The sequence below is a fragment of the Macrosteles quadrilineatus genome, unplaced genomic scaffold (assembly GCF_028750875.1).
Source record: "Macrosteles quadrilineatus isolate MER2022 unplaced genomic scaffold, UCM_ALF_1.0 Scaffold_1__1_contigs__length_201487025, whole genome shotgun sequence".
Classification (NCBI taxonomy): Eukaryota; Metazoa; Arthropoda; class Insecta; order Hemiptera; family Cicadellidae; genus Macrosteles; species Macrosteles quadrilineatus.
This window is the reverse complement of record NW_026542594.1, coordinates 135768484-135887710: the sequence shown is the minus strand read 5'-3', so window position 1 is coordinate 135887710 and position 119227 is coordinate 135768484. Positions and strand designations below refer to the sequence as shown.

At 35.7% G+C, this 119227-nt stretch overlaps 2 protein-coding genes across 2 annotated transcripts; one reads left to right on the top strand and one right to left on the bottom strand.

Annotated features, from left to right (window-relative positions):
- Nucleotides 1–4371: 4371 nt before the first annotated feature.
- On the bottom strand, nucleotides 4372–62557 carry LOC128985429 (nucleolar complex protein 3 homolog). The gene is made up of 15 exons (XM_054404911.1): nucleotides 62389–62557; nucleotides 51947–52206; nucleotides 50761–50936; nucleotides 45663–45895; nucleotides 42808–42964; nucleotides 42403–42536; nucleotides 35755–35955; nucleotides 34891–35079; nucleotides 27749–27930; nucleotides 26465–26673; nucleotides 16346–16527; nucleotides 14660–14791; nucleotides 8748–8839; nucleotides 8386–8572; nucleotides 4372–4461 (listed from the first exon to the last, which is right to left on the bottom strand). The coding sequence occupies exons 1-15, from the start codon at nucleotides 62395–62397 to the stop codon at nucleotides 4414–4416; spliced, it is 2391 nt and encodes a 796-aa protein (XP_054260886.1). The 5' UTR covers nucleotides 62398–62557; the 3' UTR covers nucleotides 4372–4413.
- Nucleotides 62558–64294: 1737 nt separating this feature from the next.
- LOC128982878 (triokinase/FMN cyclase-like) lies at nucleotides 64295–71117 on the top strand. The gene is made up of 5 exons (XM_054401929.1): nucleotides 64295–64384; nucleotides 66075–67548; nucleotides 69908–69969; nucleotides 70116–70230; nucleotides 70586–71117. The coding sequence occupies exons 1-5, from the start codon at nucleotides 64371–64373 to the stop codon at nucleotides 71021–71023; spliced, it is 2103 nt and encodes a 700-aa protein (XP_054257904.1). The 5' UTR covers nucleotides 64295–64370; the 3' UTR covers nucleotides 71024–71117.
- Nucleotides 71118–119227: the final 48110 nt, after the last annotated feature.

Below are 119227 nucleotides of genomic sequence, written 5' to 3'. Positions count from 1 at the left end.
ATAATCTAGTGACCGAACTTCCGTTTGATATACTGTAGATTGTTTCGAATTAAATATAATTGATTACTTCTTCAGTGTACTCTTTAGGTATTCTTTAAGTACAAGATAAATTAGTAGTTCCAACGTCAAGTTTTCTAATTTTTTAAACAAAATTGTACAAACTTCCAAAATTACTACAATATAAAATATTTAATAAGAAAAACTAGTTAAAGTTGTTGAAGAAACACAATCAAAAGTACAGTTTACATAAACTGCAAATAAATTAATAAAATAAATTGGTGCTCTAAATTAATCGTATATAAAGTTTTATTTTTTCTATTCATAAAATGTGTTCTAGAGATTAAGCATTGTCTGACCATTTCCTGCCAAATACAGTAAGGGATTGCATGGCTGATAGATATGAGAAGGACAACTAATATTATGTTCCTGTTTGTGACTTTAATTAAGTATTATTTGTTTGTGTGTTTGTTTTTTCTTAAATGTTTATGTTGTTATAGGGTAAGATAAGATAACCCATCCCCAATAACCAGATTTCACTTTTGTACTGATCCTAGTTCCTATATAAAAAGTGTTAAGTCAACATGTTGTAATTTTTATTTTTACCACCCACGCCATACCACTTTACACTTAATTACTGCTGCTTCTAGCATAGAAGGGATCATGGAAATCATAGATTTGGATTTTGTTTAGGGAACTTAGGAGCCTACACCCAGAGTAACTACCTGTTAACATAAATATCTATAATATATAAAGATTAATACATTGGTTTTACTTCTTAAACTCGATTCCCCTAACATTATTAGGAAATAGAAATATACAAATCACTATTCCTTTTTTAGTTTTTTGCGTGTTTGCAGTTTTGCGGTGCACGTCTGATTAAATTAAAAATAATTTATTCATAACGGTATTACAGTTTTATTTCCATCCCTAATAAAGTTGAGTTAGAAAAGATTATTAAATATAAAGTAGCTACTGTACATATAGATGCCTGTAGATTCCACAAACGTAATAAGAACATGGTCAAGTTTGATATCATTTTACTTATTTGTTAGGTTAGGGACTTTTTGCTAGTAAATATAAAAAATTGAAATTTTGTCCAGCACTAAAAAGTTAATAAGTGCAGTGGGGTTGCATGACTAATTATCGAAACAGCTGCTTGAGGAAGTGGCCGAGCAAGGGACGGTCCCGGCCCGGTCGCAGGTAGTCTAGGTCAGGTACTTTAATACTTTCTTATGAAATGGCGACTATACAATGTAGGTATTTTAAGCCTAAGTATGAATGGAGATGAGTGTAGGATGAGTGGCGCGATCTTGTAGTCTTGTTAGTGACTAAGGCCGACATTCCTTAGACACAGCTGTTAATTAATAGCCCAAACAGCTAATGGCAACTAAGGGACCTACAAATTATAGTGGAATCCGAACCACATTTTTTCCTTGATATATACGAATTGGTCTAATTATCAGGATAGTACTGCGGATAGTCGTAATACTCACTAGTGCGGACGTTAATCCACACCAGGGAGTATCCCATCCACAGTGCATACCTATAAATATCCACAATCCGTGACCTCCTAGTAGCTGGATTACAGGACGACGCCACGGGTAGTCTTAGGGTTCAGACGCTAAGTTAGTGTATAAAAACTAAATCTGTATACAGATAATAGGAAACTACAGCTGTTTCGTGCCATTTATTGGCACATCCTCAGGTTTGGTGAACGCCAGCTTTTCTATAAAATATCCCTCGGTGTTGAGTTTGTCATGGTTTTACAAAAAACATCTACACCTTTACACACACGAAACATTTAAACATTAATTAAGGAACACCTTCGAAACGTGATGCGGCGCCGGTGATAGGTAAGTCGCGACTGTCACATGTCGGCAGCGCTGACCCCTACCCCTGTTCCATCCTTATCTTTTCTTTCTTTGGTTTGGTAATCAGATATCAGGATGGCTGTGTTGTAAATTATATTAGACTCAAAGGACTGTTTTAGTTCAAAATATTATGTGGTTCTTTTGATGGCCTTATATATTTTGTATTCTTCTATTGTGTACATATGGCGTCCTTTATTGCAAGAGTGTAAAATATCTAGATTATTGTGAATGTCTGTATAGTTATGGTTTGTGGATGTTAGGTGGTTGGAAAAAGCTGATTTAGAGTTCTTTTTTGGTAGGTGCTCTTTAAATCGGGTTGTGAAAGATCTGGCAGTTTGTCCTATGTAAAAGCTGGGACAGTTGTCATATTTTAATCTATAGATTCCTGTTTTGTTCTTGTTATCTGTGTGAGATTTGTTCTTGACTCTGACTAATGACGACAGCTTTGTTTGTAGTCTTAAACGATACTGTTATATCATTTTGTGCCAGTTCTTTTTGCAGAGTATTATTTATAACGACACTGAATTCAGCGCTAACGTATTTTTTATTAATTTCTTTGGAGGTTACTTCGGTTCGGCTACGAAGTTTTGTAATCAATATGTCTATGAGGTTGCTACTGATGTATCCATTTGACACTGCAATATGCTTTAGTATCTTAACTTTGTTATTGTAGTTGGTTGGGTGGAGTGGTATAGTGAGTAAGTTAGAAGATGGATTGTAAGCGGGTAATTTGTGGCTATAGGGGTGGTGTGATGATGAATGGATAGTTCGGTCAGTTGTAGTCAGCTTCCTGTAGATGTTGAATTCTAAGTTACTGTCTTTTCTTGTTATAGTGAGATCCAGGAAATAATATATTTATATTCTTCCGTTTCAAGAGTGAATTTCTTATTTTTATGTACATTGTTGAGGTATGTTTAAAGTAGGCCTATGTTGATTTATAAACAGTTACATAGGGAAAACTGAACCCATAAGCCAGAACAGCAGTTGTTGCCATCGAGTATGGTCATATATTGAATAACACAGTACAGCGTGAGCTCTCAAAGAATATGTCACTGTTTCCTTCAAAACATCAGACAAACTTGCTAACATATTAAAGGACAGGAAGAAACCCTCCAATAACACAAATATCATGCTAAAAACAGGAGTTTATAAATTAAATTGAAGAAGCTGCCCCAGCTTTTATATTGGTCAAACTGCCAGATCTTGTAACACCAGATTTAAAGAACATTTACCAGGCAAACATAATACTAAATCAACGTCTTCCTACGCCAACCATTTAATTGATAATAACCACAGTTACTCCGCCATTCACGACAATCTCGAAATCTATATATATAAAGCTCAAATACCACTGACTCACTCACTCATCACGAAATCTCAGAAACCATAAGACCTAGGAACCTGAAACTTGGCAGGCATCTTCCTTTTGGGTAGTAGACGCTCACTAAGAAAGGATCTTACCCTCCGACCTCTGGGCTCCGCCCCAGTGGCTCTGGAGTTTCCCATGTTAACCTTATGAGTACTCATATTTAAATGGAATTAATGAATCTTAACAGCTGTTTCAGTTAAACAAGTTGGTTCTGTTCTATGATGTTCACTAGCATTAAAGTTACAAGGATTACCAACAGGTTGCAGCACTATTATTTCTTTTACATTTATGACAACAGCTAATTTGCAACCAAAAGGTGAGTGAGCGTAGCAAACGAACTTCAACCTGGAGGCGAGTTAGCGTGGCGAACGAGCTAACCTGAAGGCAAGTGAGCGCAGCGAACGAGCTCTAACCTAAAAGTGAGTGAGCGTAGCGGACGTGATTGAGCCATGCGAACGAGCTCACTTATGAAGTTAAACGGGGCAAAGCCCGCGGGTTCAACCAGGACGTGATTGAGCCATGTGAACGAGCTCACTTATGAAGTTAAACGGAGCAAAGCCCGCGGGTACAGCTAGTTCTCCATAAGTGCAATAAAGGCTGATTCATGGACACTATGGATGAATTTGAAATGTATAAAGCCGTCAAAAAAGAACCCCAGAACGTACTAAATGAACAAAGAGGGTTCAAATCGAACATTATGAATCAGTAATAAAATTGGCAGAATGGTCGGCTCCACTATCATCAACAAAAGATAAGGGAGGGGGTGGACAAAGGACTGCAACCTTGATTACGCTAGTCTAGACTTGCTCCTCGCACGTGCCGCGCATAAATCAACCCATGAAAAATGTTAATGACTCTTACGTGTATATTCGTTTTTTTATTTTCGTGTTCGTCTCCGTATTTGAGTTCTTGTAGTTTAATGTGACAATTTTGTATGAATGACAACTCTTGACTTCCTTTGACACTTGAAGAAAGCCCCCTGAGGGTGCAGTAGTGTAATACTACTCCAAATATCACCTGACAGTTAAGGTATTTAAACCATTTTTTATTTAACTAAAGTGATTCGGAGTCTAATATCATGAAAATATAGAAAAATCCTGGAGATGTATAATAACATTAATAAAACATTTGTATTGAAAATAAAAACATTTATTTCAATCACAAAGATATTTTTTATTTTCGTTTCACAGCAGCTTTTTCTTTTTTGAAATGATTGGAAACCTGAAACAAAATATTTGATGTTAATAGTATGATACCAACATGAGATAAAATAATGTTGCACGGTTATGTAACTGCAAATACAAATGTAAAATTTCAAATACAAAAATCACAACGAAATGGACAAAAATAATATATTCCAAGATTTAATTGAAAAGTGATTTGAATATGGTAACAATTTTTACAACAAGCTGCAGAAAAAGCAAAGAAATTAAATTTGCAACGCAAATTGATACTTCAATTGCTTGCTAGACTAAGTTAACTATAAATTAAACTTTAACTGAGGGAATTTTAAAAATCAAATTGACTTGGATTCAGAAAGAAATAAAAGAAAGAAGATAGCCTTGTTCTTATCCTAAACTGAAGTTTTTTTTCTATTCAGTTTACTTAATTTTGTTCTTTATTTAGAAGTTTGTGGATAAATCTGACACAAAAATATTTTCTTTCATTAGATTGTCAACCACCAGAATCATGGGTAAGTACAACAATGGGGTGTTGCACTATTTTGTCCAGAGTTATTATAAGGACCATAACATACTGATTTTAATTAAAACCGTTTTTTGTCAGATTTTTGTATTTGATGTGGTAATAACATATTTTATAATAACTTATGAACTGTAATTTGTACAGTAATGGGAGTTGCACCATTTTGTTTAGAATTTAAAGGACTATGACATACTAAATTATTATCAACAAGGCCATTTTTGAGAAAATTAGAGTTTTCGGTTTTCATAAAAAAATCACTATTAAAAATTTAAAAAATAAACAAAAAACGCCTGGAGATACCATGTATTAGTGCCTACATACCAAATGGCAACAAAATTGGACAACAGGCGTGGTCCAGCCATGTACACATCCAAACATACAGACATAACTTCAAAAATATTTTGACTAAAACAATACTCCATAACTATGGTATAGGCTACCAGGAGAAAGTAGAAATGTTTAAATCTTAGCTGAGCCCTTTTATAGCTATAACAATGTTAGGTAAGCTTTAATAAGTAATTTAAAATTAGACAATGCTATGAAGTCCTAATATACATTTACCACGAATAATTGATTTTTTTAAACTATTATATTAGAACTTCAATAATTCAGCCCAAAAAATCCAAACACTTCAGTAATCTGGCTCAATGCCATAAAATAATTAATAGCCTAAAATAAATGGTAGATCTATGTATTTTATTTTATACATTACATTAATTCCTGTATCTAATATCCGATTAATATGGTATACAATAACAATTCAAGTGTGTCCAAAAAACGTAATACAATGAGAAAGACAGGTCACTATGCATTCACAGACAAGCTGTCTCCGTCAAACACTAGACTCACACTGGCTGTTTATGTGTAACATAGCGAGAAAGGCTTGGAGCCGGGACATCCACATGCGTGAGAGAATACACTTGTATAAGGCGCAACAGAAGTGTCAGGTTCAGGTAGGCTGGATGTAAGACAAGGTCAGATTATTTAAATTAGCAAATTGAGGTTGAATTAAACTCTTCAGGTTGGCGGACAATTAAAAAAATGTTTCAACAGCGAACATATTAAGCTTTACAATTAAGAATCTACTGTATTAGTAATCAGACTTTTTTTATTAAAGAAAATTGGCACACTGAGGGCAGATGATGGGTTTCATTACCTACTAAATTAGTATACTTTCACATGGCTAGTCCTCAGCAGTAACAGTTGGGGATAGTGATGTGACAAACGACTGATTTCAAGCATCCGATAGTCTTCAGATCGATGATTAATCCGATAGTATTCTAGTGTAGTGGGGTGAAATGAAATGAAAAATGTTTTTATTTAAGAGGAGAAGTTAGGACTAGCAAGTCCTCTCTACCACTTAACCTCTCAAACATAAATAAAACTATTCACTTTATAAATAAAATAAAATAATCTAAAGTAGGCCTACCACATTTTAAACATGATGAAATTAAATTTACTAATCCTAAAAAAAGTCCATTCACAGAAGCTACCAAACAACCCGCCACACCAGCGCCAGAGACTCACTCATGCCTGTTGCTCAAAGTAATAGATGGGGTGAGGAGCGACCGTGCTGCTGCCGGACATACAGGGTGATTGAAAAGTCTGTGTACGGCTTAATATTTTGAAATATAATGCAGATTGAGCTACAATACTTGGTACAAAGTTACAGGGCATAAACCTCTATTTTAACACATATTCAGTGATCCAATAACTCTTCAGGGGGACGGCCCACAAGGAGACGGAAGAAAATCTTAAATGGAAGCATAGGTCAATATACACATCAAATTAAAGGTCTTTTTTAGTAGAATACAATGCCGCAAACCGTACTTCAAAAGGTTGATTCTGCGCAAAATGGCAGATGTTCAAAGATTTCTTGAATCCGCCATTTTGAATCTTTGAACGACTGTAATTTTTTACTCAGGCATTCTTTTGAGCTTCAATTTACGGCATCGTAATCTACTAGTGAAGACCTTTAATTTGATGTGCATATCGACCTATGCTTACGTTAACAATTTTCTTCCGATTCCTAGGGCTGTGCCCCCTGAGGAGTAAGCGTATAATAGCAATGTAAATTAAATGAATCTTTGAACAACTGTCATTTTGCGCAGGATCAACCTTTTGAAGTACGGTTTGCGGCATTGTATTCTACTAAAAAAGACCTTTAATTTGATGTGCATATTGACCTATGCTTCCATTTAAGATTTTCTTCCGACTCATTGTGGGCCGTCCCCCTGAAGAGTTATTGGATCACTGAATATGTGTTAAAATAGAGTTTTATGTCCTGTAACTTTGTACCAAGTATTGTAGCTCAATCTGCATTATATTTTTAAATATTAAGCCGTACCCAGACTGTTCAATCACCCTGTATAAAACTATACGAATAGCGAATGAATAGATAGACCATCTGCCCTGATAAGATAGATAGTTTTGGTAGAGTTTGGTATTTGGCGTTCCTATTCAGTGCCATATTTAGGAGAATTTAACTATGCATGAATAAACAAATAAATCATCCGTTTGAGTGTTTTAGATGTTTTGCCTGATTAAAGAACTATCTTTTTAAAATTCTCTAATTTTATTCAATGTATTTTATGTAATGTATGAAAATTACTTCCCTCTTCTATGTTTAATTTTTTACAATAAATATTTACTTATTTTTAATTTGTTTGAAAAGTTATTTAAAAAATTATATGTTACCTTTTTACAAGGTTTGTTATTTGCTATTTAAGGAGACAATTCCCATATTCTAAGTTGCTTGATTATTTTAGCTATTTAATCTTTTGATGTCTCCAAATTTATGACCACTCGGTATATTTGATTTATTACTCACTTAAAAAGCTATCAAGACTGTTAATATACTAATTAAATAATAATATTATTAATAATTTAAACCAAAAGTAATTAATATCTGCATGAATGCCGAATGCATAAGTTACTGTTGAGCTGAACAAATAATTTAACTACGAATGGATAAATAATAACAATAACCTATTAAATACTCTAAACTTAAGTAGATAATTAAATAAGGTAAAATACTAACTCTTAATTTGTGCAAATACAAGGTGTTCAATAATAAACAGTCTCAGTTATCAAATAACTAATTCATAGTTCAAACAAATGAAAATGAGGGACAGATAGTTATACAATTTAATGAAAATGTGGAATGGGTGGTTTTACAGATAGATGAGATACCGGTAGTTCATTTGGCTGATTTACATGTGATAGAATGGAGGGTTCATCCGGATTAAAATTAAAGTAACCATCGTATTAATCGGTTGGGGCAACAACCAGATGGATTGTTTGTTTCTATCGGATAGTTCCCGTCACTAGTTGGGGAATAATTCTATCAATTCCACTCTGGCCAAATTAAAAGAAGATAATTTGAGTTTGGCTGTAAACGTCATCTGATAAAAATCTAAAACATTTACGAACAACAATTACCTGGGTGTGCAATGTCGAGAACCCATCTCTAGATTTACTAAGTGTGAGATGTTTTGACAGACTTTGAACAAACTGTGAACTTTCATTCACTTTCACCACTCCAGTCACATTCTTGGCTGGTGGAGGAATGGCAGGCTTAAACACTACTTGGCTCGGGTCAAAGTTGTCAAATATCTGGACACAATTTCTGGAAAAATTTGATTAAGCATTACAATTTATTTACATGAATGTATTATATGAATGTATTATTATATATGTATATGGACCAATTGAGCTGAGAATTGGAATATTTTAGATCAACACAATTTATATAAAAAAATAACTCTTTGAATAATAGATGTAATTGATTAATAGTAACTTACAAATTGCTGATTTCCATTGGCATCTGTGAGGTGCTGTTTTCACTGCTCACAATGTGCTGGGCAAGATTCCTTACAGTCGGATGGTAATGCCTCTGAAAACGTTATAAATAAAATGTACTAAATCTTGCATAATAACTGAGAATTTAAATTCAGACAAATTAAAATAATTTAACGGTAAAATTATATAAAATTGCCAGTTATTATAACATTATCGTCCCAAATATTTTTGACAGAGCTAATTTTTTAATAGATAGTATAAAAGATCCATAACTAAAGGATAAAGGATCCAACACTGCTTTATTTTTATTTACACTTATACTGTAATTATTTATAAGGAAATTTTTTTTTTTTTTTAATACACATAAGTTACTTGTAATATAATTTAGCCACATTGACCGTTGTCACTAATGTAGGCTAAAATTGGAGAGGTCATTTTGCCAAAATAATTGATATAACATCTCATAAAATACCAGTAAACTTTTTGTAAACAAATAGTTTATGAAGGCCTAATTTCACCTTTTGAGTGAAACTCAGTGAAACACTGTGAATTAATCGATTAATTATGACAGAAGTGGAAGAAGTTCCGGACCATTCCTCTTAAATTTAAATTGCCTATAGCTAACCAGATAGGAAAAATATTTGTTCATAAAACAAAACAAGTACGTACCCATAGACAAAAAGAATTAAATATAGACCGTCAGCTGTGCTGCGGTTACCAAAGGTTCTGACCCACACCGCTTGGAGCGCCATGTAGTTATGGCGTACACGCTTCGTAAACTACAGCGGTGTGCGCAACCATGGTAACCACAGCATGGCTGACAGTCTATCTTTAATTCTTTTTGTCTATGACGTGCCTACAGATGTGACATTATTTTTATTTTGTAAATTTAATGTTGGTAGCAATCTTAGAGATATTATACTTACTCAGCCTAATAGAGCAGTTTAAGCTCCTAACATAAGGGAGTGTTGCAACTAGTTTTCTAGTGCAGACGCTCACTATCAAGTTCAACAAACCATGGGTACCCAATAATGTATAGGATTTTTTGAAAAAACAGAGTAGCTGTTCCTGCAGACTAGGCAAATTTCTATCTGATTATATTTTGACTAAAATATTTCTTTAAATGTGTCAGATTGATTGCCAATTTAAATAAGAATGGATTTAACACATACTTAGCTTTGCTACAACAGGGAAAGGGAAAAAGTGTTTTCTGATAAAATTTTAATGGCATAGGATAAAAAAAAAACTTGCCAAATGTGATAAAAATATATCCATAGATAAGCAAGCTTTAAGAGTTTTATTTTTATCTATAAGAATAATATAGGAATTTAAAATGTACAGTTTTTTTGAAATTTTCTCTGTAACCCTTTAACAGTTTAAAATTGTTTTTTAAGCATTACACAATGGTAGTAACATAGACAAAAAAAAATAAATATAGACTGTCAGCCATGCTGCGGTTACCATGGTTACCATAGGTTCCGGCGCACACCGCTGTAGTTTACGTAGCGCGTACGCTGTAACTGCATGGCGCTCCAAGCGGTGTGCGCCAGAAGCTATGGTAACCGCAGCACAGCTGACGGTCAATATTTAATTCTTTTTGTCTATGGTAGTAATAAAAACCGGGCATTTTTATGTTTTCAGGATAATTTTTGTTTTTTATTTGAAAAACTTTAACCCTTTGCACTCCGACGTCCAAATTATCGGACGTTGTAATTTCGGCCAAAAACTCCGTGGTCCGAAATATCGCACGTCAGCAAAGTCTCCCGAAAAATCCGACGTCCGAAATATCAGTAGTAAAATCGATCGTACTGGCTATATAAATAGTCCAAACGCGCTAATATTATGACATATTTGTTAGAAAGAGTTGTGAAATATTACTCTATGCTTTTTTTCTCCTTTCGTAGCTGTAATTTTGTGCTTGTCATCTTTTGTTTTTGTGGTCTATGGCGCTGGCCGGCTGACGCAATCTAGCTGTCTGCAGTAACTGGGAGGTCGGTGTTTGTTTGCTGTTTGCATTGTTATTGTTTATGTTTACTGCTAATGTTTCTGTTTACAGTTTGTTTAGAGTAAAATTTTAACCTTTTATTTATTTAGTTTACAATGGAAGATTCAGACAGTCCTGATGAAGATATTTATAACAGTAACAGACGCAGACGACAATCACCAGTTAGCGAAAATACACTATTCAGAAACGTAGTGGAATCTGGTGTTGGTGTTTATGATGACTTGAGTGACAGTTTTGTGGAAAACATATCAGATTCTGAAACTTCTGATAGTGAAAACGAAAGTGATGTTTTGTCAGGTTTTGATGATGATACTGATGAAGACCCTGACTATGTTTTATCAGAGGAAGAAAGTTCAGATGAAGATGCTCAACCTACAAAATCTCGTGATAGAAATATGCCTCTTGGTAGGCCTAGTGACATAGCTGAAAGTAGGCCTGTTGAGTTTGTAATTTTGAATTCAGGTAGGCCTAGTCCTAACCTAGCTTCAAATGGTAGGCCTAATCCCTCAACTAATCAATTGCATGATACCCAATTGCATGATACCAATAATGTAGATTTAATCCAAATTGTCCTTGATGAAAATGTAGGCCTAAATGAGCCCCTTTTGAACAATGAAGTAAATGTAAATGCACCCCTTTTGAACAACGAAGTAAATGTAAATGCACCCCTTTTGAACTTGAATACAGTACATGCTACTATTGAAGATGTAATAAGAAATTCCGAACGTTGTGTAACCCCTAACCCTGACCCTGATATTCCACCAGATATGGACCCTAGTGAAGAAGAATGGAAACCTGTTCATGAAAGTGATGACCCTGGATTTGACCATGACATTTTATTTTTCGAACAACCTGGTCCAAAGCACTGTCTTCCTCGTGATTCTGAACCGATTGATTATTTTTATTTATTTTTCACGGTTACAATCCTAACAAAATTTGTAAGAGAAACTAACAGGTATGCTAATCAGTACATCGAATCACATCTACATAATTTGACCCCTAATTCTAGAGCCCGTAAATGGAGACCGGTAACACTAGCTGAAATGAAGGCATTTATTGCAGTAATTTTAAATATGGGCCTAAATAGGAAACCGACAATTCAGAGCTACTGGGCAACATCTGACTCCCAATATACTCCCTGGTACGGAAAGATGTTTAGTCGATCTCGTTTTGAAAGTATTATTCAATTTTTTCATATGGTAGACAATTCAAATTTGCCTAAAATTGGGGAGCCTGGATATGACCCTTGTGCAACATTTTTGCCTCTGCTAGAAGCCGTCAACAGACTGTTTAGGCTGTACTACACACCACACCGTGAGTTGTCGGTTGATGAAAGTTTGATCGGAACTAAATCAAGATCTCAGTTATTGCAATACCTCCCAAACAAACACCATCACAAATGGGGTGTAAAGTTATGGATGCTGTGCGATTCCATTTCGAGGTATTGCCTTGCGTTTTATTGTTACAAGGGAACAAAAAGTACTGGACAGAAAACCACAGGCCTAGCCTACAAAGTTGTCCACAAACTGCTTGAGATAGGCCAGTATCTGTACAAGGGTTACCATGTTTTCATGGATAACTTTTTTACTAGTATCCCTTTAGCTACAAGTTTGTATGAGAAACTTACATTCATCACCGGCACCGTACGAAGGAATAGAAAAGGCATTCCATCTAAACTAAAAGAAAAATTCGACATTGGCCAAAAGACCTACATGAGAAATGACCATCTTTTATTTTTAGGCTTCAGAGAGAAAAAAAGTCAGAAAAACCCAGTTATTTTATTATCATCTAAACATACTGCTAAGTCTATTGAAAAAATAAAAAAAAGAACAAATGAAAATTTAGTAAAAGAAATTCCTGAAATGATTGATGCATACAACCGTTTCATGGGTGGTGTTGACGGCAATGATCAAATGATGTATTGTTACTTGGATGAGAGACGCACCCTAAAATATTGGAAAAAAGTCACCTTTAACATATTTGCAAGAATCCTCCTAAATGCCTATATAATTTACTCAGAAAATACCAGCGGAAAAGTAATTTCAAGATACCACTTTACCATTTCTATTATTGAGGCGCTGTCTTCACAGTGGTACGAAGAAAAGAATCCTAGTAGAGCCCAAAAAGAAGATGGTCGTGGCAATGGACCAAATAACAAAACTCAATTTGGCATCACATCTTTACCTGGAAGACAGGAGAGGAACTGCTGTGTGTGCAGTCCTCTTAGCACAAGAATGGGAGGCAAGAGGAAAAAAAGCCGTACAATATGTGTTCGTTGTGGTAAAGGACTACATGGCGTTTGCTTCGGCGAACACAAATGCACCAAATAATAACAATTCCTGTTTGTAAATAGTTTTTTTGTCTTGTGTTTGCATAATTTGTAAATAGTTTTTTTGTCTTGTGTTTCAATGATTGACTGCATGGACTTTTTTATGACTTTTGCATGGCATGTTTTATTGAGTATTGTAAAAATTAATGTGGTTGAATAGATTTACTTTTTGAATATTCTCGACATTTTTATTTTGCGTTTTCAACAATCATTAGTGCTAAGCTAAAGGCCCTACACAAAAACTTATTTTGAGTTTTTTCTACAATATTACTTTTACAATACCATAATTTGATTTTTGGAAGAAATAGTTTGAAAAATGTAATGATTTGTGATACAGTCTTGGGGTAACCCTCATTTATCAAGATGCAAGTATTTTGGAGTTCGGACAAAAATTTTCAAATTTGCCTACAACTTCTTCATTTTTCAAGGTAGGTGCATGGAACTTGTGGTGTTTTGTTCAGAACTAAGTAGAGAATTTGAGAATACTAACATTATATATGGTCTCAATGGTTTTTTTTTTTTAGATATACACGTTCTAACATAATATTTTTCTAAAAATAAGAAATCAAACGTATTATAATAAAAAATAAAAAAAAAAAAATTATATTTGATATGGGTTATTTTCACTTATTTTTATGTAGAATTTCATAGGGAATAAAAGGAAACAAAAAGTATGTCTCTATCTGATCAGACAAGGAAGATACATAAATTTTACCAAACGCTTACAAAAATTAGTAAAAATGTCTGGAGTTTTTGGCTAGGCCTATCCGGCAAAGTACCGGCATTTTTGGCTAGGACCAAAAAATTTTTGCCGGAGTGCAAAGGGTTAAACCCCTTGAACATTTTGTTCCCATAACCCCATCTTACTTATTTGCGAACTCATTCAAGTTTATCCAGTGCTTCACATTCATTCCAAATTTAATCTAAATTGATCCAAAATGACTTGGCATATCTTTTTCACAAACACGCATATGTATATATATATACAAATTTTACGAATAGTGTTTTTAGGCGTCTGGGGACATCAAAATGTAATGTAAATCAGTCCCGGGTCTATGTCTTTTCTTACTATCTAATAGCTTCTTTCCTATAGAGAAATTCCCTAAAATAAAAATGAAAAATGATATTATTATCATTTAACAAGTTAGTTATGAAAAATATTGCATTTTAACACATTTTTTTGTTATTCCGGCCATTACAACAGTTAAGTAAATAATTCAACAAGATTCGGACCTATTTGGTTTGGATTACTATCTCTTTAGTGTAAAAAACATGAATGTTTTGCACCACTTGATAATGCTGAGAAAAACTTGAGGAATTCCAATAGCCTACGATGTTTTGTTAAACAAAATCAAAATTTGCAAGCACTACCAATACAGTTAGTCATAAATATCTGATACAACATCGATGTAAAAAAAAAACTTTTAATTGGTAATATTTACATATTTTTCATTTTCCTACATATTATGTAGGAAGTTTATTTGCAGCAGGAAACAGTAAAAATTATAACTACGTTAATATAATTAACAGTTTAAACAAGTATTAGTGATACTACAACAACAACCTGCAGCTAAAAATACCTGCAAGAGAGATAGTTCCCATAATGCAGTGCTGGCAGGATTACAATGTTCAGGTTCCTCTAGCTCTGGATTGTATACTCCCTGTCCTAGAGTGGGATCAACATCCAACAAAACATCCACACCCATGCCCAGCTGCAACATACATTACCAATATACAATATCAAATTCAATAGAGACAAATCAATCAACTTTATATTGACTTAAATAGAATACACATGATTACAATTCACCCTCAAGATAGAAAAAAATCTACATAATTAAAATTATAATAGTTCATTTTGTTTGTGATTAATCCAAAGACACAAAGTTTAAAGAATAGACAATCAATAATACCACCGCTATCAAAAGCTTGGAGGAGTCACAAATTGGAACCGACCCAACCATATTCATAATTTTCAGTAAGGTTTAACTGCAAAATTTACAGATCAATACAGGTTTTTTATGTTGACAAAATTCAAAATCTCATTCCCAGTTTTAAGGTTTTCATGTTTCAGGTGTATATACCTTGTATTATCATCCTAGATATTATTCGTTTTCGTTTTCCTTGTATTGGGTAGAGAGCATAGTCAGGCTTTGGTGCCGCTATTGGTTGAATAGAGGGGAGAGTGGGGCTTGCTTATGATAAACAAAGGGAGAGTCGACATCCACTGTTCGGTAGCCATAATGTAGTGAGCAAATTAGTAGCACTTATTTTGTGCTTATTTACACCTGTCCAACTCAATCAACAGTGAAGCATGCTATTAGTTTACAATTTGTAGTTACCCAGCCACGAGCAATAGCAATTAATTTTAAATTTAGGAAATGCTTTATAAGATCAACAGGGAATTAGTACATGGAGAACATGTTTAATAACTACAAAATATTGAGTTTCAGCATTACTGTTATCTCTAAAACATTCTACGAGGAAACAAGCTCATGGTCTTGACATTTATTTGACTTGACTTTAAACATCACCTCTCCACCTCAAATGGGTTAACCGAAACGGTTCCATAAAATAATACAGGCCTAAATTATAAGTAATATGTAATGTAAAATGCTTGAGTAACTTCTTCAGTTGTTTAGTTTAAAGTATTATCTAATCCAATTCAACATTTCTGTAGCTGAAATAAAACACTGTATTATGAAAAACAAGGGAAACAAAAGACTAATTGAATAGCAAAAGACTGATTGAATAAAAAAGCACTTTGAAAAATCAAAAATTTTAATAATTGCTGCAGACAAGCCATACATGGCTTTTGTAGCTAAATTGTATGAGTTTTGTAAATTTGAATTTTTTTGGAAATAAATGTAAAATTGGATTGAATAAAATATAGACATTAAGACATTGTTTTAAATTCATTTTTCCTACACAATGTGGTATAAATAGGCTATTTTTAGCATGACGGGTAAACCAAAAAATTGGTTATCTGAAATGGCTCTCGCCCCTTTTTTTCGGTAAACTGGGGTTCAACTGTATTCATAATAGACTGAATTTTTACCCGTACGCTTTTTCTGTGCAGGAAATGTCAGAGTGGTATTGACAGGCACATGTTACTGTAAATGTTTTGAGGCAAACATTCACTGATTAAGCATCATGTGGTGTACTGCAACTGTGCCACCATGCTTCACCCTGTATATAACTTTGCATGTATTGATTGAGAATATTGTCTATTATCTGTTGATGGCTACAACTAGGTATCCACACACCTGCATGACTCGTCTGACAATAGCCAAGGCTCCCAAGCAGCCGTTGTGTAGTAACTGGGTCCCAAGAATACTCAATCGTTTGGTGAAGGCTAAAAGTCGCTGGTGAGTGATCTTCTTGCGTCTCTGGATCAGAACTATTTCTAGTATCCGAAGAACAATCTTTACATCCTCATGTGTCTTGCCTTAAAAATAGAACACAAAAATTATTTTTCTTATTAATGAACAGCCGGAGAACTACTTTAGTTACTTCCTAATAAACATTTTTTAAATTATATTTAAAAAAGTAAAAACTTAAGAAAACAATGCACTCATGCAGTTTTTGGTTATTTTTATGTTTTATAGCCTAAAAAAGCCGAAACGAGTCTTATCTCAATTTCTGTCTGTATGTCTGTTTGTTTGTCTGTTTGTCCATTCTGTGGTTGCGTCTGTAACGCCAAAATGTCATTTTACGCGGCCTACTCCTAGAAAACTAGAGTACCGATTAAGGTTCTAATAGTTTTTCTGTATTTACTGGATTGGTTAGAGTGTCTTTGGCTATAAAAACATGGCCTCGCTTCTTTGAAAACAAAATAACGAACCACCAAAAACCCAATTTTGTTCGATTTTTGTCAAATTTTATCCCAATGTTTACTATTACATTTTATGAAATAACGATCAGCTGTTTGGATTAGTTCGGTTGTGTAAAGTGCAAAGTAAAAAAACACAACTGCAGTAGGTGATCGTGGATGTTGCTGCGATCTTGGAAGATCTGCCTGATTTTGCTGTGATCGTACCGTAACGGAGGGTTAACTTAACAGATGTAGCTAAACTCGCTTTTCCAATGTGTTGTTCACTTTTGGTTTCTACTTACTTACATTTCGACAACTATATCGGTACTTTTGCTAGGTACTTAGGAAATAAAACTACAAACGTACAAAACCCCAGATTTGTGCGTTTTTTGTCACATTTCCTCCGAATGTTTGCTAGATATATGTACCTACCGATTATAGTTAGAGATTACGCAATCTTTTAAACGAGAAAACTTTGTTTGGATAAAGGTGGTTTCTTCAAACTGCCATTAATATGTTAACATTAAAATCTGCTTAGAAATAATGCTATTAATGGGAAATAACTTTGATTTTCGAAAACTAAAAAAAATTTTGTAAACCAAAGGAGATTAATAACTTTGGTACTGCACCACATCAAGTGAAAGTTTTTTTAGCAAACCATAGTAAGTTTTTAAAGCTTTACGTTGTTAATGTTAAGTTACATGTTACATGTTTTGTGGCCTATGTATTTATTTATTTATATATTTGCCAACAGATTAATTAACACCTATAATACAGTTTGATTAGAAGGACAGTTTGAATTAGTCGTAAGTACTACAGTTCTTTTCTCAAATGTAAACGTTGGCTTTTGGTACTGCTACTTTTCCTTAGAACCGGTGGTAGCAGTAAGAATAATTTTTACATACAAACACATCACTATTTTCATTTTCACTATTTATTTATAAACACTGCACCTTATTGCTTATTAAATTTAATTGATGTCTTACTGTATAATTTTTAGCGTTTTCTGTCTGGACTCAAAAATGTTGTGTGGACTCAATTCTGTATTTGTGTGTGTATGTCTGTTGGTAACACATTAATGTCCTTATTTTTCGTGGAAAAGACAAGAGCACCATTGTTAATAACAATTTTGACCCGAACAAAGTGTGCAGTAGTGAGGTTGAGGTAGTGTTTTATAGTGATGGTCAAAAACAGAAATTTCGAATCTCAAAACCAAAACCGAAACTAGGGATGGTCAAGTCTCAAAATTTCGGGAAATTTTCGGGAAATTTTAAATCTTGTTACACGAGACGAGATTTCTTTTTGGCCAAGATTTTTATCGAGACGAGAATAAAAAAAAATTAAAAAAATTAAAAACGCCTGCAGAAAGTCAATGCAATACCCGCAATACAGGAAAATTCTCACATCAATTTCACTCTACATAAGAGAAGTCATTAACCTGAGGAGCGTGTTGTAGTTGCGTTTCCTTTGCGAAGGCGTTCTTATTTAACTAATTCTTTAAATGTAAATATTACTTTAATTATTGTAATAATATTACTTTAATAACATTTGAGAAGTTTTGTTAAGTGTAAGCAGTGTGAGGAATGTTTTATTACTATAAAAAGTCAAAACAAGTAATTATTTTATAAAAATTAATATTGCTTTTATTTTATGATTTATTTTATTTTAGGATAAGTTGAACTCTATCCTAACTGATATCACTATGTTTCCTAATCGTAGGCATTTTTAATAAGTTAGGCGTGATTAATAAAAAAATGTTATGCTGATGTTTTTTAATAAAAGATTGTAAATATTCTTGCCTATTATCATTATTTTTGTATTTAAACAGTCATCTAACAATGTTACAAAATCAGGTAAAAATTTTGAACGTGCATTTCCCGTTGTGTATGAGAAGGGAAATCCCGTCTCGATCTCGTCTCGAAATTTTATGAGAAATAAAAAATCTTGTCTCGTCTCGTCTCGAACTAAAAATCCAATCTCGTCCATCCCTATGTTTTAAAAATCGAATCCCGAATCTCGAATCTCAAAACCTAAACGCGAAACTTTTTTACTTAGCTGGTTACAAAGGTCATGGTTACAAAAAATACACATAATCATAAAATGTTAAGTATGCAATCAAAACTGAAAGAGATGGACTCAGGACTGTGACATAACATAAATATGTGAATGTGACTGATAATCTTAAAACCCAATAAAATATATAAATTTTCGTAAACAACTAACAAAAAAAATAAATTAACCTTTAACACCAACATAAACATGAATATTAGATTAATTAGAACATTTAGTGGTTAATATTTCTTTGTGTTTAGTAAATATTGATGTGAAACTGAATTGTACCAGTTATAGTATTTAAGATACCTTTTGAAGTTCAGGATAAAATTTACTTGTTTCGTTACGTTAATGGTGATGTTTGCTCTGTTGCTACCAGCTTGTTTGGAAACAGTGTTAGAAACAATAACAATGGCACAAAAAAATGTCAGCAGTTTCAAAAATAAAACTGCAAAAATCTTCAATTTCGAAACTTTTGAATCTTGAAACTTGGTGATCGAATCTCGAAACCGAAACTTTTCCTAAGTTTTGATGGTTTTGAGATTTGAGATTCGGTTTTGACACATCACTAGTGTTTTAACTACTTTTAACCAGTGTGAAAAGTAACTTTAAATTACAGGCCTACCTTAGGGCTATGCCTCATAGATCTATACTGTAAAGCAATTCCTTTCATCGTTTGATATAAAATATGGACTAACACGATCGGGTGACATTTAATTGCGAAACATTCGTTTTGGCTTTGAAACTGTCAGATATTGTATTTGAGAAGGTTTATATGTATTCATAAACAGTTAGAGTTTTGCCATCATATCTGGAAAAATGCACACTAAATATGCAAACCAACTCCTGTTCTGAATATAAGGTTTTAACTTACTACTAGATTCCCGTACGTAGAACGGGCAAACAGCTAGTGTTAAATAAATATTTCTGCTGTGATGTAAATTAAACATTACTAGTGTACCTGTTGCTCGGCGTTATTTTAAAACGAATAAGTCATTATTTCTGATGACTTGAAAAGATTTGACTCAAAGATTATGGAAATACTCAAGATGTACATAACAGATCGATATAATCTTCTATTCCTTCTCCTTGGTGGTGTTCTATGACTTTTCTATGTTTCCATTTTTGCAAATCGGCTCTTTCAATGATTTACTAAGAATTGCAGCACAGTGTTAATTCAGCTTTCTTTTTAGTATATCAAATTATCCAGGCTCTCTCGTTTTTTTTCTATTGTAATGTTTACGCCAACCCAAATTCAAATAGTAAATATTTCATTTCAACCAAGTCAGTAAATGTGTGTAGCAAACTGTTAACCCTTTGCGATCGGAATGAATATTTGCCGTCATTCCTCAGCGGTCGCGCGGCCAGCTCTACTAATTTGTGGTGGCGACAACAAAAATAAACACCTGTTGTTTTGGCACAAGTGCTGTCATAACAACCGTTGTTTTGGTTCAGTTTTACAATTGAGTTTTTGGTTATTTCCTTGACAGATTTATGTTTATTTGTAGTTTTAATCTAGTTTAAAGTTTTAATGTAAATATAAGTTGATTAAAAGAACATTAGTACATATACTACGTAAACGCGCTACACTTTTATAATAGTTAGGCCTACAATACAATTGTTTTATCTCTTATACGATAAACATTTAGAAGTGCGAATTGGGTTATGTTTGTTGCCTATATTTAAGTAAGTAACTATGGACGACCGTTTAAGATCAGACGAATTGAGAGATCTATTGTTTGCCGACGAAGAAGATGCTGACGATCCCGATATTTATTATGGATCAGACCACGAAAGTGACGTTAATTCAACTGATTTAGCTGCAGAGTATGAGGACTTGGTTTTTGAAGAAGTTGATGATGGATATGAAGCTCAAGAAAATTTTGAAGAGGACTATGGAAGTGATGGAGTTCAAGTAGCCTATGTGGAATTCAATGGACATTTAAGCACGGGAGCAGTACACGAAAGTGGAAATAATGATGGCATGGAAGTTGAAGAGAACAATGGTGAAGGTGCCCAAGGGACAGATAATGAAGAAGGTATGGGTGTGTCGGGACAGTGGAAGGTATGGTCTGAAGGGAATAATAATTTTAATAAGTTTTTGTGGAATGGAAACATGATAGTGGTTATAAACCACCAAATGACCAAACGCTAACAACACCTTTGGACTTTTTCCAGCTTTTTTTCACAAATGATTTAATGTTAGAGATAGTGAAAGAAACAAACCGGTATGCTGCAGAAAAGATACAGAAGAATACACCACTCCAGAAGAAATCTATCTGGCTTTCGTGGAAAGACCTTACACTGGAAGAGTTGAAAGCTTTTTTTGGACTCATAATTAACATGGGGATGAATGAGAAACCAGAGATAGGTGACTACTTTTCAAACAATTGGGTTGACTACCAACCATTCTTCAAAGATGTGTTCAGTAAGGAAAGATTTTTACAAATCTTCTGGAATCTTCATGTCTCCCCACCTCCATCTGGGGGCGTAGCTGGGACATTAACTCGATCAGGAAAGGTAAGAAATGTTGCTGCATACCTCGATAAGAAATTTAGAGAGTATTTTATCCCACAGCATGAAGTAAGTGTAGACGAAAGTATGATTGGGTTCAAAGGAAGGATCCTATTTAAATCCTACAATAAGGACAAACCCATTAAATGGGGAATCAAGGTTTTCGTCTTGTCAGATTCGACTACGGGCTATATTTGTGCCATTGAACCATATTTTGGTAAAACAACCACAGACCGCTTGATTAGGCCTGATTTAGGAGCTACAAGTCGTGTTGAAGGGCTTCACGTCTTCACTGACAGATTTTACTCCAATCTTGATTTGGCAGAGGCACTATTAGCATGGAAAGCCCATACAACCGGCACTATCATGCTACACAGAAAAGGATTGCCGGAAGAAGTGAGACCAGCTAGGCCTAAAAAGGACAAAGGGAAAAAACAAACAAACAAGAACCTGCCTAAACCTAAGTTGAAATAAAAAACTGGGGAAACAAAAATCTACAGAAAAAATGATGAAGTGTCTCTTCTGTTGTGGAAAGACAAAAACTTGGTGGCTATTTTAAGTACACTGTTCGGTGATAACTCTACCCAAACGGTTAGGCGCTACAAAAAAGGGGGAGTAGGGGAGTTAGTAAAAAAACCTACTGCAGTTTGTGAATATAATAAACATATGGGTGGTGTGGACATCGCAGACCAGTACATTTCCTCGTACTCATTTACAAGGAAATCCCTGAAATGGTGGAGGAAAATGTTCTTTTGGCTTTTGGAAACAGCAATTGTAAATTCCTTCATTCTATACAATACCAATCAAGAAAGGAAAAATGTAGTTCGCCAAAGACGTTACAGAAAAATGTTGGTTAAAGAACTGGTCGGAGAAGTAAGAAATGTCTGAAAACGAGGAAGACCATCATCTTTAGTCGAGGACGAGCGACTTAATGGAAAACTTCATCTGCCCTATCCGCTTGAGGGAGGTAAAACAAAGAACTGTGCGGTGTGTAGCGATAGAAGACCAGGAAAAGAAAGAAAAAGGTCAAAGTTTTATTGTAAAACTTGTTCTAACAATCCCGGACTTCACATGGGTGAATGTTTCGAAAAATATCATTCAGTGAAAAAAATCCGAGACGATTAAAGAGAACTTTCAACTCATTGATTGTATGAGTAGCCTATATACGTTCATTTTACACTTTTAGTAAATACGTAATATCAAAGAATTTTCATTTTCAAACAAATGTATGTATATATTCAATATCTCTTCTGTTTTTTTTACTTAATAAATCAGTTGTCACTTGTCAGTATAACATTACGATCGTTCTATTACAATTTATATCCCCTATGCTAACATTGCAGGTTTTCAGTAAAAACAATTCCGAGCTGCTGGGAGCGAGCCGCCATGATGAATGCCGAGGGGGCGTGTACTAGGACTTGGCCAGTACAGCTGGCCGCCCGACCGTTGGAACCAAGTCAGTACGGATTGAATTCCGACTGGCTGCAGACTGCGTTGTGGCCACTCCTGCTGGCCTTCCGATCGCAAAGGGTTAAATTAGCAAACTTATTGACTGTTTACAATTAACATATTTTCTTCTTACTTTTAATTTCTGACAACAGCTGGAGATTCATAACAATTTATGTTTCCCATGTTAATCTTGTGGAGAAATATGAAACTTTAAAGGGCCCCAGGGCCTCACTCTCTAATTATTTCCTTAAAAAGATAGTTTCCTGCACAACTGCACGTTACACTCTTTCAAATGACACCAAAAACATGTCAATCGGTTCAGTAGTTTCGGAGGAGTAATTGTCACAAAAAACCTGCTTGCGTATTAAATAAGTTCTAGTTGCTCTGCCCGTGCTTCGCTACGGGGTGAGAATGCAGAAAAGAAAAATTCTGTTTTACTTTAAGATACTATAATATACTTTGGGAAACGGAAACAGATACAACACACTTACCACAGGACACACAAACTTATCAGGAAACATATAGGCAAAAGCTCAATCCTGCTTATTGATTATTTAAATTAAGATCTCTTAATGTATTACAGTACTATCATTTTATAGAGTATATAACATTTAACATTTAATGGTCAAAACATACCTCGTCAGACAATCCTTAACATGTAGTGTCGATGTTGCTACATATGTTTCGGTGGTTATTTACTGATCTCCGCCATTGTCAGGCAAACAAAAGGATCCACTTGATGTGTCGTCAGAATAAATAAATAATACACACATTCTACAAAACACAAAACGAAAATGATAGGCCTATCAATTACACGCACTGCCGTGGACATGGCAGGAAGCAGACTGAACGTTATGTTGTGTTGTGATGTGACTTGGCTCCGGGCTGTCGTCTGCGTTATCAACAGCTGATATTGGTCTATTGTAGTGACGGAGGAGAGTATTGAAAATATAATGAGATTCATAGTTGAGTTTTTCATTCAAAATTTGTGTGCTGTCCTTGGTTTTTATGTCTTTATATATTTCGAATTCTTCCAGAGTGTTTAATAAATTTCCTTTTCCACAGTAATGAAGGATATCAAGACCATCATTTATATCTAGCATATCACGTTTGTTGTCGATGATGGCGGAGATCAGTAAATAACCGCCGAAACATATCAGGGTTGCCACCAGCCATGAAAACCTTCAAAAGCTTGAATTATGCATGAATTCTTGTGACCATGAAAAAAGGCATGGATTATGCATGGATTTCTCCAATGGACCATGAATTTTCCAAATCAGGAACAATTATTCAACCAGTACCATTAAATTTTCCAAATAAAAAATATTTTATATTTCAAAACAGTTCATAGAAACAAACACCATGAAAATACTGTATGGAGATGCTTATTTAACATGTTTCACGATCAGAAACAATTGCTTGGTTCATTCCAAGTCATTCAAAGATGATGATGTCAGCTGAGACTTCCCGAGGACTGTATATGGTTCGAAAAATCATTAGTAGGCCTACTCCCGCGTATGAAAAAGGGGAATGGGGACTTAAATCACAAAAACAGAAGTTTTAGACCATGCTTGGAATTAAAACTGGGTGCACAATAAAACCGAATTTCCGACTCTGACGCCTGAATTTTTTAGTTTTTTGGATAAAACCGTATCTTAGTACGTTGTGGGATAAGATAAACCAGAATGCACATTTTTATGACAATTATGTAGGGGGATAAAACAGGACTTTTTTGGCTGAGTGAGTGGGATTTTTGTTTTATTCCGGTGATAAGACTGAATTAGTCCTTGATTTAATATATTTTACAATTCTTCTCCAATATCTCAGCTGTACCAGTTTTGTTTTCAACTTTGTTTTGAATTTTTATAAATCACTCTTAAAAAAGTTGTTTATTAAGTATGAAAGGTTATTCAAAAGTAACACACAAAGAAACTGCCTCTTTAACGTCAGTTTATGAACTCAGCAAAACTCAATTGTGTTGAAATTGTATAAGCGCATCGACCATGAATTTTTTTTTAACTACCAATAAAAACCATGAATTCTGCATGAATTTTATCATCACACTATGGTGGCAACCCTGCATATGTAGCAACATCGACACTACATGTTAAGGATTGTCTGACGAGGTATGTTTTAACCATTAAATGTCATATTACGCAATCCTGGGGCTATATAAAAATGAATTTTAATAACATCTTATCTTACTAATATTATAAATGTGAAAGTTTGTGTGTTTGTTTGTTTGTTTGTTTGAAGTTCAATCACGCATTAACAACTGGACGGATTGGGCTGAAATTTGGCATGATGATAGCTCACATTCCCGATTAACATATAGGCATATTCTTTTTTCAAAAATCCTTTCGGGCTCCGCCCCAGTGGCTATGCAGTTCCCCATGTTAACCTTATGAGTATTCATATTTAAAAGGAATTAAAGAATTTAGTCAGCTGTTTCAACTAGAAAAAGTTGGTACTATTATATGCAAAAGCATTAAAAAGTTATATGATTTACCAACAGGGTGCAGCACTATTATATTTTTTCATTTATGATAACAGCTTATTTGAACTATAAGCAGCAACAAAAAACTGTGCTACGCAATGAGAACTGTCAAAGTAGGATTGTTTACAGTTATGTTTATGTTTTTAATTTCATGAATAATTTGTGATATTTTGCAAACTTTTAATAATCTATTTTTCTCTATTGTTTAGGTGAAGTGGTAGAAAATTATGGATATGGTAGATGTGTAATACTATAGTATACCGTAAATTTAAAGAAGCAAATTTTATCAAACTGTGTCCTCCCCCATTGCAAATGCAAAGCTCGAGTATAACTGCAATAAGCGTTTTGTACTTATATCCCGACCCCGTACGAAGGACGGGTACTCTGCTAGTTTAAAATATATGCAAAAGTATGATTCATTGACCACATGGCACCAAAGAAACAATTCTCCTGGTAAACAAATTAAATTAAATAGCAGAACAGCATTTCTGACAACAGCCGTAGTTTAATAACAATGTTTGTTTCCCATGTTAATCTTATGGAGAAATACGAAACTTTAAAGGGCCACCAGGCCTCACTCTCTAATTATTTCCCTAAAAAGAAAGTTTCCTGCACAACTTCACGTTACGCCCTTTCCAATGACATCAAAAACATGTCAATCGGTTCAGTAGTTTCGGAGGAGTAATTGTCACAAAAAACCTGCTTGCTTATTAAATAAGTATAGATAGATATATAGATTTACATCAGGGAAACCAGTTTAAGAATTTATATTATAGTCTTCTCATGAGGCTGCAGCTGCAACCAAAATGTTTCACTCCAAAATAAGTCCGTATGAGTTGAAAACTTATTATACAAATAACCCACCAAACATCAAATCCCACATCAACAACATCAATGTACCACTTTTAAATTATTGTTTGGAAAAAGTAACTTTCTCAATTATTACTAAGATAAATTTAAAATATATAATATGAAAGTAGTTTGATAGTATTCATAAACTGAAAAATGTCATTTGGATCAGGAGAGCAAATCTGTTAAGGGTCACTGGAGAAAACAAACCTGCATTAATGTAGAATAGGTTGTTGTATAGATGAGTATAAAAGCGTGATGGGTCGATGTTGAGGACTTCACCTTGACCAGACAAGATGGAGAAGACAGTTTCAACACAATGAAGTTTCTCTCGAGGTCTCAGAGTTCCTCCGTCCATGAGACTATCCAATACACCGATGAGATCAGCAAAGAACTCAACATTGATGCAGTGAGCAAACCTAAGGCAAATACAAAACTTGATTTTAGTTGTTTACTTTGTGTCAAAAAGTTAATTGAAAGAATGTAGGCCTAGATAAGAAAGTAACTTAATCCTCTAAAATTAAAGCGGAAGTAAATTAAGCACATCAGAGCCAAATCTAACTGTCTGATCCAAGTTAGCCAGCTTCATCTGGGGTCTGGAGTTAGAAAAGCTTGCAAAGGGTAATAGCCAAGTCCCCGACATATCTGATTAGAAATTTATCGTACTTACATTTTCCGCAGTTGTACCTAACCTCATTCATTTGACAGGTTAGGAGAGCAGTATGCCATCTACTTCTGTTGTTGGATGAAAAATCAAGAATGTGTTTCTGACATTATATTACAGTAAATTATTTCAAAAGCTACCCAGGTTGTGTTGGGTTGATAATGATTCTTCATCAGCTCAAAGGCTTGTGGATATTTATAGGCATGCACTGTGGATGCGATATTCCCTGGTGTGGATTAACATCCTTACTAGTGAGTACTACGACGATCCACAGTAGAATTGTGATAATTAGACCAATTTGTTAATTACAAGGCATATCGATGGTATAATGTACAGTAACACAATAGTGGTGGACGAAATGATTGAATCACTTACTAAGCAGCTGCTTAGTTACATTAGCAGTTAATTGAAACAAGCTGGAAGACATTTTGAAAGGTTATCTTTAAATGAAAATTATTTTGGTTTTCTAGCCTAGTTTGTTAGTAAATTATACAATATGACGAAAAATATAGTTCATCGCACGGCTTCGCCTTGATCGTAAAACTTGAGCTCGGGTCGAAAAGAGTCACTTTACGCCCTAGTGATGAAACACAATTTCCTGTTTTGGGATAAAAAAAAAAAAAAAAAAAAACTTAAAGTAGCTATCAAATTTTAGATAAGATCATGATAGAGAATGTTAAGCTACATATGTGTTTTCTTTTGGGATTTTGCCAATACATGAATTTCAATATTTTTCATAACCAATGTTATGATGAATCAATTAGTTATGGGAAACCGTCTCATGGTGTGTTACTAAACTTAGAATCTTAAGTAATAGTACTAGAACTTACTTTGCCAAACCTTCCAATGCTGAACTGAGGACTTTTGAGGACGGGGCTTTCTTCAAAATTCGGAAATAAATAGTGAATACCACTTTCATTACTTCTGTCAATTGCTTCTGTTTGCTTTGTTTGTTTTCTTCAGCCTTTGTTTCCAGAAGTTCCTTTTCAAGTTGTTCTAGTTTCTTTGACCTCTGTTTGAGAAAACAAAATGTTAATTTATAGTGTTAAATGTTAGAGTTAACAAATAGTGTTTGAATTTAAATACGAGAGCTGTTCAGAAAGTAAAGAATGTTTTTTAATTAAATAAAAAGCTTGTACATTAAAAAGTTGCAATATACATTTGAAAAAGCTACTAAAATGACATTTGTTTATATAGTCAATGAAATTGAAGCACTTATCATAGCGGTGGACAAACATGTTAACTCTAACACAGGAAGCTCTTGAGGAAGGTTGTTAGGCGAACAAGCGCTCGCCGTAGACTGTCGTAAGAACTGTCCACTGTCCACCGGTCTCGGCTTCTCCCCACCACGTCTACGTCAGCGCCCCGAGGTCGCGGCGGTCAAGTCACGAACTAGGAGCCTTGACAAGTGGACAACTGGACATGTTTATTTCCAATAATTGTTGTCGAGCGCACTCTAGCACTTCGTGGTCAACTTCCGTTTCAGCCCGAGGAACGCCTCCTCTTGGCTTTCAGTCCAGCTCCATTTCGTCGATTTCTTTAGGAGACACGTCAGTGGAGTAGTAAGTCGCGCGAACTGGTCTATAAAACGTCGATACCATGACGCGAGTCCTAGGAAGCTTCTAAGGCTCTTTACGTTAGTTGGACGCGGAAATTCGGCAATTGCTTTAACCTTTTCCGGGTCTGTACCAATACCGTTCGCATTAACGACGTGGCCGAGATACTTCAGTTCGGTCCGACAGAACTGGCACTTCTCAACATTGAGCTTTAGCCCCGCCTTTCTGAGTCTACCCAGCACTTCGCATAACAAATCGAGATGCTCCTCGAAGGTTTCAGAGATCATCACGAGGTCGTCCAGGTACGCGAACGCCCTAGGCTCCAATTCCGGACCGACTACCTTATCCAGCAACCTTTGAAAGGTCGCGCCAGCCGAATGAAGACCGAATGGCATCGATGTGAACTGATACAGCCCGCGCCCAGGAACCATAAAGGCAGTGAGAGGCCGGCTCGCCGCCGCCAACGGCACTTGCCAATATCCATTAGCCAAATCGAGTGTGGAAATAAATCGTGCCTTTCGCAACTTTTCAAGTATGGCAGATATTCTAGGGAGGGGGTAAGCATCCTTCTCTGAACAATCATTCAGATGTCGAAAGTCTATACAGAACCGATATTTTCCACTAGGTTTCTTAATAAGCACTACAGGGGAACTCCATCCACTAGTAGATGCTTCGATTACCCCGTCACTTAGCATACGATCCACTTCAGCGTTTATCACTTCCTGCATAGCGGGATTTCGCGGGTAATACCGCTGCTTGATTGGAGTAACTCCTTTCTTTAAACGTATTTCGTGTTGGATCAGTTCCGTGCGGCCAGAAACGCTTTCAAATAAAGGCAATTCGGCCTTTAGAAATTCGCCTAATCGTTTCTTTTGGCCCTCAGTCAAGTCCGATATTGCGCTTAATTCGACAATCTCGCCGGCGACGTTCGTCCCACTAGTATCTAACGCGACCAAGTCCAGTCGTTCGAGAGTGTCGATACCGAGAACCACGTCACTAGTGAGAGTGGGGAGATACAATGTATAGAACTCCTCGTCGCGACCTTGAATCGAACCCTTAAAACGATAGGATTGGTCCGATTTCGAACAGCTACCGTTCGCGAGTCTCACTACCGTGGGAGTCGAAACAGACATAATTCCAGACCGTTCCAAGTGACGTGCAACCGCCGTGCCGATCAACGTGACTACGGCACCTGTGTCTATTAGCGCGGCGAACTCTCGCCCTGCTATCGTCACTGATACGTGCGGTCGTCTGTCGTTGGTCTGAATCTGAGCGTTCTCGGTTTCCGGGAATTTCTTAATTTTCTCTAACCACGCGCACCAGTCCGGGGAGGTCTTCGTAGTAGGCACTACTGAGGATTCAGGCGACCTCCTTCTTCCTGAACCCGTCGATCGTTTCCCTGGCACCGACAGTCGTGGGTGCGGATGCCGGCCTTTTTACAATAGAAACACTTTAGAGTTCTCGGCATACGGCAGTCACGAAACATGTGGCCTTTCTTGTCACAGTTCCAACATGTGATAGTCGATTTGTCGCGCACATTATCGGGTAATCGCGAAACTGTATTGTTCTCTCGGGGTGAACCTTCGCGCTCACGCTCCGAGTGACGTCGTGGGCTCGTAGATGACGAGGTCCTCGAAAAATTACCCGTCCGGGGGTTCGGAGAGTTCTCTCGTGATCTACGTGGTCTTGCCTCTGACCGGAAGCCTACGCGCTTCTCGGTTAATCGTCCCGTCACGCCGTTTGATGACTGACACTCGCCAATCGTCGAAACTCCGAAATCATCTCCTGATTTATTATCGCGTCCTCGTCTCGGGCGATAAGCCGTTTCGGGGACCAACGCTGCCGACGCAGGGGGAGGGGGGCGGAAAAGAGATTTTTCCCTAAAATAGCTCTCAACGTGTTCCGCTTGTCTGAGCATTTCGTCGACCGAGAAAAAATCGTGTCTCCTCATCGTCAACTTATATTCGGGTCTCATATTCGTATACAAAATATTCAATTGTTCGTGGAGACTGAGGGTTCCCTTGCGTCGCATGAGAGTAGTTAAAGCCACAACAAAGTTTCTAAAAGCTTCGTTGTCACCTTGAGTCCAACGCCGAATTTCTTCGTCTAGATTTCGCAGGTATCCTGGTGGTAGGAATTGTAGTTCGAAACTCGATCTAAATGACTCATAATTATGCCAGGAGTCTTTATAGTTTCGATACCACAACAGTGCATTACTATGTAGTAGCTCGGGGAGTGCTCGTATAATATCGTTCTTATTTATTTCGTAGGCCTCCATAAGCTCTTCCAGGCGTTCCAAGAAAGAAACGGGGTCTTTAGAGCCGTCAAAACGAACGTTCCACTTTCGAACTAGATTACACAACGCCGATACGTTAACACCAACCTTAAGAATTACGTTCGAATTTTCGTGACACGAAGGCAAACCACTACTGAATCCGTGATTCACGCTTGCCTGTGTAGGAATACCTAGTTGTTCGCTCGCGAACCTACCGTACGGTCGCTGACCGGTACCGGACACCATAGGTCGCTGAATCGAATCTGTAGAGTGGGAGGTGTCGAAAGCATAGTGAACACTTGGTCTGGTTAGTGTACTATACACTAACCCCTCGGAATTTGTAAAACGATCTGATTGTGTTATATGGACTGGATAATTACTAGCCTGATTGTTGGCCTGATTGTTATCAGCGCGCATTGTTAGGCTTGATAACGAACGACAAACGTCCTCAAAGTTGGTTCCTGGAGGCAAACCAACTATCTCCCGTACTCTGTCAAGTTCCGCACTTCGTATGTCACTGGCACCTGGTCGCGAGTCGACATATCCCGTGTCGTACCGGTGTGGAAGTGCAGTCGCACCGTCCACGCTATCATTCATGTCCTTACCGTACACTGCTCGGGGAATGCCATGTTTCCAAAATTTACAAAACGACTTGCGAAGTTCGTCGACTGTCCCCATATTAGGCAAACCGTATCGACTCATTTCGTAACGAAGTTCATCCTTGGTTAACGTGTGAATCCACCCAATTCGCGGGTCATCCTCTGAGGGACTCTTAGACGTCAACGTACGATCAGTCGTAGTAAGTAAATTTAAAGTCGTTGGTACCATTAACTGTGACGTAGTTGTACCTACTTGAGGCTGAGTAGCCTCTGCGGTCGTAGTGGGAAAACTTAAAGTCGATGGCACAGTTGGTTGTGAAATAGTTTGTGCTACTTGAGCTTGTAAAGACCCTGCAGTCGTAGTCGTAGTTGTCGCTGTCGGTTCAGTCATCGCTCTGACCGTTTTAGGCGTAGTTTTCGCGCTAACACTCGATCCTACCATTTTCGCTTTTTCTTATATTCAAAAGAAAAAACCAGTACGATATCGATTTTACCGTTCGGGCGCCAATACTTGAAGTATGTTCGAATATTACGATAATAACGGAAATTCACTGTCCCTGTTCGGAGGCGCACTGTGTGAGGTGTTTATGTCGGGTAGGGCACCTATCGTAAACTTACCTCCGATTTGCTTGGACAGCTCGAGTAGTCCAGGGTCTCGCTGACAGTCCTCGTCGCTCGCTTACCACTTCTAGATCTTCGTAGATGTTAATGTCGCGCCGATCTGCTAGTACACAAGTACACACTGTGTACCTCGGCACGTCGACGCACCGTACACGAGTTGCTATTAAGGAATACACTAACTATAGTTACTCCTATGACTTGGTGTCAGCACAGCGACGCGCTGACAAGGCCAAGTCTAAGCTAACTACTAGGGGCCGATAGATAAATAGGCGACGATTAGGAAATAAAATAAATAACCAGCTCCTAGGCTTAACGAAAGGTCTCACTTCTCAAAATAAAACTAAAAATAATCTTCTCGGAATTAAAAGAAAACGACGCTAACTCGCGATAAGTAAGTAATGAAATAAAACAAAACGTATAAGGCACCTAGGCCAATTATTCTTCTTGGCTTTAAGGAAAATAAATAAAACTCTTGATTAAAATAAAACAAAACTCTTTGGATTACTAAAAGTAGGCGTAGGCTACTGCGACACTACACTCGCAGCGTCGGTCGATAAACTACGTTATTCTATAATAAACTACGATAAACGTCCTAGAATAGCCTAATAAATAACGTAATTTCCCTCGCCAAAGTGGATACGGGGATGAATACAACGTATACGCTAGCTATATACAGTGTACTTACGTAACACGACACTTCCAGATTTGCATCCAGGTTACTCTCGCCTTCGTCCGGATACCTTATTATTTGGTTCACTCGCACGGCCTAAGGAGGGTTGGTTGGTGTGCGCGAACCTAACGCTCGACGCCGACTGTCCCAAGAACTGTCCACTGTCCGCTGGTCTCGGCTTCTCCCCACCACGTCTACGGCAGCGCTTCAAGGTGACAGCGGCCGAGTCTCGAACTAGGAGACATGACTAGCTGCAGTGGACATGTTTGACATTGTTGCCGTCGTGACGAACCGCCGCGATTAATCGTTCGTGTATATAATTAAAAAAAATTTACCCCTTACAAAATTTGACCATTACACTTTGTTGTCGAATCCTGCTGCTTGTGATTTCAACCACTCAGTGACATGCAATTGTAGCTCCTTGTTATCATTAAAGTGCTGCGCTGCTAACCAAGTCTTCATTTAGAGAAATTCAATTAAAGACGGGCTTTGTCATGCAAAATAAAAACTTTGAACATAAACTTTAGTTTGGCTATTTTCCAACTGATTGCACAATTTCTGGATAAAACATCCATTTATTTGTTAGTGCCTGAACACTTCTCACACTTTACGAACAATTTATGTAGGTTTTAACTGTTTTAAGTTTGTTGCCAACAAAAAACGTATTACAGACTGCACTTCACAACTAGCAGGATTTTCAATTGCAGCACTTTTTCAAACTAAATATTCCGTCAATGGGCAGCCCAACGACATTTCAGCTGTGACGGACAGTCATTGAGGAGGTGAACACCAGGAAGTATTTAATCAGCACCAGGCTTCTTTACTTTCTCAACAGCCTTCGTATAACAGGCAAAACATTACCCATTTGCATGGTTCTAACAGTCAAACCACTATGTATGCTACTATGACTAAGTACGCTTTGATATGTATCAAATAGTGAAATGTGAGGTAAAATGGTGTACATTTATTATGATACTGCATATGCAGACTATAGTCTAGAACTATCTCTGAGTGAACACCTGATCTTACTGTGTTTATTTTCCGTTTTATTTACTTACTTAAAACTAGTGATGTGCCGATACCAAAATTTATCGATTCTCAATATTGATACCTGAAAAATCTATTCTCAATACTGATACCATTATTTTATTATTTTAATGTATTATTATCTTAATAGATTAGTTATACTACACCAACGCCTGTCTATGTGTCCTTCCATGTATTTTTGAGGTAATGGGGTGTTTTTAAAGGTACAATATGCAGCAATGATACATTCCAACTAGTCAATTTAAGTTTAAACCCTTCTAAACACATAAAAAAACTACCATTAAAGATAAATGAAGATCTAACAACAAAAATCTAAAAGAAAATGATATAATTAGGCAAGCCAAACTTGAGGTAACGTGATCATCTCCTGCGGTCGTGGAGATATCATCATCAACTCCCGCAGACACGGAAACGTCATCGTCGTCCGCGATCATGGTAAGCATCTTCCGTGGCTGTTTAAACATCATCATTGTCTCCCACGGTCACGGAAAACTAATGAACCTCTCCCGCGGCCGTGTAGACATCATCATCAACTCCCGCGGACACGGAAACGTCATCGTCGTCCGCGATCGTGGCAAGCATCTTCCGTAGCTGTTTAAACATCATCATCGTCTCCCACGGTCACGGAAAACTAATGAACATCTCCCACCGCCATGTAGATATCATTGCAGTTAAACGTCATGTTCGTAGTCTGCAATCTCAGCCAAATCATGAACATCTTCTGCGGCCGTGTAGACATCATCATCAACGTCTTTCGTGGTCACAGAATCCTGATAGTCGTCTTCCGTGTTCGCGGCAATAGCTGTAATTTTCTGATCATGCAGGCGTGACAAGTATCAGTATCCGAATCGACTTTTGGCAATCGATTTTTTATACCGATACCAATGGCTAAGTGTCGGTGGTATCGAGAAGCGACACATTCCTGATATAAACCCCACAACAATCCATCCATGTAATACATTTTATAAACTAAAATTACACACTTTTTTAATGGTAGGTACAGTACTAGCCTATAACTCATATTTAAGACTTTCCTTGTTTGTTTCATTGCATCCAAATGCCAAATGTTACTATGACATTTCTGTTTTTTTTCTATAAATAGTATGATAAAAGGTTATGCTAAATATAGGCATATAGAAGCAAATTTACATTTCCCACGCCCACTCTTAGAATTGAAAATAAAAAATATTATAAAAGTACAAACCTTCCGCTCTTTTTTACTCATTGCAAGAAGTTTTTGTTTATGTGTCATGAATTTCTTCTGCTTGATTTCAGATTCTTTCTCTTGGTCTAGATTGATATCTTTGATGCGTAAACCAAGCAAAACGGAGATTACTTCCTTATGAACTGTGTGAGATCTAGATTTGACAAGATGGTTTATCCTCCTTACAATCTAAAACATACAATATCTACAGTCAGCTGGCAAATAACACATTTGTTTGTCCGAGGACGCTAGGCCCGAGCCCGGAATTGTTTTTCACACGACTTCAGGCTAGACCTAGGGGTTGCGGCATTATCACATGGATAAAATCCATTGGTGATTTGGCGGGATTTGAACCCGGGACCTCTGGAACCGAGGTCCCATGCTCTGATCACTAGACCAGCTCACCAGCTCGCTCCCCCAACATATAACACTGCAGACAAAATGTCTCCATGGTTTCCTAATCACACTAAGAATTACATTGACATAATTAACGATGATTTCTTGCAAAATTTGGGAATTTTTAGTTAAGATCACATATTTTAAATATTGTGTACCGGTAGGCTAGTAAATTTTACAATTTAAAAACAAACATTTTAGTGATGTTTTAAAAGAAAAAAATTACTTTACAAACCTTATACAGTTATTCACAGATATTCCAAATCCTCAAATTACCAATGAAACCCTACATATTAAAATATCATTGGCACTTTTGTACATCATTTTCTATTTGTTTCAAATGTTCCTTTTTTGACATTTCTTATTCTGACAGCGTGAGCAGCTGTAATATTATTTTTTGGAACTAAGTTTCAGTGTTAAAACAGGAATGCAACTCAATTTTAATTTTTTATAAATAACTGCACTTACATCAAGAGTGATCTCACCACGTTTGTCCTCTTTAAACACATGAGTGTAACAGGAAGCCACTCTCTGTCTAACAGCTTCTCTGGGGTGGTTCAGGTACGGTGTCAACATCTGCACTATGTTCTTGTTGTAGTTGAAGTAGGGATGGCTTACCAACAGCTCTGAGATGCAGTTTATGGCTAGATCTCCTAGCTTTATAATTTGCTGAAATAAAATAACTTTGTTCACTTTTAGAGCTTTTGACAAATGAGTAAAAAAAAGCAAAGCTTTTGTAAAATTCTTAGACTCTTATGTCCACTATCTTTTATATGTTAAGACCACACATTATTCACCCTTGAGAGATTACTTTATGAAGTTTTTCTCGGGTGCTTTATTTTGTTTTTAATGTGTTTTCCCTGGTCGTCAGTTGAAGATACCACAATAACTCACCTAAATCTTTCTAGGAACCAAATGGTCCACATTTTACTCTTAAAAATGCTTCCCCACTAACCCCTTACACTCGGTGAATGTTAAGGGCCGTGTAACTTGATTCATAGTTGTAATAAATTTTGTTGGTCAGCCATCACACCTAGTGATATTCTTAGTGCCACTAAAAGGATTAAAAGATCAGCTAGTGTGGATGTGTAAAATATGTCAAACAATCTGTTAAAAGTAATTATTGACTGTTTGGCTAACCCCTTGGCAATATGCACAATAATCTTTTATCAGAAGGGGTTTATTTCTGATTTACTCAAAGTCTCTCGAGTCTGTCCCATGTACAAAACAGATCATAAGGACCAACCTCAGAGCTACAGGCCAGTTTCAATTATACTTGTATTGGGAAAACTAATAGAAATAATTATTTACAATCAAATCAGAAATCATTTTGAAATAAACAACATCTTGAACAACAATTAATACGGTTTTAGAAAGTTCATCTCTCTTTCGAAAGTAAAACTTGCGCTCAGGTCACCTTCTATGACCTGTTATTGAAGCATTTGACTCTGTTGATAGCTATATTATTACGGATTTGATTATCTCCATTACTTTTTTTAACAAGCTACTTGCAAAATCGGAAACAAGTTTGTATAAAAGGAAGATGGTCAGATGAAGTGTCACTTGAGTGGGGAGTGCCACAGGGTTCAGTCCATGGTCCCCTTCTTTTCTTAATCTATATAAATGATCTACCCTCTTCTGTTGATTGTAAAACTATTCTGTACGCAGACGATAATACCTTTTTATATACAAGTTTTTTAAAGGGAAAAAGAAACTTTTTATATGCAAGTAAAAACTATAAAGGACTTGAAAAATTGGCTGATGAAAAATTAAATAATGCACAAAATTGGTTTCATAGTAATGGACTTTTGCTAGACAAAGAAAAATCACAAAAATTAATATTATCCTTAAATTATAACTAAAAAGAGTTGTTTGAGAACAGTGATATGTACCAGACATACATAAGTACCAGACTTTCTCCTGTGTAACATTTTTACTAGGCCGTCTGAAAAAATACATTCCACTGAATTATGTCCGAACAGCATATCTTACTAATATTATAAATCTGAAAGTTTGTGAGTTTGTGTGTATGTGTGTTGCTCAATCACGCAATAACTACAGGACCGATTGGGCTGAAATTTGGCATGATGATAGCTAACATTCCCGATTAACATAAAGGCCTATTCTTATCTCAAAATTCCTTTCGGACTCCGCCCCAGTGGCTCTGCAGTTCCCCATGTTAATCTTATGAGTATTCATATTTAAAAGGAATTAAAGAATTTAGTCAGCTGTTTCAACTTTACAAGTTGGTTCTATAATATGCAATAGCATTAAAAAGTTTTATAAGTTTTCCCAACATGGTGCACCACTATTATTATTTTGTATTTACGTATATGACAACAGCTAATTTGAACTAAGCAGCATCAAAAAGCTGTGATACACAATGAGAGCTGTAAAAGTAGGATTGTTTACAGTTATATTTATGTTTTTAATTTAATAAATAATTTAATATTGTGTGACCGTTAGATAATTTTTTTCCTATTGTTTAGGTGCAGTGGTAGAACATTATGGCTATGGTAGATGATGTGTTATACTATATCATACCATAAATTTAAAGATCCAAATGTTATCAAACTGTGTCCTCCCCCATTGCAAACACAAAGCTTGAGTATAACTGCAATAAGTATTTTATACTTATATGCCAACCCCGTACAAAGGACAGGTGCTCTGCTATTTTTTCATATTTTCAATCCATTTTCAGGTATGGGCTGATTTTTTTGGGCAACTATGCTAGGGTAAAGAAAATTCTTGTTTGGCAAAAGAAAGCGGTTAGAGGTAATCTCTAAAAGACTCGAGACCACAGCAAACCAATTTTTCAAAATCTTCAAATTCCTACTATTATTATGTTTATATTTATGACAGTTTATATCCTGGAAAATCAACATCTTTTAAAATTTAGGAACAATATTCATAATCATAATACCAGAAATAAGAACCATACCTCAATAGAATTCCATTGTTTAAGTAAAACTCTAAATAGTCACATAGTTTTGTCACTTAAAGTGTACCTATAACTTTCTTGAATCCATAATAAAATTACACACTATAAAGGATTTCAAGAATAAATTTTACTGTTGGCTGACCAATAACCCGTTTTAAGGCCCGCCCAAACTGCCGCGGTATGCGGTAAGGGTAAACCGCCGGGTATTTTAGAACAACGTGACCTAATGGGAGCGCCCACACTGGCGCGGTATACCGCCACCGGTATGGTAAAATTTACCCTCGTGTCGCAAAAATGCTGCATGTTCCATTTTTGCTGCGCGGTATTTCAGCGGTACGCATATTCTCAGTGTGAGTGTAGATCAGTTGTCAATAATTAATTGAGAGTCAGTTGAGCATCATGTCTACGGATCGTTTAGTAGAAACTGTGTATCTGTACCCAGTGCTGTATCGTGGTGGAAGGAAAATACATAGGTGTGCTATTAATTCCCGTCCTATTATGACGTCACTCGGATTGCAAACAAAAGATTATCTGATTGTAACTGTCAAATTAGTATGTATTTGTTTTAATTTGATTGTTATTTTTTTTATAAAAACACACAATAAAAACAATAACAACCAAGTCAAAACAAATACATATACTAATTTGACAGTTACAATCAGGTGATCTTTTGTTTGTAATCCGAGTGACGTCAGAATATGACGGGAATAGCACACCGATGTATTTTCCTTCCACCGTGCTGTATGACCTTAGTCACAAGGACTTTAAAAACATACAGAATAAAAAATAGAATAAAATAACGTTATTGTGAATACTAGTTATAATAACAACTCCAATAAGCCAATAATTAAGGAAAAGAAAACGTCAAACTCCAACAAACACGGAAAAGGTGATCCATTACTTGGAAAGTAAACCCCCCCCCCCCCCACCGCATGGCAATGGACGACACAGATCATCTCTTGCTGGGATATGCGAAAACCATAAAAAAAAAACTCTCGCGTAAAAGGTATATCCTCGGCAAAAGGAGAATTGGACAGATCATACTGCACTTGGAATTAGAGGAAGTTGAGGAAAGCAGTGAGACACCCTCTCCTATCCCCATACTTTCGTTTTCTGCAGACAACTCCAGTGATTGCAGTCCACGGATTTAATCCGCACGTTTTTGTGCAAACCACACCTCATATACTTAATGAGGGAGGGGACAACGTATCCGTACTTACGTTCACACAATATTAAAGATTAGTACACCTAATGCTCGAATTCAAGCAATTGCAAAGTATTACGGGTGTTATTTCAAAACGAATAACAGTCCGATGACTTAAAAGAGTCAACTCAAAGATAATGTAATCAATCGCTCCACTCCAGTTATAGAAACTGAAAACGAACGCTCTTGTGTGTGTCATGTGTTAACTATAGACAGCTGTAATTAATACTAATACAATTTATTCTTCTGTTCAAGTAAACAAAATCTTTGATCCATAAGAAATACATTGGGATTTTGATGGCTTGTGGGGCAAAGCCCAAGGACTTTTATTACAGGAATTGGTTAAAGGGGGCATCTACTCAAACAATACTTCATTTTGACTCATCGTTTGTAAAAATCCGTCCATTATTAACGGAGGAGTAGTGTTTCGTAGAAATCACCTTCAAGTATTATATATAAGGATTGCGTGACAGGTATTTGTAGAGTATTGACGTTTAACTTTTCATTAGAAAATATTAATTTGTATGGTACTGTGAGTAATCCATTTTGCATATCACTGTCCCATATGAAAACTGAACATCTTCTAGATTAAATAATAAATATATATTATGATTTCTACGTGTTGCAGTGTTTTGTGTATCTTCACCTACTAGCCTGTCTTTAACTAGTAACTAACAATATTTCTTCCTCATCTGAAGACGAATACATCTTACATATCCAAGAGACACAACACACCTAGCACTCAATTGCAAATGAGTTACGCCCAGTACCGCTTACCGTTTACCGCGGCAGTGTGGGCACCCTACCATACAGCTGTCGGTGCATCTGTAGAGGCGGTAAAATACCCGTACCGCGGCAGTTTGGGCAGGCCTTTATAGTTTGGAAGATTTTTTTAACAATAAGGTTCTTCAGTTGTAATTTTTGAAATAAGTATTGTAATATGTCTCCCTTTGTTTAGTTTATAAGTATTGTATTAATTAACTTAGTTATAATTTTAGCTGTATCATGACATTGTCAATAATTAGTAAAAATTCAAAAGACAATAAAGAATATTTAATCTAGGCCTAATTTGATTTTATTTTGTAACACGGACGCTGCGACCGTGTAACCTCTTCTGGCCGGAGTTCCGTGTGTCACCTCTTGTGTTTTGTTTTCTATTATTATTTGCATACTTTTAATGTCTAAAAAGTAATTAATTTATATACACTAGTGTACATATGTTGCTCGAAAGCGAGCAATTGCAAAGTATTACAGGAGTTCTTTCAAAACGAATAACATCAGTCATATTTACAATTAATTTAAAAGAATCAACTCAAAGATTACCTGTGTGTAACTCAAACCATGTTTATCTTCATTATTATTCGTTTATATTCGTCTGTTCTGTAGCTGAGGTCGTTAACACGATTACTCCTAACTATGTTTCGTTCTCGTCGCGTCGGAGGCATTTAAACGAAAAAAAAACAACAAATAACATATTATAGCTACATAAAACAACGATAAATGCACAAATTTAAGTTACAATGGTGCTAACACGATCCGTCATAACGACACAAAACAACGATAAATACACAAATTTAAGATACAACCATACTAACATGATCTGTCTTGGTTATGTTTACACAAACTCAAATAGTAAATAAATGTACTCAATGCGTTTCATTGAATTGAAAAATAAATAATAGCAATTAAATTATACAGCTGATCAAAATGTAAACAATTATGTTCTCCATAAGGATAACATGGGAACTTTCAAAGCCACTGGGGCAGAGCCCTAGGGACTTTTCTAAAAATGTAAGGCCAGTTTGCAAATCTACGCTACACGCTCTTTCCAATGAGACGTCAATGGATAAAATCGGTTAAGAAATGGCGGAGGAGTTCAACCGACAAAGTTTCATGTAGCGTATTAATTATATAGATTTCATTACCGGGTAATCTAAACTGTATATATATATATTTACAACTTTGTATATTTTTACAATGTTTTTCTATAATTTTACTACCCAGTAAAAACCTCTGTAGTTATCTCGTGTTTTAAAATCAGCACTGATATTTTCTAACAGAATTATTAAGTCACTAACTCAAGTTTTAAAATAGTGACATTTGGACATTCTGCTAGCCAGTAATTAAATATATCTCCAATAGATCCGACCATGTTGTGTTTGATAAAGGGTTATTATTCATAAAGACTCTTTGTCTCATATAGTTTTGGTACTGGTACTGGTTAAGACCAGCTGATCATTCCCTCACTAGATCACACTAAAGGCCCGTTTTGCCAGAAGCGTCTGGTGCGTCTGACGCTCAGCGATGATCGCTAGAGCGATTCAGCGTCTATCGCTCGGGCCTATTTTGCCAGAAGCGACAGTTCCTTGCGATTATTTGATCAGTAAGTGGTTTACTTTGATTGCAAAAGGAGTGTTTCTGAAAATGACCTGTAAAAAGCAAATAGTAAAGTATTTGTTAGATGAGGAATTAGACGACGATGAGATATTAGAAGTGTCGTGCAAACCTAGGGAAGAAGTGCGTACTATGTTTTTAAAGAGGCCTGAAGAGGGATATTTTAAAATGTTAATTGAAAATCAATTAACAATTGACTTAACAGTCGTCTGCTGAAATGGCTTTAGTCAGTTTTTCATCTTCTTCACTATTGAATCCTCACTTTGTTTGTGACATGTCACTATACTTGAAAACACAACTTATTTAAGGAAACAAAAGTTAGGTCAACAACTAAACACGTGTTTATTCCAGTAATAATGGCTAGCGACTGCGTCTCCGTCTGCTCCGGGAGCAGTGGTCAGCGTCAGACGCTTGCATCTCAGTTACAGACGCTGGTGGCTGTAGCGATAGACACTTCTGGCAAAATAGACTAACCTAAAACAATGCAAAGCAGTGGGCAGCGATTGACGCGGAGCGATAGACGCTGAGCGTCAGACGCAAGAGACGCCTCTGGCAAAACGGGCCTTAAGGTACAAACCTCACTACGATCACGGTTGTCTCCTTTCTTCTTCTGTAGTATTTTGGCCATCTTTTCCAATCTCATTAGGAACAGGCGGTAACCTTTCAGCAGACTTTTTTCATAATCATGGAGTGTTTTTGTGTCTTTCTTTACTGAAAACAATCATAATACATTAGAATTAATTTAAATTGCTCTACAAGAAGAAGTTTTGTAATTTAATTGAAACCTTTGAAGCAATCGCAGGTGAAATTAATCATTAATACATTCCTTTTAATTGCAATATAAATAAGCATGAGTTGTAACAACAGTGAAAATTTTTTGTAGTAAAATTTTAAAAAAGCTTACTCTAATTTAGTACAACTTACTAGGCCTACAAGGATTTAACTGTTATAAATCAACTTGATATTGATTGATAAAACTTACACTTAACTGTGTTGTCTTCATGATGGCTTATTTGGTAAGACGGTAGAATGTCCTTGAATACTTCAGTTAATGATAGAAGAACTAGTTTCTGTACAGTTAGTCGGACCTCTGGTTTACTCTCATTCATGGTGTCCAGGAGTAAACTTATATTTTTGACCTAAAAGTAACTACTTATTATATATATATATATATATATATGGGTAATATTCCACTACGGCCGTTAGAACCGTTTGAACCGGAGATTAGAACCGTAAATATTCCGTCCCACGCACAATTTGTATCATTTGATGTGACCAATTTGTACACAAGTGTGCCAATTGACGAAACCATTAACTTAGTTGAACAATAAGTAAGAACCAAGGGATCCTTGGAAGATGATAAAATAGCAGAGTTAGTATCACTTTTAAGAGTCATACTTAAACAAAATTGTTTTGAGTTCAACGGAAAATATTATCTACAGGAACAAGGATTAGCTATGGGCTCGCCCTTATCATCAATTTTATCTGAAATCTTTCTTGATAACTTAGAACACCAGCGCATATTGGCCAACATTAATGCACACAAAGGAAAGATTGTTTACTGGCACCGATACGTTGATGATGTGCTTTGTTTATTCAAAGGCAACAATAGACAAATTGATTTGTTTGGAAAATACCTTAATAACATCCACCCCAGACTTCAATTCACAACAGAACACGAGAAAATTCTTCAATTAACTTTCTTGACTTGACAATAACTAAATCGGACAATAAACACCATCCACACCACACAGACACCAGACACAACCATCCACAACAGTTCTAATTACCCCCAATCCCACAAGATCGCAGCCTATAACTCAATGCTACACAGATTGGTTAATATCCCTCTAAACGAAGAGAACTATAGACTTGAATTAAACACAATAAAGCGCATTGCCTTGAATAACGGATACAGCACAGAATTAATTGATAAACTGCACAGGAGAATCAAGAGAAAAGTTAACAATAAAGCCGATAAAGATGACAAAAAATACGTCACATTAGAGTTCTGTAAACTAAACCAATGTTTAGCAACCCGTCCTTTTAGTAGACACAATTATTCAGTTGCTTACAGAACCAGTAATAGCCTACAACGTAAGCTGTCTGCTCCTCGACATAGGAATACACCATTGTTGGAAAAGCCAGGTGTTTACAAACTTAAGTGTGGAGAATGTGACTCGTATTATATTGGACAGACTGGTAGGTGCTTTAAAGCCTACCACATAGTGCCTACATAGTGTGATTATAAAGAGCACATAAGCGCCATTAAGAAACCCAACCCAACTTCAAACTATGCCGAACACATTCAACAGTATTGCCATGATTATTCCGACATAAACAGTTTAGAAATACTACATATTGGCAATAAAAGTCACAAACTTAATTGCATCGAAAATTTCCATATCTACAGCAGTACAGTTAAAGAACCCAACTTAGTAATTAACTGCCAAACAAATTCATCAGCCAATCCAATTTTTGAGAGAACAATAGAAATTAAACAGGAAAGAAATAGTTTGAGTAGATAAGGTTGGCACACCGTGTTATCAGCTGTTCCAGTCATCCACGTAACTCCTGCAGTGACCAGGATTCAACAGTCGGTCGTCAGTTTTCAAGCCGTGCTCTAAATGTTTTCGTGTATTCGTGTTTTCGTGTGTCCGTCCTGTGCTTATATGTGTATTATTTATTCAACCCCTGACGCAATGCAAATGAAGACAATTCGTGTTACATGTGACAAGACTATAGTTTAGTGTACCACTACGCACCTGACGATGGAGTTATCTCCGAAACGGCCGTAGTGGAATATTACCCCTGATTGCGTTGACGGTAAGAACCATAGATATTATTACTTATTATATAACAAATATTAACTATATGTGATTGGTCTAAGCTGAGGAACGGGAATACATAGTTGAAAAGTGGAAAATTAGTAAAATGACTAAGGATGTTGGCGAGTAGAAATAGGTGGTCACATTTTAAAATGCTCACTAGCCAACTAATCATCTTCCAAGGGAGAAGTTGAACTCAAAATAGAAGATAATAGTGTTAAATTTTCTGAGATACTCTGGTCCACACAAGAACAGCTTATTATACAAATCAAAATGTTACTTTTTAATTTTTGTTAAAGAAATTAGTTTGGTTTGCTTGCCATTGGATTAAAACTAAACGAATGCATTGAAATATCATGCTTCGACAACACAAGTTTATCTGTTCATATGAACACATTTAAAAACGGCGGGATTCAACATATAAGCACCAGGGCCTAGGTATTTATGATTTATTGTGAGTAACAGGCTTACTTGAATAGGAAAAAGCCCAAGAAACATGAAACTTTACACCATCAAACATCAGAATATTTCACTGTCACTGACAAAATTTTCAATTACGGAGGATGTGTGTTGAAGAGAGAATTTATTTAAAAAACATTAACTGATAATTTTTTTTATGCTGTCAGTGCCAGTGAAATATTCTAATGTTTCGTATATATCTATAGTGTAATATTGTTTTGTTTACTAATTATATACTAAATCTACTATAGGCCTAAACATGCAGTAGCCTACTTATAAAAAAATACTACATTGAGAATCGTGAATCAGTCCACTGTTTCATGTTCTATCATTTGCGTCATTTGTGTTGACTGTGGTTGGGTCCTGACTTTTTGTTTCACATACATTTTGTTTAAAAAGGTTGAAGTCTTTTTCAGGATTATAAGATAATATATGAAAAAAAATACAATCATTATCTTAAAATAAGCTATGATAAATCAGCAAGATAGGAGCACTTTTGGATCTTATTTATATAACACTGTAAAATAAAAAAGGCCTAATTACAAAGTACCCTATTCTGAGGATCTTCTAGGAGCCCACTGGCAAGCAGTCCAATCCTGTACTTGTACTGAGCTAGCAGCTGTTCCCTCTTTGCTAATATTTCTGCTGTACTGAGAGGCCTAGAAACATCTTCTTCTTCCTCATCACCAAACTCCGGCAAGTATGCCAACTCATCATCTCCTTCTTCTTTCTCTTCTTGCTTGTCTTCAGTGACAGTTTCAAGCGTTTCATCTTCCTCTGGGACTGAAACACAACATTTAGATTTTTTACCTACAGTTCCGGTTAACCCAAATACTGAGACTGTCATATTATGCTATCATATCGCCATAAAATGAACTTTCAAATAAAAAAATCATTACTTATGCTTTTCTAAAATAATTTACTACAATATATACTTATTGTGCGAAGTTAAAAAGCTAGGCTATGTAACATTTGAAATACAATGTAAAAATTGTTAACAGAAAAATACAATACATTGAGTAAACTAGGGAAATCACAATTTTGAAATGTGTTTCTGCTTAAAACAATTTTTAAGTTTTTTACTAATGCTAGGTTTTAATTAATGTTATTACTATACACAGTGGTACATTTACATCATCACAATGCTCATAGTGTGTTGCCATCTTTTTCATTGCCTTGAAAAAGATGCTTACCTCAATGGGAGACTATTAGGTGTCTCAATCCCAGGGTCCTGAATCCTAGGATCTGTAGTGAGGGGGGGGGGAGAAGAATTGATAAGCGAGTATGAAAGTATGAAAGTATGAAAGTATTAGTATGAAAGATAGTGTAAAACACATTTTACGCTATCTTCTCCAGGAAAACGAGAGTACCTATCAAGATCCAAGTCATTTTAATGTATTCTCTGGATTGGCGAGAGTGTCTTTAGCCAATAAAATATGGCCTCACTACTTTGTAAATAAAATTACGGACGTTAAAAAATTCAGTTTTGTGCAACTTTTGTCAAGTTTTCGTCCAATTTTTATCACATAATCATCTATGAAATACTGAACAGCTATTCGGATCAAGATTATTTTTTCTAGCTGTCACTGATATGTTTACAAATGTTGTTTACAAATACCGCAAACCATTTTCGATCACGTTTTGAAAGCAAGTGAGACCAAACCAAGTGAGATTAAAAACGTTTTTCTTACATAATGGATTTAATTAAACGCAAGTGCGATAATATAGTGTAACCGTAAATGAAATGAAATAACTAGGCATCATCCAGGTCAGGAACCAGAGATTCTTTGTATAAAATTGTTCTTGAGTTTTGATAACCAGAAAGAAGACCTTGAATCAGTGTTGTATATAGTTGGGAAACTTAAATTTATTAATGATCGTCGCCTATAGCTTAGATACAAGGTTTCCACTCATTGAAGGCGCTTCAATGGTGGTTTTGTAAAGTGTAAAGTAAAAAATCACAACTGCAGTGGGTGATTGTAACAGAGGTTTACAGATGATGCTAAACTCGCTTTTCCAATGTGTCACTTTCTGTTCCTACCATTGACTATATATACAGGGTGTATATAAAGTCCCGCACGGGCTTAATATTTTCTAAACAACAACAGATAAACCAATAAGATTTGGTACATCAACACCACACCTAAAAATCTACTTTTTTCAAGGAACTATCAATTTTCTTTCATATCATGGGGACGTCCCGCAAGGAGACAGAAGGAAATCTTAAACAGAAGCATAGGTTGGCATGTACATCAAATTAAAGGTTTTTGTTAGCAGAATATAATGCCGCAAATTTGAACTCAAACGGACAACCGAGCCAATTATGACAGTTGTTCAAAGATTAATTTAATTTGCATTGCTATTATACACTTACTCCTCAGGGGGCACAGCCCTAGGAATCGGAAGAAAATTATTAACGTAAGCATAGGTCAATATGCACATCAAATTAAAGGTATTCACTAGTAGATTACAATGCCGTAAATTCAAGCTTAAAAGAACGCCTGAGTGAAAAATGGCATTAGGCTAGTTCAAATATTCAAAATGGCGGATTCAAGAAATCTTTGAACGGCCGCCATTTTGCGCAGGATCAATCTTTTGAAGTGCAGTTTGCGGCATTGTATTCTACTAAAAAATACCTTTCATTTGATGTGCATCTTGACTAGGGGTCTCAATTCCGGGCCTTCAATCCAATCCCGGGATTTCGGGATTTGTCTCAGCCGATCATATAATATTATATAATATTATGATTTTTAACTTTTTAGCCATTTTAAATGAGCGAGAAGTCTCCTCGTTAAGTACTTTAACGTTTTAAACTGGCCTTACCAGTGTTACACTGCGCAATGTTTCCGTTTTCTAAGTAAATAAATATTACCACGCCGAACTTTCATCGCCCGTATTTCTTATTTACAGTGTATAAATGTTGATATGTCACTCTATAATATAATAAATACATTTAAAAAAATCACGAGCAACCGCACTCGCACGTAGCCTAGATACGTCACGCTAATAGATAGATTAAAGATAGCTAAGAGAAAAAGATAAAATGGGAAGAATCTCGAGTAGCAGCGTTAAAATGTTATTTTGACTGACAGAAATAAAACAATATAAGATACTGTAAAACAATAAACCATCTGCATATGTAGTAGCGTGTGTTAGAAAAACGTAATTTTACATTGTATGAAATTTAATCACCACACTAATAACCAAATACGAAGATAAAGCTATAGACCCTCAATATAAGCAATCTTAATACTGTAATGAGATTATAACCATCGTGTGTTAATAGTTATATTTTATGGCATCAATCAATGAAAATAATACTTAAATTTCCGATTGCAATGTTATGTTTGCTACACGAATTGCGTTGTTTACGTTTAATGTCAACAGTAAAAATTCAAAATAACTTGTAGGCCTACTGTAATTAAGTTCTAAATAATGTAATAACATTTACAGAAAGTAAATCCAAATCGTCTAAAAACTGAAACATATATTTAGGCCTACATTCGTTCGCCTATTGAGTTTAATGATGATTAAATTTTCCAATCAAAAAGATCACTAGGCCTACTTATACCATTTCGTATAATTGTCCTAAAAATAAAAGAGTATATGTGTTTCAAGTGTTATTGGACTATTTTTATTAGTTTTCCTCAAGTAAAAAGTCCTCAAATTCACAAAAAAAATCAATATAAACATAGGTTTTGCAATCCCGTTAATCCCGGGATTAAGACCCCTAATCTTGACCTATGCTCCTATTTAAGATTTCCTAGCGGGCGTCCCCATGATATGACAGAAAATTGATAGTTCCTTGAAAAAGTAGATTTTTAGGTGTGGTGTTGATGTACCAAATCTAATTGATTTATCTGTTGTCGTTTAGAAAATATTAAGCCCGTCGTGTGGGACTTTATGTACACCCTGTATAGTCAATTTCCTACTCACCAAGTGATGCAATCGCTGGACCATACAGCCAATAAGCTCATAGCCCTCTCCCTTGGGTACTTACGCCTACCCAATTATTCATAACAACCTTTTCGACAACGATCCTGGATACCGGTACTTTTTCCTAGAATACACGGCCTACCTACTTAAGAAATAAAATTACAATTGTCCAAAAACCCAACGTTGTGTGATTTTTGTCACATTTCCTTCTAATGTTAGACTAATAGATATACCAATCATTGTTTAGGGAATACGTAATCTATTAAATAAAAAAAAAATGTTTGTATAAGGTTGTTTTTTTTTCTCTAACTGACACCAATAAGTTTACATTAAAAGTTGCTTACAAATAAATCAATTAATGGGAAATAGAAATAACTTTGATTGCCGATGCTGTTCTTAATATAAGAAGGTTTCAAATGACTACGATAAGATCCCCGTGTGTAGAACGGGCAAACAGCTAGTAATTATTATTTCTGGGTGCTCAGTTGTGCTTTAGGTAATTCTATCTTTGTAACTGGTTTTATACTAGCGCGCTGATAAAAAATAAATATTTTACAATCCTAAATTATGTGTTTCATCATAGACAAAAAGAATTAAATCTAGATTGTCAGCCATGGTTACAATGGTTACCATAGGTTCTGGGGCACACCGCTGGGAGCGTCGTGTTGTTACGTAGCGCTAATGTCATAGCTACATGGCACTCCCAGCGGTGTGCGCCAGAACCTATGGTAACCGCAGCACAGCTGACGGTCTAATTCTTTTTGTCTACGGTTTCATACATATGTTATCTTTTTACATTCCTTATATTTTGGTTTGTTGAACTGAGTAGCAACATTTATTGGGTTGAAAGGAGTTATGAATTATTTCTAGATCAGAACTAAATACAAGATTTAGTCTGAAACTATAGACATTTCAAGTTCTGAACCAAGGTTAATTCAAGAATTTATATTTTCATGTTGTATGTTGTTTTTCTGAATCAGTGAGATATAATATATATGAGGTTACATTACCTTAATCGCCAAGTGATCCATGTAGTCCAAATCTAGGATTACGTACGTTTCGACGTCAATGCGTCATTGTCAAATCTACAAAAACTTTTTTAAACCATAAGGGTCACGTCATAGTCTTTACGACACACACGAACAAAACAATAAGGACAAAAATACATTTAAGTATTTAAATACTTAAATTTACAGTTTACCAATTTATACCAATTTACTTACATTCAAGTACTTAAATGTATTTTTGTCCTTATTGTTTTGTTCGTGTGTGTCGTAAAGACTATGACGTGACCCTTATGGTTTAAAAAAGTTTTGTAGATTTGACAATGGCGCATTGACGTCGAAACGTACGTAATCCTAGATTTGGACTACATGGATCACTTGGCGATTAAGGTAATGTAACCTCATATATATTATATTAATTTATATTTATTCCACATTTAATTAGGTTCTTTATTAGCATATTAGTTTCAGTTTCCCCAGTTGTAGTCTAAGTCAATTATTCAGCTGTGTTTAGAGAAGCGTATCATTTGCATGAGAGTGTAGTGAATTGTGAACATTACAATCCCGGAATCGGCTAAGACAAATCCAGAGATCCCGGACTTGAATTAAATTCCCAGAATTGAGACCCCTAGAGGATGAACATCAATAGAGTTTAAAACTTTAAGAAGCTTCGATTTCACTCATACATCGGAAACAGCTATTACTAACCTTCTTCCTCTATAGTTCTTCTTACTAAGCCTTCAGATGTTTTTACTGGCAACAGATGGCGAGTCCTCTTATTTAATATTTTGTTTTCTTCTTCAATGTCTTTTTCATATTCCTCTTCAATTTTATCTAGATGATCATCTGTTCTCTTTCGTTTTTTATTTTTATCTTTCTTAGAACTGAAAAAAAGTATTATTAATCAGTTGCATTACCCAGGAAGAGGACACAGCTTGTATATAAACAAACTTGTGCACTGTAGGCCTAAATAACTAAAAGTTAATTATCCTAGAATTTTAAATTTTTATTTTATGTGAGTTTTCGTCCAAACTGTGGAGCCCCTCAAGGTCCAGTGCAGCACATGCCTAAGACCGGCTCTCAATGGGTTGTAAAGTTTACCGGTACTGTGGTGTAGTTGTAGTTAGTAAGTCTTCAAACTAGAAAACGAAATAAAGATAACTTCTCAAAATCAAATTTTAAAAGACACTTGTATAAAATAATTGTTTAAAAGCTACAGAACTCGCTAGTGTGACTAAAAATACCCCCGCCATAACAAACCCTGCTGACTAAGCGAATTTCCATCTCTCTGAATCGATTTTCAATTAAATCTATTTAAATATCATAAGGTTTAACGAGTAACTAGGTTTGCTGCTACAGCCTACAACATTTTATAATAATATCCATAAGAGTTTCATGGTAATTTTAAATTTTTTGAACTTATGCCTAACTTCTCAACAAATGCCTGCAGACGACTGAACCAAAGTGCTCCTGAATGGTGAAGGACCCCTCTATCGAGCCCAACCAGTCCGGCCCCCCTCCAGCGCTCTGTTGAGGCTACAGTGAACCAGTTCCGATACTTATTGAATGGAGGGTAAATATATATTTATATACCGGTATTTAATTCATCCCAGTTACCTACCTAATAGCTTAGGCTAAAATTCCTAAATGAAAAATTTTCTTAGACTCAAAATTCTTGAAAAAGAAGACTCTCGAATGGCAAGGATTATCAAAAAGTAACAAAATACCAAATTTCAGGTGTAACACAAAGAAAATTCATCCATCCCATCAACTTCTACAGTGGCCTTCCACTGTTTAAATTACAGCCTAGTCTTCTTCCTCAAGACTTTATTAGAGACAAATAAACTCCTCATGAGTTACACAAACTTGTAAGCCTTAACTTAATTATGCATACCTCAACTTGCTATATAAGGAATAACTTGAGCTAGAAACTGCTTTCCTTAGATACTCCAAGTCTTCAACCTCTATTGTTTGAAGAATATTATCTCTGTCGAGTGTAGTTTTCTCCGCGTCCTCATGATTTACATTTTGAGTTATGTGACTGGAACTTGAAGAGATTTTATTTTTCTTAGTCTTGATTTTGCCTTGCTTGTAAAGTTTAGTCTTGGTAATATTTTTCTTCTTTACTTTACTAGTTTTTGTTTTCTTTGATTTCTGAAACAAAATCATAAAGGAATACCATATTTTTTTTATAAATAACCAATAATATTCATGTCATTATTCAACATAGCACAATGGGTGTGTTTTGTGACTTATTCAAGGTGTTTGACTGTGTCAATCATGAATTAAAAACTACTCATTAAAAAACTAGAATTATATCCCTTTTCTGTAAATTTAGTATCATGGTTAAAATCTTACCTAAATAATCGCCATCAGAGAACAGTCATTTGTAAGAATAATTTAAAAGCAAAATCAAAATGGCAATAAATTAAAAAGGGTGTGCCTCAAGGTTCGATTTTGGGGCCACTTCTATTTCTTATATATATTAATGATCTTCAAAAAAATGTGGCAAATAATCTAATTCTCTGTGCAGATGACATCAGTAGTTAAAACAAAAAAACAATGATGAATTAAAACATAAAATTGAAGAAAGCCTAACCGAACTGGGAAAGTGGTTTAAGATCAATGGTTTCAAAATGAATGAATGGGTCCCTATCTCGATACTGGTACTGTTCGCTAACTAAGAGCGCGTCGACATCGTGTTCGAGGGCAAACTGACAGAGAAGTGCGTCAGCCATCCTGGATCGCTTAAGATTGCACTGAAGGGTTCTTATCTTCATGGGAGTGATTTCGCTTGCTGTAGTGCAGTCTTAAATACATAACACTGGCCAGACCCAGCTATATGCTTTAAGTGTTTGTCAGCGAACCCATTTCCTTTGCAAAGGAAACAGGACTCGACTTGGCAGTCCTTACGGATGTGACTCACCTCCCTGCATCGAAGGCAGTTATTGCTTCAGTTGCCGCCCTTGCAGTTTCGGGAGGAATGGCCGAAACCGAGGCACTTTAAACACCTCTTCACTTCCACCCTTGTCTCTTGAAAGCAGCCTTGTCTTTTGATTTACCCAGATCAAGGAGAACATCCCTGTACCGGGTTTGTCTAATCGACTGCACAACCGTATCGGTCTGCTCCTGCTTAGCTTTGGCCTTAATTACACCCAAGACCTCGGCGAAAGATCTCCCCTCTAAGGGTTTGACCAGGATTGCCTCCGTCCTGAGCTTTTTTGGCCACAACTTTTTCAGAGCAGGGGCCGAGCAGGGCCGAGTTTGGGCTACGCCGGTTGGCTGTGCCATCACTGCCTCATTTTTCATGGAGACTACCTCCGCCCGCCTCAATGTCCTCTTCTCCTTTTTGGAAAGGAGTTTTTCCCACACAGCCCAAGGAGTCTCTACAACTGACCCCTTTTGGGAGCTTCCCTGAAGGGGGGTCGTAGGCTGCTGAGGCTGTCGGCGCTTCGCTGGAGCTGCAGCTACGCCCAAAAAGGATCTGAGCACAGCATTGGCCTTTACCGTGGTCCTTTTAGACCGTAGAAGGCCTCCGACGTTTCTTAGAAGGCAGCGATCTTTCATCAGGCAGGGACACCACCTTTTTGGCAATCTTGGCACCATCTATCCATGGCCTTGCTCACCAGACAGCAGGCAAAGACGAAGCCAAGGTCGTCCTCTAGTTTGGCCATTCCATTTTTGACCACTTGATTTATGGCTTTCTGGGTTCGGAAGGTGTCCAACATAGCCTTAATTGTCTCTTCCATGTTACGGAGCCGGAATTCAATGTTCTGGGTCAAGATATTCCTGACGCAGAAGCACCATCTCAGAGCCTTCCGACCGCAATGTCGCTGTGAAGGTTTCCCCTCGGCATCCCTACAGCAGAACTGAGCTCCCGGCAATGCCAGTTCGATGCCTACATCGCCAACATTTTCTGCACCATTCCCAGCTCCACTTGCCGAAGGAGATCCTAAAGGGGGGACGTAGAGCACTTGAAAGGTGCAGGTGGCGGAGATGTCCTCACGTTTTTGGTGGTGGCAACCTCTTAACCTTGGAGCTTCGAACAAAAGGATTCAGCTCCACTTCAAACGTATTTTCTTGCTCCTTGAAGCTCCTCTTCAATGATGAGTTTGTGGGATTTTTATTAAAACTCATCGTGTTTTCTCCAGCGCATCGTGCGGCAAGGAGCGGCCCAGAATCAGTCAGGAACAGGTATACCCTCGGGGACAAAAACCCCTGACCTAGTTCCCCGGGACCTGCCCTTTAGTTTGCCCAGCACCGGATACCTGACGTGCCGAGGGTCACCCGTTGCAATGCAGAGCCTGAACTCTACATCCAGGCCGCACTCCCTGACCAAGGACCGAAGTGGCTGGTTTCTCTTGACCTACTGAGAATACCCATCGGCAGTGCAGAGCACACATTAACCCCTGCAACGACCAGCTTACATTGACCAGCTGTTGGGGTGCCTGCAACAGGGGCACTCCAAGGGACTCCCAGTGAGTTCGTCGGTCACCCTTTAAGTCGCCTCTTTCAACAAGCCCGAGAAGGCTGCGGTCCTATTCTAACCCAGTACCGCACGGGGGTTTGTACAGAGTAAAAAAATTATGTAATTTGTAAATATTTTAGGCATAATCAATTATATTTTGATTTTGATTATGCACAAACACTCATAGTGAAATCCTGTTAAGGGAACTATGCTGCAATTTATGTCCATCCCATTTTTATTAATTTGCTTTAGGTACCGTGCTCGATTTGCGGCGGAACAGTGTTCCAGTACCTCTCAAGAATCTTTTGAGGGTGGGGATAGGACCAGGGGGGGGTCATAGTTGCCGCTAGGTTCTGGAACTTCATTTTTTACAAATCAAGCACTGCCAGTAGATATTCATGATAGTTATAATGTTAATAATGGTGGTGAGTCGGTGGCTCAGTTGGTAGCGTCACAGACTTTGGGCCCAAGGCAGAAGTTTATTTTATTTTATTTTATTTTATTTTGCTTCCAACGGTCCAAACAAACCAATTTACAATTATTTAGAAGTGTCGTGGGTTCGGATCCTGGTCACTGCCACAAACTTTTATCAGTACAGTTCACCTTTGTACTGTACCGGCTCACCCCTTGCTTTGCTGGATACGTTCCACGCACAGATCTGTAGTCTATGTAGACGGGCAAATGCAAGGTTAAAAGAGGCTGCCAACCTCTAAAAAAAAAGTTGTGTATTCAATTTTAGCTTCAATCAGCAATTAGTGGATGAAATATAATGAAAATTCTTCTTTATTGAGGCAAACTTAGGACCTCGTGGTCCTTTCTTACAGTTCACCTCTTATTGGTGCCATAACCACAGTTAGGTTACAAAGATGACATAAAATGAGGTTCCTAACCTGTCGTCAATCAGTCCTATATTGTCGTAGATGGCTATAGTTTCAAATCTTCTCTTCAAATCTCTCTTGAAAATGGAGGTTTAACCCCGAAACTATAGTCTACACAATACTACAATCGACTACTAGTCGACAATATAGTCATCTACGACAATATAGGACTGATTGACGACAGGTTAGTAACCTCATGTTATGTCAATAAATCAATCCTGGAGGCAAACTATGAATAAAAAATATATAAGTTACAAAGATATATTTTCCACAAAGACAAGTCAATAACAAAATCAATGATAATGGTCATAAAATAATTAGTTTTTAATCATAATCAGTCTGTGGCTCATAGATAGGGGTGCAACATTTGTTTTAATTTTTTTTTATGGTACAAGTACAAAAAAATCAACAGTTGTGAGTACCTATTTGCTCAAGTTAATGGATTCATGAAATTTGTAGTATAATTTACTGTACAGTAAAGAATTAGGTATCCAAAAGTTGAAAATAATAAAATAAACAGAAACCTTGTTCAATATCTTTTGGTATTTTTGGATGACAACCGGTTTTGTGACGACAGTCACATCATCAGGTCAATCCTCGTGGAACGATTTGTTATATATACACAAAGTTTTTACCGAACACAAAACAAAAAACACATTATATTTACATACAGACTGAAACCATCCCGATGCGTGCACGCATTGCGATGGTTTCAGTCTGTAAATACTTTGTAAATATAATGTGTTTTTTGTTTCGTGTTTGGTAAAAACTTTATGTAAATATAACAAATCGTTCTACGAGGATTGACCTGATGATGTGAATGTCGTCACGAAACCGGTCGTCATCCAACAATACCAAAGGATATTGCACAAGGTAACTGTTTATTAATTATTTAAATCTTCAATATCCAGTAGTAGGAAAATGAAGTTGAAAATAGGTTTACTTAGGTTGTTGGATATAGTATAAAAACATTTCATTTAAATAAACTATGGTTTATATTTTGTATTGTCTTTTCCAGCTGCTATGAAAATATGAACTTTTATAATTTTGAAACATATGATTTTTGAATGAATTGTTATGTTGTGATTACAGAATAGTTTGGTAGCATTTTACTATGATTGAGTAACTTTTCTTTTGTGAATAATTAAATTATTTTCTGCTCATTATCTAGTCTATTTCTCTTTCCATTTTTGACTTTTAACATTTGGCGACCGTGACAGGACTGTATGAGTTCTTAACCAGATAGTCACTATTGAGATAATGGAGAGAAATAGGAAACTAAGAAAAACCTTCAGAACAGCATTTGCCAGAATTTATAATGGGATAAATGAGGAGCTGTGCAAAGATGAGCAAGACCTACACAATATACAGGGTAAATTGAGCTCTCTGGAAGGTAAGATAGAAGAACTAAAAACTTTGGACAGGGAAATTTTAGATTTCTTGCTTGATTCTGAAGCAGATGAAGAAGAGTTAAATGAAGAAGTTAGGCTAGCAGATGAATATGTAGAGAAGTTTAGTCGAATTAGTTTAGCTGTACAGAGTAGATTGATTAGGTCTAGGGTCACTTCACCTAATTCCAATGGGTCTGTAATGAGTAAATCTACTGCTGTTAGGACTAAGCTGAGGCTACCTACTATTGAATTCACAAAGCTTAGCGGGGATTTGAAGGATTGGCTACCTTTTTGGGCACAATTCAAAAGAATAGATAATGACGAGAATATTGACGATATTGATAAATATCATTATCTTGTACAGGCTACTTTAGCTAATTCTAGGGCTCGTCAGCTGGTTGAAAGCTATCCTGCTACCTCTGAGAACTATTCCAAAGCTTTGCAAAGTCTTAAAAGTCGTTTTGGTAGAGATGACCTTCTCATAGAAGTGTATGTTAGAGAGCTTTTGAAGTTAGTTCTGAGTAATTTAAACAGTAAGGTAGAAGTTTCTTGTATTTATGATAAACTGGAAACCCAGCTAAGAGCATTGGAGACATTAGGAGTAACAACTGACAAATGTTCTGCTATGTTATATCCTCTTATAGAGTCTTGTTTGCCCGAGGAACTGTTGAGAGCTTGGCAGCGTCACTCTGGCTATGAAGTTGATGCTGAACTTAAGGATAGACTTGATGGTTTGATGAAATTTCTGCAAAAGGAGGTTGCTAACGAGGAAAGGATTACCCTAGCCGCATCTGGTTTTGAAGATAGTAAGCGACCTAACCTACAGCCTAAAGTAAGTAAATCGACTGTATTTCGACCTAATCCTAGTTACACCAGACATACTGAAATGATGCCGACAGCTGCTGGTTTAGTTAACCCAACGATGTCTGATAATTTAAATACTAAAGACGTTAAATGTATGTTTTGTGGTTCTAACCACTTAGCTGAAAACTGTAAAGACAGTAAATTGACAGTAGATGAGAAGGTAAAAATCGTTGGAAAAAATCGTTGTTGTTTTACTTGCTTGAAGTATGGTCATAGGAGTGCGCAATGTAAAGTTAGAGTAAAATGTCCTAACTGTGGAAGGAGGCACACTGCTGTTATGTGTAGGGCATCTGCTGCAGAAGGAAGTTCATTGAGTGAACAATCAGGCAAAGAAAGTTCTCTAGCAAACAATGTTCACACAGAAGTGTTTTTACAAACCTTTTTAGTAAAAATTAGAAACCAAAATCGAGAGCGAACAGCACGTGTTTTAATAGATACGGGATCACAACGGTCTTATATTTTGAAAAATACAGCAAAGGAATTTGGCTACGACATAGTCAGAAAGGAGAAGCTAGTTCATGCTTTATTTGGTGGCACTAGTACTGAAACAATTGAACATGCGTGTTATAAGGTTAGACTAAGTGACTTAAATAACAGTTATGCCTGCAATTTTGACGTTCTTGATCAAGATGTAATTTGTAACGAGGTTACAGCAGTTAAGCCTGGTCCTTGGTCCATTGAGCTTGGAACACTGGGAATTAATGTAACAGATGGAGACGGGCCTATTGAAGTTCTGATAGGGGCAGACGTTGCCGGGAAACTTTACACTGAGAAACGATATTTGCTTTCCAACGGGTTAGTTGCGATGCATACTTTGTTGGGCTGGACTTTAATGGGAAGAACCACAGTTGAAGGTAATAGCAGGTCCAGTTCTATGGCAGTAACTTCTTTACTATCCCCTATTGATAATAAAACCATTTCAGATTTGTGGAGTTTGGATGTTTTAGGAATCAATGATCCAGTGGAGGTCAAGAGTGAATCTTCAGTTAAAAGTAGAACAATGGAACATTTTGTAGAATCTGTTTCAGTGGAAAATGATGGCAGATATCAGGTCAAATTGCCATGGGTTGAAGATCACCCGCCGTTACCTACTAATTTAAAAGTAGCACAGAAGAGACTCAGTAATCTTACAAATAAACTTAATTCTAGTGGATATCTTAGTTCATATCAACAGGTGTTGTCTGACTGGGAGGAATTAGGTATCATAGAGAAGGTTAACGATGCTGATTTGGAAATTGGTCACTACCTACCGCATCGACATGTGATAAAAGAAAACAGTCTTACCACGAAATTGAGACCTGTATTTGATGCATCTGCTAAAGAAAAGAATCAGCCCTCGTTGAACGATTGTCTAGAAAAAGGTGACAATCTAATTGAATTGATTCCGTCCATATTAAATCGTTTTAGACTACACAGATATGGAGTTGTTGCTGACATCGAGAAGGCTTTTTTACAGATTGGTGTACATATGGATGATAGAGATTTTCTTCGTTTTTTGTGGATTAATGAAGATGGTCAATTGGTTGTTTACAGACACGCTAGAGTGGTTTTTGGAGTTACCTGTAGCCCATTTATGCTAAGTGCAGTAATCAAACTTCATTTAGAAAAAACATTAGACTTGATAGATTCTGGATCGTTAAACTACTCAAGAAAAGTAGTAGAGACGCTGGCGAGAAGTTTCTATGTAGATAATTGTATGGCAAGTTTTGATGACTTTTCAGATTTGAATCAATTTGTAGATCAAGCGACTTCTATAATGAAAGATGCTAGATTCTGTCTTCGGAGTTGGGAGTACACAGAAATTCAGAGTTTTAAAAATGATTCTACTTTGACACCTATCTTAGGTTTAAATTGGAACAAAAATACTGACATGATTGAGTTGAATTTTGAAAACTTTGAGTTTAAAGAGCCTGAAATAGTCACAAAGAGATCTATTTTGTCTTTTGCTCACAAGTTGTATGACCCCATAGGTATAACTTGTCCTGCTACACTCTTGCCTAAGATATTGCTGCAGAAAACGTGGGAAAGTAAAATTGGATGGGATGACAAGGTTTCAGAAGAGTTGAAACTTTTGTTTTTAGATTGGGCAAAGCAACTTGAGGTTTTTTCAAATTTGAAAATTCCAAGATATTTTGGGAATGAAATCGGAGGGAATATTTCTTGGACAGTTCACTGTTTTTGTGATGCAAGCCAGGACGCTTATGCGGCTGCGGTTTTCCTGAGGGGTGAATCTAATGGACATACCACAGTTCAATTAGTTCAAGCGAAGAGTAGAGTTGCACCTGTCAAGAAGATGACCATTCCTCGGCTGGAGTTACTGGCGGCTACCATTGGCGCTCGTCTAACTGACAACGTCTTAAAGAGTTTAGGATTTGAAAATGTCAAAACATTTTATTGGACCGACTCAACCACCGTTTTGTCATGGATTCGTCGAGAAGATTACTGGGGAGTGTTTGTTTGGAACCGAGTAAAAGAAATAAGATCCCTTAGTAACATTGAATCTTGGAATCATGTTCCAGGCCATATGAATCCAGCTGATTTGCCGTCACGTGGATGTTCTCCTAAGCAGCTAGTGGAGTCGAAATGGTGGGAGGGACCACAATGGCTAAGAAACTCATCAAACTTGTGGTCTAACCAAAACTTCATTGATGATTGTGATGAGAAAGAAGTAAATTCTGAACTTAGAAAGATTAAATCAACTACAAAGATTATGATGAATTCAAAACCTGAACCAGATTGTTGGTATTACAGATATTTCTCCAGATTTGATAAAGTCGTCAGATTGGGAGGCTGGTGGGAAAGACTCATAAGACTATTGAAACAGCTTCTTCGCAGAGTCTTAGGAAGAGCTAGTTTGACTTATGAAGAATTTTTGACCGTTTTGTGCAGTTGTGAATCTGTCATAAATAGTAGACCCTTGACTTACATTTCAGAAGACAGCCATGACATGGAAGTTTTGACGCCAGCTATGTTTTTGAATGGTACGAAGGAGTATGGAGTTATTGATTTGGGCCAGATCAACTACACAAATTTGTCTCGACGTTGGAACTTTAAATTAAAATTAAAAGAAGATCTTGAACAAAGATTTAGAAGCGAATATTTAAGTCAATTGGTGTTACATTCGAAGAAGAAGAAATTTCGTCAAGTGCAAGTTGGAGAAATTGTTTTACTTGGAAGCGACAATACCAAACGGATGGACTGGCCTTTGGCGAAGATTGAGAAGATACTTCCTGGAAAAGATGGCAACATACGTCTTGTGGAAATGAAAACATCAAAAGGAACAGTGCTGAGACCCATACAACATGTGTTTCCACTTGAATTGGTCCAGCAGAAAGACAATCAAGATGGTAATGAAACATTCGAAATGGAAGATGAACAAGTAGCTGAAGGTGTTGGTCGTGAACATGATCAACCTGTTTACACACAAAGAGGAAGAAAAATTATACCCCACGAAGATACCTGGATTAATAATTAATATTTTGACTTTGCAAGTCAAAAGGTGGGAGAATGTTGGATATAGTATAAAAACATTTCATTTAAATAATCTATGGTTTATATTTTGTATTGTCTTTTCCAGCTGCTATGAAAATATGAACTTTTATAATTTTGAAACATATGATTTTTGAATGAATTGTTATGTTGTGATTACAGAATAGTTTGGTAGCATTTTACTATGATTGAGTAACTTTTCTTTTGTGAATAATTAAATTATTTTCTGCTCATTATCTAGTCTATTTCTCTTTCCATTTTTGACTTTTAACATAGGTACTTTAATGTAAAATGTACCTAAATATATAATTTGAATAATAATGTTAAAAACATAGGTAGTAACTTATGTTAAGAAAAAATCTAACAGTTTAATTAAGTACCTAATCAATAAGCTATAACTTATCGATTGTTAACACTTCAATATTTTTAAGCGATACCGACTATATAGTATTTATAGCTTACCGTACGTTAGCGCAGATAAGAAACTGCACCTACCAAATTATGCCCGTGGTGGTACGCGCCAGAGTGGCGCAGAACGGGGTTGAAAGGCGCGGGTCGGAGCGAGGCCTGAGCTGTCAGTTATTCTGCAATTTTTATTGGTTATTGTGCGAAAATGGAGTAGACAAAAGAGCAATTCAATTTTAACTTCAAATATTCACCACTCAGCAATAAATAACAAGCCGCAGCGCACGCTAATTCACCACCACTCCTTGAATCATTAAATCACACAGCTCGGTAAAAACACAGTGTAGCATGGAGGTCTTTATCTTGTTCACTATCTACTGCGGCCCCTAGACCGCCACAACATGCGTCATGGGAAAAGACTTGCATGGAGATAGGCCTATATGTGCAACGACGCTCCTACCCGCACATTTTCACCATGGTATTTAGTAACGACAGCGCCACGCATGGTGGGACATAGGGTTTAGTCAGTAACAAGACTACAAGATCGCTTCACTCATCCATTCATACTATAAGCTTAAAATAGGTACAGTAACTTACACCTACATTCGTATGTCGCCATTTCAAAGTAAAGTAGCCTAGCCTAGGTATTAAAAGTATTAGAATATACAGCACCCATGTGTACGTGTACGCTTGGATACACTAATAGTCTTTCTACTAAATAGAATCATTATTTTATAGTATGGTAATTTTAATAGGACTCATGCATTTGATTTGAAAAAAATCTTTTAAGTTAGGCCTATTGAGCCGAATTCTTGGGCTTAACCTAACTTTTACTACTTACGACAGTCATTTTTTAGCGTTATTTCTTATTTAACATCAGTTTATTAACCATATAAATTTTAATTTTTTGTGTGAGTATTTATAAAAAACAAAATTATAAGTTAACCATCAAGAGTTATTGAACTCGTGGGAACAATAAAAGGCACAAGCTCGTTTACAGAAAACATAACCTAAACCCAAAACTGAAAACGAAAACACAAACCACAAACGAAAGATTGCTGACAGATTGTGTTTCTGTTTGTAGCAAAAAAAAGCAGTACTGTGAGTCATCATATAGCTTAGACGCTACTGCAGTGCAGTGCAAATAGGCATAGAATAAAGATGTGCCCCATGGTATAAAGTGACCTCAAGCTGTGAAGTAGGAATCAAGATTCAAGATTTTGTTTTTTCAGTACTGTCATCAAGCCTAAGTATATAGAATAACATTAATTAATGTTGTCTGTAAGGCGTTGACCATTTTGATACGCTAGTCAAGTCCAGTTATGTTTGAGTACGCTGGTGTCGACTAAGATTTTCCAGATGAACTTAAAATGTCAAGGCTTTGTCCTGTTTATAAGAAGTGGCCTAAAGATAGGCTAGAAACATGGTGGAATTCCACCATGGGCTAGAAAGCTATCGTCGACAAAAGCATACATATTGTTTATTGTGTCTCCTGTGCCTGTGCTGTCAAAAAATACAGAAATAATGTTGTTTTTAGGGCACGGTTCTCAGTTTGGCTTCAGAAGCTACCCAGGAGACAGGGCAGGGCCACCCAGGATGCCGTGGGCGATCTAATATCCCAAATCTTGAAGGCCTTTGAGATGAGGTCCTATGCTCAAGTTAGCTTCTCTGACACAAGTTATGCCTTCGATTGTGTTGATCACTCACAATTCAGAGAATTTCAGAGTTCTTTCTTACAGAATTGCATTTCTATAGCATTCAGGGCTGGGGAAGGGTGCTGCCTTGAAACTTTTTTTTTTAATCTTATCGAAAGAATAGCAGACAAACTGTGTATATCAATGGTGTTAAATCTCACGTGGTTTACTTGAGATATGTGCTGTTCACCAAGCATTTGCCCTTTGTTATTTTTTAGTTATCGATTCACATCATAAATTTACAATTGCGGGGGAAATTTCCAAATATCCCCCGATGGGTAACTTCCCAATCTTCCCATTATTCACATTATAAGTAGATCTGGGCCTGGCTACATGGAGGTTTCAAAATCTGAACCACGTTTAAATTGGTAAAATTATACTAATACGAAACTATTATTTTTAAAATAATGTTTATTAAGAAAAATAAATACCGTACTAATTCTTTAATACCTTTCTTTAAAATGGCAACCATACGAATGTAGGTATTTTAAGCCAAGTATGGATGGAGACGAGTGTAGGATGAGTGGGGTGATCTTGTAGTCTTGTTCGTGACTATAAGGTTGACTTATTCCTTAGACAAAGCTGTTAGTTAATTCAGCCAATGATGGAGCCAACGATATTTCCCCTGTAGGTAACTAAGGGACCTACAGTTTATAGTGGAATCCGAACCACATTTTTGCCTTGTAATTAACGAATTGGTATAATTATCAGGATGATAGTACTCTGGATATAATCATAGTGCTGGATATAATCATACTTAATAGTGCGCACGTTAATCCAAACTAGGGAGTATCGCATCCGCAGTGTATGCTTATAAATATCCACAATTTTTGAGCTCTTTATTACAGGATGACGCCACCATAAAAATGGTGAAAATTTCCAAAAACCCCAGAAATTTACCAGGGCAATTTCCCAATCTGCCCATTGATATTATTAGTATATCTGAGCCTGGCTACATGGAGGTTTCAAAATCTGAACCAGATGTTTAAATTGGATAAATATTACTGCCAATACAAAAACTATCATCTGCAAAATAATGTTTACTAAGAAAAATAAATAGTGGCACCTTTTCACTCACCTTATTTGAAATTTATTTATTTGAGAAAAAACCTAGGAACTCAATTTCAATATGGAGCTTGAAATGTAATATTTACAGCACTTCTTCTAAACTCATATTCTCACCCTGAGTTATGGAACCCTACATTTGATGTAGATTACAAGAAACTGGTTCACAAAGCAAAATGTATAGTATGGTACTAAATAGTGTGAATCTATGGGTTGTGTCGTAAGAGCTTCTCGAAAAAGTCAGGGCTTGCAAATGCAAATACAGAGTACAGTATACAATTCAACCCTTTTAACCCAGGGCATAAAAATAGTCATACGTGTGTGTTTTTTATCTTGTTTATTTTCAACATCTTATGAACACAACAACCTGAATTACTAAAAAATGGTTTATGAGGATACATACACTACATGAACACCCAGTAAAGATAAGTGAAAAGAACAAAATAAAAACAGGATTTGCATTCAATCTATGCGGGTACTGTCACCAGGCAGGGAGACCATAGCTCTGCCCAACTGTCTACCATGCTTAAAATAAGAAAACCAAGTGTTCTAAGTTCTAACAAAGTAGTTCTAAGCTCACCTCCTAGACCTCAGGATATGTCAGGTACATTGTTAATTAATTTTTATTGAGTTATGCAAACAAATTAGCATTAAGTGGTTTTACTGTTATAATAGGCCAAATCCGTCAGATGTATGATGTATCAACCTTTTTCAGATGTTATCAAGTCTTTTTAAGCTACAGTAGGGCCTACTTTAATTACCGGTACCATCCGGTATTATTATTATTATTATTATTATTATTATTATTATTATTATTATTATTATTATTATATATTACTGTTTTTACTTGAAACTATGAGAATGTATATTTCGCTATTTTTAACAAAAAATATTTTTTTTAATGGTGTAGTTTTGAATGAAACCCAGAATTTTAGTAGACTGGACATTTAAAACAAGTGTGCATCATAGAACAAAATATCAAGTACCAGGTTTGCTGCGGCGGGGGTATTTTTCCATTGTAATATCAACGCAAACCCAAATAATTCAAACATAGTAAATACCAGCAGTTACCCGGCGCGCGTTGCTGCGCTTAATAACTATTATCTTAAATGGTAATTTCTTCTTTACGATGAATAATATTTTCTTCATAAGGATAACATAGGAACTTTAAAAGCAACTGGGGCAGAGCCCAAGGGACATTTTCACAAATTTAAGATCAGTTGGCACACATACGGGACACGCTCTTTCCAATGAGACGTGAATATTCAAAATCGGTTAAAAAGGCTGAGGCGTTCAACCGTTCAGTCTACAAATTTCGTGTTGGCTTTTAATTATAGGCTACAAGGTGTCCTACGAGAGGTGTCTCAAATTCTTGACGGAAAAACGGCTTAACGTACAAGGATGAGGTAAAATTATTTCCCGCTAGATCGACCCCAAGGAATAACGTAAAAATATTTTTATTTTTTCCCCATACAGGGTGTGCCAAAAACTGAGGGTCACTAGTTCGAATCTCGGAATTTTCAAATGTAAAAATATGTCATGTTATACATTAATTTAAAGGTATTTAATAGACAAACATTTTGGCGAAAAGAGAAATTAATTATCTTTTTCCGTTTGGAAAAAAATTAAAAATAATTTTACATTATTTCTTCGGGTCGATTTAACGGGAAATAATTTAATTTGATCCTTGTACGTTAAGCCGTTTTTACGTAATCAATTTGAGACACCTCTCGTGGGACACCCTGTATAGATGAACTATTTATTTCAGATTTAGTGAAATTAGTATAAAAACGTCAGTTCAAGATCTTATTGACCCCTACAAAAGTGAAGTGAGAGAGTTTAAAAAGAAACAAGTCAATGAAGAGATTGCACCACTTTTTGGCAGAGAGAACTTAGTCACTAAATACTTGGAAAGTGTTGTATTGCAAAACAATAATCTAATTCTGTTAAAAACCCACAAAACTATTCTAATGAGAAATCACGAAACAATCGTAGACCGTGTCATGTTGTTGTCTGGAGGTGCCACAGGAACAGATCCTCTGTACTCCGGCTCCATCGGACAAGGCATGCTGACAGGAGCTGTGTTTGGTGAACTTAAGAAATCACCCCCATCTCAAACTATTCTAGAAGTCTTACGCATCATAGCTTCAAAGAACAAACAAGGCATATTGGTTATTGTATCAAACAATCTCGCAAACAGATTGAATTTTGGCTCTGCCTGCCAAAGTGCAGCACAAGAGGGTATAAAGACTTTGTTGGTCAGTGTTGGTGAGGACGTTTCTGGGGTCTGTGTTTCAAAAACAGTTGGAAGAAAAGGCCTTTGTGGCATAAAGTTTTTGTTCAAAATAGCAGGAGCAATGGCAGAAGGAGGTAAATCTTTATATGAAATATTTCAAACTATAGAAAAACTAAAAGGTAAATCATTAGGAACAATAAATGTACAAATTCGTCTAGATAATATGGTTATCGGCTGTGATTGCAAAGGAGAATCTGAGAAGACGTTTCCCTTAGGAGATACTTTTGACAGTGAGGGGGATGATGGAAAACTTAATTTCATAGCCAAACAGGCATTGTACCACATTTTTCATCCATGTTCATATTTTTCTCTGCACATATCCAAGAAGGACCAAATTGCAATTATCATAAACAATTTAGGAGACTTGTCTGACTTCCATTTCAGCCTAATTATTAAAGACATTCTTGAACAAATAAAGGTACTAGACTTCTCAGTTAAAAGGCTTTACACTGGTAGATACTCAAACTCAGGTTCAGCGGGATTTTCAATTAGTGTTCTTAAAGTAACAAGTGATATACTTGAATTGTTAGACTATCCTACCAATGTTAGCTCTTGGAGTAGTGAATTTGCTGTTCCTTCAGATGATATAGATAAAAGAGTAATTTTGGATTCACCTTCAACTGCTGCTTTAAGTACAATAAATTACAAAAAATGTATGGGTCCAAAGTTTACCAAAACCGAAGCCTCCAACCTATTGAATGTTCTTTCCAACGCTGTTGTGACTATTGAAAACATGGAAGAGTATCTAAACAAACTAGACAGAGACAATGATTTTGGTACATCAGTGAACAAATTTGCAAGTGCTATAAAAATGGAAATAGAAAACAGGCGTTTAACAATTGTATCACCTTATCAAATTTTGGATCAGTTGGCACATTTAGCTGGATTTTCCATGGGTGGCGTTGCAGGTGGAATATTTTCCATTCTCTTTTCTTCTGCTGCTCAGGTATGCTGTATTTAATAACAAATAAGTATATTCTTTTGGTTTAAAACATATAATCTAACATTGGCAGGCAATATTAACCAGCTAGGCCTAGAGTAAACTTATAACAGTTTTCAGTTATAACACAGTAGGTATATGTTCTATTCACAAAAAAAAGTTTTTTAACAGCTTTTATTAGTAAGATTATTATTGACACAAGAACAAAATGTTCAAGAGTCGGAGTGGTCGGTTAGTGGCCAGTGCATACATTCTTTGACTATTGATACAACTAGCCTAGACATTCCACCTCAATGTTAAAGTTGTCGCCAGCATTTCATCAAAATGGTTGTAGTTTATGTGGGCCACCAACAGATTGCACTGTTCTAAATTACTAATCTGTTAAATATTAATAAAATATAAGAACTTTTTTACCAAGTCAAACTGGTGGAACGACTAATTTTAATGACTAATGTTTAAGGCTACTAAATGCACACACCCGTGCGCTTATCATCCGGCGATCTGGTTGACAAGCGACTAAGTTGATGATTGAACGTTTTATTGCTAGGGGCCACAGACTAGGATACCTAGCACTTTCAATCAAGGAGGAAATCAATCAAAATTTGGTGGGGATAGATAAGATGTGTTTTGTTCTGGTTCGAGCTTAGTTGCACTTGGGCCATCTAAGTGTGTACCTAAAGCCCCCCATACTGGGTGATTTGGTCGCCCGTCGTTGAGCGATTTTTAGTGATTAGATCACCGGTGACCATATTGCCTAAATATTGCCCAATATATGGAGTTGTTTCGATCGGATTGCCAAACTGACTGGTTGGTGACTTTTTTTATAAGGCTCGTCACATACTGCGTCCGGTCCGGTGAAATCGGATCAGGCATGCCGGATCAGGTAAATTCGGAAACCAATCGAAAACCATTAATTCAAATGGAAGTGCCCACACTGCATCAGGTCCGGTGCGTCAGGTGCTCTCCGGTAAAATTATTTCGGTCGAGAAGCGATAGGCTTCAATCAAGCTTCCGGGGGAACGGGACGATTGGCACACATTTTTGGATCTTCTGCCCATGGCAGTATTGGCACAATCATTTGAGCGTAATAAGTAGGGTCAACTCGCCTGCTTGGAAAAGGCACGATTGGCACAACCGCTCGTCCAGGTAGACGCCATCGAACGAGGGAAAACGGGAAGTTTAAAATTCCCCGTCTACTCTGCTACGACAGTCATTTGCCGGTAATATCGCGTGTTTTCAAAGGTTAAGTTAGGTTAGGTTAGGTTAGGTTAGGTTAGTGTAGTTGTATTTGGATCCAGCTAGCGCAGTGACCGTAGCTGCAGATTTGTCGTGCAAACTTACACCATTGATGAAGTAATTGCTTACTCTAATAAGCACTACAGCAGGGAACTTGTAGGGACAAAACAATTTCCACTTTCCCGCATAATGGCTACCTGCCTACTACCTCCTTACCGGTCTGTTGTGCCAATCGTGCCTTTCCGAACCTTACAGGTTGACCCTTCTTAATCCCCTCTAATTATTGTGCCAGTAGTGCTATTCCAAATCGGCTAAAAATTTGTGCCAATCCATGGCCAATCGTTCTACGGCCGCTTCCGGCGCCGGAGAGCTCGCGCATGCGCAGACGACTTCTACTCACCACGTAGCAGTAGACGTGTTTTTTGGCGATTGTTTACTTATGCTGTACGTTTTGTTACAAAATGTCATTAGAAGAGAAATTGATTGTGCAAGTGCTGGAGTAACCTGTGCTATACGACCTGGGCCATAAGGGCTACTACAACTTAGTTATTAAGGAAAATATTTGGGAAGAAATAAGTGATCAATTTAATACTACTAGCCCTACTATGATCTCTTCTTCACTGTCACTCATTGTTAAAATTAAATTTTGTTAAAACTAACTAGTTGTTGATTAAACACTTTTTCAACTAACAGTATCCGCTGTCCTCGCATAGACTGGTCGCCGGAACTGGAACGTGTGATGCAGTATGTGGAAATTTGCCGGATTCGGCGAAAAACACCGGATCAGAATAAAACGGACCGGAGGCAGTGTGTGACGAGCCTAAACTGATTGCTCGATTTTCCCTGGCAATCCACCAAATCTCCGGTGATTCAGAGATCGCTGGGTCTGGGCAACAAGATTGCCAGATCTGTGGGACCGAGCAATCATATCGAGAGATATTCTCTCAATGCGTCCACACTGATGTCTGACCGGCGTCACCTGGTGTAGTATTATAATCTTTATAATTTTGTTGTCCTACAGTAGCACGTTTGTGGAGGCAGCCAGGTGTGTGCAAGGGAGGGTTTCCAACGATTCACCTGAGTTAGAGTGGTACTAGGTATGAGTATACATTACACATGTATTTGCCAGGTGTTCTTGAGAGCCCCTCCTAAGGCTCCAGTAGACCTGAGCATGTGGGTGGAGGCAGCCAGGTGTGTGCAAGGGAGGGTTTCCAACGATTCACCTGAGTTAGAGTGGTACTAGGTATGAGTATACATTACACATGTATTTGCCAGGTGTTCTTGAGAGCCCCTCCTAAGGCTCCAGTAGACCTGAGCATGTGGGTGGAAGCGGCCAGGTGTGCAAGGGATGGTCTCCAACGATTCACCAGAGTTCAACCTGGCGATGGAACTATTCTGGACGCCCTTGACCCTTTTGTTCAATCTACTGCAGAATACTCTGTTAAGGGACTGGTAAGTGTCTTTAAAATTAAATTTAATAGGTTTGACGTAGCATACTAATATTAACACATTTTATTAGTTAGAACAGGAATATGGTTAGTAAAGTAGAAATTATTTTTGTAAAGAATAGTTAAGCAAGGATATGCACCGATACCTCCAAGGTAAAATTGATCACTAGACACAGTAAAACCCTTTTAATTGGTTTAATAACATTTAGGCCTAACTATTTTTTTTTTCAAAACTAAGTGTTTGAGAGTTTGAATACATGCAACAGGCAACATACATATGATTATTCCAATTAAGTGAAAAACCCTAAAACCTTAAGGATACTTATAGGATGTTAATAAATTATGTAACCTTTTTTCAGAGCAAGAGGGTGGCATCAGCAATGAGAGGTGCTGAGGGTTCAACTAGGAAAAGTAAGACATTACCCAGAATGTCAGACAGCTCTACAGTGTTGGGAGACACACGTGACCCAGGAGCTCTGTGTCTGGCTGCGGTCCTGCAGACGATCTTCAGCAGCATCCAGCTGGACCTGGCGGCAGCGGAGGCTGAGGTTCAAACAAGAACAAACCTCTACACAGAGAGTCATACAACGTTACTTAGAGGAGAAACCGTCAAGAGTTCAATCACTTTGGCGCATTCACATCGTGAGAGAAGGAAATCACCCCACACATCCATGGACTCTAGACCTAATGAATCTAACATTCTGAGTGAAATCCAATCAGAAAATATGAACCAGTTAAACATGTTGTTTGCGGATATTTCTAAGGAAATGGAATTTGGAATATTGAATGACAATTGACTTAATAAAATAAATATAATTGTGGCTAGTACTGTATAATCAAATTTGCTATTTCACTTCTTGGATAAAAAAATCAATGTTTACTTTAAGCCCCTCTTGGACAATTTTCTTTTTTTCGTATAGCCTATTCATACAAAAGTAAAAAAGTCTTAAATTTAAGAAAATTCCGATAGTTTAAATACTGTAGCAAAACATTAAATTAAAAGATAGTTATATTCTACAAATACAAAACAAAACAACTATGTATTGGCAGTAGATAAAAGAAAACAATTCGTATGTTTTATGGTAGCCTACTTATTATTCTGTTCTATGTTGTGAAAATAATATCCGTCACTACCCAATTGGTAAACTGCACTTATGTGTTATTGTTAATGGTAGTGCCTTTGGAATTTGGACTAATTTTGTATAAAAGGGGTTCTCTATTCTGGTATGTACCTTTACTAATCTCGTTTGGATTAAGTTAGGCCTAAGTTATATAAACAGACAAATGACAAATCTGAAGGTTTCCTTTACAATACAAGTTTTTTAATAATGAACTAATGGGGTATTACAATGAATGAAGTTTGGTAACTCAAATTAACAAAAATAGGGTCGCCATCTTTTTTTAGCTCAGTAGGACGGAACAATGAGTTTACAAATAGTCTACAATAATTCAATTACAGTTATTCTCAGGGAGGGGAACTCGACTGACTAAAAAGATCTTCATATTAATTAATATGTATTCAAAAGCCAATTATTAAAAATGGGATAATTAATTGATACTAGAGGACCCATGCTGCTCTGCAGCGTTATAATAAATATACTATCCAAGAAATAATCAAATTTATGACTTTTGATTGAGTAATACAGTATCTTGACTGGTTCAAACGATCAATAGCTCAAATTAAATAAGCCTATAATTTACTGATTATTTTGAGTCTAAAACATATAAAAAAAACATGAACAATTCTGGAGCTATTGATTTTTAATCATAAAAAAACTGTATGAAAAATAATTTTTATGTTGGTTGTTCACCTTGCGTTTGCTTGAAACTCATCCGATTTGAATAACTAATAGCTTAAATGAAAACCAGTATTTCACTGAAGGTTCTTAGACCAAAATATATAGTATTATACAACTATAACTGGTGCAATACATCTTAAATTGAAGTAAGAATTAAAAAATGAATACAATTTAATCAAGCATATGCCGATGCTTGATGTTAAATTTTTGCGTGCATGCCTTCAATTTGAGACCACAATCATGAAAATCGGTCGTGTAAAAGAGCCAAACGAACTCGGAAAAGAGAAACCAAATTGAACTCCCATAAGAAATACATGGGGATAGTGATGTAAAATACCCAGGTATTTAAAACTCGGGGTAAATACCTTGGGTATTTACCCGGGTAAATACCCAAAATCCATAAATACCCGGGTATTTTGGGTATTTATGAAATCGATTTAAATTCCTTTTTATATACCCCTAAATATGTTATTGTTATCATTACATGATAAATTAGGATAGTCTATTTCACCTTTTACAGTATCTTGAAGCTTTGCAGAATTGCTAGTACCTTTTATTTAATGATTTAGCACTTTTTTTTATGAAATCAAGACAACACCTCATCAGAGAAATAGTGAACCTAAATCTACTTCTACTGTTATTAAATTATGATAGTTAAAATTTGTATTGTGTAAATGGCTTGGAAGGCTAGACAGACCCAAGGCCTGATTGATATAGGCAGAATGGCAGAATACTGAATGTACAGTAGACTCCCTCTTATCCGGACTCCTCGGGACCGAGGCTAGTCCAGATAACGGGTTTTCTGGTTAAACCGACGTCCCCAAAAACTTGTTAAAACAGAAACCGTGTACTGGTACTGTCATATTCGACTTTAATTTAGGAGAGCATTGTATTTAGATACGTGATCACTGGTCTCAAATCTTTCCCACGAGAATAGTCGTTTCAGTACCGCTCACTTCTTGCCAATCTAGTCAGGTTAAACTAATGGGCTGATAAAAATTGTCCGGTTAAAAGGTGTCCGGATAAGAGGGAGTCTACATTAAACTTTTCTGTGTTACCGCTTAGTTGGGAACAATAATATATTTGGATAAACCTATTAAAAAATGTATCTCCTGTTTTTTGGTCTAACTTAGGGCCTATAATATAATTTTGAAAGATTTATTGTGCTATAGATTCAAATTTTTTGTATCACAAGTTTATGAAATTAGTTTTTTTTTTTATAAGTTTACCAACAAAAGATCTAGAACAAAAATATTATTAAATCCTGCCATCCTACAGATTGAATTTTAATTATTTTCTTAAGTTTTTTACACATAGGCCACTACTAGGTTGAATTTTCCTGTCTTTCTAAATAATAATTATTACTTTACAAATAATTTTTCTTCACTTTTAATAAAATAAATTCATCTATCTATCATAGAAATTAAAAAATCATAAGTAGTCAGGACCAGTGCAACCATGCGACCAGGGTATTTATGCCGATTATGCTTTATGCTCAGACCTGGGTATTTATGGCGATCATACCGAGAAGTAAAATGCTAGTAGTGACCATATGAAATTTTGTTTACCACATTTTATTATCATTTTGCTATCCTTACAAGGTAATAATTTCAAAAAAACATCTCAATCTTTTCTAACTTTAATACAAATTATAAATACCCAGTTTTTGGGTATTTACCCGGGCCTGGGGTAAATACCCAGGTAAATACCCAATTTATATTTACCTACCCACTGGGTATTTACCCGGCCCACATCACTACATGGGGAGCAAATTTCGTTTTCGTATAAGCACAGAAAACATACTATAGTAGTATGTTTTCTGTGGTATAAGCCGAGTGGGATTATAGATAAATAGATGCTCCATGGCAAATCTGTGTGTACATGCCTTCAATTTGAGACCTCAATCATGAAAATCGGTCAGGTAGCGGAGCCAAACGAACTCGGAAAGGAAAAACCAATTTTAGCGAATTTCCCTATAAACACTTAATTTCCGAATTTATCTCTAGACCTTTTTAAAGAGCTTAAAAAACAAACAATTTAGTATTTCAAAGTTTATTTGTACAATTATTGGTTACGGAGAAAATTAAAAAAATTGTTATTTTAAAATTACCATGTTATTTTTATGGAGAATATTGTAAAATGTTGTAGTTTGCTTGTTTATGGATATATTTTGATTAAACTTAGTAAATTTATTTATTTTATACTATGTTATTAATATTTTACAAAAAAAACCCACTTTTTTACCATCCCTATAGCACTAATCCTAGGTACTCATAAAACCTAATGTTAATTAAATACATTTAATTGAAAATTAATTCAGGCAAATGGAAATCTGCTTCGTAGGCAGGTTTGCTGGGGTATTTGTTAATTGCTTAATTGCCTAATGTTGATTGCACTTGGATTGGTAGTAGGCTAGGCATATTAGGAATATAAGTGACAGTTAGCGGAAAGTTTAGGTACAGTCCTAATCATCACTTTTCTTTGTGTTTTTTGGGTCGCTGAACACGAATATGAGGTTTTCTGACAGATATTTTGCCCGGAACATTGGTTATTTTGTAAAAAACCTTAAAATTTGGGCACTTTTTTTGGTTTTTCGGGCAAATCTCGGTAAGTATGGGTTTTTGATAAAATCATGCTTTGTAAAATTAAAGATGACAAAATTTACTACAAGTTTCCTATATAATGTTTGTTTCTACGACAAACCGTTTCGCCACTAGGGCACACTAAAAAAGGCCAGAAGTACAAAAAATTAAAAACGTTGCTAAATGCTGTCGTTTTACATTACGTTTCCATGGAAACAACCCATGTTACGATAATTTTAACTATTTATTCATGATAACAAAATGAAACACACTTAAAAATACCCCCGCCGCAGCAAACCTGCAGACTAAGCGAATTTCCATTTCCCTGATTGGATTTACACTAAAATGTCTCCTTAGAAATATCACATTTATTCCCTATTTAAATAAAAGTTTAACGAGTACTTAGGTTTGCTGCAACAGGGAGGGTAAAAAGGTGTTTTTTTTTGTAAAATGTAATAATTTAGTATGAAATGAATGCATTTTCCAAATTTGATCAAAACATGTTCATAAACAAGCAAACTACAACAGTTTACTTAGTCTCCATAAGAATAACATGGGCATTTTAAATTTACAGATTTTTGGAATTTTCTCCGTAAGAAGGACAAGAAGTTTTGTAGTTCTTCATCAGAATTCTTAGCGATGCTGATACGTTGAAACAATGTGTTGGGGTTTACGGGTAAGAATTCTCTACTTTCATCGCGTTATTTACTATGGCAAGTCGCTGGACACGGTCTGCTCGTCTGAATTTGACGTTACCAAAGTTAAAAGTTATCTACAACTCTTTTAATGTATTTCATCCTTTTTTCTCAACCACTATAGCAGTCAACCCTGTGGCCAGCAACATCCCTGTGCTGAGAAAATAAATGGGGGTTTTGTGGGAACGGGAAATGTTCCAGCAGTCAGTCATACATCTTGGCATAGATTTATCAAGTGTGTTTCAGTTCATTATCATGAATAAATAGTTCAAATTATCGTAACATGGGTTGTTTCCATGGAAACCCAATGTAAAACCTTTGTAAAACGGTTAGGGTTTATTTTCATTTTTGGTTTTGCCCAGCATGATCGGAATATGGGAACACGGATTTATGGGGGGTTTTATGGGGTAAAAATTGGTTTTTCCTATTTTTGACCATATAAACTTAAAATTTAGCGATTTATTTCCATGCCATTTTGTAGAGTTTAAAAAAACAAATAGTTTAGTATATTAAAGAGTTGTTATGCGCCTAATGGTTACGGAGAAAATTCCAAAAATCTGTAAATTTAAAATGCCCATGTTATTCTTATGGAGACTAAGTAAACTGTTGTAGTTTGCTGTTGTTGTTTATGAACATGTTTTGATCAAATTTGGAAAATGCATTCATTTGATACTAAATTATTACATTTTACAAAAACACCTTTTTACCCTCCCTGTTGCAGCAAACCTAAGTACTCGTTAAACTTCTATTTAAATAGGGAATAAATGTGATATTTCTAAGGAGACATTTGCTGCGGCGGGGGTATTTTTAAGTGTATTTCAGTTTGTTATCATGAATAAATAGTTCAAATTATCGTAACATGGGTTGTTTCCATGGAAACATAATGTAAAATGGCAGCATTTAGCAATGTTTTTAATTTTTTGTACTTCTGGCCTTTTTTAGTGTGCCCTAGTGGCGAAACGGTTTGTCGTAGAAACAAACATTATATAGGTAAATTTTAGTAAATTTTATCATCTTTAATTTTACAAAGCAGGATTTTATCAAAAACCCATACTTACCGAGATTTGCCCGAAAAACCAAAAAAAGTGCCCAAATTTTAAGGTTTTTCACAAAATAACCAATGTTCCGGGCAAAATATCTGTCAGCAAACCTCATATTCGTGTTCAGCAACCCAAAAAACACAAAGAAAAGTGATGATTAGGACTGTACCTAAACTTTCTGCTAACTTTCCTAATATGCCTAGACTATAGGTTAAATAGTCCAACAATGAATTGAATAGGTTTTAAAAGTTAATCAAGGTTGAAGTTGATTATCTTGTTCAAATTGTTTATCTAAATTTATTCTTTATGATATAGAGATATAGTTTTTGAATTGAAATTTGGTTTGATCCGATTGAAAATAAAATATCTGTTTGGTAAGTTAAATTTCTTCAAGTAGGCTAGGCCTAATATTCACAAAATGGAGAGTTCTCACCAGGTTTGTTCTTCACAGTCGCTAGTTAAGATAAATCTTGATGTGGCAGTATGAATTTTAACAAAAAAACGTATACAGGGTGTCCCGAAACTCTCTGGACACATGTATATAGCGTTATTGCTTAGGTCAAGACAAACACATTTCACCATAGGAACATGGGACTGTGGTGCCTAGTTTTCCGGCTGTCTGTATTAATGTGTTAAAAAATAACCCCTAAACGGTTTAAGATACATCGTTAAGATTTTTCAAAACAGTTTATTTTAATACCTATCTTTGTTTAAAATTATACTAAAAAAAATTGAGCGTTTCAAAATGGAAGCCATTTAAAATACTTGACGCCAAATTTCACGAAAACCGTTAAGTTACAAAGAATTGCAAGCCAAGAGACAAAAAAGTTAGTAAATTGTTTGTAGTTTTAAATGATGACTTATTTGTTAAGAATGGATAAATAATAACAGAGAAATGTCTTCTTTTCGTAATGCATGACCACTTTTCTCCATTTAAACAATGCTAAATGGCTAAGCAGGAATAGTTCTATATGTATCCTCGGAGCTGTAGCTTTATTTTTGGCCAATTTTAGCCCAATCGGCTCAGTAGTTTTTGAGTTAATCTCATACAAACACGCACACAGACAGACATCACTTCTTATTTATAATACTACAGATAGATAGAAAGATTATTTATTATATAAACTAAAATTCCCTTCCTAAAAAATATAAACCTTTCAATTTATTAGAAGGACGTTTTCCTTTAATCGGCAAGTGTTTTCTTTATAAAAGTGTAGATGCTACAGGAAAATGTATCGACATAGTTTACCATGGATGGATTACCAGTTGAATTTTTTATTATTGATGTTTTATCTCGCCAATATTGTAACGGCTAAAATGTTGTTTCCACGAATGTCAATAGCCAATACCGTGTGATTATCGGGCATTACAAGCCGTGTGTCGGGTGCCCAAAGTTGATGGTGGCTACAGGTCGTATATTTTAATTACAGTGACAGGGGCAGTATGAATCAAAACGACGGTTGACACTCACATTCGTTCTCATTACCGAGTGGCTACTAGTGGTACAGTTTACTGTACTGGGCAGCAGTCTGATGCACGAAGCAACAGTGCAACACTTTAACATGCAACTTTACGTGCAAACTCAAGGTGTTGTTCTCATTACCGAGTGACTGCGGTAGCTACTAGCGGACCAACAGGACAACAGTTTACTTTACTGGGCAGCAGTCTGATGCACGATGCAACAGTGCAACACTTTAACATGCGACTTTACGTGCAAACTCAAGGTGTTGTTCTCATTACCGAGTGGCTGCGGTAGCTACTAGCGGACCAACAGGACAACAGTTTACTGTACTGGGCAGCAGTCTGATGCACGAAGCAACAGTGCAACACTTTAACATGCAACTTTACGTGCAAACTCAAGGTGTGGTTCTCATTACCGAGTGGCTGCGGTAGCTACTAGCGGACCAACAGGACAACAGTTTACTGTACTGGGCAGCAGTCTGATGCACGATGCAACAGTGCAACACTCTAACATGCAACTTTACGTGCAAACTCAAGGTGTTGTTCTCATTACCGAGTGATTGCGGTAGCAACTAGCGAACCAAAAGGACAACAGTTTACTGTACTGGGCAGCAGTCTGATGCACGAAGCAACAGTGCAACACTTTAACATGCAACTTTACGTGCAAACTCAAGGTGTTGTTCTCATTACCGAGTGGCTGCGGTAGCTACTAGCGGACCAACAGGACAACAGTTTACTGTACTGGGCAGCAGTCTGATGCACGAAGCAACAGTGCAACACTTTAACATGCAACTTTACGTGCAAACTCAAGGTGTGGTTCTCATTACCGAGTGGCTGCGGTAGCTACTAGTGGACCAACAGGACAACAGTTTACTGTACTGGGCATCAGTCTGATGCACGAAGCAACAGTGCAACACTTTAACATGCAACTTTACGTGCAAACTCAAGATGTTGTTCTCATTACCGAGTGGCTGCGGTAGCTACTAGCGGACCAACAGGACAACAGTTTACTGTACTGGGCAGCAGTCTGATGCACGATGCAACAGTGCAACACTCTAACATGCAACTTTACGTGCAAACTCAAGGTGTTGTTCTCATTACCGAGTGATTGCGGTAGCAACTAGCGAACCAAAAGGACAACAGTTTACTGTACTGGGCAGCAGTCTGATGCACGAAGCAACAGTGCAACACTTTAACATGCAACTTTACGTGCAAACTCAAGGTGTTGTTCTCATTACCGAGTGGCTGCGGTAGCTACTAGCGGACCAACAGGACAACAGTTTACTGTACTGGGCAGCAGTCTGATGCACGAAGCAACAGTGCAACACTTTAACATGCAACTTTACGTGCAAACTCAAGGTGTTGTTCTCATTACCGAGTGGCTGCGGTAGCAACTAGCGAACCAACAGGACAACAGTTTACTGTACTGGGCAGCAGTCTGATGCACGATGCAACAGTGCAACACTCTAACATGCAACTTTACGTGCAAACTCAAGGTGTTGTTCTCATTACCGAGTGGCTGCGGTAGCAACTAGCGAACCAACAGGACAACAGTTTACTGTACTGGGCAGCAGTCTGATGCACGAAGCAACAGTGCAACACTTTAACATGCAACTTTACGTGCAAACTCAAGGTGTTGTTCTCATTACCGAGTGGCTGCGGTAGCAATTAGCGGACCAACAGGACAACAGTTTACTGTACTGGGCAGCAGTCTGATGCACGATGCAACAGTGCAACACTCTAACATGCAACTTTACGTGCAAACTCAAGGTGTTGTTCTCATTACCGAGTGATTGCGGTAGCAACTAGCGAACCAAAAGGACAACAGTTTACTGTACTGGGCAGCAGTCTGATGCACGAAGCAACAGTGCAACACTTTAACATGCAACTTTACGTGCAAACTCAAGGTGTTGTTCTCATTACCGAGTGGCTGCGGTAACCAAGTGCCACGACGTCCAATAATATTTATTCAGTGCCACGACGTCCAAAACATAATTTTTGAGTTGTTGCACGACGTCCAAGTGCCACGACGTCCAAAAGTACAGTAACTGCCAAAAATATAGTCTTTCTACAAGCTTTGGACGTCGTGACACTTGGACGTCGTGAAACAGCGCACTATAGAATTGTAAAAAAGTTACATTTGCGGGAGTGTTGCACGACGTCCAAAGTCGCTGCCAGTTGCACGACGTCCAAGTGCCACGACGTCCAATAAATATTTGACTGTTGCACGACGTCCAATATAGCTCAGTGCTGTTGCACGACGTCCAAGCTCCTTCATGATGACCGGTTACGATGACCGGCTACTTGCCGAATAGTGTTCTCTCGTGTAAAATGCTTATGGAACGTTTATTAGTTATATATACATGGGTATATGTTCTTGTTCAGAAATATATATGCTATGAATATTTGAACCATTAATTGAAACATCATAAAGTAAAAAAGAAAAAATAAACAAGGCAACAGTTGGAAAACTATAAGGTTTACATGGTTTGAAAAATGATGACATTTTGTTAACAACCGATCAACTTCATTATGTTTGGAGTAAGCTTATAAATACTTATTTTTTCAAGACTAGATGAATGTACATTGGTCAACATGATCTTTGAAAACTATTTTTTATACCCTCATTTTAATTTTTACTAGTATAAAGAATAGAATGCATTTTTCGAACTGTTTTTTAGGCTTCAATTAAATGTCTTTTTGTCGCAAATATGTTTATTAATAGAATTCACTTAACATTGACTTAATTTCATTTCAATAAATTTTGTGTTTGTGTTTTGCTACACCACTTATTAAATTGCAACCAATGAGAATGTATACAAATAAAATTGGAGTTTTGTCTGTACACTGCTCAGAATCATTCATTTGTAGGTTATTTTTACGTTTTATACATTAAAGAAGCCGAAACAAGTCTCATCTAAATTTCTGTCTGTCTTTCTGTCTTTCTGTAACACTCAAGATGGCATTTTACGCAATCTTCTCCAGGAAAACGAGAGTACCTATCAAGATCCAAGTCATTTTAATGTATTCACTGGATTGGCGAGAGTGTCTTTAGCCATTAAAATATGGCCTCACTACTTAGTAAATAATATTACGGACATTAAAAAATGCAGTTTTGTGCGATTTTTGTCAAGTTTTCGTCCAATTTTTATCACATAATGATCTATGAAATAACGAACAGCTGTTCGGATCAAGATTATTTTTTCTCGCTGTCACTGATATGTTTACAAATACCACAACCATTTCCGATCACGTTTTGAAGGCAAAGCCCATTTATCCAAGTGAGATTAAAATCGTTGTCTTACATAACGGATTTAATTAATCGCAAGTGGAATAATATAGTGTAACCGTAAATAATAACATCATCCAGGTTAGGAACGAGAGATTCTTTGTGTATAAAATTGTTCTTGAGTTTTGATAACCTTGAATCAGTGTTGTATAGGGCTGGAAACTTGAATTTATTAATGATCGTCGCCAATACCTTACTAACTCATTGACGGCGCTTCCATGGTGGTTGTGTAAAGTGTAAAGTAAAAAATCACAACTGCAGTGGGTGATTGTAACAGAGGTTTACGGTTTATGGATGATGCTAAACTCGCTTTTCCAATGTGTCACTTTCTGTTCCTACTCACCGTATGATGCAATCGCTGGACCATACAGCCAATAGGCCCATAGCCCATCTCTTGGGTACTTACGCCTACCCAATTATTCATAACAACCTTTTCGACGACGATCCTTGTTACCGGTACTTTTCCCTAGAATACACGGCCTCCCTACTTAAGAAATAAAATTACAACCGTCCAAAAACCCAGCATTGCGTGATTTTTATCACATTTCATTCTAATGTTAAAAGATATACCAATCATTGGTTAGAGAATAGGCCTGCGTAATCCATTAAATAACAAACAATTGTTTTTATAAGGTTGTTTTTTTTTTCAAACTGAATAAGTTTACATTAAAAGTTGTTTACGAATAAAGCAATTAATGGGAAATAATTTTGATTGCCGATAACTTTTCACGAGAAAATCCAAAACCAAGAAATCAATAACCTTGGGACTTGATTAACGCATTTAATTTGTCGGGCGTAATTCTTAACTGTAAACGTTGGTTTTTGGTACTGGTTTTTTTCCTTAGAACCGTTGGTAGCAGCAAGAATCATTTTTACGTACCAACACATCACTGTAATTTACAAATTAGTTATCGTTGGTGTTGCACCTTATTTATACAGTGGTATTACAGCCTTATTCAATTTAATTGATGTCTTAACTGTATAAGTTTTGCTTTTTCTGTCTGGATTCCAAAATGTTAGTTTATGCTAAGAAAATGATAACTCATTTAAGTAAAACATTTGTTTAGCAAACCATAATGAATTGTTTACGATTTACGTTGTTTATGTATCAATAGTTCGTGGCCTATTTAGGTAATTTTTATTATAGGTTAAATTACCATTACCAATCTAAATTGTCTATAGTACTTCATTTTATAAAGTAAGCCGTCATTTCGACAGCATTTCGGGTCATCTTCGGTCCAAGCAAATATAAATTGTTATGATAAAATTTGATGACATTGACAAAGATTTGAAATTTTAATTTTATATGTACTTTGTTATGCTTAAAACGTAGCAAATTCTCTAATTAAGTTCTGTATTTTTGTGTGTATGTCTGTTGGTAACGCATTTATGTCCTTATTTCTCAGTGTCACGAAAAGGACAAGAGCACCTTGATAATGAAAATGTCAACCCGAATAAAGTGTTAAATGGTAAGGTTGAGGTAGTACTTTAAATGCCTTTAACCATTGTGGGAAGTAACTTTCAACTATAGGCCTTAGGGCTATGCCTCATAGATTTTTTTTGGCTTGAAACTGTCAGATACTGTATTTGCGAAGGTTTATATATAATAGTTTTGCCAGCATATCTGAAAATATGCAAACCAACTGCTTTTTTTAATATAAGGTTTCAACTGACTACTTTAAGATTCCCGTGCGTAGAACGGGCACACAGCTAGTATCAAGTATCATATAAATAAGTTGCACACAGGGTTCTTTTGTTTCCCCAACTCTAAAATACAACGCACATGAATTGAAAATGTTATAGGTTTAATAGTACTGTAGCGAATCGAATATCAATAAAGTTAACGTATAACAATAAATTTACATATTCCTAGATTACAATTGAATGTGTTTACGAAGGAACACCACAACCTCAAAATTCAACATTACAGTATATTTACTCAAGATTTATTGTTTTCATATAGCACAGTTGACGTTGCCAACTAGCGTGGGAGCGGAAGTCCTGATAAAGGCTGGTTCTCGGAAAAGTAATAAAATTGTAGTTTGAATGAAACATTTTTTTTATTTTGTACAGGATTCATGGGATCCTCAGCATCAAGTACAAACTGCAAAATGTGTGTCGAAGGTCTGATTAGACTTTCAGCAACTGATCCGTTTTTTACCTTCCTTTAATTTATTCTTTTTCATGTTGTGCTTCATGTAACATACATAGACTAGAGGGCCGCTCATGCCCTTGACAAATAAATTAACATTTTCGCACTAATACAAATCAATATCGTCATTAGACAAGAATTAAAACATAAAATTTATAAACAAACCCTACCACGGCATATTCTTGAACAAGTATGCCTACAAACCTACGATAAGCATGTTTGTTATTATTATACTTAACCTACAAATGCTATGACTTAGGGCATACCTGTTTTCCTACATAAAACATGCGAACTAATTGCGAGTGCGACGTGAACTTAGAAAAAGACTAGTAAGAATTTACAACTGTGAATTTCTCAGAATTAATTGACAGTTCAGACGAACCTATGGCCACAGACTACGAAAACCTACAGTATTATTGTATTAGTAGACTGTATTTGTATTATTGTGTTACTAGCAGAGTACCCGTCCTTCGTACGGGGTTGACATATAAGTATAAATGCTTATTGCAGTTATGGAAGAGGACACGATTTAAAAAAAAAAAAAAAAAACTGGTCTCTTAATTTATACGGTATCCTATTGTGTAGCACACATCTACCATAGTCCTGATGTTCTTGCACCTAGACCATGGAAAAAGTAAAGTTCTCATTGTGTACCACAACTTTTTTTGCTAGTTGGTTCAAATTAGCTGTGGTCATTAATGCAAACAAACAACATAATAGTGCTGCACCCTGTTTGGCAAGCCTTATAACTTTTTAATGCTGTTTAATATCATAGAAGCAACTTGTACAGTTGAAACGGCTGACAAAATTCTTTAATTTTTTAAAATATGAATTCTCATAAGGTTAACTAGAGAAAGTCCAGAGCCAGAGCCACCGGGGCGGAGACTGAAAGAATTTTTGAGGTAAGAATATGTTAATCGGGGATGTCATCTATCATCATACCAAATTTCAACCTTGTCGGTTTAGTATTTTTCGCGTTTGCTTGTCACAAAAATCCATCCATCCATCCATCCATACATCCATGGTTTGCACTGTAAACAAAAAGCTATCACAATAGTTCCATACCGATGGAAATAGGAAAAATAGGAAAATATAAATAAATATGGAAAAAGGGTAATTTTCTAACATATTTTAGTGAAATTTTATAATCAGGCTAATGGAAATTCAGTCTACAGATTTGCTGTGGCAGGGGGATTATATTACGGTTTACACAAAACTAAATCAAAACATAAACCTCATAACACTCAGGAAAAGGGCCTAGGTTGATAGGGCAATGAATATAGAATCTTAATTATTTCCTATATCCATGATGAATGATTTCTTTTAAAATGAATTATTCCCACTGTTTCACAGGAAACATTTTTAACCATTGTAGTAACATCATTATAGCTTAAAAAGTTGATAGTTTTAATAATATTTAGCACATTTGACGGATAAAACTTTTTTGAATTCGTCATATTATAAGTGTATGAAAATTCATATATCTGTGTATCAATATCTACTTATCTCATTTCTGTTCAATTGAAGTTATACAATTTCAATGATACCGGTACTTAAATGGGAAGTCTTACAACTGTTATAAAACTGTGCATACATTTTATCTTACGAGTAAATTTGCTAACAATTGATATAGTATGACAATTCTATTCTACTGCAGTACTTAGAATTCTACCACTACTCACATTAAACCAACCATATTTACTTTTGGACTAGTGATTAATTTATTGTATTAATCATACAATATAGTGAATAGTATAGTATAGTGTAGGTAGTCATTTATTTATTTCGTTTCTATGACATAGCTCTATTTTGTAGAAATCAATTATGCAATCATAACAACAGAAATACTGCATCATTACATTTTACGGTGACATAGTATTTATTTTACATATAAAAAATTTAAGCTAATGCAATAATTAGTTCAATTAGAACCATTAAATATTGAATAATTTAAACATTAATCGAAGACGAAGCGGTTGACAACTTTCAAACAGTTGACTAGGACTAGTTGCATTCAATAATTGCAATGCGAACTGTATGCACTGAGATCGGCAAACAGTGTTCACAATGTGCAGGCACTTTGGACGTCGTGGCACTTGAACGTCGTGCAACAGTCAAATATTGATTGGACGTCGTGGCACTTGGACGTCGTGCAACTGGCAGAGGCTTTGGACGTGGTGCAAATGATACGTCTTTACAATTATATAGTGCGCTGTTTCACGACGTCCAAGTGCCACGACGTCCAAAGCTTGTAGAAAGACTATATTTTTGGCAGTTACTGTACTTTTGGACGTCGTGCAACAACTCAAAAATTATGTTTTGGACGTCGTGGCACTGGAAAAATATTATTGGACGTCGTGGCACTTGGACGTCGTGCAACACTCCCGTTGTTCTCATTACCGAGTGGCTGCGGTAGCAACTAGCGAACCAACAGGACAACAGTTTACTGTACTGGGCAGCAGTCTGATGCACGATGCAACAGTGCAACACTCTAACATTCAACTTTACGTGCAAACTCAAGGTGTTGTTCTCATTACCGAGTGACTGCGGTAGCTACTAGCGGACCAACAGGACAACAGTTTACTGTACTGGGCAGCAGTCTGATGCACGAAGCAACAGTGCAACACTCTAACATGCAACTTTACGTGCAAACTCAAGGTGTTGTTCTCATTACCGAGTGACTGCGGTAGCTACTAGCGGACCAACAGGACAACAGTTTACTTTACTGGGCAGCAGTCTGATGCACGATGCAACAGTGCAACACTCTAACATGCAACTTTAACGTGCAAACTCAATCTGTTGTTCTAAATAAGATAAGTAATCGAAATTTTTAAAAGATCAAACATATGCAACACTATAATATAAAATATAAACACTTAATTATGAAATGTTATTGTACAAACAATAATACAATCTTCCAACATCTTCTCCCTCTTGCCCCATAGTCATACAATAAAGGAAACAATATTTTGTATTGGTTTTGAATTTTAAACTATCAACTACTCTAGGCTGGTGTCAGAAGAGTAGCTAGGAGGGTTTAGTTTGTAGAGGTATAGCAGTATTGTAGTATATAGTAAAGTACTATCTGAGCCTTTTACCCGTTGGAGTACCCCACTACAGGCTGGACACCTTGTGCATAAATGCACTTTCCCACCTCTCCCTAAAAAAAAACTTTGCATTGGATATTTAGATATGCTAAACAACAGAATCAGAAGGAACTTTCAACCTTATTACAAGGATGTTAAAGTTAATTGAATTAAATCAGGGATTATTAATTAGTTAGCTATCATGCTATCATGCTATCATACCGGTTTATCTATCATGTCAAACCTCAATGAAACATCTGCATCTCAACAGGTAGCGGAAAAGCAAAATTTTTTTTCTCAAAAGTAACGAAGTTAGGTATGACACTTTTTATGACGAAATATTTTAGATACAACAAACTGTAAGCCATTTTAAATGTGTCACTGTGTTGACTTCTGCATGCTAATCAGCTGCTTTAGTTCGGCCGCTTAGAAAGCGACCTCCTCCAGCATTGGTTTAGCATTAGCGCAGGTCGTTTTACAAGCGGCCGAACTACAGTTGTCTTTTTCTTTTTACTAGGAAATCAGCTGATAAATTTAATTGTTTGAACAATGAAATAGTGATTTTGCTACCACTGCATGCAAATAAGCTATTTTGCGTACTTTTTATAGGCGTGGCCATAACCATTTCCTCATCCGATGAGTTCGCGGACCTACACGACCCAGCTATGGGAACTAGTTTTTTTTTTCTAAAATTTTCATTACAGCCATCGAATAGAGCTTAAAAATATTAATACACTAGCAGAGTACCCGTCCTTCGTACGGGGTTGGCATATAAGTATACAATAATTATTATTGCAGTTATACTCTAACTTAGCATTTGCAATGGGGGAGGACACAGTTTGATAAAATTTGGCTCTTTAAATTTACGGTATACTATAGTATTACACATCTACCATAGCCGTAATGTTTTAAATGTTCTACCACTTCACCTAAACAATAGAAAAAATAAATTATTAAAATTTCGCAAAATATCACAAATTATTCATGCAATTAAAAACATAAAGCTAACTGTAAACAATCCTACTTTGACAGTTCTCATTGCTATCACAGTTTTTTGTTGGGGCTTAGTTCAAATTAGCTGTTTTCATAAATGAAAAAAAAATAGTGTTGCACCCTGTTGGTAAATCTTATAACTTTTTAATACTTTTGCATATCATAGAATCAACTTTTTTAGTTGAAATAGCTGACTAAATTATTTAATTCACTTTAAATATGAATACGCATAAGGGTAACATTGGGAACTACAGAGCCACTGGGGCGGAGCCCGAAAGGATTTTTGAGATAAGAATATGCCTATATGTTAATCGGGAATATGAGCTATCATCATGCCAAATTTCAGCCCAATCCGTCCATTAGTTAATGCGTGATTGAACTTCAAACAAACAAACAAACAAACAAACACACAAACTTTCACATTTATAATATTAAAAAGATTAAAGCGTTTTTGTATGCTAAATAAACGGTTGCGGAGAAAAATAAACATTACATCTCAAAATCTTACGCTATTTTTACAGAAAGAAGATATGTTTGAAAATTGACGACTGAAGATTTGAAAATGGGGGTTTAACCCCGAAACTATAGTCATCTACGACAAATTTAGGATTGATTGATCGCAGGTTAGTAACCTTATTTTCTTGTCAAACTATTGTTGCTAGTTTTTTATGTACATATTTTCATCAAATTTTGGGTTATTTATTTTTTTGGTACTAAGTTATTAACACTTCATTAAAAAAGGTATCTTTCCCTGTAGCAGCAAACGTAGTCTTAATTAAGGAATAAGTCTAACATATTAAAGTAAGGAGTAATAATTTAGTAAAAATCCAATAAGGCAAATAAAAAATCGCTTAGTCTGCAGATGTTTTGTGACGTATTTATTTAACTATTATTTAACTTTATTTAACTTATTAACTACGGTCTACACGGAACCACAAGTTGACACTGTATGGTCCCTTAATAGCTAGTTACAAGCTAGTTAGTTTAGCTCATGTAGATGTCTCGAGAATATTGAGTGGTCAACAGGGCGACAATTAATAATATCAACGTGGTGTAGTGGTCAGTAGTTGTCTCAAATCACGTCTGACGCTTCTTATTAGTGATTTCCCGGTTCAATTTAAGTCAGGACATGAGTAGACAAACAGCTTCCGGTAACGAAATACGGTAGAGACTTGAAACGTTCAACCTTCAACCCTCGCATCACTATCAGGATTGCCAAACGACTGCCTCGTTCCCTAGTCCTTACCTGCTTATCATAGTACAAACGAGCCATTTTCAACTTTTTTAAATATTAAATTTATGAAAATTTAAGTAATTAGTTGAATAGCAATGTCGCAAATATTATCAAAAGTTATAATTTTAAATTTGGATAGTTATTATTATGGTATATTTCGCACCAAGGACCTGAAACTAAGCAAACTCGAGGTCGCGTTTCCCATTAGAGAAGTAATTGAAATCTTGAAAACCCCGAGAATATGCTAAACGTTTCCAACCGAGTCGTGAACTACATTTTCCCCAAACAATAAGATAAACAGCTAAATTATAAATTTTACGATACAACAATTATTACAATCTTCCGAGAACCAAGACAAATTTGAGTACCCTGTTTTATCTAAATAGGCTAACCATGCAGTATTATTAAACGGTGCAAGTAAACTTTTTATTCTATTGTGAAATTTAAACCCTATTTGATGCTTAATTTTTTCATGTGGAAACCTTTGATTGTTCTAATGTCGAGTAAATATGACAACATGTGTTTGATAGTATTGATATAATATTAATCTTATGTAAATTAGAGTTTAAAAAACAATTTGAATAACCTGCTAATAACTAACATTGGATTTTTAGTATCAAACTTTCTTGAGGCTGAGAGCAGAGCAATAGGGTCGCTCCTACTTTGTCCGTTAAGTATACAGTAAACTATTATTATTATGTGACAAACAAGCAGAATTTACAAAACTACAATTAAAAACCTTTATATCAACTGGAACAGCATTTTTCGAACCAACAGTTATAAAACGTAGAATACAAATAAAAAAAAACATCACTTAGCTTACCAGTTGCACAAAGATGTCTTTTTGCCAAATCATCGTTTCAAAGTACAGTATAAGAGAATACGTTTTGCTTTATAAAAACCAAATATAATTTAACTCATATAGTTGGGTGAACGTGTGAACGTGTAAGAGTTAGATTTCAACTGCTATTATTTTGCATAAAGTTATCACGCTGTTTAGGTGATTGATAACTATTATATAACACGCAACCAGCCCGTGGTTGTAATAAGAGCAATTAAAGTGTTTTAATGAAGCGAACTCGAGACTCGCCAATCGTCAGTTTCTGGTCGTGTTTGGCGCGAAACCGGAAACTCGATATGAAGAGGTGAGATGCAATTCAACACAACGTTTACGATCTTTATAAAATCGCTAATGAAAAGCCGAGTGACTGTTTATAGCCGTCTCGGTTTCAGTTTTATGACAGTTTCTGTCATCGCGGTCGTGTGTGGTCGAGGCTAGACAGGTGCTGCGAACTGTGGCGATCACAGCAACCTCCAGCGAGCGGCTCTATCACAGGACAGTGTCAACGTCAACCAGCAGAACTACAATAACCTACTATCAACTACGTTGTGAGTGATCTATCCTCCTCTTGTAAACTGTACACAAACAATAATGTACTAGGTGTACGCCATCGAAGTATATAACACAACGTGTACGCATGTACTATCTCCGTTCTCCTATCTATACAGGATCGTTTTGGTGTTATAAATTAAGCAGTTTAACGATTGAAAAAAAAAAATGTGTAAGTCATATAAACTGAGTTCAATGTAAGTACCAGAACTTTCATTTCAATAAGGGAGGGTGTGATTTTGTGTACTGTATAATTGAAAAATCATCCTAAAATACTTTAGAATATAAAAAAAAATACTTAAAATACTTTTTTTTAAGCTAATTAACAGAGGGAAGGAATTTTTGAAACGTTTGATCTTAATTTTTTTCTAAATCATGTTATTTTGGTCTATGTGTATTCTCAAACGTTACACTAGCATTGTTATATGTAGGTTTAAATTTTCTTTCAATGTAAAAAACCTTTTTCCAAATTAATTATGTCTCAGCGTTTACATTACTAAACAAGTGTGTTTTCTGTGTGGCTGAAAGTAATTTCTACGGTTTGGATTACTCTGACATAGTGAAAATAATCTGCATTTAGTGATTCATTCCCTTGTTTGGGATTTTATTTCAGCACCTGCCGTTTGGTTTGGAATAATGTGGGTTTTATCTTTTGATGAGGTTAATTTTATACAGGACAAAATTAGTAAAATCTTCTTATAGAATTACAAATAAGTTGTCAACTCCAATAAAACATTGCTTGTTTAATGGGGAAATATATTCTAAAATAAAAATCACATCTAAAATACAGGACCCACATAATATTTACGTGAAATTTAGCTGTACAATTTCATTTTTCCATTTTAGGTACAGAATATGACATTTGGTTTAATTATGAAAGGAGTATATCCCACTGTTACTGGAACAGGGGTTTGTTGTATTTTCATGAAAAATATTATTTGATTTTAATATCAGCCTACAGATCAATTATTAAGTACTTTTCTTCTAGAGGTTTGTAGATGTACTGTATATTCCGTGTCATGTGGTTTTCTTCTTAATGTATACACAATTTGGTTGCTGATTTATTTTTTTCTTACAAGTCAGAGATGATTATTGGTTTACAAGATATCAAGGCAAGCTATAATAAAATTAAGTTAATTATTATTATTATCAATTATTTGAGATGGGTACGCCACTTAGGTGAATTTTTAGCCCAAATATGAGTGAAGGATGAGTGTAGAATGTTGTGAGATGATCTTAGTCAGGATCATTTATTTAAAGCCCAATGATCAGATCAGGAACAGCTGTGTCAGGTTTCGAAATATCTAAAAGCTACTGACTTTTTTCAGGATCGAACCGGCGACTTCAATACAGAAATCAGAAATCAGAAACATTAATTGCCGAAAACATTACAAAAATGTATAGGCCATCGTCAGGTACAATTTATGGCAAACATGAATTGCTTGTCTTAAGAAAACAACCATTATCAATAAGAAGCAGTCTTTAAATCATCTTTAGATTTCTATCACAGAAGTTGATTGAAAAAATATATAAGTATATAAACAAATGCCAACAATACATACAACTTTTTTAACAGTTAAAAAAGTCACAATAACAAAATAAAACTCAACAATATATAGTACAAAAAAATTTTTAAAACTGATATGGGACAGGAGATTCAACAATAAAAACATACATTTAACATTAGACAATAAAAAACAAACAGCACATCTGACATTAACAATAAAAACTAATTGAACTTGTTTTCAAAGAAATCTTCAATGCTGTAAAAAGGCTTTGCTGTTAAAAGAGAATTCAACTTGCATTTAAAACTTTTTAAGGGTAGACAAGTTAACTTATAAGGAAGGTGATTCAACATTTTTAAACCTATAACTACATGGCTATTTTGAGTTTTTTACTTTACAAAGGCAGTAAACCAACGTCAAACGGTTGGCAGTAAACCAACCGTTTAAACCAACGGGGTGGATTTCTTTAACCTAAGAGATGGCAAAGCTATCTCTTATGATGTTTTATCCATGGTGAATTTAACCATAGCGATTTCATTTTGATAACGTATTGAAGAGAGTTCAGCATTTTACAGTTCATACATGCGTAATCGCTTGAGGGACTGTGGGAATTGTAGTTAAAACGGTTGAATTGTCATTCATTCAAATAAATAAATCAAATTATCAATTTGTAGTATTACTTTTGTAATGGACCTTTAATAAAACAATATAAAGTTTGTTAACCACTCACAACATTAAGCGGATCGTTATAACTGCATTGCTATCTCAGAGTAGTTTTTCTCAACTAACTTAGTGTGGTAAAACAACTTGTGAATATTTATTGAAAGTACTTAATATTTTGGTATTTTGGTAGAAGATTATATGAAACGTCAATCTCCTATACCTTTCTTTACTGCGTGTAAATACAACACTCATCTCACAAGCACAGCAGGTACAGTGAGTTTACCATGTACATACACTACATACTGTATACATACACTATACAGTACACACACAAACTACCTGCTTAACAAGTCCCAAAGTTCTAGATAGGATCTAGCATGACGAAGGATCATTACCTCTCCGTTTACCATAAATTATTCGTATTTCCAAAGTTACCGCCATAAAGTGGAGTGATTAAATCCTGTCAGCCAATCACGGCTTGACCCGCCTGGCCGCCTCCCGCCTTCTACACCAGGCCCACAACAATGCTAACAATGCTTAGCCAATTCAACGATATTTAATTTATTAAATTGTTTTAAAAACTCTTCTTCTTGGTTCTTCATGGGACACAATAAGTTTCTGTATACATTTGTGTGTGACAATACTGAATATAATTTGACCATCATATTTTAAGAACTGCATTATCTGTTAATTTTTTGTTACATTTTAAACTTAACTATTTTAAAGCCAAATAAAATGATTCGATTATAAATTAGCAATTAAAGATCTTTTCTAATAAAAGGTCGATGTTATCTAGTAATAAGGCCAGGAGTTGGGCCGCATTAAAACGATATAAATGCCATCTATAGACGGCATTTATCTATGATCCTAACCTAACCTAACCTATTTACTTCCACCATGACCTAACCTAACCTAACAAACAAAATAAACAAAAACCGCTTGAATTAAATGTCCCACCACAGAAACCCTACAAAATAGGCAAATTTCCGTTCTAAATTGGACTTTCACATTTCCTTAATTATGTCAGATTTAATTCCCTTTTTTATAACTAGGTTTAACCAGTAATTAGGTTTGTTGCTACAAAGTAGGTTATGAAGTGTGTTTTTAAGTAACATTTTAATAGCGTACTGTATTATGAAATAAATAAAGTTGCCAAGTTTGATCGACGTATATCCATACACAATCAAACTATAACAGTTTACTTATCCTCCATAAGATAATATAGGAATTTTAATTATATATTTTTTTAATTTTCTCCGTAACCAATAACCATAAAAAAACACTTTACAAAAAAAAAGTACTAAGCTATTATTTTTTTAATCTGTCAAATTTTGTACAGAGAAATTAAAAATTTGTATGTATTGAGGGTTAAAAATGGGAAGTCCCAGTTATTATTACCCCCCCCCCCCCAAAAAAAAACCCACATTTCCATAGTCAAATTATGCTGGTTCACGAACTCGTACAATAAACGTAAGTTTACACGTTTTACCAAATTTAATCGAAATCAGATAGTTTTCACAGATTTTACTCGAGTTATCGTGCTAACGGACATATGAATTAAACGGATGGTGTTTTTGGTCTCGGGGACATCAACACGAAAAGTTAAACAGTCCTGGGTCTGATTTACCATGACACCTACGGTAATAGCGTGTTCTATAATTGGGAGATTCGTTAAAAAAATAAAAGCAAACATTGTAAGTTTGACCTTATCTACGCTGAATGTTTTGATAACACTACATGAAAATACATAAATTAAAATTTACTAAATGTTCAAAAGCTTCAGCATGGCTTGTCCAGGTTGATACAGCCGTATCTGACATGTTGAGTGATATCTCTGTGTAGCGGAGACGAGCCGAAGGACAATGGCGTGTAGTGGTAGGTGCGCACATTGAGTTTGTCAAAGTTCTTAAGGAGAAGTGGCCACTTGTCCGTGTCAAGTTTAGGAACTTTAGTTGAAGGTTTCACAGAGAAAATTAACTGAAAAAAGCTCAAACAGGTTTTGTAGGACCGTGAGATTAGCGAATGTATTCAACACGTTGCGTTGCTTTGAATATACTTTCACTTGAGAATCTTACTTACATTCATAGTATTACACAAGTATTACTAATACTAATGGACTGGCAACTAATAAAAAGCAATTGTTGAACAGACTGGATGTGAGTAAACAACAAGCAAGAATAGAGAATGGAGAGTCAAGTTAATTCAGTTTGATTTTGTAAGCTTTTCTGAATAAAATATGAAATACAATTCAATTAATGTTATTTCTGATTTCTAACATGTCTAAGATTGTAGAGTTTCTTAGACAAAACAAACCCGAATAGGAGTACAAACTTACGCTCCATCAAATAGTAGGTTTGTTGAATATAGTGTTTTAGTGTGTTGAATATAGATTTTGGGGGATAACAGAATTGTGTATTGTGTGTGAAGATGAATTTACCTATTGATTTTATTTCGTTACATGTTATACGTGAAGACAAAGTGCAACTGATGTTTTTCCTCTGCCAAACGTCGTAAGTAAGGACTGATAGCACCCGCGCTCGCCGTAACAACGCAACGGCTATCGCAGTTTTATTTGCACAACTTCGCTTTTAACACTTAATTTGATCGCCATCTGCCCTCATCACGGTTGGCAGGTGAAGGTAGTGGGCAGTTGCGTCCAGCGAATTACCATATCGAATGTAGAGTGCTGCAATGCTGCAGCCAAGCCCACTGTTGTCTATTATTTAGCAGGTGGTCGGATATCACATTACGTCTCGATATCATTATAATTACTCATCGCTGCGGTTACTCGTCCTTATCTGTTCTCTCGCCACTGTATGCGCCCTCGTATATGAAGCAACACTCGTAAATACGAGATATTCCGTCCTTCACTTCCCCAGTAACGCTCCTCCGATCCACCAGTTCGGCCAGATTAGCATAAGGCAGATAAATATCCGAGTGGCAGGCCCTGCTAATTGGCTACTTCTGGCTGAGCATTAATCAGATGAGCGGCGACCGACACGTGATAACAAGACTCTACCGTCTCGTCCGAGTATAACATTTACATCTAATAAAATACAATAATACATTAATATTAAAAAACGTCAATAAGTTCACGAGTTACTGTATTTTAATTTTAATAAAATCTTATAGATAAATTATCAATGTTCTTTTTTTAACAAATTTACTTTACAACACCAAAAAAGCTGATCAAAATTAGTATTAAATTAGACTAAAGAAACTATTGTTTTATGCATATTACATTTGTATGCATCTTGCAATAACATACTACTGTATAAAAAACTACATAACAGCTACTATTGTTGAAAACTACATCTGTCTTTGTAAAAACTGTATATTGTCCTACCCTGATTTCGCTATAACAATTTTGAGACAACATCCTTGCCAATCTGTAATTTTCCCGTTTTGTATATCTTGGAATCTACTGTACATTTTTTGCACGGATATTATTTGGTTTTTTCCTGCATCCACTCATGTTGAAATACTTACCAGCTTGATATATAATAATTTTAAGTACAATTCCTTTAGCTAAGTGATAGAGATGGGATTCGGATGACTAATTTGCTTTATTTTAAAAACTAGTACTGTAGTTTCCAATTAAACTAGAATCCATTTTTGTGAGAAAAAAAATTATAGAGCTAGTTTTTTTTTCAAAATACAAAGGGAAATATAGTAAATTGTTTAAGTTTTTTTATATATAAGTAATTTTATATTTTTAAATTATATTTTATATTATTTATTTTACATTATATTTTATATTATATTTTATATATATTTGTATATATATTTTATTTTAAGAAATTAAGTAGTTTTATATTTTATAATTGAATTTAACAACAACGTCAATTTTATGGTTAATGGTTGTTGTATTAATGCATTGCAACAACTACAATTACCAAAAACTAACAGTATATTTTATTCTCTCTCTCTAAAAAAATCTTGAAAGCAAACAAATCTAAGAAAACAAGAACAAATTGGAAGAATCAAATAGAGGGTATCATTCTTTATCTTGTGGATATTTTCTTCTCAAAATGTCTGTCTTTGTTCTCTATATCTCTATTAAAAACTTAATAGTATTATTTTTACTGTGAAGTTTTAATATGCGAAACAACAACAAATCTTCTATTTAAACAACTGTTACGTTCAAACGCCTATTTTATAGTATGAAAATGTGTATTTTATGTTTAACTGCAGACAGTTAGTGCAACAACAATAGTCTATGTAGTCTATTGATTCTTATTAAATTATTAGAATATAATAGAAAAGCTATATTATGTAACAAATAACAAAATACGTTATGTGATAATGCATTATTTCTATCGAGCCTACATATCCTACGATTTCAAAGAAAAAATTAAGTAACAAGTAAATATAAAACCGTCAGGGCCGTCCATGAAAGATTATTGTACAATACAATATTGGCATCTTTAGTGCATCTTTAGATACCATAGAATAAATAAATACCATAGTATTTTCTAAGTTTGTACTTTGTAACAGGGTGAGTAGCATACATACCAAATAACCGTGTAAAACTGTCACTAACAAAATTACTTTCATAATGATTATCAACCTTGAGATTTAAATACAACAGTAGTTAAAAGGTAAAATAACAATTAGGTAATTCGTTAAAATTTTATTTTACCATTTAACCATCTATATTCTTCCCTTTTATTCTTTAAACGTGTTTTTGTCAGCACGCCATAACTTCCTTAATTCTTCATAAATTTTTATAATTAATTGCGGTGTCATTTTAAAGCTTTCATCTACCACTACACCGGGAAAATATACAACTTGCTAATATTTCAGGAGTTTCTAGAAAAAATCAATTTATATAATAATTATTTAATTTAAAATTAAAATATTGATTTCAGTTATTCGATTAGCTCATTTATTTTATTATTCCAACAGACATTCCAATTTAATGTACAGTACAATTACGCTTACAAACGTGATACATAAGTAATGCAAGTATTACGGTAAAGAAGATAACTAATAAATTACAACTTTAAATGCTTAAAAAATTACCGTTATTTTTTCAAATCAAATTAAATCTAATATCGAGTTAAAATAAAAGTTTTGATAAAAATTTTAAGGTGAATTAGGCTAACCTGATTTATAAATACTTTTCAAAATGTTTTGCTGTATTACTTGGTTTTCACTTTATCCTTGACGACCAATTGAATACGTCTCTGAACACTTTGTGTGGTCCAACAACGGCCAATTGAACGTCCGCAAGAAAAACACCAAACGCTTTTGACGAAAATTCACCGTCAATCCCAGCGATATCAAACGATATTATCGGCGAGTATTACATTATTACTCTCCTAGTTAGTGGCCCAAATTCTTAGAGGACGGTAGATGGTAGCTTTGCTACTCCTTTCAGGAAGCTGCAAAAAAACTCGCATTGGTAGTTAAAGTCACAAAATGGTTTCTTCAAGGCTGCCGGGCAACTGATACCAACATAATTGACATGGATTTTTGCAATTGTCTGCACATTTTACTCTCTAGCTAAAGTATCGTAACGGTGGGACACCTTCAAAGACATACTTAGCGAAGAGTTTCTTAGACAAAACAGAACTGAACATGAGTACAACCTCACGCTGCAGCAACCAGAAGCAACTTTTGTCAGCACTTTAGAAACTGCAACGTTTTTCATCACCGGTAGCCAGTTGTTATTGAAGAACAACACACCTCTACAACATCCAAGACGACCAGGCTAACTATACTGTATATCTATAGATATAAAGTTGAGGAACAAAGGTATATCAAATTCAAGCTTTACACTTCAATAGAGGTCCGTAAGGATCTGGAGAAACCTTCATCATGTTCGCTATGCAGGGAAGGTGTTGTACTTTGGACCTATATGTACCTTGGATCTATACTCATTTTAGCACTATTTGTTAAGTAAAGGGAGAACTTGTACCATTTGTTAATGTTTTTGCTACCAGAGGTCTATCCTGATGTGTTCAAGCTGGAATTGTTATGTGTCCTGTTGACAGGAAAACTGTAACAAGTTTTTATAAGGTAAAAGTAAGTATATGCAACTTTTAATTTTCATTTATTATGTTAGATTTAATGATTGTTTATCTCAGCTTGCAATTTGGTGCTATAAACCAAAAACTCGGCTACAGTTTCATATGATTCACACGGTGTTAATCCTAACCTAGAATAGTCTAGAACCAAGTTTTAACAAAATGGCCAGGGGTTGTACCAGTACCTTAAACCTAGCTCTTAGGTTGTACCATGGACCATAGTAGCCTAGGCTACTAAAAGCATAGACTTAAATAATTCTGTCAAAAAGGTTTATTATAGGCATTTGTAATTTAATTTGCTCTAAACGAACAGGACAGCCCCCAAGACAGTTAGACGAATATTTCACGTAGGCCTTAACTAGGCTATAAGTGAACTTGAGTAAATTTCTTACAAAATATGGTTAAAATATGTATTGTAAGGGCCAGTTTTTTTTTATATTTTATCAAATAAAAACTAATTATTAATTTTATAACATTTAAATTTGTTTCTACATTTATTTCATCTACTTTAAAATCAGTGGTCCAAGGAACAACATATGTAGGTCCGAGGTACAACCTAGGTATTGTACCTTGGTCATAAAGTAAAAAGTTTTTAATAATTGAAAATATATATTTTTTTGTGAAAATAAAGGGCTAAATAAAATATATGCATTGTGTTAAAGAACAATGATTACTTTTCACTAAGATTTATTGTGTTTTAAAGTGTCGTATCAAAATAAAATGTAAAATACAGTATGACATTGTACAACACCTTCCCCCTCGTCTACATGAAGCTAAGCCACATTTTACGCGGAGAGGGAATAACTATATACTTTGCCTATTTGCTTTCACTGGCTAATAACGCTCAATATTCTTCAATCAGATTCAAACAACATGATCCACTAAAATATGTTCCTTAAACTCAATATACCTATTTTGGCATTAATTATGTTTTATTGAGTAAAAATGAATTACCAAAAAAATAAAATAGGTTTTCTTTGCTTTAGAGTTGAACATGAGTATCTCTTACTTGCAGAGTAATGTTAGGGATGTATAGATATTCTCCCTAATTCGTATAAATCACCCCTCACAGTCGAGCCATGGATGAGCAACTGATAGTTCATCTATGGTTATATACCATGATAGACTATTGCAACACACACCTAAATTTGTCATTACCAAGTTTTACAGTGCGCTACGATTTCAGTTATATTGACATTGTTTCACTTTATAACTTCTTAGTCCGAATTTGTTGTTCAATAAATAAATAGTCTATTTGTTTGAAACAATTTAAATATTTTATCTACGGAACCGTGTGACAGAAAATGAAGGAAGTGTGCAGAGAACAAATACGGGAGTAGTGAACAAAATAAAAAAAAGTTTTTTTTTAATATTAAATACGACGGTTTAATTTGATGTAATATCAAAGAATCAAAGAATAGCATTACGTCCCAGTGTATCTAGCATCTACTGTACCTAGTATTTACGTATTGTTACGTATTACCTAGTATTTACGTATTGTAACCTTGTATTGATGTTAATCTGACCGTGTGAGATGGCTTATGTCACATCACGTTCGGGTGGTCTGACTGGGTCTGACCATCGATGTACATAACCTTTGACTAACCTAACTTAGGTTATAACGATAGGTCTGACTATTGGAGCGGTCACGGTCACTCAGAGGAAAGTTTGTACCGCTACAGTTTCTGTCATCAACTAGCTAGACAAATGACGAAATGGTTACCTCGGGCCGTGTCCCTGGTCCCTCCAGGCAGAATTGAAGATGGAATTCACCTTGGTTTTTAAAACCCCTAGTTAGCTATAGACAATTACCTTATTCTTCTATTTAACTTTTCGTTACTCGTTGACATATGGCTAAGAAGAAAAGGTGTCATCCAATAAATAAATAAAGCTCCATAAAAAAACGTGCATTCTTAAAATGCAAAAAAATATTGAAATCGTAATATTTAGTCAGTTTCGTCCCCAACCATGCAAAATATGTTTTTTTCAAACCCCTATAAATTATATTTGCTGAGGTAATATTTTGTTAGCAATTGTTTAGGGAAGAAAACTGACCTGTCACTCATCTTAGAGCTGAGCTTATAATCTCAAGTAGTGCTTCAGCGCAGCAATATGGCAATAGCCATAGCAATCAGCACATAGTGTTATACCGACACACTTGTGTTTAATCAAAGGCTGCTAAGATACACAATTCTTATTTATGACATTGCTGATTTCATTTGAGATTTTTGGTGTTGTCAATTACAGATTTAGCAAGAAAATACTACTCGTTACTGGAACATAAAAAGAAAATAGTATTTTATGACATTATACTAAATACTAAGCAAAATATGAGTGAGAATAAAAAAGAGAAAACTCAATCAAATTGCAATATTGCAAGTGAGTTTAATACCAAATGACTTCTATAAGTTAGATTAAGGGGAAACTTTGTAAGCCAAAGGGGTGGAGCCCTCAAATTGTGAGATTTATAGTTGAGAGTTTAAAGAATTTTTCCTTCTTAAAAAAATTAATTCTCAAGAAAGAAGATATCATTGTATTAGAAAGATGCAAAGTTATGAATAACGAGCAGATGGGTAGTGAGGATGAAGTTTGGACTAATCACGAGTAGCCATTGCAAGTATAACCGCCACTATTGACCAGCCTGTGTTGTACCAATCATCTTTTACACCAGTAAGTTACTCAGTCGCATCAACAGTCTTCAGATGGGTAGTGAGGATGAATTTTGGACTAATCATGAGTAGCCACCGGCATTTGCAAGTATAACCACCACTATTGACCAGCCTGTGTTGTACCAATCATCTTTTACACCAGTAAGTTACTCAGGCACATCAACAGTCTTCAGATGGGTAGTGAGGATGAATTTTGGACTAATAATGAGTAGCCACCGGCATTTGCAAGTATAACCACCACTATTGACCAGCCTGTGTTGTACCAATAATCTTTTACACCAGTAAGTTACTCAGTCGCATCAACAGTCTTTAGATGGGTAGTGAGGATGAAGCTTGGACTAATCACGAGTAGCCACCGGCATTTGCAAGTATAACCGCCACTATCGACTGGTCTGTGATGTACCAATCATCTTTTACATCAGTAAGTTACTCAGGCACATCAACAGTCATCGGATGGGTAGTGAGGATGAAGCTTGGACTAATCACGAGTAGCCACCGTCATTTGCAAGTATAACATAACCACCACTATCGACCAGCCAGTGTTGTACCAATAATCTTTTACACCAGTAAGTTACTCAGTCGCATCAACAGTCTTCAGATGGGTAGTGAGGATGAAGCTTGGACTAATCACGAGTAGCCACCGGCATTTGCAAGTATAACCACCACTATCGACCAGCCAGTGTTGTACCAATCATCTTTTACACCAGTAAGGTACTCAGGCGCATCAACAGTCTTTATATGGGCATTGAGGATGAAGCTTGGACTAATCACGAGTAGCCACCGGCATTTGCAAGTATAACCTCCACTATCGACCAGCCTGTGTTGTACCAATCATCTTTTACACCAGTAAGTTACTCAGGCACATCAACAGTCTTTAGATGGGCATTGAGGATGAAGCTTGGACTAATCATGAGTAGCCACCGGCATTTGCAAGTATAACCGCCACTATCGACTGGCCTGTGTTGTTGTAACAAACATTATTTACACACGTTATCTTTACAAGTCCCTCAACATGTTATCGCGGTACGAACACTGGAATTAAGTCGTTCGGCGACTGGAGGCTACCGGGCCCGCCCCGCCAGATTTGAATTTTAGATATAATTAGAGACCTGCCCACGTCACGTATGGCTCCGAGGGTGTTCGGGTAATTAATTTCGGCCGCCATCTTGCGGCGATATTAATCGTCATGCCTCGTGGACACGGAGTCGCGCGTGTTATTTATTCAAATGAGATTAAAATTCAAATCCTGGATGGACTTCTGAAGGAATAAATCGAGGACATGATGGTAGAGATGATGGCGGCTATGTCCTGCACAGAGCACAACTGGATTATTATTTATATCTCACAGTGTCAGTGTAAGTTACTTATCGTTGAAGTTGAAGCAGGTAATTGAAAATTAATAGGAGTCCAAATCGGATTTAGTATGAATGGTCAATCAAGTTTTATGTATTCTGTAATTGACGACTTTATCTTAATGGTCAAATCGAAATAATCTGTAATGCAACACCGATATCCTTAAAAGCCCCTCTCGTGCTGGTATGGCCTCAAATCTATTGAGAGTAGGACTCATTTAAGTATATCTAGCAATAAAACAGAGCAACATCGATGAAGATTTTTGGGGTACTAAAGGAGCAGTATTATTCATGCTGTAAAACCCATTGCAAACAATATAAGTTTCAACAATGTCGATTCTCATTGAAAATTATACTTGCTAAATAACACAGCGCGTCAGGGTAAAGAGATCGAATGTGAGTTAAAATTATTATCAGATAAAGCCGAGGGTGGGAAGGGCGCAATCTTAAAAGAAGATTCGTACGAGAGTTACGGCGGCGTCGGGATATCGGGATATGTGGCGCCGTAAATAAAGGGATTCTGGGGAATAGCTCTCCGAGTCTGGGGATTAGGGGCTTACCACCGCCTTACCTGGCCACAAATTGTCTTTTTCTTTTTGACAAAATCTAGAGTGTAAACATGCTTCGGACAAAGCCCGAGCTGCAAACTGCCGCGTATTTCTTATTTTCATTTCCTCCCAAATAGAATTTCAACTGCTTACAACCTAGCGATTCACTGGTATTCATCGTCGTTTTGATTTAAAAATATCATGCATGCAATTTTCTATTTTAATTAAATTGTTTACATTAAAATGATTTCAAGCGAATACTAGTACTGTATAAACATTATACAGGGTGGTAAACAAGTCCCTGGACAGTTAAATATTTTAAAAAATAATGAAGATAGAGCTACAATACTTGGTACAAAGTTACAGGGCATAAAACTCTATTTTAACACATATTCAGTGATCCAATAACTCTTCAGGGGGACGGCCCACAAGGAGTCGGAAGAAAATCTTAAATGGAAGCATAGGTCAATATGCACATCAAATTAAAGGTCTTTTTTAGTAGAATACAATGCCGCAAACCGCACTTCAAAAGGTTGATCCTGCGCAAAATGACAGTTGTTCAAAGATTCATTTAATTAACATTGCTTTTATACGCTTTCTCCTCAGGGGGCACAGCCCTAGGAATCGGAAGAAAATTGTTAACGTAAAAATAGGTCGATATGCACATCAAATTAAAGGTCTTCACTTGTAGATTACGATGCCGTAGATTCAAGCTCAAAAAAATGCCTGAGTAAAAAATAGCAGTCGTTCAAAGATTCAAAATTACGGATTCAAGAAATCTTTGAACATCTGCCATTTTGCGCTGGATCAACCTTTTGAAGTGCGGTTTGCGGCATTGTATTCTACTAAAAAAGACCTTTGATTGGATGTGCATATTGACCTATGCTTCCATATAAGATTTTCTTCCGACTCCTTGTGGGCCGTCCCCCTGAAGAGTTATTGGATCACTGAATATGTGTTAAAATAGAGTTTTATGCCCTGTAACTTTGTACCAAGTATTGTAGCTCTATCTTCATTATTTTTTTAAAATATTTAACTGTCCATGGACTTTTTTACCACCCTGTATACCCATTTAAATATAAAATATAGGTTTAGTGCAAAGACTGGACTTAACTTTACACTTTACAAAGTTCGTCCTTTTTTGTATTAAAGCTCAGCTAATTTAGCAAAGTTTCAACAATAAATAACAATACAACTTGTTCATTCTATATAATTTTTAGAACTGGCTTTTGCCTAAAATGGTACATTGTTTATTATACAAATTATTATTACATTGTATAATTTTTTAAATATGCTGTATCTGAGGTTGAAGATTAAAAATGTTTTTTTTTCAGATTGATTCGTTGTATTTAAGATTTATCTTCCTTCTCCGTTTTATAAATATTCTTGTTACTCGTTGTTATTTACAAACACATTAGGACTTAAATGTCGTAAAATTAAATATCTTTGCATCATTTGAAAGTTCTAGCTTTTGGACACATCGAATCACGAAAATATTTACAAACCTAAACTTAAAGTTTTAATTCTGGAGATCTTAAACTGATGTCAGCTGCCTTCAGATGACCTGTCAGGTAGGATAACGGGATAGAAATGTATACAGTACTTTAGTCCAAATGTGGGATATCTTGTTGTGTCTGGGTATTTACAACCTCTTGGCTCCCGATGAACGGTTTGTTTATGGATTAAACCATCTCACAATGGACTGATGGAATTATTTATCGTGGTAGACAGTAAACAGGTAAACAACGAGAGGCAGTAAATTGCCTAGGGACTTGGACATTTACAAACATTGGGAGACATTGGGATAAACTTGCCTCGCTCCTCGCTCCAGGTCCCCAACACCTTCCGTTCTAGATAACATCATATTTACAGATTGATTTATTTTGTCGTTGAAGTGGTCCAAAACATAAAATATCTGTGAGGTGCGAAAGAGGTTTATTTAATTTTATTTATTCGTGTTTGCAGAGGTGGATTTTGACACTTTCTTCAATCCATCGGGGTTTCTTTTACCTTCAATGTTAACTATATTGTATATTTGACCTTTAAAGCCTGGTAGTACGAGAGTTCATTACGAGCAAGAGGTGCTGTTAGTTAAAACAAAGCTAAAATTTAAATTAACTAGTGGTCGTCCAGTGGTCGAAAACTCGACCAGAGACATGTAATGCACACGTAAGTTATTGACTATTGAATACTGTAGTTGTGTGAGCCAGTTACCGAAGGCGTTTCTTAAATTCTATTTTATACCTTATTTTTTGTTGCTGACAAAGATGATGGGTCATAACAGTTACTTTAGCTCATAATAGGTTATTCCATAAGTTTGACTTGGTAAAAACATCGAGTATTCGACAGAAATAAGTCATTTAGATTAGCGCAATCTATCGGTGGCTTACATCAACTACGACAACTTTAAAGAAAAAAAAACTGGCGACAACTTTAACATGGGGATAGAACGCATACAGGCTCCTCTATTTTCACCCCACGCTGTAAACATGTGATTGGAATTCCTTACATTTGTTTTGATTTTATGTTTATAATTCGTTGTTCTTTCGTCACCAGCATGGCAAACCATAAAGCCCATGTTAATTTTTTTAAAATTTCATGTTCATTTTTCGTACTTATTTTTGATCCTATTTGAATTTTTAAAGGGATTCTGCACATCTACAGGAAAATATCTTTCTAACAGTGTGAGTAGATTTTCCCTGTGATGCACACGAGCTGAGAAAAAAAGGTTTTAAAGAAACATGCTTGCCTATTAATATATAGATAGATATCTTTGACAATAAACGATTAAATGCTGGAACATCGTACGATCTTCTGGTTATAAAACAAAACAAAAATATTACAATCTTGTTAAAGAAAAATATTGTAAAAGTTCATTCATTAATAATTCTCCTCTTATAACCCCTCAATATCCCCATTTAATCAATAGCCATTTTAATCATAATAGACTTGAGTTGGTACCCAAGCAACTGCATCAATAAATTTATGAAATAGTTGCTAGTAATGTTATATGGTTAAACACTTGTGTTATATAAAAATGACTAGCAGAGTACGCGTCCTTCGGGTTTACGTATAAGTTCAAAATTCTTGTTGCAGTTATACTCGTGCTTTGTGTTTATAATGGGGAAGGACGCGGTTTGAGAAAATTTGGTTCTTTTAATTTGCGGTATGCTAATTATGCTATAGTATAAAACATCTACCATAGCCATAATAATGTTCTACCACTGCATCTAAATAAAAGAAAAAAGTAAATTACCATATATTCGCAGAATATCATAAATTATTTATAAATAAAAAAAAGCATAACTACAAACAATCCTATTTTGTCAGTTCCCATTGTGTATCACAGCTTTTTGTTGCTGCTTGGTTTAAATTAGCTGTTGTCATAAATGAAAAATATAATAGTGATGTACCCTATTACTCTTTAATACTATTGAATATCATAGAACCAACTTGTGTAGTTGAAACAACTGGCAAAATTCTTAATTTTAAACATCAATACTGATAAGGTTAACATACGAATCACCAGAGCCACTGGGGCGGAGCCCGAAAGGATCTTTGAGATAAGAGTATGTCTATATGTTAATCGGGAACGTAAGCCATCATCATACCAAATTTCAGCTCAATCCGACCAGTAGTTAATACGTGATTGAACTTCAAACAAACAAACAAACAAATACACAAACTCTCACATTTATAATATTAATAAGATAAGATAAAATAAAAACCAAGACTTCCCACTTAAACTGTATTAGAGCTGCAAACTAAAATATAATTAAGGGAAAATATATTTATTTTAAGTGTAGCTCTAATGAATACGTAATACAACTCAAATGAACACTGTAATACCACAGAATCGTGTTACAGAAACTTGATACCTTGAATGTATTGAATATACTGATTTTTCACCACACTATCATGTTTTTGGCTGTATTACATACGTTAATTGGTGGCCGAAAGTTACGTTTTGCTGGCGATGCCAGCTGTCCATAATTTGGGGACCGAGCAGGTTTTTACAGGCCGGGGCCGCAAAATCAGCTGTCCGCTTACTTACTTAAAACATGAATGCATTTTAAATACACAATCAAAATCCATAGCATTGCAATAGAATTGTGTTATTGTCACCGTTGCCTAGCAACTATTTATTTTTATTTTTGCTGATTCCTCAAATTATTTCTTCACATAACCTTAAAGTTGTAGTTGTGTTGACTATCAGTGTGCATTATTATAGTGGTGAATAGTGGTAATAGGGTAAAGTGTGGTGAAAAATAGTGTTCGTACCACGGACCGAAATGGTTTTGCAGCTCTCGATCGATTTAAGTTCTCGACTTCGTCTCGAACTTAAAAACTATCTCGAGCCGGCAAAACCTCATTTTCGGCCCTAGGTACGAAATATACTATACCATCTGAGATATATTGCAATTCAATCGGCAAATTCCTTTGATAAAAATGGTTCTACAGATTAAACCTTAGTGGTGTGTAATTGTTTTTCAAGTATTTTAATTTACCAATAGTGTGGTAAATAAAGTGTTTACAAGTGACTGCCTGGATTCCTATTGTACTAAACTCAGATCAAGAATGGAGTTAATAGATCAAAGTGGAAGCAGGTGAGGGACAGCACTTTTAGATAGTCATCTAGAAAAAAATGACAGAACAATTTAAAGAGCACCCGTCTCAGCATGATGACTGCGCAGGTTTGGCCTTTGACCTGAACATCCTAGCTTGATGTCTATATCGTGGGTCCTGTACAGTGTACATGACTGGTTGATCTGGGATATTAGACATCGATCACTAGATCATACCTAAGTGTTCTAGACGGCTGATCTGGGATATTAGACATCATCACTAGATCGTAAGTAAGTGTTCTAGGCGGCTGATCTGGAATATTAGACATCGATCACTAGATCATACCTAAGTGTTCTAGACGGCTGATCTGGGATATTAGACATCATCACTAGATCATAAGTAAGTCTTCTAGACTGCTGATCTGGGATATTAGACATCATCACTAGATCGTAAGTAAGTGTTCTAGGCGGCTGATCTGGAATATTAGACATCATCACTAGATCATAAGTAAGTGTTCTAGACGGCTGATCTGGAATATTAGACATCATCACTAGATCATAAGTAAGTGTTCTAGGCGGCTGATCTGGAATATTAGACATCATCACTAGATCATAAGTAAGTGTTCTAGACGGCTGATCTGAGATATTAGACATCGATCACTAGATCATACCTAAGTGTTCTAGACGGCTGATCTGGGATATTAGACATCGATCACTAGATCATACCTAATTGTTCTAGACGGCTGATCTGGAATATTAGACATCATCAATAGATCGCAAGTAAGTGTTCTAGACGGTTGATCTGGGATATTTGACATCATCGCTAGACTTCTAGACTGCTGATCTGGGATATTAGACTTCATCACTAAGTAAGTAAGTTTTCTAGACGGACGTTCTGGAATATTAGACATTGGTGACTAGATTAAGTGTTCTGGACGAAAGGGGTAAATTGGTCCCGGGTCCAGGTTTTACCATGAGACATACGGTAATGGCTTATTGCCTATATGGGAAATTCGCTAACAGGACAGGTTATTCATTAATATGGCTGTGATTTGACTCTATAAAACACATTTAGCCATGACGATCCTTGGTATTCCTTTTATGTAAAAAGATTAATTCGTGTGATACGACAGTTTTCATTTCCGCTCCCACCTCTACTTGACTCTCACTATAAGACTTGCCTCTAATTGCATACCTGGCTATAAATTGATTCTAATTGGTCTAGGGAATTTATATGACTCGTTAATTTCAGAGTGATGGTTATATTGTTCTATAATAGAGTTAATTGAAAGTTGAAGGGAAATTGGTGGTTGTATTAAGATAAGCTCTGCAATATTCCAGAGAATCACGCAAAACATGTCAATTAATATATTCATTCCATTATAATTTATTTATTAGTATAAATTAGCATCTTTTTGAACGCCGAAACTAATTGAATTAGTCTGAACCAAGCTCTGATTGTTTTGTAACACAACAAAACTCGTTCAAGTTTATGTGAGTTCGTCTTGGGATATAGTTACCTATACGCAAGGTATGGGAACAGAAACAGTTGTTTGCATATCAGAACATTTTTAATCAGGCATTGAATCTCAAGCAAAAATAAAAAGTTATGAAATCAATGTTTTATCGTTGTGAAAAATAGGGTACTATGATCAATGATGATTTTTAAAACGCCGAAAACTACATAACGTGGCCTTATAATTTCGTTAACCTAAAAAAGCCGTAAAGATTTAGCTTTTTAATTATTCATTGAAACATTTTAATCAGTGAAGTTTTCAATTGTTTAAGTTTCATACGATCAAATTGTTGTCTGAAAAAGCCATTCATACCCACATACCGATAAAAAAACCATCTGTAACCCTTTTTCACTTATATCCTTCTAAATATAGTACTCGTAAAATCAATTTTCTGGGATAGTTTAGGAAGGAAAACTAAGTCATCATCTAAGGAATACATTTAACTTCTACTAAAGAACTCTATCTGAATTCATATACTTTTATTTCTAATGAAGGATACAAATCAGCTTTGAGTGTATCATTAACGAATCTTGCCTTAAAACTCTGTGTAAATGAGGTAAGCAAGGTTTTTTTTGTTTATTATTTTATTCTAAAAGATTACTAGAAGACAGATTATAAATACAGTAGGCATGTTTCAATCCGTCACCAGTGATAGTTTGAAGAAAATTAATTTTATCTACTATTTAACCTAACATTTACGTTTGAACACAGCTTTAGTGTCCAACAGTTACAGTACTGTAGTTTCAAAAATAATATCAGCGAAGGGAGAACCACACGGGTTAGTTGATTTGGTTAGTTTAAAACAACTTCATAAGTTAACACAATTTGAAGATGCAGTCAATTTTTTTTAATATGAGAATAAATAAATCTTTGAATAACTGTGGGACTTAATCCTTTAAAAGTTTGAAAATCCATTCTTATTTACCTCACTATAAAAAGAGTAAAATCAAAATAATGAGATTTTCAGGCGTTATAGTCACTGCGTTAGTTCCATTTCCTATTTTAATTACCTATGAATTGAATAAAAAAAATAATTACTATTGTTTTCTATTGTTAATTGCTATAGATTTCTTGTGTTTTGTATATATTTATGCCATTTTGTAATTTTGATTAATTTAAACACAAAATTAGTTATTTAACAAAACTGTTTCCTCCGTCCCTTATAGAGCAAGCCCTAATTTGTAAGAATATATATTTAGACCAACATTTAATAAACCAAACGAATATATGCCTAGTTTGGAGGATGGCTGTCTTCTCAGTATTACTATTTGCAATTCTCACAATTGAGTGGCAGTTGCATGCATTAAGGTTGTTTATTCGATTGAATTAGTTTTGTCGGATAAATAATCTTGGAAGCCAAAACTTTAACCAAAGCAAGATTACAGTGACGGCTTCCCTAGGAGATACAGTAAGATGGGACGGCAGGCAACTGAAGAAGAAAGGCAAAGATCACTGCTTTGTTAAGCCCATTGTCCAGTAGCTCAGCTCTTAACAGGCATTGGGATAAATATTCAAATGAAGATCGGTGAAATAAAATAACCTGCGAGGACAATGGCTCTCATTAGTTTACCCGGGATAGCGGAGCGGCTAAAGGCCAAATACAGACACCACTGTACTGTATCTGGCTCTATCGTAGGTTAATTAACTGAACCTACAAGCGGCACAGGCACAGTGTCTACGTGTGGAACTGAATAAACAGTATACACTTTGTATTGCATACGTATACAATACAATGCTTCGGTTATAGCAGTATTGTATACACGTACAACACACACTGCGGTTGCAACAGTATTGTATACATGTAGAACACACTAATACGGCTGCAACAGTACTGTATACACGTACAACACACTACTGCGGTTACAACAGTACTGTATACACGTACAACACACTACTGCGGTTACATCAGTATTGTATACATGTAGAACACACTAATACGGCTGCAACAGTACTGTATACACGTACAACACACTACTGCGGTTACAACAGTACTGTATACACGTACAACACACTACTGCGGTTACATCAGTATTGTATACATGTAGAACACACTACTGCGGTTACATCAGTACTGTATACACGTACAACACACTACTGCGGTTACAACAGTACTGTATACACGTACAACACACTACTGCGGTTACATCAGTATTGTATACATGTAGAACACACTACTGCGGTTACATCAGTATTGTATACACGTACAACACACTACTGCGGTTACATCAGTATTGTATACATGTAGAACACACTACTGCGGTTACAACAGTACTGTATACATGTAGAACACACTACTGCGGTTACATCAGTATTGTATACACGTACATCACACTACTGCGGTTACATCAGTATTGTATACATGTACAACACACTACTGTGGTTACATCAGTATTGTATACACGTACAACACACTACTGCGGTTACACCAGTATTGTATACATGTAGAACACAGAGTCGCGCCGCTCGCCGCCCCATCACGACTGATCTTATCTTCTACCACGATTTTGCAATTAAACCTTCCACTTGTACTTAATTAATTAAGCGGCAATCAGGAGACAATTGCTCGATTTTCCTTCTTTTCCTCTATTGCTCTAATTGGTGATTACTGCCGCTCCACGTACCGAATATTGCAACGTTGGGTTAAAGCAAACTTTAAGGGTAAAAATGTAATAGGCTAGTTTACGGGTGTTAAAAATATTGTATAAATCTTGTATGTTATATCAACACAAAAAACAAAAAAAAATATATCCCTAAAATTATTGTATTGAAAGTATGTTATGCTGTGTTAATTTAATCAGTTTATAACTATGTGAGCCTGCACTAGATTAATACGTTGAATTTGTAATGCTATTCACTTCACTCATTCACAACCTATACCATACTTGTTCTTGATTGTGAAATATTTTTTTATTGTTTAGACATTTTAAATTCAGACGATATAGCTTAGGTTAGGATATAGCTTAGCCGTTCCATATTATTTATGTATGAGCAATTAGTTGTAAAAGTAATAACAACTAAATCTCCTTAATATCAAAATTACACTGTAAAAATGTATTTATGCCCTATCCAAAGGGAAATAAGGTACTTTTCTGTGTCATTACGTCATCATAAAGGTTTGATTTTTTTCAATTTGTGATAGAATGTATGTGGTTAAATGTAGGTGAGCTATTAGTGAGGCAAAAATCTTTTAATTGAAGTTTCACTGGCCAAGGAGGTAAAGTAAGGTGAGTATGCAATGGAAGGTGGAGGCTTTCAACATCTATGAAGTGGCTGACTTATTGTAAAATCGTTGGATTTAAAATTCATGTACAATGATACAATTATAAAATACCCCCGCCACAGCAAACCAGTAGACTAAGCGAATTTCCATTTACCTGATTGGATTTACACTCAAATGTCCCCTTAAACATATCACATTTATTTTCAATCAAATAGAATTAGTTTAACGATTTGGTTTTGCTGCAACAGGGTTTTGCTGCTTTCATTTAAGGTTTGCTGTAACAAGAAGGGTAAAAAAGGGGTTTTTTCTTTTTTTGAAAATGTTAATAGTTAAGTAAGAAATAAATTCATTTTCCAAATTTGATCAAATTATGTTCATTAACAAGCAAACTACAACAGTTTACTTATTCTCCATAAAAATAACATAGAAACTTTTAAATTAACAATTTTTTTGGAATTTTCTCCGTAACCATTGTGTATACTAAATTATTCGTTTTTTAAGCTCTACAAAATGGTTTGGAAAGAAATTGCTAAATTTTATTTTATTTTTGGTCAAAAATGGGAAAGCTAATTTTAACCCCATACACCCCCTTTCCCATAGTTCCCAGTGGATCTGTAGTTCCTCATGTTAACCTTATGAGTATTCAAATTTAAAAGGAATTAAAGAATTTATAGACAGCTGTTTCAACTAAAAAAGTTGGTTCTATGATATGCAATTGCATTAACAAGTTATAGGGTTTCCCAACAGTGTGCAGCACTATTTTTCTTTTCATTTAAGACAACAGCTAATTTGAACTAAGCAGCAACAAAAAGCTGTGATACACAATAAGAACTGTCAAAGTAGGATTGTTTACAGTTATGTTTATGTTTTTAATTTAATGAATTATTTGTACTACTGTGTGAATGTTTGGTAATTTTTTTCTATTGTTTAGGCTCATTGGTAGAACATAATGGCTATCGTAGATGTGTTATACTATTATATATCATTATATAGCGTACCGTAAATTTTAAGAGCCAAATTTTATCAAACTCTGTCCTCCCCCATTGCAAACGCAAAGCTTGACTATAACAACTGCAATAGGCATTTTATACTTATATGCCAACCCCGTACGAAGGACGTGTACTCTGCTAATTCATAATATAAAGTAAACACCTTTATTGACGACTGAACAAATCAAAACAGAGAGTTTTGAGACGGCTGTCAACATGATGATTCAATTAAGATCGGCATTATACTGCTGTACAATTTCAACAACATTGCAGACTTTTAGCGGGAATCGTAAATAATAAAAATAATTAAAGACGACCGTCCATTTACGTGGCAGCGAGATAAAAGTTTAATTTGACATGAAGAGTAAATATCGCTTCTAGAAATAATGAGTTACGTCAAAGTTGATTTGACGCGGGACATTTCAGGAAATGCTTTGTCTGTAAATTGATATAGCCGAGCCGGCCGTCCTCTCCTGAACAAAAATTATCAAAGGGAAATATTAAGATGTCAATCAAATCATGACGGGAAGGGATCAAGTGCTAACGAGATGAACAGACGTGTACAGACTATTTAATGTCTGATGCAATTAACGCACAAGATGAACATGTTGTCGAGTGTTAAAACATAACGTGGAATTGTCATTATGGAACGGTTCATCTGTATTTACAATAGAGATATAATTTAGTAAATATTACACGTAGGTGTACAGAGCCATATACGAAAAACATGTTTTGCTTGTATAGCAATTAGCCATCTACGAAGAACATGTTTTGCTTGTATAGCAATTAACCATCTACGAAGAACATGTTTTGCTTGTATAGCAATTAACCATCTACGAAGAACATGTTTTGATTGTATAGCAACCATCTACGAAGAACATGTTTTGATTGTATAGCAACCATCTACGAAGAACATGTTTTGCTTGTATAGCAATTAACCATCTACGAAGAACATGTTTTGCTTGTATAGCAACCATCTACGAAGAACATGTTTTGCTTGTATAGCAACCATCTACGAAGAACAAGTTTTGCTTGTATGACAATTAACCATCTACGAAGAACATGTTTTGCTTGTATAGCAACCATCTACGAAGAACATGTTTTGCTTGTATAGCAACCATCTACGAAGAACATGTTTTGCTTGTATAGCAACCATCTACGAAGAACATGTTTTGCTTGTATAGCAATTGAAACATATTACTACGTAGATATTTTCAAGTAGGGGCCTTAACTGGACTGTCAGTCATCACCATTAAATTGATTGGATTTAAGATTCCAAGCAAAGGTTAGTGGACCATTTATAAATGTATAGTCTGAAACGTTCTTCAATGTTAGTCTTCATTCGTAGCACTCAAACTATCTTCCTATGACTACGATATAGGGTATTGACTGTTACATATATCTTACAGCAAAGTCTAATCTATTAGCCTTTAATATTTATAATCAGTTTTTATATCAGAAAAAAGTGTGTTGATTTTGACTCTTCGCGGATTTCCGTCATTAAGTGGTAAAAAGTTTGTTTTGCCAACCGAAACTAGCAGATACGCATTATTGTTTTATTTTCAATCACCTAAAGATTGTGAATGGCTTACTATAACTATAGCCTTAATACTATTTTCATATGTACTATAACATACAGATTTTATTTCTCCTATATATTTTGACATATTTAGCTCCGATGAGTGCATATTTAGTGACACAACCATCAACAATGTGTCATTTGCACAGGAATCACTCTGGCTCAGTATCTGTCACGACTCAATGTTTCCTCGATTTGGGTAAAGTTGGAAGACGGGTTTTTGCCTCCGGACTAAAGTATTAGCGGATTTAATGATAAATGGGGAAGCTTAGCATACAATGGACCAGGCACCCGGTTAGGCTGCCTCGTTTGCATTTCAGACACCGTCTCACTCGCTGCATTATAGTCGATAGGCGATTGTGTTTGTAAATGAGGTTTGCGAAAAACTGACGTCTCCCGATGTTTTAAGGAATGACGTGATCACAGCTTTACCGCAGACAAGTTACTGTCAATGACTTATTCTCCAACTTTCCTGGTGAGAAATAAAAAAATATGCCGCGAGGTTTCGCTGCAATATGATTTGAATTACAGTATAGATCATTAACCGTTAATTTCTAGTACATAACAGTAAGAGTTTATGTTAGTACTATATTATTCAAAAAATAAATCATATATTTAAAACTGTGCTCAGCTTAGCTGAAGCATTGGCTGTATACGACAGGTATGGTAAAAAGTCAATGGTAAGAGTAGGCTGCACAGGTGAAAGTGTTATTAGGTTGGACGCTGCCTGTGGATGCAGTATTATGGAATATAATCAACTACAAATAATTTTAGGTTTTGGTGAAAATAACTTGAGGTAACTTGCATCGATATCATTCAATTTAACTCACAGGGGTTATAGCTTAAATTTCCAAAAATAACGTCTCTACATTTGGGCTGACAGCCTTTCAAAGTTTGGCTGAAGTGTGTTCGTCTGTTGCGTGATTCTGAAACAAAATTTCCATGATACCTGTTCTAAGAGCCTTGCTAAATTAATATGCCGCTCAGGGGAATATTGTGTACGTATTATAATTGTAGACATTGAAGATGGAGCGCAACTGGGTGTATTTCAACCCAAATATGTATATATTTATTTATACTAGATACTAGATAGAGGTCCCCAGTGGACCCAGTGGTAAAAAAAACTCGACCAAAATGTGTAATGTACAGACTTCTCTATTTTCAACCCACGGTGTAAATAAAATGTGTGATTGCAATTTTTCCGTTTGTTTTGATTTTCTGTCTATATTTCGTTGTTATTTCGTCACCAGCATGGCAACCCATAAGGCCCATGTTAATTTTCTGCAACACATTTTTTTTACTTATTTTAGCTTATTTTAATTTATAAAACGATTCTGCACATCTACAGGAAAATATCTTTCGACCAGTATGCGTAGATTTTCCCTGCAATGCACACGAGCTAAAAAAAGGTTTTCAAGTAACATACTTGCCTAATAATATATAGGAAAGAAGAGATTATGAGCTTAGCGAGAAACACTGTGGGACATTGCCACTGTAAGGTAAACTCTTTTTAGCCATATTTATTAAAAGATCAATGATCGAATAAACCCATGTTGTTACAAACTGGACAAAAACTGTAAATACTGTATATACAAATCACTACACACACTGTTATATATGCTGTGTTGGTTTAACCTATAGTCAATGGTTAAACTTACTGGTTTTAAATTGCCAGCTGTGGTCAATGTTAATATTGTATGCTTACTAATAATTAAAACACATGTTATTAATTTAAAGGAGAGATTGTAATCAAATGAGTTGAGTTTTATGTTGGCTTATAAAGAAGATGTTAGTCAAAATGGTTCAAATAAATTATTGTCACTACTTTCACTGAGTACTCTTGTTTTTGTCAGTTTATTCGTAACATTGTGGCGTCCAACGTGTTGGCATTGGTGGAAGTAATTTATTTGTTGGAAAAGTGTAGATTTCATTTGAACCATGGAGGCCTTGTTAAAAAGAAGGAAAGTTTTGAGAAGTACATTTAGTAGAACAATATCAAAGTTTAATGAAGTATGTCAAGAAGAATTTGATAGAACTAATGCTCTTTATGGCGTAATAGAACAAAGGTATAATGAGTTACATGAAATTGATAAAGAAGTATTCAATTTAATGCTTGAAGAAAGTACTGAAGAAGAAATTGAAGCCGAACTTGCAAAACAGGATGAATATAAGGAGACTTTTGAATCAATCAAATACAAGTTAAGAGTAAGTAACAGACTAGAAGATGAAGCTCGTTCTCTCAGCGATGCTGTAAGTAACAACAGTACTTTAGTACCTAAGCAAAACAAAGTGAGACTTCCATAAGTTGAATTGACCAAATTTGGTGGAGATCCAAAGGACTGGCTACATTTCTGGAGTCTTTTTCAAACAATAGATAGGGAACCGACCCTAAATGCTGCAGAAAAGTTCCAATACTTGTTACAAAGTATGATTCCTAGGTCTAGAGCATATGAAGTAGTAAAGAGTTTTCCACCAACAGCAGATAATTATCCTAAGGCTCTAGAGGAACTTAAAGGTAGATTTGGGCGGGACGGACTTCTAGTACAAGTATATGTTAGAGAGCTGCTAGCTTTGGTACTGAAAAACACAGAACATCGTTTGTCTCTGATGCAGTTTTACGACAAATTAGAATGTCAACTACGAGCCTTGGAAAGCTTAGAGGTAACAACAGATAAATGTGCTTGTGTTTTGTTGCCTTTAGTGGAGTCCTGCTTACCAGATGATCTTCTTAGAGCTTGGCAGAGATGCAGTTTGTCTTCAGATGGAGAAAATAAAGAATCATCAGAAACAGAAGAGCAGACATTGAAGAGATTGCGGCAGTTCATCAAATCAGAAGTTGAAGGTGAAGAAAGAATTGTTTTGGCTAAGACTGGTTACGGTACGAGTAAGAGGGTAAGCCCTAGAAGTAATATTGATAAAACATCAAACAATATGCCTTCAGCATCTTGCTTGACTAACAAGTCAAAAGAGTTCAATTGTATATTCTGTTCAGAAGCTCACAAAAGTGCAGATTGCCTTCAGGCCAAAAAAATGGATTTTAGTAAAAAAAGACAAATTGTTTTGGATAAAAAAGCTTGTTTTACATGTCTATTTCAGGGACATACATCAAAATTCTGTAGAAGGCCTTTAAAATGTAGTATTTGTTACCGCAAACACCCTACTTTGATGTGTAATAAGGAACAAGAATTGCAAGTAAAATCAAACAGGAGTACCGGTAATGAGGTCAAAGATCTATCTAACTTAGGACAACAAACAAAATCTCAGATTTATCTGCAGACATTGAGGGTCAATCTGATCCATGAAGGTTTGATTCGTCCTGTTAGAGCCTTAATTGATACAGGTTCGATGAGATCTTATATTCTTGAGTCCACAGCATCTGAAATTGGTATGTATCCCGAGGGACAAGAGAGTTTAACTCATTCACTTTTTGGAGGTGTTAAGACGGATGTTGTTTCACATAACACGTTTAAAATCATTCTTGCCAATAGGAATAATGACTATAAGTGTAGGTTCAAGGTTTTAGATCAACCTCTTATAAGTGAAAATATCCCTAGTATTAGGAGAGGTCCAGAACTTAAGGAAATAGAAGCTGCTAACATTGTTCTTTCGGATGTGGCTGAATCAGATGCAAAAATTGAAGTATTAATTGGTGCAGATGTTGCTGGTAAGTTGTTCACAGGTAACAAAGTTCAGCTGAATAGTGGACTTGTAGCAATGGAAACCTTTCTAGGCTGGACATTAATGGGTCGCTTATCTAGTGTTGTGGAAACTGATAACAGTAAGACAGAATGCAATACATCATGTGTTAGTATGTTTTCTTTTAGTGATCCTTCTGAGGATATTTCGATGTTCTGGAAATTAGAGACACTTGGTATTACTGATCCCGTAGAACAGAAGTCAAAAGAAGCGTTACACGAGATGACACTAGAGCATTTTAGGAATACGGTGAGTGTAAACAACGAAGGTCGTTATGAAGTGTGCTTACCTTGGGTCGAGGATTGTAACATGCTTCCTAATAACTTGGAACTTTAAAAGAAATTGCTTCAATCAACGATTGACAAAACTAAAAATGGTGGTTACTTCAGTAAGTATCAACAAGTGTTTAGAAGTTGGCAGACTGAAGGAATCATTGAATCAGTTCCCAGTGACGAGGTAGATCACATACTTCATACCGCATAGAGCAGTTCTCAAGGACAGTGTGACTACACCAGTGAGACCCGTATTTGATGCTTCAGCACATGTTAAAGGTAAGCCTTCTTTAAATGATTGTCTCGAAAAAGGAACCAACATGATCCAGAAAATACCAAATTTAATTAATCGGTTTAAAGTAGGACAATTTGGAGTGATATCAGACATTAAGCAAGCATTTTTGCAAATAAGTATCCATCAAAATGACAGGAATTATTTGGGATTCTTGTGGGTGAATGACAAAGGGGATTTACAAGTGCTGAGACATTGTAGAGTAGTATTTGGTTTGACAAGTAGTCCTTTTCTACTTAGTGGAGTTATAACTCATCATCTTGAACGGTCTAAAGCAATATTTGAAAACGAAATAGATGTTATTAACACATTAAGCCAGAGTCTGTATGTGGACAATTGTGTCACAAGTGTAGATTCAGAAGAAGAATTAAGTCGGTTTAT

Bases quoted from the DNA above. Each gene is read 5' to 3' on its own strand.
- LOC128985429 (XM_054404911.1), bottom strand. The intron at 8,840-14,659 runs GTATTTTTAGCT...TAACGTTTTCAG, and splicing joins GGGAACTATCTCTCTTGCAG to AGGCATTACCATCCGACTGT. The intron at 4,462-8,385 runs GTAATTGTTGTT...ATTTTGTTTCAG, and splicing joins TCTCGACATTGCACACCCAG to GTTTCCAATCATTTCAAAAA.
- LOC128982878 (XM_054401929.1), top strand. The intron at 67,549-69,907 runs GTATGCTGTATT...TGTATTTGCCAG, and splicing joins TCTTTTCTTCTGCTGCTCAG to GTGTTCTTGAGAGCCCCTCC. The intron at 70,231-70,585 runs GTAAGTGTCTTT...ACCTTTTTTCAG, and splicing joins AATACTCTGTTAAGGGACTG to AGCAAGAGGGTGGCATCAGC.